This window comes from Dendrobates tinctorius, unplaced genomic scaffold (assembly GCF_039654945.1).
Source record: "Dendrobates tinctorius isolate UK_male_01 unplaced genomic scaffold, ASM3965494v1 ptg000049l, whole genome shotgun sequence".
Taxonomy (NCBI): Eukaryota; Metazoa; Chordata; class Amphibia; order Anura; family Dendrobatidae; genus Dendrobates; species Dendrobates tinctorius.
This window is the reverse complement of record NW_027361717.1, coordinates 26,444,737-26,588,915: the sequence shown is the minus strand read 5'-3', so window position 1 is coordinate 26,588,915 and position 144,179 is coordinate 26,444,737. Positions and strand designations below refer to the sequence as shown.

General features: G+C 44.7%; 2 protein-coding genes across 2 annotated transcripts; one reads left to right on the top strand and one right to left on the bottom strand.

Moving 5' to 3' along the window:
- The first annotated feature begins 34,276 nt into the window (after positions 1-34,276).
- On the top strand, positions 34,277-105,578 carry LOC141091167 (galactose-3-O-sulfotransferase 2-like). Its single transcript, XM_073576584.1, has 4 exons — positions 34,277-34,393; positions 94,218-94,310; positions 97,885-98,287; positions 103,308-105,578. The coding sequence occupies exons 1-4, from the start codon at positions 34,368-34,370 to the stop codon at positions 104,178-104,180; spliced, it is 1,395 nt and encodes a 464-aa protein (XP_073432685.1). The 5' UTR covers positions 34,277-34,367; the 3' UTR covers positions 104,181-105,578.
- Positions 105,579-108,282: 2,704 nt separating this feature from the next.
- Positions 108,283-120,808, bottom strand: AQP12B (aquaporin 12B). Its single transcript, XM_073576586.1, has 3 exons — positions 120,202-120,808; positions 111,891-112,007; positions 108,283-108,584 (listed from the first exon to the last, which is right to left on the bottom strand). Exons 1-3 carry the CDS (start codon positions 120,806-120,808, stop codon positions 108,376-108,378), a joined length of 933 nt encoding a protein of 310 aa, XP_073432687.1. The 3' UTR covers positions 108,283-108,375.
- Positions 120,809-144,179: the final 23,371 nt, after the last annotated feature.

Below are 144,179 nucleotides of genomic sequence, written 5' to 3'. Positions count from 1 at the left end.
ATCAGTTCCCTTCTTGGTCAGATCAGTCAGTGGTTTGACAATACAAGAAAAATTACCTATAAATTTTACGATAGAAATTAGAAAAGCCCAAAAACTTCTGGAGAGCCTTCAAAGAAGTAGGCTGAACCCAATCATAAATGGCCTGTACCTTGGCCGGGTCCATTTCAATAGTCGATGGAGACAAGATAAATCCCAAAAATGAAATCCTCTGTACACCAAAGAGGCACTTCGATCCCTTAACAAACAGGGAATTCTCCCTCAAAATCCGGAACACAGTCCGGACATGTTCCACATGAGAATTCCAATCACTAGAAAAGATCAAAATATCATCCAGATAGATGATCAAAAACTTATCCACAAAGTCTCGGAAAATATCATTCATAATGGACTGGAAGACAGAAGGGGCATTAGAGAGCCCAAAAGGCATCACCAGGTACTCAAAATGTCCCTCCGGAGTATTAAACACCATCTTCCATTCATCCCCGTGCTTGATGCGAATAAGATTATACGCCCCCCCTGAGGTCAAGCTTAGTAAACCAGCAGGCACTCTTAACTCTGGAGAATAAATCAGACATCAGAGGTAACGGGTACTGATATTTAACCGTCATCTTGTTAAGGGAACGATAATCAATACACGGTCTTAATGAACCATCTTTCTTGGCCACAAAAAAAACCCAGCACCTAAAGGTGACGAGGATGGTCTAATATGACCCTTCTCCAATGACTTCTTAATATAGGATCACATAGCATCATGTTCGGGTACAGATAAGTTGAAAAGCCGACCCTTGGGAAATTTACACCCAGGCATCAAGTCAATTGCACAGTCATAACTCCTATGAGGAGGCAAAGACGCAGACTTGCTCTCACTAAATACATCAGAGAAATCAGCCAGATAATCAGGAACATCATGAGACTGAGAGGTGGAGAAAACAGGAGCGTCCCTAAGAACACACTGACAACCCCAACTCACCACAGAGACAGATTTCCAATCCAAAACTGGGTTATGAGTTTGCAACCAGGGGAACCCCAGAACAATAGTATCGTGCAAATTATGCAGCACCAAAAATGTACAATTTTCTTGGTGGTCTGGGGCAACTCACATTATCACCTGGGTCCAAAATTGAGGTTTATTCTCCGCCAAAGGAGTGGCATCAATACCCCTCAAAGGAATAGGCGTCTGCAGAGGCGTCATGGACAAACCACAACGTTTAGCAAAGTCCAAATCTATCAGATTCAGAGCTGCTCCTGAATCCACAAAAGCCTTAGTGGAAAATGTGGACAAGGAGCAGATCAGAGTAATTATCAAAAGGAACTTAGGTTGTATACTGCCCACAGCAAATGTGTGTGCAAAACGTTTCTCTCGTTTAGGGCAGACAGAAATAGTATGAGAGGCATCTCCACAGAAAAAACACAGCTTATTACGCCTTCTAAACTCCCGACGTTGCGCCCTAGACAAAACCCCATCACATTGTATAGGTTCAGACATTTGTTCAAAAGGTGGCAGCGCCTCCCGTGTAGGTTTATGTTCACGTAAACGCCGATCAACTTGAATGGCTAATGACATAGAGCCATCCAGACCAGAAGGAACAGGAAATCCCACCATAACATCTTTTACGGTCTCTGACAAACCTTTCCGAAAGAGAGCCGCCAATGCACTATCATTCCATGTAGTAAGGACTGCCCACTTTCGGAATTTTTGACAGTACAACTCTGCAGGATCCTGACCCTGGTCTAATGCCAACAGGGTTCTCTCAGCTTGATCAACAGCATTAGGTTCATCATACAACAACCCCAAGGCTTGAAAAAATGCATCCACATTAGTCAAAATAGGATTTTCAGGAGTCAAAGAAAAAGCCCAATCCTGGGGATCGCCGCGCAGCAAGGAGATGACAATTTTAACCTGCTGCACAGAGCTCCCCGATGAATTAGGCTTCAAGGCAAGAAATAATTTACAATTATTCTTAAAATTCTGAAATTTAGACCGATCCCCAGAAAACACATCAGGAGTAGGAATCTTAGGCTCAGCAGCATGTGACTGAATGAGGTAGGTGGAAATTCCCTGCACTTCAGCAGCAAGTTCCTCCACATGATCAGATAATTGCTTAATCTCCATTAGAAAAAAAAAATCCTCCTACGGCCCCAGAAAAAAAAGAGGAAAAAATATACCAAAAAAAAAAATTCTGACACTTTTTTTTCCCCCTTAAACAATCTTTCCCTGCTTTTGAGTACCCTAGAATCTGCGGTATGGCTGGTGATTCTGTTATGAATGGGTCACCGAGGAGGAACAACAAAAAGCTAAGTCCCAGAAAACCAGAGAGGTTGGTCACTATGCAGATTGCAGATCTCTGATCTTAACCACACAACTAACAGTAGCAGTGGAGCATTCCTACGTTGTTCCTAGACGCCTCATCACCGCCGGAGGACTACATAAAACTAAAGCAAGAAAAGGGAAATCTAACTGCCCCAGAGCAGACCCCAAAGGAAAAGACAGCCCCCACACATGTATTGACGGTGAAGCAAGATGAAAATACAAACACAGGCAGGAAAATAGGCTGAGCAAACGATGGGGCCCGACTAACTAGAAAGGACAGGAAAGGAAAGCCACTGTCTGCAATCTGCCAAAAAACCCTACCAAAAATAATGTCCAACACGTCTGATAGCAAAATTAACCCTGAAGTCACTAGACTTCTCCCACTATATCAGCACTCTGAAATATTCTGAAACAGAGCAAAAAGAGGCCAATCTAATACGGGTCAAAAAGGCAAATTGGCAAATACAGATAAATAGGAGTGGAAGTTCAGCATAGCCCCAGCAGGGGCAAGCTGACCACACATGAAACTGAATTGACCAACAAGCGCAAGTGTGAACATTAGCAAAAAACAAACTTAACTTAAGAAGACTGGAAGAGAGCTGAAGTCCAAAACCTGAGAAGCAGACTGAATCACCAGCACTAGGATAGGGCGTCGGCTGTCCTATATCCAGTCTGATACTCCAGAGATCCAATCGTTATCCTTCTCACCAGGTGGCAGATCACTACCATCTAAACCAACCTCACTACCTCCTGTCACCACCAGAGGGAGAACGGAAGGAGAACTCTCAACTGGTGGAGCAGAAAATGAGCTCATAACAGTGGAGGGTGTATATAGTATTGGTGAGAATTTGGAGCTCACTAGAGATTTTAGGAGGCTGATAATGATGCTCTCAGTCCCAAGTATGGACGCAGGCAGCTTAATAAGCAGGACTGCTGCACACAAAAGGGTGGAAAAATGAATGCTTGGTAACTGTGCAGAAAAGAGGAAGAAAAGTTTTTTTGCTTTTAAAAAAGCAGTTTGCACAGCAGTGTGCAAGCAGCAATGCAGCTATCAGGGAGCCTTATAAGACAGCCTAATAACCAACAGAGCTGATGCACAAAAATATATCCTCCCCTGTCACTGCACACAAACTGTTGTGTTGTAAGTGGAAATCGCTAACAGCAGAAGCAGTTTTTTGGTTCTTCTTCCCTGCCTAACGCTCTCCCTTATTCTGAATCAGCAGCAGCAGCTTTCCCTAATGCTAAGATCGGCAGAAGTAAGATTGCGGTCGGCATTCACGCCCTTTTATAGCCCCTGTGACGCCACACAAAGCCAGCCAATCTCTTGCATGCCCTTCTCAAAGATGGTGGTGACCGATGCCTGTGTCATCGCGTTGCCCACAGTGTGCGTCCTCCATCATTGGCTGAAAAAGGGCGCTGGAAGCATCATTTGAAACGCGACTTTGGCGCTCTGGTCGCCGACTTCGTGGCCGACCTCACGCTATGGTCGGGTTTAGTTTCATATAACCCGACTTCAGCGAAAGTCGCCGACTTTTGAATTTGACCGACCCGTTTCGCTCAACTCTATTGACAAGCTTAAGTAATAAGAATTGATGTTGTTGGCATTGAAATGGGCACTGTAGGTGTGTTTACTGTCCTCAACTCCCTGCCGACTTTGCTTCCCCATTGACTTGCATTGGGTTTCGTGTTAAGTCGGACCCCGACTTTTCCCTATAGTCGGCCGATTTCATTCGACTCGACTTTTGACAAAGTCGGGTTTCATGAAACCCAACTCGACCCTAAAAAAGGCAAAGTCGCTCATCTCTAGTTAATACAACCATTTATCGCAAGCCCACTGCCGATAACACCTTACTCAGGGCAGATAGTTGTCACCGTAGACATACAATTATGGCGATTCCATATGGTGAAATGGTGTGAGCAAAGCGTATTTGTACTATCAATGAGTTATTTGATGAGCAGTGTGATCTAAAACAGTACAGATTAAAACAGAGGGGTTATGAAAATTCACTGTTGAAAAATGCAAAGTTCAGAGTAGATGGGGTTGCTTGGTCTGATTTATTGTTGAACAAGGGAACTATAAAATCTAAAAAAAATGGCAAAACTGATTGTATTTTAAAATCTAATGCAAATAAAAAGAATAGTCAGCAAAAAATTAGTTTTGTTACAGCTTATAGTAAACAGTTCAACAAAATTAAACATATTAAACATATAGTGTCTAAATACTCACCATTTCTAAATTAAGATGAAACGTTTGCATCCATTTTAAAAGCTGGGTGCAATTGTATAGCCATGAAAGGTACAACTGGGTGTTTTTTGTCCCCAAGTTTACTTGGTGAAAAGACAAAAAAAAAAAAGAAAACCTGGCTATCGGTAACAGGATTTTTTAAATGTGGACTAAATCAATGTTCGGTATGTCAATATGTGTTTAAAACACCAAAATTTGGAAATGGACAGAATTTGGATGTTTATTCTTTTAGGAGTTTTATTAATTGTGCAAGTACATTTGTTGTATATGTCATTATGTGTATGCAATGTAATCTCATATATGTGGGGTGTACTATACGTTGTCTAAGGGCTCATATTCATTTGCGAGAAAAACGGACAAGTGCAATCAGATAAAAAATCGGATTGCACTCTGACCAGTGTTATTCAATAGGCGACATCTTATCTGCAATTTTTTTCTCAGCTGAAATCAGAATCGCATCATGCTGCGTATCTCGGAAGAGACTCGCCGATGCAAGTCAATGGATGAAAGACAAAAATCGCACAGCACTCGCACCATGTGTATGCCATCCTTTTTTTACAGATATCTTACCATTCTGTGGCATAGAACACTGTAAATGGTCCTGTAAATGATTGTAGAATAATAGTTCCAGAGGAAAAAAACGCATTGCATATGGATTGCATACGGATGCTCCAATTAAAAAATCGCATGCCACTCGCATTGTACTCGCATGACACTCGTCCGTTTTTTTGGTCCTGATATTGGAACGTTTTTTTTCTCACATATGGGTATGAGCCCTAAAAGTAAAGATTGCTGAACACATCGCAGATATAAAAAAGGGAAAAGCTTCTAATACATCAGGAGCTGCTAAACATTTTTGTATTTTTTTGGTATAGTGAGAATTGATAGATCAAAAAGGGGAGGCAATTGGAGAAAAATATTATTAAAACATGAGGCATTATGGATTATGAAACTTAATACCAGAATTCCTTTTGGGCTAAATTTTCACAATGACCTCATGTATTTATATCGAGAAAAGAAGAAAGAAGGAGAAAAGTTTTTTGTTTTATTTTCCCTTCCCACTTTTTTTATGTATAGTACTAAATCGAAATACAGTTTTTTACCAATGTGTTAGTATTCCATGACTCCCTTACAATAAATTTAGACCACTGATACTTGAATGGTGTTTTGATGACTCCCTTATTATATTGATCCCTTTTTTTTCCCTTTTTTTGCACAATAATTGTACTTTCCATTTGTGAAACTCCAACGTATATATATTTATGGTAAGCACACTACCCAAACCCATTTCCCTTCTCAAGGGATTGGCCACACTTTGAATATCAATAAAACATACTGATCATTGTAGACAATGTGCTACAACCTGATCAAAAAAGTGTGATAGAAAAACTCATTGAATAAAAAATTACAATCTTTAATACAACATATACATATAAAATGAAGTGCCTCATACCATAGAAAGATCAAATTTTAGCGTATACATAAGTTTCAGGGACATAAAAAGAGACATATATTCCCAAATGCATATAAGAATAATGTGCAAAAATTTGCTATAATATCTACAAACATGTAAGACCAAAATATCACTAAGATCTTACATTATTAAAGGCATGTCATTTCATTTATTATACACAATTGAATTACCCCTTAAACCCCGACGCGCATTTCGCTGTCAATGCTTCCTCCAGGGGGTGTGTCTATGAAATGGACCATCACACTATTTGTAACAACTACTGACCAATCACGAAGAAGAGGGATGAACCATCATGACTCGTTCATTCATAAAACTACTCACTAGTAGCAGCCGGATTAGAATTAAAGGCAGGTGACATATTTACCACTATTATGCCGCATCCAATTATAATGCGGCCGTGCTGATTACAACCAAAGTTAGACTCTAGCAAAGCGATCCTGACATAAAAGCGTTCTCAAGTTTCCTGCAGCACATTCAATTATAATAATGCACAACATTGCCTCGCATTTCTTTGCAATAAGGCAGTGCTGACAGCCACCAAGTCATCTCAAGACATAACAATATAATGTAACCGAATTAAAATTAAACACAGGTGGCATGTCAATCGCTGTCATACCGCATCAAATTATAACGCGGCCGTGCTAATAGACGCCAAGTCAAAATAGGGTCCATCAGTGCAATCCTGGTAAAAAATATTCTCCAGTTTACCTGCAGCGTATTCAATTATACGGATGCACACTATTGCCTCGCATTTCTTTATAACAAGGCAATGTTAGTAGTCGCCATCTCATGTTAGAACATAACAATATTATACTGGCATTGTTGCAAATGCAAATTAGATCCTACTAATATAATACCAACATGCTGAGTGCTATCACAAATTTCAATTAACCATTTCACCCTTCAGCCAGTATAGTAGGTTTAAAGCCACATCACAACTAACAATTACTATGGCGCTTGATACATTATAGCCGGCTGTTACCAGCAACCCTAATCACCTGGACGTACTGAGCTCACTAATATATCTGAGCCATCCTTGTATGTCTTCATTAAATATACTTATATAATTATAGATATCAAACTATTTTTTAAAATTGTAATCGTTCATATTAAAACAAATGTCAGTGTTATAGTAGTTATCCACTACATTAAAAAATCAAGAAAACAGATGTTACTAATTTTTACACCTAGTATGTTCACAACAGAAGGGCAATGAAGGGCATTTTTTTCACTGGAGAAAAAGAATTACATATATACTCTTTATCTACATCATTTCACGTCAGTGAAATAAAATTCCCGATATATATCAAAGATATTATTTCAAAAGAGTTATATAAATCCAAATTAATATAAATAAATTATATTTTTTTATAAAAAATTAGAAAAGTGAAATAAAAAATACTAAATATAGAAAAAGGTTAGCCTGGCCTTCTAAATGGAAATATGGATGCTGATTGGCCCCCCCTGCAGGTGGGAGCCAAGAACAGCCATTCCATATACCAAATAAGATCGGACAGGACAACCATTTCTAAAAATACAATGGTGAAAGTGATAAATATGATATAAAAATACATCTGATATTTATATTATAAAACTGTGAAATCTTACTAATAATTTTTTGAATGTGTACAGAAACTTCACCAAAAAATTGGATAGTAGTGAATATGGTGATTTACCTATAAATAAATATCAATTAAAGTGCAAGAAAAAAAATAAAAAATTAAAATAATAAAATAATTTGTACATTCATATCTGCAATCTGTGAAGTCGGGGGTTTGGCTCTTATAGTCGGTTAAGTTGAAGAATTACCATCCGTATGAAGAATTATGGAAATTACTTGTACTCATGAAGAAGTTGTGAAGAACAATACACAGAAAATGGATACAGAAAATTTATATTCTAGGATTTTGGACAATTTTTTCTGTGCAATATTTTGGTATATGTAATTTCTTTGGGTAGCGTGAATATAAAATCTACAAAAAAATATGATTATTCTTTAGTATGTGATCTAGTTATGGTTGTTATGTGTCTAATCAAGACAGCGCCCCACATCTGTAGTTCTGATATGGAGGGACACTGTAGGGAATGTGATTTTGTGGTTTATTCATTTTTTCATTATATTAATAGATGGAGCTGAGTAATATGCTCTTTATAACTATATGTAGAAACTTTAAACTTGATATATATCTCATACATCAGGTTTTCAATTTCAGTTTTTTTGTTTTTTTTTGTTCACAAGTAGTAATATTAATTATATTTTATTATTTTATTATTTTAATATTTTTTTATTTTTTTTCTTGCACTTTAATTGATATTTATTTATAGGTAAATCACCATATTCACTACTATCCAATTTTTTGGTGAAGTTTTATTGTTCTTAACATTTAATCACTGTTTAGTTTCTGTACACATTCAAAAAATTATTAGTAAGATTTCACATTTTTATAATATAAATATCAGATGTATTTTTATATCATATTTATCACTTTCACCATTGTATTTTTAGAAATGGTTGTCCTGTCCGATCTTATTTGGTATATGGAATGGCTGTTCTTGGCTCCCACCTGCAGGGGGGGCCAATCAGCATCCATATTTCCATTTAGAAGGCCAGGCTAACCTTTTTCTATATTTAGTATTTTTTATTTCACTTTTCTAATTTTTTATAAAAAAATATAATTTATTTATATTAATTTGGATTTATATAACTCTTTTGAAATATTATCTTTGATATATATCGGGAATTTTATTTCACTGACGTGAAATGATGTAGATAAAGAGTATATATGTAATTCTTTTTCTCCAGTGAAAAAAATGCCCTTCATTGCCCTTCTGTTGTGAACATACTAGGTGTAAAAATTAGTAACATCTGTTTTCTTGATTTTTTAATGTAGTGGATAACTACTATAACAACACTGACGTTTGTTTTAATATGAACGATTACAATTTTAAAAAAATAGTTTGTTATCTATCTATAATTATATAAGTATATTTAATGAAGACATACAAGGATGGCTCAGATATATTAGTGAGCTCAGTACGTCCAGGTGATTAGGGTTGCTGGTAACAGCCGGCTATAATGTTTCAAGCGCCATAGTAATTGTTAGTTGTGATGTGGCTTTAAACCTACTATACTGGCTGAAGGATGAAATGGTTAATTGAAATTTGTGATAGCACTCAGCATGTTGGTATTATATTAGTAGGATCTAATTTGCATTTGCAACAATGTCAGTATAATATTGTTATGTTCTAACATGAGATGGCGACTACTAACATTGCCTTGTTATAAAGAAATGCGAGGCAATAGTGTGCATCCGTATAATTGAATATGCTGCAGGTAAACTGGAGAATATTTTTTACCAGGATTGCACTGATGGACCCTATTTTGACTTGGCGTCTATTAGCACGGCCGCGTTATAATTTGATGCGGTATGACAGCGATTGACATGCCACCTGTATTTAATTTTAATTCGGTTACATTATATTGTTATGTCTTGAGATGACTTGGTGGCTGTCAGCACTGCCTTATTGCAAAGAAATGCGAGGCAATGTTGTGCATTATTAAAACTGAATGTGCTGCAGGAAACTTGAGAACGCTTTTATGTCAGGATCGCTTTGCTAGAATCCATCTTTGGTTGTAATCAGCACGGCCGCGTTATAATTGGATGCGGCATAATAGTGGTAAATATGTCACCTCCCTTTAATTCTAATCCGGCTGCTACTAGTGAGTAGTTTTATGAATGAACGAGTCATGATGGTTCATCCCTCTTCTTCGTGATTGGTCAGTAGTTGTTACAAATAGTGTGATGGTCCATTTTATAGACACACCCCCTGGAGGAAGCATTGACAGCGAAATGCGCGTCGGGGTTTAAGATCTTTTAGCGGGCCATTTGGCATTTATGTAACAAAAGCTGGGAACAGGTAATATGTATTTATGAGACATCTATAATCTTATCTGCATATCCGATTGTTGGCCGTCATATGTACAGCCTTCTGTGTAATACAATGTCAGCACTTGCGGCCGCCTTATATGCTTAGGTCTTTAATAAGACTTTGCAATATGCTAGGCACATGGCAGCATTGGGAACTTGTTATGAATGAGTCACCGGTGGATGAGAAAACAAAAATACAAGCTAAGTCCAGAAAACCAGAGAGGTTGGTAGCTATCAGATTGCAGACCCCTGATCCTATACACCACAACTAACAGTAGCCATGGGGGGTTCCTACGGTGCCCTAGACCCCTTGTCACAGCCGGAGAACTACATAAGCCTAAAGAAGGAAAGGGGAAATCTAAACTGCCCCAGAGCAGACCCCAAAGCAATAGACAGCCCCCAACATGTATTGTCGGTGAAAAACAGATGAAAACACAAAAACAGACAGAAAGACAGGCTGAGCAAACAATGAGGCCCAACTAACTAGATAGGACAGGACAGAAAAGATGCTGGCTGCAATCCGCAAAAAACCCTACCAAAAATGTCCCAACCGTCTGATAGGGAAAAGGCCCTGAAGTCGCTAGACTTCAAAATCACTATATCAGCACTCAGGTATATTCTGAAAACAGAGCAAAGAGATAAACTGATCAGAGACAAAAATGGAATTCAGCCAGTCCCAACAAGGACTGGCTGAATATAAACACTAAGGAAACCAGACAACATCTCATGGAATAATAGTAGGGCAAAAACTTAGCTTTTAGTAGACAGGAACTAAACTGGATGCAAGAGCTCAGAGCAGAAAGGATCACCAGCAGCCCTGCAGGGCGTCGGCTGCCTTATATCCACTCAGAAATTCCAGATGTCCAATCACACTCCGCCTGTTCAGATGACAGGTTCTTCCCATCCCAATCAATTTCACTACCTCTCTTCACCAGCAGAGGGAGTTCATCAGACATCAAAGGTGAAGGGGAGAATGAACTCACAACAGGCACTGCTTTAATGAGATTCCTGTTTTTTATGCAGGAAATACACTCATTTAATAGTGCGGCTTGGAGTGTGCTATATTCATGTGTGAACATTATAGTGCTAATTTAAAACATTATGTGGATCATAATTTACCAGGCCAAAAGGTTATTATAATGATAAAATAAATATTTTCTATGGATAAATAAAGTTACAAGGGGTAATTCAATTGTGTATAATAAATGAAATGGCATGCCTTTAATAATGTAAGATCTTAGTGATATTTTGGTCTTACATGTTTGTAGATATTATAGCAAATTTTTGCACATTATTCTTATATGCATTTGGGAATATATGTCTCTTTTTATGTCCCTGAAACTTATGTATACGCTAAAATTTGATCTTTCTATGGTATGAGGCACTTCATTTTATATGTATATGTTGTAATAAAGATTGTAATTTTTTATTCAATGAGTTTTTCTATCACACTTTTTTGATCAGTATGTTGTTTATATATTTATATATTCTGTTTCCTTGTTGTGCTATTTTGGCTCAAGATTGTTTTCCTCTCAATTGCATAGTTCTTCACATATGTTCCTTGTAAATAATTACATGTATGATCTCACTAAATGGGAGGGATATTGTGTTTTTAAGCAATTGCATCATATTCTGTAATTTGTACGACTAAGACTCTTGCCGAAGCGCGTCAAGCAGTTACTGACTACCCTGATGTGATTTTTTTTAATGATATTCAAATAAAAACAAGGATATTATTATTTTACTATTTTATTAGGATCCAGCATTACCTTTTTTTTTTCTCTTTGGATATATTTATGCACCCAGCTGACGGGTGGCTGTGTTCCTTATTTGCATGGATCGGTCAGATAAAATGACTTTCTGGTATATTTACCCTCTACTGATTTATAACCTTGACACTGATGAGGCTGGCTGATTGTCTGTTCCACCATTTAGCTGGGAGGTCGAGGAGGGGATCCTGGACTTGTCACCTGGAGCATAGTTTTAGCCTGATAGGAAAGGCAAGAGGTCCTCCACGTCACAGCAGATGCCTGGAGGGGGGAATTTAACTCTGCATGCAACTGTAGTCATTCCTCCAAAGTAATTCTCTCTTTCTCTCTCTAAAAGGAGTTGTGGAAACAGGCACACATTTCTCCAATAATCTGGTCAACTTCGGGAACACAGCGATCTTTGAGCTCCCAGGATGGAAGTGGATTGTCCTCCTTCAGTCAGCTCTCTGCTCAAACTGAAAAACACCATGAGGTCTGCAATAGAATCTATTCAAGAAGCAACAGTGATGTCTTGTGGCTGGAGTCCAATACTGCAACAATGTCTACTCTATTAATTTCCGTCTGGCATGACTTTGGGCTACGAGCCAGGCATGCTGCTACAGGTGTTCTACAGATGCTACGTCACAACTCCCAAAGGCTATCATGGTTCACAGCCCGACAAAAATGGAGGCTGGAATGGAGGTTTGTCCTTTTCAGCGTTGAGTCCCATTTTTGTTTTGGATGAAATGCTAGCCAACAAAATGGTCTGGAAACCAAGTGGAAAACAGAATCATAGAATCATAGAGAGGCCTTCACAAGAGAACATGAAACTAGTCCTACTTCCAGGATTATGGTGTTTGGTGGCATAATGTACAGTAGACGAACTCTCAAATCTTCATTCCAGGAACACTTACAGCTCAGCGTTATATAGATTTTGCTGTGGAATCAGTGGTACAGCTATATCTCCAAAGTATTCTGGATACCAATTTTCAACATGACAACACCAGGCTGTGTTTCTCGCATACTACTGTATGCAAACTGTATGGCCAAAGCGACCCTTATATGCCTTGTAGCACCTCCACATTTTTCTCCAATAGATTGCATCTGGGACCACATTGGTCGGAAATTGCACAAAGAGCTTCCAGTAGCAGATCTTGACGATTTGCTAAAGTGCATTCAGCATGGAAGAAAAATCCTCATACAACCATTAATAACTTCATTGATAGCAGTCAATGTATGTAAGTATGGGGATTTCAGCGCTCATACTCAGTTCTGAATGAATCAAGATGTTTTCAAAATTTAGTGTTCATTTTTTAATATTTGCACATCATTAACATGTCGACACATTTTCTGATTTACATATTTTCAAGATTTTTTCTTCTTGGTGTTGCAAGTTCAATGTTGAAGAGTGTAGGTTACAGTTGTGCACCAGGATTTTGTAGCAAATGAGGCTAATGCCTTTTAATATACCACCATCTAGTGGCCGTATGAGGAAAGTCTTAAATTGCCATGTACATAATAACACAATGGCCTAAATTAACGCAGTTTGTCCTACAGATTAAGATATAATAGGATTATGCATTTGAAGAGGATCCACACTAATCAATAATTTTATGGAGACATATTGCAAGAAAAAAAAAGGCTTGTTCACAATGTGCAGCTAAAGTCTGTTATAGTTATTAAGTGATATATGTGACATATAGAACAGTTATCTCTAGTGAAGGCAATGGGGCAAACTACAATAAAGACATAAATGATATACCGTATATACTCGCTTATAAGCCAAGATTTTCAGCCCATTTTTTTTGGACTGAAAGTCCCCCTCTCGGCTTATACGCGAGTCACATACTGGGGGGTCGACAGGGGAGGGGGAGCTGGGGTATCTGAGATCATACCTACCCCCAGCGTGTCTCTGCAGCCCCCCCCTTGCTTCTCCCATGGTCTCCCTTCCTTCAACGGTCATGTGGAAACCCTCATTAAAATCATGAATATGCGCATATTCATGACTTTAATGAGCGGTACCACGTGACCGCTGAAGGAAGGAAGGGAGACCATGGGAGAAGTGGGGGGCTGCAGAGACCGTGCCAGGAGGGGGTAAGTATATCCAATATTCACCTGTCGCCGGTCCATCGCTGCTCGCCGCTGTCTGCCGCGTCCTCTGTCAGTGACATTCAGGCAGTAGGGGGCGCGATGACGTAGTCACTGACAGTCAGTGACAGAGGATGCGGCAGACAGCAGCGAGCAGCGATGGACCGGGGACTGGTGAATATCGCAGGTGCCGGGTCCTGAGCCAGCGGCGACACCAGCACGTGGCCCCAAAAACGTGCCAGTGTCCCCGCCTGCTCAGGACCAGACATCTGGTCCCCAGGGACAAGAGGTGAGTATGTAATTTTTTTTATCTGCAGCAGCAGCATATGGGGCATAATCTTTTGAAGATTTTATGGGGGCATAATCTATGGTGCATTTTATGAGGCAGCATATGGGGCATAATCTATGGAGCATCTTATGGGGCATATTCTATGGAGCATCTTATGAGGGAGCATATGGAGCTTATTCTATGGAGAATCTTATGGGGGCATAATCTATGGAGCATCTTATGGGGCCTATTCTATGGAGCATCTTATGGGGGAGCATATGGGGCACCAGTTGTGCACCAGGATTTTGTAGCAAATGAGGCTAATGCCTTTTAATATACCACCATCTAGTGGCCATATGAGGAAAGTCTTAAATTGCCATGTACATAATAACACCATGGCCTAAATTAACGCAGTTTGTCCTACAGATTAAGATATAATAGGATTATGCATTTGAAGATGATCCACACTAATCAATAATTTTATGGAGACATATTGCAAGAAAAAAAAAAAGGCTTGTTCACAATGTGCAGCAAGAGTCTGTTATAGTTATTATGTGATATATGTGACATATAGAACAGTTATCTCTAGTGAAGGCAATGGGGCAAGCCACAATAAAGCCATAAATGATATACCGTATATACTCGCTTATAAGCCAAGATTTTCAGCCCATTTTTTTTGGACTGAAAGTCCCCCTCTTGGCTTATACGCGAGTCACATACTGGGGGGTCGACAGGGGAGGGGGAGCTGGGATATCTGAGATCATACCTACCCCCAACGTGTCTCTGCAGCCCCCCCTTGCTTCTCCCACGGTCTCCCTTCCTTCAACGGTCATGTGGAAACCCTCATTAAAATCATGAATATGCGCACATTCATGACTTTAATGAGCGGTACCATGTGACCGCTGAAGGAAGGAAGGGAGACTGTGGGAGAAGTGGGGGGCTGCAGAGACCGTGCCAGGAGGGGGTAAGTATATCCAATATTCACCGGTCCATCGCTGCTCACCGCTGTCTGCTGCGTCCTCTGTCAGTGACATTCAGGCAGTAGGGGGCACGATGACGTAGTCACTGACAGTCAGTGACAGAGGATGCGGCAGACAGCAGCGAGCAGCGATGGACCGGGGACTGGTGAATATCGCAGGTGCCGGGTCCTGAGCCAGCGGCGACACCAGCACGTGGCCCCAAAAACGCGCCAGTGTCCCCGCCTGCTCAGGACCAGACTTCTGGTCCCCAGGGACAAGAGGTGAGTATGTAATTTTTTTTATCTGCAGCAGCAGCATATGGGGCATAATCTTTTGAGGATTTTATGGGGGCATAGTCTATGGAGCATTTTATGTGGCAGCATATGGGGCATAATCTATGGAGCATCTTATGGGGCATATTCTATGGAGCATCTTATGAGGGAGCATATGGAGTTTATTCTATGGAGCATCTTATGGGGGCATAATCTATGGAGCATCTTATGGGGCCTATTCTATGGAGCATCTTATGGGGGAGCATATGGGGCCTATTCTATGGAGCATCTTATGGGGGAATAATCTATGGAGCATCTTATGGGGGCATAATCTATGTAGCATCTTATGGGAGCATAATCTATGGAGCATCTTATGGGAGCATAATCTATGGAGCATCTTATGGGAGCATAATCTATGGAGCATCTTATGGGGGCATAATCTATGGAGCATTTTATGGGGCATAATCTATGGAGCATCTTATGGGGCAGCATATGGGGCATAATCTATGGAGCATTTTATGGGGACATAATCTATGGAGCATTTTATGGGGCATAATCTATGGAGCATCTTATGGGGCAGCATATGGGAGCATAATCTATGGAGCATCTTATGGGGGCATAATCTATGGAGCATTTTATGGGGCATAATCTATGGAGCATCTTATGGAGCAGCATATGTGGCATAATCTATGGAACATCTTAAGGGGCCATAACCTTTATGGTGCAGCATATGGGGCACATTATTCTATGGAGCATCTTATGGGGCCATTATTAACCTTTGTGCAGAAATTATATGGGGTGTATTTTGTATGGAGCATCTTATGGGGCCCATCATGAACTGTATGGAGCATTATATGCGGCATATTTTTTGTATGGAGCATTTTATTGGCCTGTCATGAACTGTATGGAGCATTATATGGGGCTCCTGATTCAATATGGATATTCAAAAATATTTAACCTACTGATGTCTCAATTAATTTTACTTTTATTGGTATCTATTTTTATTTTTGAAATTTACCAGTAGCTGCTGCATTTTCCACCCTAGGCTTATACGCGAGTCAAAAAGTTTTCCCAGTTTTTTGTGGCAAAATTAGGGGGGTCGGCTTATACACGAGTATATACGGTAAATCATATATATGTCACTTATGGATTAAATGTGGCTCCCCTCATTATCGAGATCAAGGTGGCAAATATGTACCCTGGTGTACATATCTAGGCTTGCACAAGATCGATCTTCCTATATATAATTTTTCCATTAAGTCACCATGGCTGGAAATCAAGCCCAAAGCCGTTAAATAGGGATGAGTGAACGTGCTCGGTGATACTCGTTTGTCACTCGAAAAATAAACAAAATATCAACTGGGATATAAAATGGTGTTCATGCAGTGTGTAAGCCCACGTTCAAACTGGCCACTGAACAGAAAAAAACAAAGACAGAAACATAATGATTGAATATCCTGCAGTAAATAAATAAACAGCAATAGTGCGTGAAATTAACATAGGGTACTTAGTTAACATGTTTTTTGATAAAAAAAATGCAAAAGTCATCCCACCAACTTGTGACACTAATTCGGACAGTCCTGACTCCAATATTAAAAAGAGAACCGATGAAGAGCAAAAGATCCTCCACAGACAAAGTAATCAAAATTATTTAACTTTAATACATATACATAATAAAAACATGGTAACAAAGAGCCCTGTGCAAGAAAATGAGTCATATTGATGGGTATAAAGTGCATAAAAGTACAAAATCATTTGTTCAGAATCATCTTGGGTTTGTGCAACGTCATGGCGACATACGACCCTCGGTACTCGCAGAAACCCAAAGTGTCCATAAGTCTAAACGGCAGGATTTCAAGAGCAAGCAGTCTGTAAATGGGCCCATTTAGTGTTTGGGTCTGTGGCTGGGTTGGTGGCTTGGTTTTTTTTTTTTTGCTCTTCAAGGCCTGGGGTAGAGACAGTTGAATGCTGCGCTGGGACAAGGAAGTGGATGTGGATGCTGATGGTGCTCGCGAATGTGCAAGGACTGTTGCAGGGCTGGACACAGCTGTGCCTGCATCCTTGACAGGGGATTGGCAAGCGCATAGCACTCTGTACTTTCTTCCTTCGCCTCCACCTAGTCCACATGCAAACCTTCCTCAGAAGCGGGATGTTTACCCTGATTTTGAAGACATTGCCGCTCACCATCTAGGTTGATTTAAATGCCCCACAGACCTCCTGGAAAGGTGCACCGGAAAAATGCTCAAGTTTCCCATTGACTTCCATTATACTCGAGACGAGCACTCAAGCATTACGGAAAGCTTGTTACGAGTAAGAAGCACCCAAGCATTTTAGAGCTCATTTATCACTATTGATAACTTGATTTCACCTAAGAACTACTTTATTGTTAACTATGTAATTGTACTTCACAACTATGGTGTGTGCACAGCAGATGTGTAATAGTCACTTACATAAAGTCGATGTACCACTCTAATGTGGATAATGCCTAAGAGATATTTGCATATAACTGTAGTGTTGGCTCCTAGTATCAATCCTATCTCTAGGCCTCAGGCACCCCAGTCCAACACTGAATATAAGCCCCCTCCATATCTTTAGCTGCCTCTTAATAGCCACCTACTCTGGAGCCTTTCAGCCCTTATCAAGATGTCTTTGTGTTTGATCACATATGTTCTTACTATGATTTGTTTTTCACTATTTGTGCTCTTTAGATATCTCCTTTTGACAAGTCAAAACAGGTGGTTGATGGCTATTGTCAACATTATATAACTGCAACTGTAGTGATAACTTACATGACATGTAGCGATGGGCAAACCCGAATGCTAAACTTTGGGGTCCGTACCAGACACCTAGTGTCTGTGCACGGACTCCAAACACAGACTTCTCACAGAAATCTGTGTTACTGTTTGGATTTGGCAGCTCGAACAAAGCTTGCTGAAAGGCTGCAGCACAGCCAATCAACAAGCTTTTCTGGTGTGGGCCCTTGCAGACTCATCACAGCCAGGGCAAATTTTGGAATGGCTGTGATTGGCTGGCTCAACATGTGAAAAAAAATAAGAAGAAAAAAGATGTGGGGTTCCCTCTTTTTAATAACAAGCACAGGTAAAGCAGACACCTGCATGCTGTCTGCTTTATCTTGACTGATTATCAATAATAAAGGGGGCCCCATGCCATTTTTTTAAAAATTATTTAGCAGTATTTTTCATTATTATTATTATTATGCATTTATATAGCGCCATTTATTCCATGGCGCTTTACATGTGAAAAGGGGAAATATAGACAAGTGTAATATATACAAGAGTAATATACAAGTGTAAGACAAGGGACAAGGGACACACAAGTACATAAGGAGAGGGGACCCTGCCCACGAGGACTCACAGTCTACAGGGATGGGTGAGGATACAGTAGGAGAGGGTAGAGCAGGTTGTGCGGTGGTTCAGTAGACCAAGGATCATTGCAGGCTATAGGCTTGTCAGAACAGGTGGGTCTTCAGGTTCTTCTTGAAGGTTTCCGTTGATGGTGAGAGTCTCATGTGTTGCGGTAGGGAGTTCCAGAGTATGGGGGAAGCACGGGAGAAGTCTTGTATGTGGTTGTGGGAAGAAGAGATAAGGGGGGAGTAGAGAAGGAGATCTTGGGATGATCGAAGGTTGCGTGCGGGTAGGTACCTAGAGACCATGTCACAGATGTATGGAGGAGACAGGTTGTGGATGGCTTTGCATGTCATAGTTAGGGTTTTGGATTGGATCCTCTGGGCAATAGGAAGCCAGTGAAGGGCCTGGCATAGGGGGGAGGCTGGGGAATAGTGGGGAGACAGGTGGATTAGTCGGGCAGCAGAGTGTAGGATGGACTGGAGCGGTGCTAGAGTGCTAGAGGGGAGGCCAGAGAGTAGGAAGTTGCAGTAGTCGAGGCGGGAGATGATAAGAGCGTGCACTAGTGTTTTTGTGGTTTCGTGGTTGAGGAATGAGCAGATCCGGGAAATATTTTTGAGTTTGAGGCGGCAGGAGGAGGCGAGGGCTTGGATATGTGGTTTGAAAGAGAGCGCAGAGTCGAGGATCACCCCAAGGCACCGGGCATGCGGGACTGGGGAAAGATAGCAGCCGTTGACATTGATGGATAGGTCTGGTGGAGGGGTAGAGTGAGATGGGGGAAAGATGATGAATTCTGTTTTGTCCATGTTCAGTTTGAGAAAGCGAGCAGAGAAGAAGGCTGAGATAGCAGACAGACATTGTGGGATGTCAGTCAGTAAGGAGGCGAGGTCGGGTCCATATAGGTAGATCTGCGTGTCATCGGCATAGAGGTGATACTGCAAACCGTGGGATTCTATGAGCTGTCCCAAGCCGAAGGTATAGATGGAGAATAGTAGGGGTCCTAGGACAGAGCCTTGGGGAACACCGACAGACAGGGGGCGAGGTGAGGAGGTGGTGTGTGAGAGGGAGACAGTGAATGTACGGTCCATTAGGTATGATGAGATCCAGGATAGGGCCAAGTCTGTGATGCCAAGAGATGAGAGAATCTGTAGCAGGAGGGAATGGTCTACGGTGTCGAAGGCAGAGGACAGGTCCAGGAGGAGGAGGACAGAGTAATTTCGCTTGCTCTTGGCGGTTAGTAAGTCGTTAGTGACTTTAGTTAGGGCAGTTTCAGTTGAGTGATGCGGTCGGAAGCCAGATTGTAACCGGTCAAAGAGGGAACAGGAGGAGAGGTGGGAAGACAGTTCAAGATATACATGCTGTTCCAGTAGTTTAGAGGCGTAAGGGAGAAGAGATATCGGGCGATAGTTAGACACAGAGGATGGGTCAAGGGAGGGCTTTTTGAGGATGGGTGTGATTGAGGCATGTTTGAAGTATGAGGGAAAGACACCATTTGTCTTTCTATTAGTATTATTACTATTATTAATATTATTATTATCTATTATTATTTCTTTTTATTAGTAAAAAATAAATGGATGAATGAAACAAATGGTGTGGGGTCCCCTCTACTTTCAAACAGCTAAAAGAAAGCAGACAACTGTTGACTGATACTAATAGTCTGGATATACCCATGGTTATTGAGCCATTCCCAAACTACAAATATCAGCCTGCAGCCGCCTCAGAAGTGGCACATCATATTTGATGCGCCAATTCTGGCGCATAGCCTTAGCTCTTCCTGATTGCCCTGGTGTGGTGGCAATCGAGATAATTCTTGAGGTTAGTAATGGAGAGGTGTCAGTCAGACTCCCTCATTACTAACCCTGTAGTAAAAATAAATAAACACACAGAAAAAAAAATATTTGTATAAAGACTCATCCCCATTTGCCCTTGTTCACCAATTTATTAATCAAATGATCCCACAAAGTAATCTGCATTCATCTTCTTGGTCTCCGATGCCTGTGGATAGCAGTAAAGCAACCGCTATGCACAGGCCCCAGCTGACAACTATTCTCATCAGCGTCGCCTGATCTCACTGCTATTAGGGAGACCAGGGGAACAATGATGAAAGTAGTAGTCATAAGCCAGCGCCTGACTGACAATAACCTTGTCACTGCAGGTCACAGCTAGTGGTTCACACTCTGTCCTCTGTGTGACAGTGTTGGAACCCGCAGCAGTCTGTGATACCCAGCGGTGGTCACCAGAGGTGACTTCAGTAAGGAAGCCAACGCAAAACGCATGCTGGGGCTGTCAGCGTGGTTCCACATATGGGTAACAATGGGTAAGAGTTCTTATTGGATGCATTGTTACATTGAGTTTATAGTATGCTCTGAAATCAATCACATGTACATGTTGCAATGGTACTGCATTCTCTCTGCATCTCTTCAGAAACCTGGTTATAAGGGTTGCAGAAATCATTTGCACTTTATCTAGTTGTGAATTGAATTAGATACTTCCCTTGCCGTAACAATGTATGCGATGTACACGTTTTTCTACCCGACTCTCTGTTCTATTTGACTTTGCACTTGATACTCCTTTTTAAATTTAAATATATATATATATATATATATATACTTGTTATATAGTACTTGTTCTCACCCACAAAGCTCTCCACAGTGCAGCACCCCCCTACATCTCCTCCATCATTTCTGTCTATCGGTCTAACCGAACGCTGCGCTCTGCAAACGACTTTCGACTAACCTCTGCACTAATCTGTACCTCCCACTCCCGACTCTAAGACTTCTCCCGCGCTGCGCCAATCCTCTGGAATGCTCTACCCCAAGAAATTAGGACTATCCACAATTTGCATAGTTTTAGGTGCTCCCTCAAAGCACATTTGTTCAGAGCGGCCTATCACAGTCACTAATCAAAGTCTTTCTATGTGTAACTGTGCATGAGTAGCCCATTCACTATCTCCATCCATCCCTCACTCCCTCAAGATGGCTGGACCATTATTGTAAATACACCATTGTAAATACACACTTGTACTCTGTATCTTCTCCACCTCATTGTAGATTGTAAGCTCTCATGAGCAGGGTTGTCTTATTTTGCTTTAATTATTGTATTGTTAACATTGTTACTTATGACTTGTGTTTTGAAACTGTTAAACTGTAAAGCGCTGCGGAATATGTTGGCGCTATATAAAGATTATTATTATTAAATATATATATTATATATACAATATATATATGTAAAAGACCTTTTGTATGTTTAATAAAGCTTTTTGAGTTATAGCTTGGACTTTATACTCCATGTTTTCAGTATGCATTCCAGCTTTGAAGAGTCCATGTTGACTGATTGATTAGGTCCTTGTAATCAGGCACAAGGTTCTTACTATACCTACATCCTTGAATATGGTTTCTGTTTTGGTGATATTGTTTTAAACTGTTCTGTGAAAGTCTCAGAGGTTGGTTTGAGAATATTAGGTGTTAGAGTGTTAGCGACTCCTGGAGTGGACCCTCTGGGTCGCGGCACCAACCCTCCCAGGGGGAGCTAGCCTAGTGAGGACCACCCCCTATACAGGGAGTGTCAGGAGCAAGCCCCAGGGGATACGATACCACGACTGCTGGCACCAGGCGGCCGGCTCACAGGAGATAACGAGACTGTGTGACTGGAGGGTGCAGGATACTAGGGAACACAGGAGAATACACGGGAGTGCGCTGAATACGGGATAGTGCAAGGGGGGTACACGTGGGCACTTTAAGGCGTGTAGCGAGTAACACATCCGGAGGTAGATAAAGCAGGACGCGTGCAAGGAGCACGACAGAGTACAGAACGAGGCAGCAGTCGTGCCAGGAGGTGTAACAGAAGGAGGGAGTGACGTTGGGGCCGAAGCCCCGCCTCCTAGTGAGCGCGGCATGACAGTACCCCCTCCTTTAACCCCCTCTCTCTAGAACTGGAAAATAGCACCTTGACACTAGGAGCGGGATCCAGACACTTCCTAACTGCATGAGGACCACTCAGATCCAGAGTCTCATTACGAGAAAATTCGATCTCCTGCCATACCCTGGAGAACTCCACGGACAGAGAGTCGGAGGCAGGTATTCCCGAGACAGGTCGAACCGGCAGAGGCACACTGATATGCTCGGAGGCCGAAGCGGTGGTGCAGGCATTGGAAGTCAATTCATCCTTAAGAGGCGAGCTGTCGGAGGATGGTTGCTTGGGAAGTCTCTTCTTGGCACACGATGGACAGCCACGAAGTCTTTGACGTCCTGAGCAATAGACGGCCACCAGTAATCGTGGGATAAACGGGAAATTGTCCTCTTGGCACCAACATGGCCGGCAGCCGGAGAAGAATGTCCCCAGGATAACACACCTTTACGGTTACCTTTAGACACAAAGTTCTCCCCTGGGCGATGAGGCTTCAACTTGACGGAAGCTACGGTAATTACCTTGAGCTGGTCACTTGACGGAGGTGGAGACTGACTCTCAGCCCCCCTGTTCATAATGTCACAAGTCACAGACCGGTTGCTTGATGGATGTGGAGACTGACTCTCAGCCTCCTTCTCGACAATGTCACAAGTCACAGATGGGTTGCTTGACGGATGTGGAGACTGACTCTCAGCCTCCTTCTCGACAATGTCACAAGTCACAGACGGGGTGGCAGACGGCGGACCTGTAACCGTCGAAGACGAGCAAGCAGGGTTCTTCAGCAGGCAACTCTTTTGATAGGACGGTCCCCAACGGAGTATGTCACCGGATTGCCAGTCCAGGGTCGGCCCATGAACACGTAACCAAGGAAGACCAAGAAGAAGGGTATGAGGCGAAGTCGGCAATACGTGGGAGGAAATCCGCTCCCGATGACATGTGCCAATCTGCAACTCAACTTCCTCAGTGACCTGGTTAACGGTGTCCTGCAAGGGCTTACCGTTGACCGGAACTACTGACCTAGGAGACTCCAGGGATCTGACAGGAATGCGAAACTTCTTAACTGCCTCGAGACTAATAAAGTTACCCACTGCCCCAGAGTCCACAATAGCTTTCACAGTAAAAGTCTTGAAACCAAAATTCAGGGAAACAGGCACGGTCAGGGGTAGAGAGGAATCACATACGCTTGAGGAGACCTCACTTAACAGTCCCAGGCGGAGAGACTTCCCCGGTCTCTTGGGACATGAGCGTAGAAAGTGGGATGCATCCCCACAATAGAAACAGAGCCCTTGTGCCTGCCTTTACACACAACGCCGTTGAGCTATCTGGAGGCGATCCACTTGCATAGGCTCAGGTACCGGATCTGCCGAAGATAACTCAGGTAACGGCTGAGAAAAACTGCGAGTGGACGAAGAAAGGCGAGAGGACCCTCTCTCTCTGGCTGACTCGCGGGTGCGCTCCTGGAAGCGCAAATCAATGCGTGTCGCGAGAGAGATAAGATCCTCCAAATTGGTAGGGGTATCTCGGCCCACCAGTTCGTCTTTGATCCGACCGGACAGACCACGCCAAAAGGCCCCTACGAGGGCATCATTATTCCAACCTAGCTCAGAGGACAAAGTGCGAAAACATATCGCGTATTGTCCAACCGATAGAGAACCTTGACGAAGATTAAACAGGGAATCGGTGGTGGAAGCAAGGCGACCCGGCTCGTCGAACACCTTACGGAAAGTGTCCAAAAAGATGGAAAGCTGAGCGACGAGCGGGTCATCACGCTCCCAAAGGGGATTCACCCACGCAAGCGCCTTACCCTCTAAGTGCGAAACTATAAATGCTATTTTAGCACGATCAGTGGGGTAATGCTGCGGCAAAAACTCAAAATGTAAACGACACTGGTTCAAGAACCCGCGACACAACACAGGGTCACCACTATACCGGGGTGGCTTGCATAGGCGCGGAAGCGAGTGTGGAAGCATGGCCTGGGCAGATTGTATGGAAAGGAGCCGATTATCTACCGACGCTATATAGTTGAGAATCTGAGCCTGGGAGTCGCGTTGCTGCACTAGTTCCTGCTGGAGACTAGCCAACTGGGCAGCATTCCCAGGCTCAGAGGACTGAGAGGCAGATAAACCGGACTCCATGGACTTGAGAAATGCCATAATCCTAATCTGGTTTTCCCGAAGGAACGTCAGCTCCTTTTGGACGGAAGCCGCAGTACCAGCGGGGTCCATGGCCTGATTATACTGTTAGAGTGTTAGAGTGTTAGCGACTCCTGGAGTGGACCCTCTGGGTCGCGGCACCAACCCTCCCAGGGCGAGCTAGCCTAGTGAGGACCACCCCCTATACAGGTATACAGGGAGTGTCAGGAGCAAGCCCCAGGGGATACGATACCACGACTACTGGCACCAGGCGGCCGGCTCACAGGAGATAACGAGACTGGGACCCTGGCCCCTATGCCCATGGATGGGATAGTATGTCTAGCGCGATCATGGATGGATGAGATAGTATGTCTAGCGCGTTAACCCCTGGCACACTGCGATCGAACACGATCGCAGCGTACCGGGGGTTTAGGGAAGCTCCCTCCGTGCTTCCCTGAGCCCCCCGGAGCAGCGCTGCACATCCCTGCAGGTCCCCGGATCCAATATGGCGGGTGGGACCTTCGGGGGCCTGCAGGGAGGCTGCTTCCTCATGCCGGCAGAGCGCAGGCATGAGGAAGCCTTCTGCACTGCCTGTGTCACTGATATCTGTCACAGCGATCTGTCACATGACAGTGATGTCCCCCGTATAATAAAGTTTAAAAAAAAGTGTAAAAATAATTTATAAAAAAATCGCTAAATAAATTAAAAAAAAAAAAAATATTCCCTAATAAATTCATTTTTTGGAAATAAAAAAAACAAACAAAACAATAAAAGTACACATATTTAGTATCGCAGCATCCGTGACGACCCACCCTATAAAACTGTCCCATTAGTTAACCCCTTTAGTGGACCCCTTAAAAAATAAAAATAAAAAACAAAGCAGAAAATAATGCTTTATTATCATACCGCCGAACAAAAAGTGCAATAACGCGCGATCAAAAAGACGGATATAAATATCCATGGTACCGCTGAAAATGTTATCTTGTCCCGTAAACAAAGGAGCCACCAAACAGCGCCATCAGCAAAAAATTAAAAAGTTATAGCTCGCAGAATAAAGCGATGCAAAAATAATTATTTTTTATATAAAATTGTTGTTTTCATTGCATAAAAGCGCCAAAACATAAAAAAAGACAAATGAGGTATCGCTGTAATCATACTGACCCGAAGAATAAAACTGCCTTATCAATTTTACTGCTCGCGGAACGGTGTAAACGCACCCCCCAAAAGAATTTCTTGAAATGCTGTTTTTTGTTCATTCTGCGTCCCAAAAATCGGAATAAAAAGCTATCAAAAAAGTCACGTGCCCGAAAATGGTACCAATAAAAACGTCAACTCTTCCTGCAAAAAACAAGACCACACATGACTCGGTGGGTCAAAATATGGAAAAATTATAGCTCTCAAAATGTGGTGATGCAAAAACTAGTTTTACAATAAAAAGCGTCTTTTAGCGTGTGACAGCTGCCAAACAGAAAACCCTGCCATAAATAGTAAATCAAACCCCCCTTTATCACTCCCTTAGTTAGGGAAAAATAATAAAATTAAAAAAAATATATTTATTTCCATTTTCCCATTAGGGTTAGGGCTAGGGTTAGGGTTAGGGCTGAGATTAGGGTTAGGGGTGTGCTGGGGTTAGGGTTGGAGTTAGAATTGGGGGGTTTCCACTGTTTGGGCACATCAGGGGCTTTCCAAACGCGACATGGCATCCAATCTCAATTCCAGCCATAAAAGTCAAATGGCGCTGCTTCCCTTCCGAGCTCTACCATGCGCCCAAATAGTGGTTTACCCCCACATATTGGGTTTCGGCGTACTCAGGACAAATTGCACAATAACTTTTGGGATCCTGCTACCCTTGGAAAAATAAAAATTGAGGGTGAAATGATCATTTTTGTGGAAAAAATAAGATTTTTTAATTGTACGGCTGTACGTGATAAACTTCTGTGAAGCCCTTGGGGGTTCAAAGTTCTCACCACACATCTAGATAAGTTCCTTGGGGGGTCTAGTTTCCAAAATGGTGTCATTTGTGGGGGGTTTCCAAACGCAACATGGTGTCCGATCTTAATTCCAGCCAAAAAAGTCAAATGGCGCTGCTTCCCTTACGAGCTCTGCCATGCGCCCAAATAGTGGTTTACCCCCACATATGGGGTATCAGCATACTCAGGACAAATTGCACAATAACTTTTAGGGTCCTGTTACCCTTGGGAAAATAAAAATTGGGGGTGAAAAGATCATTTTTGTTAAAAAAATATGATTTTTTAATTGTACGGATGTACGTTATAAACTTCTGTGAAGCCCTTGTGGGTTCAAAGTTCTCACCACCAAAGTTCTTTTGGGGGTCTAGTTTCCAAAATGGGGTCACTTGTGGGGGGTTTCCGCTGTTTAGGTACATCAGGGGCTCTCCAAACATGACATGGCGTCCAATCTGAATTCCAGCCAATTTTCCAGTGAAAAAGTCGTACGGCGCTCCTTCCCTTCTGAGCTCAGCCATGCGCCGAAAAAGTGGTTGCCCCCACATATCAGGTATCAGCGTACTCAGGACAAATTGCACAATAACTGTTGCAGTCCAATTTCTCCTGTTACCCTTGGTGAAATAAAAAAATTGGACCTGAAGTAATTTTTTTTGTGAAAAAAGTTAAATGTTAATTTTTTTTAAACATTCAAAAAATTCCTGTAAAGCACCTGAAGGGTTAATAAACTTCTTGAATGTGGTTTTGAGCACCTTGAGGGGTGCAGTTTTTAGAATGGTGTCACTTTTGGGTATTTTCTATCATATAGACCCCTCAAAGTGGCTTCAAATGTGATGTGGTCCCTAAAAATAAAATGGTGTTGCAAAAATGAGAAATCGCTGGTCAACTTTTAACACTTATAACTTCCTAACGAAAAAAAATTTTGGTTCCAAAATTGTGCTGATATAAAGTAAACATATGGGAAATGTTACATATTAAGTTTTTTGTGTGCCATATCTCTGTGATTTAAGGGCATAAAAATTCAAAGTTGGAAAATTGCTACATTTTCAAAATTTTCACCAAATTTCCATTTTTTTCACAAATAAATGCAAGTTATTTGAATGAAATTTTAACACTAACATGAAGTACAATATGTCTCGAGAAACACTGTCAGAATCACCGGGATCCATGGAAGCGTTTCAAAGTTATTATCTCATAAAGGGACAGTGGTCAGAATTGTAAAAATTGGCCCGGTCATGAATGTGCAAACTACCCTTGGGGGTAAAGGGGTTAAAGGGAATCTGTCACCCCATTTTTCGACTATGAGCTGCTGGCACTGACATTAGGGGCTTATCTACAGCATTCGATGTAACCTGAGGGTATGTGCACACGTTGCGGATTCTACCGCGGATCGGCAGCATATTTGGCCCTGCGGGTCCGCAGCAGATTCTGCTGCATTGTACAGTACCATTAAAGTCAATGGAATTTGAAAAACGTTGTGCACATGCTGCGGAAAAATCCGTGTGGAAAGACTGCAGGTTTATTTCCACAGCATGTCAATTCTTTGGGTGGATCTGCAGCGTTTCGGCAGCCATTGACTTGCATTGATCCGCAGCAAAACCTCAGGTCTCAAAAAGATCTGCGACTTTGCTGCGGATGAAACGCTGCGGATCGGGCGGGGCGAAGAGTGTGGGCGGAGTGGGGAGGTGACTGTGTGCGTGTATGGTGTGTGGGCGGTGACTGTGCGTGAATGTGTGTGCGGGCTATGTGTGTGTGCAGGGGTCTGCGGACTGTCGGGTGTCTGTGCGGAGCCTGTTCCGGGGTCTGTGGTCTGTCGGGTATCTGTGCGGGGCCTGTGTCAGGGTCTGCGGGCTGTCAAGTGTCTGTGCGGGGCTGACTGTCGGTCATCGGTCTGTCCATCAGGTGTGGGGGGGGGCTGCGGGGCTGTATGTGTGTGTATGCAGGCATTGTCCAATGGGATTACATGTCCCATCGGGCGATGCCTGCTACCCTGACAGTGATTGACACCTTAGCCAATGATGGGACAGTAGTAGTCCCATCATCCGGCTAATGTGTTGAATGTAAAAAAAACAAAACAAAACACTACATATAACATACAGAACATACATATAACATACAGAACATATAACATACAGAACATACATAGAACATACAACACACAGAACATACAGTACAGACCAAAAGTTTGGACACACCTTCTCATTCAAAAAGTTTTCTTTATTTTCATTACTATGAAAATTGTAGATTCACTCTGGAGGCATCAAAACTATGAATTAACACATGTGGAATTATATAATTAACAAAAAAGTGTGAAACAACTGAAAACATGTGTTATATTCTAGGTTCTTCAAAGTAGCCACCTTTTGCTTTGATTACTGCTTTGCACACTCTTGGCATTCTCTTGATGAGCTTCAAGAGGTAGTCACCTGAAATGGTCTTCCAACAGTCTTGAAGGAGTTCCCAGAGATGCTTAGCACTTGCTGGCCCTTTTGTCTTCACTCTGCGGTCCAGCTCACCCCAAACCATCTCGATTGGGTTCAGGTCTGGTGACTGTGGAGGCCAGGTCATCTGGCGTAGCACCCCATCACTCTCCCTCTTGGTCAAATAGCCCTTACACAGCTTGGAAGTGTGTTTGGGGTCAATGTCCTGTAGAAAAATAAATGATGGTCCGACTAAACGCAAACCGGATGGAATAGCATGTCGCTGCAAGATGCTGTGGTAGCCATGCTGGTTCAGTATGCCTTCAATTTTGAATAAATCCCCAACAGTGTCACCAATAAAGCACCACCACACCATCACACCTCCTCCATTCTTCACGGTGAGAAACAGGCATGTAGAGTCCATCCGTTCACCTTTTCTGCGTCGCACAAAGACACGGTGGTTGGAACCAAAGATCTCTAATTTGGACTCATCAGACCAAAGCACAGATTTCCACTGGTCTAGTGTCCATTCCTTGTGTTCTTTAGCCCAAACAAGTCTCTTTTGCTTGTTGCCTGTCCTCAACAGTGGTTTCCTAGCAGCTATTTTACCATGAAGGCCTGCTGCACAAAGTCTCCTCTTAACAGTTGTTGTAGAGATGTGTCTGCTGCTAGAACTCTGTGTGGCATTGACCTGGTCTCTAATCTGAGCTGCTGTTAACCTGCGATTTCTGAGGCTGGTGACTCGGATGAACTTATCCTCCGCAGCAGAGGTGACTCTTGGTCTTCCTTTCCTGGGCCGGTCCTCATGTGAGCCAGTTTCTTTGTAGCGCTTGATGGTTTTTGCCACTGCACTTGGGGACACTTTCAAAGTTTTCCCAATTTTTCGGACTGACTGACCTTCATTTCTTAAAGTAATGATGGCCACTCGTTTTTCTTTGCTTAGCTGCTTTTTTCTTGCCATAATGCAAATTCTAACAGTCTATTCAGTAGGACTATCAGCTGTGTATCCACCAGACTTCTGCATAACACAACTGATGGTCCCAACCCCATTTATAAGGCAAGAAATCCCACTTATTAAACCTGACAGGGCACACCTGTGAAGTGAAAACCATTTCCGGTGACTACCTATTGAAGCTCATCAAGAGAATGCCAAGAGTGTGCAAAGCAGTAATCAAAGCAAAAGGTGACTACTTTGAAGAACCTAGAATATTTTCAGTTGTTTCACACTTTTTTGTTAATTATATAATTCCACATGTGTTAATTCATAGTTTTGATGCCTTCAGAGTGAATCTACAATTTTCATAGTCCTGAAAATAAAGAAAACTCTTTGAATGAGAAGGTGTGTCCAAACTTTTGGTCTGTACTGTACATATAACACACAGAACATACATATAACATACAGAACATACATATAACATACAACATACAGAACATACATATGACATACAGAACATACATATAACATACAGAACATATAAATACAGAATATACATATAACATACAGAACATACAACATACATATAACATACAGAACATACATATAACATACAGAACATACATATAACATACAACACATAACAGAGTACGTACTCACCGCACACACCTAATTCCCTGAAGCCATCGATCACCTGTAATAAACATAAAATAATAAACCAACCTATACTCACCTCTCCGCCGTAGTCCAAATAATATCGAGGGTCCCATGACGATCTCCCGTGGAGAACAGCCAGGGGCTCCGCCGGGAAAGAGGTCCCATAACCCTGATGCTAACCCTAATTCTAAAGTGAGACTCTGAACTCAGGTAACCTCAGTGATGGACAGAAGGAGGTATTGTCTCCTGTCAGTTCATCACTGGGAGGCCCCATAGAGCAGTGACATCACCTGATATCACTGTTCTATAGGGAAGATCGTCGTGGGACTCTTGTCATTAATTGGACTGCGTCGGGCAGGGAGTATACGGTTGGTTTATTATTTTTCATTTTTTTCTAGGAGACGAGGGCGTCGCTTGGATCTGGGAGTTAAATAAAAAGATGAAAACCGTGTTGTGTTTTATTTCATTAAAAGACTTTATTCTTATGTGTGTGTTTTTTTAACCCTTTATTAATATAAGATTAATAATGGATCGGTGTCTTATTGACACCTCTCCATTATTAACAAGGTGACATTAACCCCTTATATTACCCCATATCAACCGCTACACGGGAGTGGGAAGAGAGGGGCTAAGTGCCAGAATTGGCGCATCTTAGAGATGCGCCATTTCTGGGATGGCTACGGGCTGGTATTTGTAGCCAGGGGGGCCAATATCCATGGCCCCTTCCTAGGCTATGAATATCAGCCCGCAGCTGTCTGTGTAGCCTTTCTGGCTATAAAATATAGGGGGACCCCACATCATTTTTTGGGGGGGTCCCCCTATTTTAATAGCCAGCAAAGGCTATGCAGACAGCTGCGGGCTGATATTCATAGCCTGGGAAGAGGCCATGGGTATTACCCCCTTCCCAGGCTACAAATATTGGCTCCCAGTCATCGACTTTCCCCCTCTAACGCAGAAAATTGCGTGGGAGCCCACGCCATTTTTTTTTATTTTATTTTTAATATATATGGCTATATATATAGATATATCTATGGAAATATCTATAGATATCTATGGATATATCTATGGATAGATAGATAGATATATCCTTATATCTATATCTAACTATCTATCCCATATTTATCTATCTATCATCCATCTATCAATCCCATATTTATCTATCTATCTATCCCATATTTATCTATCTATCATCTATCTATCCCATATTTATCTATCTATCATCTATCTATCTATCCCATATTTATCTATCTATCCCATATTTATCTATCATCCATCTATCCCATATTTATCTATCATCCATCTATCTATCTATCTATCTATTGTGGTGTAGTAACCACTGTGTCCGCTAGGGGGCGCTGTGTGGATGTCCCAGGAGAAAGGATGAATGGCAGAATACTGAATGGCCATTATGTATCTCAAAGTGGGTGGCTGTGACATGGAGACTTATGTGTTGATCAGCAGTGATACTGCTGAGGTGCTGCTTTAATGTGACAGGGAGAAGTCTCCAGGTAACTAGGGAGATGGGCGGGCCAGTTACCTACAAACCCACCCAGGGGGTGTGTTTAAAGAACACTGTTGTAAAGAGTGTGAGTGTTTGAAGGACCTGTGATGAGGTCAGAGTCATGTGACCCGGTGGGCATGGCTATGGACCATATAATGTGGCCAGGGTAGGTCACATGTGGTGAATGCTGGGACCTGGTTGGTCCAGTGTGGAAGGTCCCGTCTGAGAGAGATGGGGCTGCCTTCTGACAGCAAGTGAACGCTGTGTGTAATGGCTGCAAGTGCCTGAGAGTTCCCTGGAGGGAATGAATGTCTGCAGTATGGAGAAGCAGCCATGAGAGAACCCTGATGGGGTGAGATATAACTGTGAGGCTGAAAAGCCTGCGTTTTGGACACTGCTAACAGAGTGAAGCTCTGTCATGGACGCTATGCCGTTTATATGAATTTTTGTTGCTTCTATGGGTTTATGATGCCTAATAAACTGCATGGACTGTTATGACTTGATGGAAAACCTGTGCCGGATCTGATTTATTAGCTGCCAAGCGAGTGATCCCCTACTTAAATGACAGCGCTACCTCACACTATCTATCCCATATCTATCTATCTATCTATCCCATATTTATCTATCTATCTGTGTGTGTAATGGAATGGAATGTGGGTTGGACAAATGTAAAAGAGGAGGTTGGACAGAAATGACATCACAAATCTTTTTTTTTTTGTTAAATAACACATCTTTATTTAGCTTACAAAAACGCATACAAAACCGCCCTGAAAAACCGCGTCAAATCTGCGGCAAAAATGCGGCAAAAATGCGGCAAAAAACGCGCCTGTGCTTTCTGCCAAGAGCTGCGCTTCTTTTGTGCGGAAAAATCCACGGGAGCATCCACAACGTGTGCACAGCCTGAAAGAGAAGAAAAAGGAATTATATTATACTCACCGGGGGCGGTCCAGTCTAGGTCCGATGGGTGTTGCTGTCTGGCGCCTCCCATCTTCTAACGGTGACGTCCTCTTCTTTGCTGCCTGTCGTGGCTCCGGCACAGGCGCACTGCTCTGCCCTGTTGAGGGTAGAGCAGAATACTGCAGTGCGCAGGCGCTGGACCTCTCCCGGCGCCTGCGCACTGCAAGACTCTGCTCTGCCCTCAACAGGGCCACGACAGGCAGCAAAGAAGAGGACGTCACCAGACCGCTACACTCATTGGACCCGGACCGCCCCTGGGTGAGTCTAATATAACTCCTTTTTCTTCTCTTTCAGGTTACATCGGAGGCTTATCTACAGCATTACAGAATGCTGTAGATAAGCCCCCGATGTCCGTGCCGGCAGCTCATAGTCGAAAAATGGGGTGACAGATTCCCTTTAAGCAACATATTTAGATGCCACTAGGGGGAAACATCTCCCAAGAATTCATTTTCATAGTTCTCCATTCTTTCTGATTCTATAATATGCAAGTCGAATCGTGACTGACTTGTCTTATTCCTGATTGTTATATTTTATAAAATGAAAAAAAAATTAGTTATTAAAAAAAATCATAAATAGCGTATCAGGCAAAAAGCTCTGGATACCATAAACTGTGCCCACATTAGAGAACACATATAGTAGACTTTAACAAAGGTGTAAATGGAAAGATGAATATAGCTAAAATAAAATTGACAAAAAACAAGCGCAAATACAATAATGAAATGTGTCTATTAGGTCTCTTGTAAGAAAAAGGGGAAAAAACTAAACTGAAAAATGGACAGATCTTAAGGGTTACCAATAATGGTCTTGATATTTATTTGATGGATGAAAATTTTCACAAGAATAAGACAATGCAGTCTGGTTCCTGTAAAATGTTTGCACTGTGGGTCTTGTTTCCTTCCAAAAAAGCAAAAAAAAAAGACAGATTTTCCCTTTCTGTTGCTCTAATACTTGGTATTCCTACACGGGAAATGCACTGAACATATTGAATATTCACCCTAACTCTGGTGCAGCACTGTTGGAGACAGTATTGCTCCAGTCAGCAGTTATCACCTGTATTACTACACTGGAGCAGGAGGAGTGGTGTGAGCACTGGGGAGGGCACAGCAAAGGCCCATTAAAATGCATTGTGCAGACAAAACTCCAGAGGAGAGAACAGGTAGAGAAGTAACACGTGGTTCAGTGATCCCTGATGTGCACTTAGGGTTAGTACGTGTTCGCTGCTGGCCCTATAAGTAAGATGTTCGTGCTGAGATGGCAGTACTGGTAAGTACACAGGAAACATGAGCATGGTGTAAATGGAACTTTACAGGTTTGGGATGAATATATCCTGAGTTTTGTTGTATTTTATACTATATTACCTTCCTATTCTATGGGAAAGACAATGATAAATGTTACCGAGTCAGCAGATATAAATCTTGTCTTATCTTTTGAAATCTAGTCTAGTTTTTTGCAGAAAAACTGTCTGTGATCCTTGCCATATGCAAGACAGCTTGGGGCTGATCTCGGGGAGGGTACTACTGCTGGGACCCCCACTAATAATGATTACAGGGGTCCCTTACCCTGTTTAATTTGATTTGCAGTTACCTTTGACCATTGTTATTCTACTTAAAACCTGTTAGACTGACAGATATAGCCAGGAGCCCTATTTTTTCACGTAATTGGTAGGTGCCTCCCGCTCTTGGAATCGGAGGTGTCTCAGAGGTGAAACCCCTAGCGATCAGACATTCATTACATATCCTATCTATACGAGGTGGTGATTCTAGGAGCGGCAAGTTTTTGAATTTCTGACTGCAGTTTGGTTACTAGTATCTATATAAACTGTATGCCAGTGACTCCTAACTTTTCTACATCATGGGCTCTTTGATATGAACACTTTGGGTCCTTTTCTCAGAATAAAGTCTTAATATCATTTGTATCATTTAGAATGATTTATGGATTGACATATGTTAAGATCTGCAGATTTTGCTTTTGGTATGAACAGTTGTTGCTTCCATTCATATGTAATGTGGCGCAAGGCTGTAGCCATGGGCGAGGCACTCATCTTCAGCGCCCCGACAAGTTACATGAAAGTGAGGGTCCTGGCTGGGTGTATCAACTTGCGCTGTGAGGGCCTTACGTCAGTGCAGGCTACATGTTGCCACTGTTGTGTGGGCTGGCCAGGACCAGATGTTGCACAGTTTAAGGTGGAAGACCACTACTCCATAATAAACTCTTTACTGAATGATAACTTGGTAATGGTTATATACAAGGATAATGGATACAAAGTCTTATGGACGTTTCCTTTACAGAATGAAGCATTATTCCCCACAGCATCCTTCCTCTGTAGTGTACTCCAGGGTTTTGAAGGGACACTGTTTCTCCCTACTTCACATGCCAGTTTTAATGCCACGCCACTGTCCTGAGTCAGAAGTCCCCTTTCCTAGGTTAGCCGTTCTGTATCGTATTTCTTCCACTACTGTCACCTTGGATCTACCGCTCAGGACACTTCACTAGTCTCCGTCTCAGTCCTGCTAAGGCCTGTTACCTTTTGCGTTCCAAACTCAAAGTCTCATGGCTAGGTCCCATCTCCTAGTCTCCGGAAAGCAACTATGTCTCTTTATAAACCATTTGCTTCAAGATCACACTATTCCTTCTTCTTACTCTCCGTTCACTCAGAGTCACTCTTTTTCAGCTCTGATCACATTGCACTCCAAAACTCTATCCCCCAACTAACAGGAAGCAGTCACTTTTTCCTGACCCTAAACTCTCCAACTATTGGCTAGTCCCAAAGATTAACTCCTAACTTATCCTGTTACCAAATATATACATATACCTGACACTAGCTATCTTACAACACTATACCTTACAGTAGTGGTGGCGAAACTATTGCATGTGTGCCAGAGGGGGCACGCAGAGCCCTCCCAGTAGGCACGTGTGCCATCTCCTCAAAACTAGCGCTGCCACCACTCTGCCCAGCCCGCTCGTAATCTTCCTCATCACTAGCGTCGGCGCCACAGCCACTCGCCTCTGCTCCTAACTCTCCCATCAGGCCGCGTCACCGCTAGTCATTGAAGCTGCGCTACAAGCATCTCATTCACCAGTGGTTTTCAGCCGGGATGGTCGCATCTTGGCACCGTCCAGGTTGAAAACTGTATATTCCCCAGACATGGATTACAGCGTGGGACAGAATGACAGAAAGGTATGGTATATTGTTGCTTTTTTATTTTAATTTTAATACAGGAGATCGAGGGCTTCCCTGGAATTAGGCATAATAATAAAAATGTAAAACTGTGTTTAGTCTTATTTCAATTAATATAATATAAAAGTTCTGGCACTCAAAGAATAGTATATGCATAAAATTTATTTAAACATCCGGTAAACCCAATGTCTTGTGACGTTTCGGTCTATAACTCAGACCTTTCTCAGACTAGAGGCATGGACGTATATGTGAACATGGTAAGTCCATGAAAAGTAGTCATGAGAAATGGCAAGATTCTCCTATAGAAGCGAGTGCCTTGGGACATAGAATCATAGAATCGTAGAGTTGGAAGGGACCTCCTGGGCCATCTTGTCCAACCCCCTGCTCAAAGCAGGATTCGCTAAATCATCCCAGTCAGATGTCTGTCCAGCCTCTGTTTGAAGACTTCCATTGAAGGAGAACTCACCACTTCTCGTGGCAGCTTGTTTCACTCATTGATCACTCTAACTGTCAAAAAGTTTTTTCTAATATCTAATCTGTGTCTCCTCCCATTCAGTTTCATCCCATTGCTTCTAGTCTTTCCTTGTGCAAATGAGAATAAAGTTGATCCTTCTACAATGTGACAGCCCTTTAGATATTTGTAGACAGCTATTAAGTCTCCTCTCAGTCTTCGCTTTTGCAAACTAAACAATCCCAAATCCTGCAACCATTCCTCATAAGACAAGGTTTGCAGACCGGTCAACATTCTGGTTGCTCTTTTCTGAACTTGCTCCAGTTTGTTGATGTCTTTTTTAAAATGTGGTGCCCAAAACTGGACACAATATTCCAGATGAGGTCTGACCAAAGAGGAGTAGAGGGAAATAATGACTTCACGTGATCTAGACTGTATGCTTCTGTTAATACATCCTAGAATTGCATTTGCCTTTTTGCTGCTGCATCACACTGTTGATTCATATTCAGTCTGTGATCTATTAGTATACCCAAATCTTTTTCACATGTGCTGTTGCTTAGGCCTATTCCTCCCATTCTGTATATGCTTTTTTCATTTTTATTGCCCAGATGTAGTACTTTGCATTTTTCCCTGTTAAAAACCATTCTGTTAGTTGCTGCCCACTTCTCCAGTTTATTTATATCTTTTTGAATCCTCTCTCTCTTCTCTAGTATTAGCTATCCCTCCTAGCTTTGTGTCATCAGCAAATTTAATCAGTTTACCCTCAATTCCTTCATCTAAATCATTGATAAAGATGTTGAACAATACAGGGCCCAGGACAGAGCCCTGTGGTACCCCTCTTGAGACATTCTTCCAACTGGATGTGCAGCCATTTACGACCACTCTTTGTGTCCGATCACTAAGCCAGTTATGAATCCACCCAACAGTTCCTTGTCCATTCCATACTTAGTCATTTTTTCAATAAGGATTGTATGAGATACTTTGTCAAATGCTTTACTGAAGTCAAGATATACTATATCTACAGCATTTCCTTGATCCACCCAATCAGTGATTCCGTCATAGAAGGAAATTGAGTTAGTCTGACATGACTTATTAGTTACAAACCCATGCTGACTCTGTTTAATCACTTCATTCTTATCCAGGTACTGACATACATGTTGTTTAATAATTTGTTCAAAGATCTTTCCTGGTATAGAAGTCAGACTCACCGGCCTATAGTTGCCTGGGTCCACCTTCTTCCCCTTTTTAAAGATTGGAACAACATTTGCTCTTCTCCAGTCTTCTGGGACTTCTCCTGTTCTCCAAGAATTTTCAAAGATTATGGAGAGGGGTTCAAAAATTTCTTCTGCTATCTCCTTCAGTACTCTGGGGTGTAATTCATCTGGACCTGGAGACTTGAATTCATTTAGGTTAGCTAAGTGTTTCCTCACTATCTTTCTGTTTATAGATATCCTGGATTCTTCTATTCCCTTAATAGGACAGTGAAGAACAGTTGATGTTACATTTCCTTTCTGAGAGAAAACAGATGCAAAATAGGAATTTAAAAGTTCGGCCTTCTCAACATCCTGTCTTACCATTTCATCATTTTCATCCTGTAAAAATCCTATAGCATCTTTGACTTTTCTTTTACTTTTGACATATCCCCAAAATCCTTTATTATTGCTTTTGACATCTCTTGCAAGCCTCCATTCATTGTCAGCTTTAGTAATCTGATTTGTGCCCTGCAGGTTCTGCAGACAGCATTATATTCATCTTTAGATATGCCTCCCTCTTTCCATTTTATAAACATTTTTTTCTTCCTTTTTAGCATGTGCTTAAGTTCTGTGTTCATCCATCCTAGCTTCCTTAAATGCTTCCTATTCTTCCCTCTTTTCGGAATTGTTAACAATTGTGCTTTGAGAATTTCATTTTTCAAGATTTCCCATCCTTCCTGGACATTTTTGTCTTTAAGGATATCCAGCCATTGGATCCCTCCAATTCTCTTTCTGAATCCCTTAAAATCTGCCTTTCTGAAATCTAACCTTGACGTCTGAGTCTTCACAGGTCTTCCTCCTCTAGTTATCCAAAATTCTAAAATAGCATGGTCGCTACCTCCTAGGGTCCCAACCACTTTTACCTCCTCAACCATTTCCTCCCTGTTTATAAGGATTAGATCCAAGGTAGCAGTTCCCCTTGTTTTCTCCCCTACCTTTTGGAAGATAAAGTTGTCAGCAAGAGAGGATAAGAATTTCCTTGACCTGTTAGTTTTGCCTGAGAGAGATTCCCAACAAATGTCTGGATAGTTGAAATCTCCCATGACAACTATGTCATATTTTTTGGAGAACTTAGCCATTTGATGCATAAAGAGTTCATCCATATCTTCAGCTTGCACAGGCGGCCTGTAGTAAATGCCTACAATGGTGTCCTTTCCATTGTTCTGTCCTTGTATTCTTACCCAAACAGTTTCCACAGAACTCCCAGTCTCTGAAGCTTGGATCTCTGTGCAGATATACACGTTTCTAACATACAATGCGACACCTCCTCCTCGTTTATCAAGTCTGTTTCTTGCAAATAAGTTGTATCCTTCTAGTCTTGTATTCCAATCATGTGTATCATCCCACCAAGTTTCAGTGATTCCAATGACATCATATTTCTTTTCCTGTGTTAGTAGTTCCAATTCTCCTTGTTTGTTGCCCATGCTTTGTGCATTAGTATAGAAACATTTTAGTTTGTGATTGGTTTCTCTTTCTCCAATATTTTTATTAATTAGATTCTGTGGTCTAGCATCCAGGCCCATCCACAGTATTGCGCACTCTAGTACTATATACCACCAGGGACTTTCCATCTCTGTCCCAAGGCACTCGCTTCTATTTTGCCGTTTCTCGCGACTACTGTTCATGGACTTACCATGTTCACGTATACCTCCATGCCTCTAGTCTGAGGAATGTCTGAGTTATAGACCGAAACATCACAAGACATTGGAATTACCAGATGTTTAAATAAATATTCTGCATATACTATTCTTTCAGTGCCGGAACTTTTATATTTTAAGGTTTAAGGAGTGGTATCCTTTTCCATGCACCTTTAACCAACAGAGTGACGTGTATCCTATCTCTACTTATGTCAATTAAAGGACTTTATTCTGGCCGTGTCTTTTTTTACCATACAAATATAGGATTAGTAATGGATAGGCATATTATTGACGCCTTTCCATTACTAACCACGGGGCTTCATGTCACCAGACAATACAAAGGTTACATCAACCCCCCCAACTATTACCCCACTTGCCACCGCTACAGGGCAAGTGGGAAGAGTGAGGCTAAGTGCCAGAATTGGTGCATCTTAGAGATGCGCCTTTTCTGGGGTGACTGAGAGCTGATGTTTTTAGCTGGGGGGGCAGTATCCATGGACCCTTCCTAGGCTATTATCAGCCCGCAGCTGTCTGCATAGCCTTTGCTGATTATAATAATAATAATCTTTATTTTTATATAGCGCTAACATATTTTGCAGCGCTTTACAGTTTGCACACATCATCATCACTGTCCCCGATGGGGCTCACAATCTAAATTCCCTGTCAGTATGTATTTGGAATGTGGGAGGAAACCGGAGTACCCGGAGGAATCCCACGCAAACACGGGGAGAACATACAAACTCCTTGCAGATGATGTCCTTCGTGGGATTCGAACCCAAGACTCCAGCGCTGCAAGATTATTTTTTGGGGGGCTCCCCTATTTTAATAGCCAGTAAAGGCTAAGTATACACTAAGTATACAGCTGTGAGCTGATATTAATAGCATGGGAAGCTCCATGGGTAATACCCCCTTCCCAGGCTATAAACATCGGCCCCCAGCCATTGGCTTTCCCTCTGCTGGTTATGAAAATTGCGCGGGAGCCCACGCCATTTTTTTCCAAAAAATAATCTTTTATTAATTAAATACATGTACAGTAATTTGCACACACTGTACTAATTCTATTTGTCACTGACATGTATTGTATATATCTACCTATACTTTTTGTTTTTACTGTATAATCCATCTCTTCTATCCTGTCGGCTCCTGCTGTGATTTTACACTACCGCAGCTGCTGAATTACCGGCTTTTCTTCTATCTATCTATGTAATATAAATACATATATATGTGTGTGTGTCACTTACATATATATATATATATATTATATATATGTATACAGTATATATATTCTATGTGTATATACCTATTCTATTCTAACCTGTCAATGTGATTTTACTGTATGCAGCACATGAATTGCCGGCTTTTCAAAGGACACCGGTGTGTACAAATCGGACAGCACTCGCATGGTGCGAGTGCTGTGCAGTTTTTTCTCGCATCTATTGACTTGCGTTGGCAAGTCTCGTCTGAGATACGCAGCAATAAGCATCATGCTGTGATTTGTTTCTCAGTCCGATTTCAGCAGAGAAAAAAATTGCAGATGAGATGTAACCCACTGAATAACATTGGTCAGAGTGCAATCCGATTTTTTTATGCATGCACTTTTCTTGCAAATGAGTTTGAGCCCTTAGTAGTAGTAATAGCAGTTGTAATATAGGTAATAACAGTAGAATTAATAATAGCAGTATTAGCAATAATAATAGCAGTACTAGCAGTAGTATTAATGGCAGTAGTAGTAATAGCAGTAGTAGTAACAGCAGTAGTAATAGTAACAGTAGTTGTAGCATTAGTATTAGTAATAGCAGTAGTAACAGTAGTAATAGCAGTAAATGTGGCGCCCCCAGGAGCATGGCCGCCACAGTGGCTTTGTCTTCCTCCAGGGTGGGTAATGCCAGGCTTGGAAGCAGTGAAGAGTCTCTCTCGCAGTTAACCTATGCATGCAACACAGTTCCACTCCAGGCCAGCAGGGGGGACTCTGAACCGGAATTGAAGGGAGGAGTGCTCTCTGAGGGCCAGGAGGAAGGAGTGATCAGTTAGTGTGAGGAGGTCCACATGTGCAGACGTGTGGAGAGAAGCTGGAGGTTGAGCTGAGGAAAGAGAGCTCCCTCACAGCGACAGAGCATGAACTGGAGCCTGGTCTCCACGGTTGTACGGATACTAATGGTCCTGCAACAGACACCAGAGGAGTAGGAGGCTGTAAATGCCCTACCCCCATCTATGACTCGGAGGCACAACAGCACAGAGTGAGCCAAGAGAGGAATAGCGCCTACAGCTGTCTGCCATACGAGGAGTGCTAACAGAAGAGAATTAGGAGGAACTTCAGTGTAACTCAGTACTAGGAGTACTTCACTCAAATAAGCGCCCCACTGAAAGGAACCCTGACAACTACAGTTCCTTCAAGCTGGAGTTCCTTGCCATAGTCTGGGCTGTCACTGAAAGGTTCAAGCATTACCTAGATTCAGCCAAGTTTACTATCTTCACAGACATCAATCCGTTGACTCACTTGGACACTGCAAAACTAGGTGCACTGGAACAGAGGTGGATGGCTCGGCTGTCTACTATGTGTTTACCATCATGTACCGGGCAGGGCACAAGAATGCCAATGCTGATGCGCTGTCCAGGATGCCTAATCTGCCAGATGCAGGAGAAGACCCTGAGGCTCTTGAAGAAATAGAGTTACCTCCTTTCCACCGGCCACTTGCGGCCCAACGTGCTCAAGGAGTGAGAAACAGACGGTCTGGCTTGAAAGAAGTCACCCTAAATCCATTGCCCCATCATGACTGGGCAGAAACTCAGGATAGTGACCCCGCAGTCCACCTGGTGAAGGAGCTACTGTCACAAGCTGACTCACGCCCAGAGTCGAATGCTCCTGAAGAAACCCAGCAGTTGTGGAAGGAAAGAGGTCGGCTGTTCATTTCTGAAAGAAAGCGGTGTCGGAGGAGTATCAATGCCCGCACTCATGAGCTGGTTTGGCAGGTGATAGTCCCAAAGAGAGAGGCATCAATGGTCCTGGAAGCATACCACAATGTAGCTGGACACTTCGGATGGAAGAAGTTGGAAGCATTGCTCCGGGAGAGGTTCTACTGGGCTGGTATGAGGAAAGCCATTGAGAGGTGGTGCCGGGAGTGTGGACAATGTAACCTGCGCAGAAAGGATCGAAACAGCCAGAGAGCTCCTCTACAGCCAATCATCACAAAACAGTCACTTGAGTTTTTAGCCCTGGACCATGTGAAGCTGGTTCCAAGCCGGTCAGGCTACATCTATGCTCTTACCATTGTGGACCACTAATCAAGATTCCTGGCAGTTGTACCTGTCAAAGATCAAACAGCCAGGACTGCAGCCAGAGCATTCCAACAGCACTTCTGTAGACCACATGGATATCCTGAGCGAGTGCTTACAGATCAAGGTCCCGCCTTTGAGGCAGAAGTGTTCCAGGAATTCTGCAACTTGTATGGTTGTAAGAAGATCCGGACAACACTGTATCACCCACAGACCAATGGCATGTGTGAGAAGATGAACCAAGTAGTGATTGACCTACTGAAGACCTTGCCTTTGGAAGAGAGGAATCTGTGGCCAGAAAAGTTGCCAGATCTGGTAGACCTCTACAACCACATTCCTGTGAATTCCACCAACTGCACTCCAGCCTACCTAATGAGAGCGAGGCCTGGTAAACTGCCTATTGATTTGGATATGGGAGTCCTTACACCTGAGGTGACATCGCCAGATGCTGACTGGGATACAGAGAGGCAGCAACAGTACAGAAGAGTACAAGAGTGTGTGGAAAAGAGTCTAGCCCAGGCAAGACAAAAGCAAGAAAGGCATTACAATCAGCATGCACCTGTGGTTCCCTTTTCACCAGGAGAACAAGTTCTCAAGAGGAAGAGAAGACTGCATAAATTGGATGACCAGTGGGAGGCTGAACCCTATACCGTTCTACCCTCAAGCTTTGACAATACCAAGGTGTGCCTTATTAGTAAAGATTGAGGAGAAACCTCAGCAGCAATATCGAGAGATCATTTAAAATTATGCCCTGATCAGTTAAGAGAAAGAATGGAAGGACAAGCTAACATCCAACCCATAGAAGAAGAATAGGTCAACACCATACTTGGAGAATTTCCTGCCAATTGGACTTAAGTAAATGATGCAATAGTGGTGTCCGTGTTGACATTTCCCCAACTGGTAGCACAGGAAGATGTGACTCAAGAAAATCCTGAAGATCAGGAAAATCAGGCAGCAGATGCCACACCAGCAGTGGAGCCAGAGAACCCTCGCCTTGCCAGTGGTGAACCTGTTATGCCCATGGTGAGTCTAAGAGTTCACAGACAATCTAGTATCCCTGTGCCATGTAGAACCACCAGTAGTGTATCCAGTACATTACACACTACACCAGTATTACACAGGTCTACCCGTACTACACAAGGTATACCACACATCAGATATCGTATATCGCTAAGCAAATGTAATTGTTGAAATTGTGTATATATGTAACTGTTCTCAAGTTTTGTGCCTACAGGTAACCTGTAAGAGTTTCCTTTAGAATTTGCCAGTTTTGTTTTATGGACACTGTACCACAGGACTTGTGTGGTCACCAATCTGTATATAGTTCACCATTTGCCCAGGAATGGACCATGGACATTGATGCTTGGACTTGTCATCATAGAACTGTTTTTGGAGCTTGTGGTTTTTGTACATTTTTCAAATTTTGTACAATTATAATTGTTCACATTGTCTAACTGTTCATATGTTTTTCATGTTTTGTTCAGCCCAGGAGTGCTGACATGCACTAGGGGGGAATGTGGCGCCCCCAGGAGCTTGGCCGCCACAGTGGCTTTGCCTTCCTCCAGGGAGGGTAATGCCAGGCTTGGAAGCAGTGAAGGGTCTCTCTCGCAGTTAACCTAAGTATGCAACACAGTTTCACTCCAGGCCAGCAGGGGGGACTCTGAACCGGAATTGAAGGGAGGAGCACTCTCTGAGGGCCAGGAGGAAGGAGTGGTCAGTTAGTGTGAGGAGGTCCATGTGTGCAGACGTGTGGAGAGAAGCTGGAGGTTGAGCTGAGGAAAGAGAGCTCCCTCACAGTGAGAGCGCATGAACTGGAGCCTGGTCTCCATGGTTGTACGGATACTAATGGTCCTGCAACAGACACCAGAGGAGTAGGAGGCTGTAAATGCCCTACCCCCATCTAAGACTCGGAGGCACAACAGCACGGAGTGAGCCAAGAGAGGAATAGCGCCTACAGCTGTCTGCCATACGAGGAGTGCTAACAGAAGAGAATTAGGAGGAACTTCAGTATAACTCAGTACCAGGAGTACTTCACTCAAATAAGCGCTAGGGAAGGAGACTGCACAGCCCATCTGCTGAGAGGGAATCCCTGAGCTGCTTCCAGGCTAGCCTGCTCCAGTACCATTTGTAATCAGGACCCTGGACTGCATTTATCAAGTAAAGGTACAGAAATTGCACCCCACTGTGTCTTTGCTTCCTACCCTTCCGGCACTGCTACATCCCCGTGCCAACCACATCTACACTGCCCTGGGACTACAGCTTCACCTGTGGGGAGCTTTTACATCTTTGCTGCACCATACCATCAGTCTCATTGGATCTGCATGCAGCGTCGGCTTAACATCTCACTTGCCGAACACCACAGGTGGCGTCACGAACTAATCCATTAACTACATTCCACCATTCAAACTCCCCTATTAATTGGGCGCCCAGGGCCACGGACCGGGTCACTGCTGCTGTGACACATCCAGTTGACACCGGCCCAGTACCGAGTACCCCACAGCTCTGGGAGGGCGACCCATAGTAGCAATAGTAATAGCAGAAGTAGTAGTAATAGCAAAGTAGTAGTAGTACTAACAGTAGTAGTTGTAGTATTAGTAGTCGTTTATACTTAGTACTATTCTATTACTATTTAGTAATATTCATCATTCAGACATAATTGAAATCATCACTCAGTAGTTCTATTTTACTTTCAAGCTTTGCGCCAAGTCAAAGCTTCAGTGCAGGAGGAGATGCGCAGGGGCACAACGTCCTGCAATGAGGCTATAACTGGGCGCACTAAAAAAAAGATGTCAATCACATTAAGAGGTCATGATTACAGCACCCAAGGCCAGGACTTGACAGGGGATGTAAACTCTCTGCTGGACTGGTCCTGGCTAATAAGCACAACATGACTGATGAAACCAAAGTGGAGTGTCATGATCTCAGTGCGGGTTTGACTCGCACACGTGGGGTTAATGTCTGGAACCAATGCTGATGACTGGCATTTCTGGGGTTAAAGGTTGTGATCCCGATGCAGGCTTACCTGCACACCTGGGGCTATGATTGTGGCCTCTCCCTGGTTCTGGGGGAGGCTTCTTATAGCCTCAGGACGTTCCCATCCCTGTCAGTTATACTTTCGCCCTTGGCATTGTGTGGTGACCCCTGAGTGTGTTAGTGCTGTGTTCTGGTTACTTGATTCTCTGTGTATGACTCGGTCTGTTCCCTGGATATCGCTTTGGATTCTGCCTGGTTCCTCCTATGTCTGTTTGGTTTTGATCTCTGCTGGGCCCTGATTATCCGCTCTGTCTCATCCCTGGTACTGTACTGTGATCCTGTGTATGACCTTTGGCTTTGTCTGACCTCCCGTCTGTTTATCCCTCCTGTGCCTTGTTTGCTCGTACTGTTGTGACCTCCGTTTTGCCTGACTCTGAGTTGTTGTATGGTGTCCTGTCATATCTGAAAGCAGGACGCTAAGCCACGCCCCCTTGCAGTCACATGACCATAGGTCCCGTGCAAGCTTGTTCAGTTTCAGTGTCCGCAGGTCCTATGCCTCTTTACTTTCCAGCGCTGACTGGACCCTGACACTAATAGTTGAAGCACGCCTGGTCACCTCTGCTGCCCTGCTCCCCAGGTAACTTTTAGCACTGCTTCTGTACTCAGGACACGCGCACTGGCTCTATGAGCAAGTGTAGTGCGGTGTCTTTGACATTATAACTGACCGTTTCAGTTTGTTTTTTTTTGCTTTCTGAAGAAAAAAAAAAAAAGTGTGTGTTATCCTCATGGATCCCATACAAGCCTTGTCTGATCAGGTCAAGCACTGACCCAAATGTTCCATAAGCTCAATGTGGAACAACGCACAATGGCCCAGACCCAGCAACAGTTGGTGGTTACTGTGCAGGGGGCTGCCGATGCAGGGGCTTCTGGTTCTGGGGGTAGGGATGTGTCATTAGCATCCCCCGAATCTCTGGTCAAATTACCAGACCTTTTCTCAGGGGATAAAAAGGAGTTCAGGTCTTTCAGAGAAGGATGCAAGCTTTTTTTTTCTCTAAGGCCCCGCTCCTCCGGGGATGAGTTCCAGAGGGTGGGGGTCATTATTTCCCTACTTCGGGGGGCTCCGCAAGCATGGGCTTTCTCACTGTCTTCCTCTGCTCCTGAACGTATGTCTGTGAATGCATTCTTTGAGGCCCTCGGGCACATTTATGATGAACATGACCGAGTGCGATTGGCAGAGGACATGTTGATGAGTGTCAGTCAGGGGAAACACTCAGCTGAGTGGTTTTGTTCTGAGTTCCGCCGCTGGGCGGCAGAGGTCTCTTGGAGCGACGCCGCACTCCGAGGACTCTTTCGCAGAGGCTTGTCCGAGCGGCTGCAGGATGCCTTGGCGTTACATCCCCCACCTAACTCTCTCGAGGACGCCATGACCCAGGCCATCCGGATGGACCGCAGGCTGCGGGCCAGAGGGGTGATGCAGGTGGATACTCCATTATTCCCCAGTGGAAAAGAGACTGCCCCTGAGCCCATGGATGTAGGCGCCCTCTCCCTGAAGGATACGGAGAGGAAACGCCGGAAGGACAAGCAGTTATGCTTTTACTGCGGTAAAACGGGACATTGGAAAAGGGAGTGCCCGAATTGTCTTCAAACCCGGTCGGCGGGAAACGACTAGGTCTGGGTAGTCAACGGGGAGGCTGCTCAGACCCCCAGGTACCATTTTCCTCGTTTTCTAAAGTAGTACTGCCTGTGGAACTGTTTGTGGATGGTAGTTCTTTTTCCTCTACAGCCTTCGTGGACTGCGGATCATCTATTAATCTTATTGACTCCCAATTGGTCACACACTGCAAGATAGGGACAGTTAGGCTCAAGGTTCCGATCAAGGTGATGGCCATTGACTCATCTCCCCTCACTAAGGAGGGAATTCGCTTTATGTCTGATGTGTTTTCGCTCAGAGTGGGCGCTACTCATGTGGAAAACATAAGTTGTTTTGTGCTGGACAATCTACCTGCAGGGTTGGTGTTGGGCATGCCCTGGTTACAACACCATAACCCAGTTATTAACTGGAAAACGGGGGAGATTGTACAATGGGGGTTTAATGATTTTGAGTTATGTGATAAATCCGCACTGCTGGTTGAACCTGTTAAATCTGTGTCTGTATCATCTGTCGAGCTGGAAGGTATTCCGGAATGCCTGAAGGACTTCGAAGATGTATTCTCCGAAAGCGAGGCCGAGACGTTACCGCCACATAGACCCTTTGACTGCGCTATTGAGCTGGTCCCAGGGGCTAAATTACCCAAAGCCCGTCTGTTTAATTTGTCCGGTCCTGAGCGCTTGGCTATGAAGGAGTACATTACTGAAAGTCTGCGCAAGGGACACATACGTCCTTCAGTCTCACCTGTGGCGGCAGGTTTCTTTTTTGTAAAGAAAAAAGATGGCGGGTTACATCCCTGTCTCGACTTCCGGGAGCTTAATCAGATTACTGTACGGAATACGTACCCCCTTCCGTTGATTCCCGATTTATGTAACCAACTATCAGGGGCAAAGTGGTTTTCTAAACTGGACCTTCGGGGGGCATATAATTTGATAAGAGTCCGAGAGGGGGATGGATGGAAAACCGCGTTCCTCACGACCGAGGGACTATTTGAAAATTTAGTCATGCCGTTTGGTCTTACCAACGCCCCTGCCATATTTCAGAATTTCATCAACGTGGTATTCTCGGATCTCATTGGTCGTTTTGTCGTTATCTACTTAGATGATATTTTGATATATTCCCCCGACAAGTATTCTCATTTGGAACATGTGCGAACTGTGCTCCAAAGGCTGAGAGAAAATCATTTGTATGCCAAATTGGAAAAATGTGTATTCTGTGTACAAGAGTTGTCCTTTTTGGAGTTAATTGTATCCGGTGAGGGTTTTCGCATGGACCCCAAGAAGGTGCAGGCCATTGCGGATTGGGTGCAACCCTGAGATCTTAAGGGTCTTCAGCGCTTCTTGGGGTTCGCCAATTATTACCGCAAATTTATCCGGGGGTTTTTGCAAGTGGTCAAACCTCTCACGGATCTAACAAGCAAAGGTGCGGATGTGAGAAATTGGTCCTCGCTCGCAAAAGAGGCCTTTGCGACGCTGAAAAAATGTTTTATGTCTGCTCCTGTGTTAGTGCAGCCAGATCCGTCCAAACCATTCGTCGTGGAAGTGGACGCCTCTGAGGTGGGGGTGGGGGCGGTGTTGTCCCAAGGGCCTGCCACTCTAACCAACCTCAGGCCATGTGCTTTCTTTTCCAAGAAGTTCTCTGCTGCAGAAAGAAATTACGACGTAGGCAATAGAGAGCTTCTTGCGGTCAAATTGGCGTTTGAAGAATGGAGGCACTTTTTGGAGGGGGCCAGTCACCCGGTTACGGTGATCACGGATCACAAAAATTTGTCGTACATTGAGTCTGCTAAAAGACTAACGCCCAGACAAGCCCGTTGGTCACTTTTTTTTTTCCCGTTTTCAGTTTACGATTACATTTCGTCCAGGGTCTAAGAATGTCAAGGCTGACGCCTTATCACGCAGTTTTCAGCCGGTGTCGCCCCCTGAGCCACCGTCCTCCATTCTTCACCCTGGGGTTGTGATAGCAGAGGTCTCATCTGAATTGGAACGGGAGATTCAGGGGGCCCAGTCGCAGGCCTCGGCGGCCAAGCCGGAGGGGAAGTTGTTTGTCCCAGAGCAACTTCGCCTGAAACTCTTGCAGGAGTTCCATGAATCCAAGCTGAGTGCTCACCCTGGTATTTCAGCCACACGTCTGGTGGTGGCTAGGATCTTTTGGTGGCCTACCCTTGGTTCGGACATAAAAAAATTCATTGCTGGTTGTGGGGTCTGCGCTCGTTGTTAAAAGCTCTCATAGCCGGCCGGCAGGGGAGCTGATACCCTTGGCAGTGCCCGAAAGGCCATGGACTCACTTATCCATGGATTTTGTTACCAATCACCCTCCATCTAAGGGTAATACAGTGGTATGGGTAGTGGTGGACAGGTTTTCTAAGCAGGGTCATTTCGTACCCCTGTCCGCACTACCGTTAGCTGAGACGTTGTCCAGGTTGTTTGTGCAGCATGTGATCCGGTTGCATGGGGTACCCCTGAATGTGGTGTCTGATCGTGGTGTGCAGTTTGTGGCTAAGTTTTGGCGTGCTTTCTGCAAAAAATTAGGTATGTATCTGTCCTTTTCATCTGCATACCATCCTGAGAGCAATGGGCAGACGGAGCGCACTAACCAGTCCCTGGAACAGATCCTCAGGTGTCTAACCTCTGCTAGACAGAGTGACTGGTGCGATGCACTGCCGTTGGCTGAATTTGCCTTCAATAGTCGGGTGAGTCAATCCACTGGTAGGTCCCCTTTCTTGATTAACTATGGGTTCAGTCCTCATTTTGGTGAGTTTTCTCGTCTGGATTCGGGGTGCCCCGGGGCTGAGGACTCTGTTCAGCGGTTAAAAGATACATGGGCAGAAGTCCAGCGGCGTATATCCAGGTCTCAAGGCAGGTATAAGTTTTTCGCGGACAGGAAACGAACACCTGGTCCCACGTTTCAGGTTGGAGAGAAAGTTTGGCTCTCCACGCGAATAATTAAGTTAAAGATTCCGTCAGCCAAGTTAGGACCCAAATTCATTGGCCTGTACAAGATTGTGGAAAAAATCAATCCAGTGGCGTATAGGCAGTGCCTTCCACCCTCTTTCAAGATCCCTAACGTCTTCCACAAATCTCTACTGAAACCTTTTGAAGTAGTCCGGGGAGACTCCGAGTCTGCTGCTTCTCCTGTTTTGGTCGAGGGGCAGGTGGAGTACGAGGTTGGTCATATCGTAGATTCCAGGTTGGTACGGTGGTCGGTACAGTACCTGGTTCATTGGAAGGGGTATGGACCGGAGGACAGGTCCTGGGTACCGGCCCGGTTGATGCATGCTGATCGCCTGGTACGGGCTTTCCATGCTAAGTACCCGGGCAAGCCTGGGGGTCCAGAGGCCCCCCGTTGAGAGGGGGGTACTGTCATGATCTCAGTGCGGGTTTGACTCGCACACGTGGGGTTAATGTCTGGAACCAGTGCTGATGACTGGCATTTCTGAGGTTAAAGGTTGTGATCCCGATGCAGGCTTACCTGCACACCTGGGGCTATGATTGTGGCCTCTCCCTGGTTCTGGGGGAGGCTTCTTATAGCCTCAGGACACTCCCATCACTGTCAGTTATACTTTCGCCCTTGGCATTGTGTGGTGACCCCTGAGTGTGTTAGTGCTGTGTTCTGGTTTCATGATTCTCTGTGTATGACTCGGTCTGTTCCCTGGATATCGCTTTGGATTCTGCCTGGTACCTCCTATGTCTGTTTGGTTTTGATCTCTGCTTGGCCCTGATTATCCGCTCTGTCTCATCCCTGGTACTGTACTGTGATCCTGTGTATGACCTTTGGCTTTGTCTGACCTCCCGTCTGTTTATCCCTCCTGTGCCTTGTTTGCTCGTACTGTTGTGACCTCCGTTTTGCCTGACTCTGAGTTGTTGTATGGTGTCCTGTCATATCTGAAAGCAGGATGCTAAGCCACGCCCCCTTGCAGTCACATGACCATAGGTCCCGTGCAAGCTTGTTCAGTTTCAGTGTCCGCAGGTCCTATGCCTCTTTACTTTCCAGCGCTGACTGGACCCTGACACTAATAGTTGAAGCACGCCTGGTCACCTCTGCTGCCCTGCTCCCCAGGTAACTCTTAGCACTGCTTCTGTACTCAGGACACGCGCACTGGCTCTATGAGCAAGTGTAGTGCGGTGTCTTTGACATGGAGTTTTTGCAGCTCAAACTGATGGGGCTCTGTAGATGATTGGTGGCAGTTTTGGAGCTGTATTCAACCTGACAGTTTCACCTTTAAGGGACATGACTTTGAGAACGAAAAGATCAAGATAACTATATTGTAGTTGGCCCTGTAATAAATTATTTTGGGAATCTGCCGCTTTATCTAAAGCTAATATTTATGTGGAGCTATTATGGCAAAATATTCCAGAGGTACTTCTCAAAGTACAAGACATTAGATACTATGAGGCTTAGGCCGGGGTCACACTTGCAGCTGCAATGCGAGAAACTCGCGCAAGTCTCTCGCATCAATGCCCGACACTGCCGCCAGTGGTTCGGACCGGAGTGGGCGGCTCCATAGCAATACATGCAGCTGCACACTCCGGTCCGGAGTGTCGACGGCACTGCCGGATATTGAGGCGAGAGACTCTCGCGAGTTTCTCGCATTGCAGTTTCAAGTGTGACCCCGGCCTTAATAAGATAATGTCTTGTGGAATTAATGGCTATATATGTGAGTAAAATAAATACATTATTTAACTAAATGGAAAGGAATAACCTAGGAGACAAAAGAGCGCAATAGTGTCTTATCCGATGATACGGAAGTGTTAAAAAAATGAGACCACTTACCTGGTGTGGTTGCAATTTAGCAACATGAGATAAGCATGTATTACAGCTGCTGCAGGACACCAGTCACATAGGGACCCCGGGAAAATGAAGAGTAGGAAGGAGGTGTCATTCAATGTGCTGCTGATAAAAGAAAAAAACGTTGTCCTGATGAAGAGGTCGTGTGGGACCTTGAAACGCGCTGACCTATAAACGGGTAAAATAAAAATCCTTTGATTTCATCCGACCATCGAGCTTTTATCAGCAGCGCATTGAATGACACCTCCTTCCTGCTCTTTCATAAAGGGAATCTGTGTCACCCCATTTTCGGCCTATAAGCTGCGGCCATCGCCATCAGGGGCTTATCTACAGCATTCTGTAATGCTGTAGATAAGCCCCTGATGTAACCTGAAAGATAAGAAAAATGAGTTATATTATACTCACCCGGACGTCCGGTCCGATGGGTGCCACGGTCCGATCCAGCGCCTTCCATCTTCTAGAGATGACGTCCTCCTCCTTGCTTCATGCTGTGCTCCTGTGCAGGCATACTTTCTCTGCCCTATTGAGGGCAGAGCACAGTACTGCAGTGCGCAGGCGCCTCTCTGACCTTTCCCGGTGCCTGCGCACTGCAGTACTTTACTCTGACCTCAACAGGGCAGAGAAAATACGCCTGCGCAGGAGCGCAGCATGAAGCAAAGAGGAGGACGTCATCTCTAGAAGATGGGAGGCACCACACTGGACCGCGACACCCACCGCACCCGACCACGCCCCCCCGGTGAGTATAATCTAACTTGTTTTTCTTATCTTTCAGGTTACATCGGGGGGCTTATCTACAGCATTGCAGAATGCTGTAGATAAACCCCTGATGACTGTGGCCGCAGCTTATAGGCTGAAAATGAGGTGACAGAGTCCCTTTAATTAATTAAGGCAGTCGATATGTGGCCACAAGAAAGAGGCAAATAGACAACCCATGCCTCAACATTAGCCGAGGTATTGTACAACAAGGTATTTGAAGAAGAAAAAGACACGTGTGCATCCACGAGATCCCGATGTGGAGGCCGTGACATCTTTTTCTTTTACACTCAGAGATGCTTTAAAACAAAGAAAAAAATAGGAAAACTGGTTCTTATATCACAAATCATTAATATTGGGGCAAATTGGCAGCACTTGGAATTCTGATCAGTTTGCTCTCCTGTCAGGTGTCCGGGTTATGGATCAAGTTGTCAGACTGCCTGGGGGGCTTCTGGGGGACACAATGACACGAATGACAGAATTAGATGTTAGTGGAGGGCCCTGTAATATAGGTTTGCACAATATTCCACCATGGAACCAAAATACTAAACATATAATGTATTGAAGCAATTTCCGAACAGATTCTGCAGTCACATGTGGATTTGCTCCATTGAATAGGTCTAGTCCCCTTTCATCGCCTCTTAAGAACTTTGGCTCATCTTTAGCCCGTCCCAGCGCTCACTATACTTTAATGACCTCTCTCCACTGTTTTGGCAGCCTGCAGTCACAACGAGGGGAAACTATCAGCTTACTGCATACTGATAAAGGGGTATTCCTAAGTTTGGAAGTTATTCTCTATCCTGAGGATAGGGGATGTTACCAATCACTTCCCAGTCTCTGGGGGTCTGACTGCTGGGACTCCCACCAATGCTGAGAACTGGAGCTCTGACTTGGAGGTCGATCATGCACACTGCTGATCCATTCTTATGGGAGTCCTGAAGATCAGCCGAGTGCCACGCTCAGCTCACTGCAGGCACAGAAACAAGAGGGCTCCTGTGCAAGAACAGTAGCCTCGGCTCAGCTATCTTTGGGGGTCCTATTAATAATGAATAGAGTGATAGTGCGCTAAATTAACCTCAGCTCCATTTACAGAGGGCTCCATTTAACAATATTAAAATTTTTGTGTTGCTTGTGCGCGACCATCATTCACCCCACCACCCGGCAATATGATGGTTTATTTTGGCAGCCATGGTCATCAGATGACTCCAACATTGCCATTTTTCATTTTCTTATTAGAAGTACAGTGGGGAAAAAAAGTATTTAGTCAGTCAGCAATAGTGCAAGTTCCACCACTTAAAAAGATGAGAGGCGTCTGTAATTTACATCATAGGTAGACCTCAACTATGGGAGACAAACTGAGAAAAAAAAATCCAGAAAATCACATTGTCTGTTTTTTTTCATTTTATTTGCATATTATGGTGGAAAATAAGTATTTGGTCAGAAACAAGCAATCAAGATTTCTGGCTCTCACAGACCTGTAACTTCTTCTTTAAGAGTCTCCTCTTTCCTCCACTCATTACCTGTAGTAATGGCACCTGTTTAAACTTGTTATCAGTATAAAAAGACACCTGTGCACACCCTCAAACAGTCTGACTCCAAACTCCACTATGGTGAAGACCAAAGAGCTGTCAAAGGACACCAGAAACAAAATTGTAGCCCTGCACCAGGCTGGGAAGACTGAATCTGCAATAGCCAACCAGCTTGGAGTGAAGAAATCAACTGTGGGAGCAATAATTAGAAAATGGAAGACATACAAGACCACTGATAATCTCCCTCGATCTGGTGCTCCACGCAAAATCCCACCCCGTGGGGTCAGAATGATCACAAGAACGGTGAGCAAAAATCCCAGAACCACGCGGGGGGACCTAGTGAATGAACTGCAGAGAGCTGGGACCAATGTAACAAGGCCTACCATAAGCAACACACTACGCCACCATGGACTCAGATCCTGCAGTGCCAGACGTGTCCCACTGCTTAAGCCTGTACATGTCCGGGCCCGTCTGAAGTTTGCTAGAGAGCATTTGGATGATCCAGAGGAGTTTTGGGAGAATGTCCTATGGTCTGATGAAACCAAACTGGAACTGTTTGGTAGAAACACAACTTGTCGTGTTTGGAGGAAAAAGAATACTGAGTTGCATCCATCAAACACCATACCTACTGTAAAGCATGGTGGTGGAAACATCTGCTTTGGGGCTGTTTCTCTGCAAAGGGGCCAGGACGACTGATCCGGGTACATGAAAGAATGAATGGGGCCATGTATCGTGAGATTTTGAGTGCAAACCTCCTTCCATCAGCAAGGGCATTGAAGATAAAACGTGGCTGGGTCTTTCAACATGACAATGATCCAAAGCACACCGCCAGGGCAACGAAGGAGTGGCTTTGTAAGAAGCATTTCAAGGTCCTTCGTAAGAACCTTTGGAGGGAGTTGAAAGTCCGTGTTGCCAAGCGAAAAGCCAAAAACATCACTGCTCTAGAGGAGATCTGCATGGAGGAATGAGCCAACATACCAACAACAGTGTGTGGCAACCTTGTGAAGACTTACAGAAAACGTTTGACCTCTGTCATTGCCAACAAAGGATATATCACAAAGTATTGAGATGAAATTTTGTTTCTGACCAAATACTTATTTTCCACCATAATATGCAAATAAAATGAAAAAAAAACAGACAATGTGATTTTCTGGATTTTTTTTTCTCAGTTTGTCTCCCATAGTTGAGGTCTACCTATGATGTAAATTACAGACGCCTCTCATCTTTTTAAGTGGTGGAACTTGCACTATTGCTGACTGACTAAATACTTTTTTTCCCCACTGTATCTATCCTAGTCAAGACTGGTATCACTATAATTTTACAGACCTGGAGAATATTATTACTAGGTCTTTTTTTTTCTAGAGCCCACTGAACACCATAAAATCGAAAACCCAAAAATCAATGGAAAAATTGTATTTTTGTCATAATTTCAAAACCTTTATTTTTCATAATTTTAAATACACTATATAGTAAAATAAATGGTGCAATAAAAAAATACAAGTTTTCATGTAACTATTTCAATTGGAAAATTAAAGAGGTATCTATTTTGTAAGAACAGGAGGAAGATGAAAGCATAAAAATGAGAACATACCGCACTCAAATGGGGTGAATTTGCTTGTATAAAGTATCTGGAGAAGCATATATAAAAGTACTGAGGACGGCACAGAGGAAAGGCTATTGCAGGCCAGGTGCCTTTATACCTGTGATGTGTAATATTTGCATACACGTATTGGCACATGATCTATAATAACAAAATTATTCTTTATGCAAACATTCAGCAACTGAACCACAAACCCGCATGACCTCTGTATCAAGCAACCTTAGGGCTCATTCAAAGTCTTTCCCTGTTAGGACTTGTTCCTGTGATAGAATATGGGGCTGTTCACATGTCCTTGTATTTTAGCGGACTGGAAAGTCCACACCAAAATACGGACACATATGCCTGACTTTGTTCTGATTCATGGATCAAACCCACCAATGCAAAACTCTGGTCCCAACTCATTAAAGTATTTATGTCAGAATGATGGCGTAAAACACTTTGAAAAGTTGCAAAAATTTTGCACAACATGAAGTTCAAGAAAACTGCAACTTTTGGCATTTTAACCCCTTCACGACATGCGCTGTACATGTAAGGCGCATGTCGTGTCCCTCCCTTTGATGCTTGACTTCTGTAATTACAGCCCAAATGGCAGAAAAACATTGTGGCATTTGGCTAATAGCAATAATAATAATAATCTTTATTTATATAGCGCCACCATATTCCGCAGCGCTTTACAGTTTAACAGTTTCAAACACAGTCATAGAATCATGGAATTGTAGAGTTGGAAGGGACCTCCTGGGCCATCTGGTCCAACCCCCTGCTCAAAGCAGGATTCACTAAATCATCCCAGACAGATGTCTGTCCAGCCTCTGTTTGAAGACTTCCATTGAAAGAGAACTCACCACCTCTCGTGGCAGCCTGTTCCACTTATTGATCACTCTGTCAAAAAGTTTTTTCTAATATCTAATCTGTGTCTCCTCCCATTCAGTTTCATCCCATTGCTTCTAGTCTTTCCTTGTGCAAATGAGAATAAAGATGATCCTTCTACAATGTGACAGCCCTTTAGATATTTGTAGACAGCTATTAAGTCTCCTCTCAGTCTTTTCTTCTGCAAGCTAAACATTTCCAAATCCTGCAACCTTTCCTCATAAGACAGGGTTTGCAGGCCGGTCACCATTCTGGTCGCTCTTTTCTGAACTTGCTCCAGTTTGTTGATGTCTTTTTTAAAATGTGGCGCCCAAAACTGGACACAATATTCCAGATGAGGTTTGACCAAAGAGGAGTAGAGGGAAATAATGACTTCACGTGATCTAGACTGTATGCTTCCGTTAATACATCCTAGAATTGCATTTGCCTTTTTTGCTGCTGCATCACATAAGTAACAATGTTAACAATAAATTAATTAAAGCAAAATAAGATGACCCTGCTCGTGAGAGCTTACAATCTACAATGAGATGGGGGAGATACAAAGTACAGGTGTGTATTTACAATGGTGTGTTTACAATGATGGTCCAGCCATATTGATGGAGTGAGGGATGGATGGAGATAGTGAATGGGCAACTCATGCACACTTACACATAGAAAGACTTTGATTAGTGACCATGATAGGCCGCTCTGAACAAATGTGCTTTGAGGGAGCGCCTAAAACTATGCAAATTGTGGATAGTCCTAATTTCTTGGGGTAGAGCATTCCAGAGGATTGGCGCAGCGCAGGAGAAGTCTTAGAGTCGGGAGTGGGAGGTACGGATTAGTGCAGAGATTAGTCGAAAGTCATTTGCAGAGCGCAGCGATTGGCTAGGCCGATAGACAGAAATCCGGGAGGAGATGTAAGGGGGCGCCGCACTGTGGAGAGCTTTGTGGGTGAGAACAAGTATTTTGAATTGGATCCTTTTATGAATGGGCAGCCAATGTAAGGACTGGAGAAGAGTGGACGCGTCCGAATGCCGATTAGCCAGATGGACGACCCTAGCTGCTGCATTAAGGATGGACTGGAGAAGGGAAAGTCGAGTAAGGGGGAGGCCAATTAATAGAGCATTGCAGTAGTCCAGGCGGGAGTGGATCAGGGCGACAGTGAGGGTTTTTGTTGTTTCCATGGTGAGAAAAAGGCAGATTCTAGCGATATTCTTTAGGTGTAAGCTGCAAGAGCGGGAAAGAGATTGTACATAGAAAGCTGTCACCTCCCATAAACAATCAGCACAGGCAGAAAGCTGCCAATCAGTGGTGGGGCTGGGGTTATACAAAGCTCATGACTAGAGTTGAGCGACTTTTGTTTTTTTAGGGTCGCGTTTCGTTTCGTGAAACCCGACTTTTCCAAAAGTCGGGTCGAGCAAGATCGTCCGATTATAGGGAAAAGTCGGGGTCGTCCCGAAACACGAAACCCAATATAAGTCAATGGGGAATAAAAGTCGGCAGTGAGAGGAGGACAGGAAACACACCAACAGTGCCCATTTGAATGCCAAAAGCATCAATTCTTCTTACTTAAGCTTGTCAACCTTAATTAACTTCATAATACAAGTTACGCACTGAAAAAAGGGGGTTATTTGGCTACAGACTGTGGGGGGGGAGGGCTGGCTCCAGGTTTTCATGTGCCCTGGGCGAAAGAGCGCCACTTTAACACATACCACAACTCATCATGCTCCGATACGGCAGAGAAATAGCGGTATAGTACAATGAAAAATACCTCACTTTTTACATCTCATGACGAGGCCCATCTATTTCTCCATACAGAATCATTGGTCCCATATAATGTTTGAAACAGTATATGATGAGCTCCACATAATGCTACAGTATATGTTGGTCCCCATGGATGAAGCTCTACTGTCTTATGGGCCCAAATAATGCTCCAAACATAATGGGCCCCATTTCTAATGCTCTAGTGTATAATGGGCCCTGTAAATGCTGCTCCAGTGTCTGATGTCCACCTTTGGAATGTTCCAGTGTATGGTGGGCCCCATCTATCATTCTCAGACGGTGTTAGGCCCAGTATGGATTGCACGTGATTGCACAAAGGTTAGAAAGGGTACCGTATCCCCAGATAACATGTATGGATAGCGTACACATTCAAAATATATGTCTCAGGAGGCAGGCTCAGATGGTGTTAGGCCCAGTATGGATTGCATGTGATTGCACAAAGGTTAGAAAGGGTACCGTATCCCCGGATAACATGTATGGATAGCGTACACATTCAAAATATATGTCTCAGGAGGCAGGCTCAGACGGTGTTAGGCCCAGTATGGATTGCACGTGATTGCACAAAGGTTAGAAAGGGTACCGTATCCCCGGATAACATGTATGGATAGCGTACACATTCAAAATATATGTCTCAGGAGGCAGGCTCAGACGGTGTTAGGCCCAGTATGGATTGCACGTGATTGCACAAAGGTTAGAAAGGGTTCCGTATCCCCAGATAACATGTATGGATAGCGTACACATTCAAAATATATGTCTCAGGAGGCAGGCTCAGACGGTGTTAGGCCCAGTATGGATTGCACGTGATTGCACAAAGGTTAGAAAGGGTACCGTATCCCCGGATAACATGTATGGATAGCGTACACATTCAAAATATATGTCTCAGGAGGCAGGCTCAGACGGTGTTAGGCCCAGTATGGATTGCACGTGATTGCACAAAGGTTAGAAAGGGTACCGTTTCCCCAGATAACATGTATGGATAGCGTACACATTCAAAATATATGTCTCAGGAGGCAGGCTCAGACGGTGTTAGGCCCAGTATGGATTGCACGTGATTGCACAAAGGTTAGAAAGGGTACCGTTTCCCCAGATAACATGTATGGATAGCGTACACATTCAAAATATATGTCTCAGGAGGCAGGCTCAGACGGTGTTAGGCCCAGTATGGATTGCACGTGATTGCACAAAGGTTAGAAAGGGTACCGTTTCCCCGGATAACATGTATGGATAGCGTACACATTCAAAATATATGTCTCAGGAGGCAGGCTCAGACGGTGTTAGGCCCAGTATGGATTGCACGTGATTGCACAAAGGTTAGAAAGGGTACCGTTTCCCCAGATAACATGTATGGATAGCGTACACATTCAAAATATATGTCTCAGGAGGCAGGCTCAGACGGTGTCAGGCCCAGTATGGATTGCACGTGATTGCACAAAGGTTAGAAAGGGTACCGTTTCCCCAGATAACATGTATGGATAGCGTACACATTCAAAATATATGTCTCAGGAGGCAGGCTCAGACGGTGTTAGGCCCAGTATGGATTGCACGTGATTGCACAAAGGTTAGAAAGGGTACCGTTTCCCCAGATAACATGTATGGATAGCGTACACATTCAAAATATATGTCTCAGGAGGCAGGCTCAGACGATGTTAGGCCCAGTATGGATTGCACGTGATTGCACAAAGGTTAGAAAGGGTACCGTTTCCCCAGATAACATGTATGGATAGCGTACACATTCAAAATATATGTCTCAGGAGGCAGGCTCAGACGGTGTTAGGCTCAGTATGGATTGCACGTGATTGCACAAAGGTTAGAAAGGGTACCGTTTCCCCAGATAACATGTATGGATAGCGTACACATTCAAAATATATGTCTCAGGAGGCAGGCTCAGACGGTGTTAGGCCCAGCATGGATTGCACGTGATTGCACAAAGGTTAGAAAGGGTACTGTATCCCCAGATAACATGTATGGATAGCGTACACATTCAAAATATATGTCTCAGGAGGCAGGCTCAGACGGTGTTAGGCCCAGTATGGATTGCACGTGATTGCACAAATTTTAGAAAGGGTACCGTTTCCCCAGATAACATGTATGGATAGCGTACACATTCAAAATATATGTCTCAGGAGGCAGGCTCAGACGTTGTCAGGCACAGTATGGATTTGACGGCCCAGATTACACAGCGGAGGAGCAGGGAGAGGTAAAGATTGCAAATGCTGGGGCCCTGCCCAAGCAAGGGGGGCCCACTCGTGGGCGTCGGTACTGGCACTGGGCCCCTCATAGTACAGCGGTGTGTCTGACGGCGGGTGTGAACCACCACCGTCAGAGACACTTGATTGCACTATGAGGGACCCTGTGCCAGTGCCCGCGCCCAAGAGTCGGCCTACCCACCTGTCCAGGGCAACGGCACTCTCACGGTGTCGTGCGCTAGGTGGTGACCCCGGCCATGGGGGGGGAGGCAGCACAGTTAGGGAATTTTAGAAAGTGGCATAGGTTGATGTTGGACATTCAGCTGATGCAAAAGGCGAAATAGGTGAAGTCCCAGGAAGAGGTGGACCAAAGCAAGCCATTTTTCTGTCACCCTATGTGTCATCAGGGGAAGGTGGGACAAAATCCTTGGAAACCCATGCGTGGTTCATTTTAATGAAGGTTAGATCATCCACATTTTGGGTTGACAGACGGGTCCTTTTTTCTGTCAGGATTGATCCAGCTGCACTGAAGACTCTTTCCGATAGCACACTTGCAGCTGGGCAAGCGAGCTCCTGTAAGGCATATTGGGCCAATTCAGGCCAGGTGTCCAGTTTAGCGGCCCAATAGTCAAACGGGAATGACCTGTGTGGGAGAACATCTATATGGGAGGAAAAGTAGTTTGTAACCATAGTTGACAACTGCTGTCTCCTGTCACTTTCCATCGATGCAGTATTACCAGTTGTGTGAGCGGTATTTGAAAAATCAGTCCACAACATTGTCATGAAACCCCTGTCTCCAACGCCACTTCTGCTGTGTGCACCACGAACACCTCTGCCAAGCTGCCCCCGGCCCGTACGGCTCGTGTGAGAACCATCACCGCTGCTGTGTCCTGGGAATGCCACAAGCAACCGATTTACCAGAGTTGCTTGTTTATTAGCCAATATTAGGTCAAGGTTCTCCTGTGGCATGATGTTTTGTAATTTGCCTTTATAGCGTGGATCCAGGATGCTGGCCAACCAGTAGTCGTCATCGTTCATCATTTTGGCAATGCGGGGGTCCCTTTTTAGGATCCGCAAGGCATAATCTGACATGTGGGCCAATGTTCCCGGTGTCAATGATGCACTGCGAGTGCTGGGTGGAGGAGCACTTTCTGGCAAATCCACATCCCTCCAGTCACGCACAAACCCTGTACCAGACCTTGCCACGCCAACATTTTCACTTGCCCCATGAGATGCATCCTCCTCCCCTAAGTAATCATCCCCATCATCATCCTCCTCCTCCTCTTCTTCCTCCACCTCGTCCAGGAGAGGTCCCTGAGCAGACAATGGCTGAATGTCATCAAGGATTCCCTCCTCCTCTTCCTCCTCATCAACATTGGCTGCAGACGCCTGCTCCTTAAGGTGCGTCAAAGTTTGCATGAGCAGACGCATAAGTGGGATGCTCATGCTTAGGATGGCGTCGTCTGCGCTTACCAGCCGTGTGCATTCCTCAAAACACTGAAGGACTTTACAGAGGTCTTTCAGCTTCGACCACTGCACACCTGTCAACTCCATGTCTGCTCTCAAAGTGCCTGGCCGTGTATCCTACCTTGCCTGCCTCAAGATGTACACTGCCCAGCCATGACTCAGTTTGTCGCTTCAAGTACTCGGCCAGCACCTCGGCGGTGTGTCTGTCGCCCAAACACATCATCTGCAACACAGCCTGCTGACGCTTTCCACTAGCTGCTCGATAGGGGGACACATCGTGTGCAACAGTGGCAGCTGCAGATGGAGTGCTCGTACGACTGCGCTCTGTGGACGAGCTTTCGCTTCTGGAGGAGGAGGAGGAGGAGGAGGGTCGAACGCCTACAGCCAACTGTTTCCTATACAGTGGGCTAGGCAGCACTGTCCCACCACCGCTGTCCCCTGTGGACCCTGCATCCACCACATTAACCCAGTGCGCAGTGATGGACACGTAACGGCCCTGGCCATGCCGACTGGACCATGCATCAGTTGTGAGGTGCACCTTTCCGCTCACTGACTGCTTGAGTGCATGGACAATGCGGTCTTTCACATGATGGTGGAGGGCTGGGATGGCTTTGCGAGAGAAGAAGTGGCAACTGGGTAGGTCATAGCGTGGTACTGCATAGGCCATGAGTTCACGGAAAGCTGTGCTTTCCACCAACCGAAAGGGCATCATCTCAAACGAGATTAGTTTGGCAATGTGGGCGTTCAAACCCAGTGTACGCGGATGAGAGACTGAGTACTTTCTTGATCTACTCATAGTGTCTGGGAGGGTGAGCTGGACTTGAGAGCTGCATATGGTGGAAGTAGCGGTGGACAGGGCGGACTGAGAGAGGGTTGATGATGGTGATGGAGTTGGTGTTCTTTCTGATGGCCTAGAATCAGTCTTTCGTTGATATAACAGTGGGATTCCCTGACTGCTGTGGCCTTGCAACGACACCTCAACATTTGCTGCTGTGCTAACCGGTGGGCTTACAGTGGGGGAAACAATGTAGCGTTGCTGACTACCTTCGTTGTGATCAGTTGCACATGTGGCACTTGAGGTTTGGTGTTGTGTCCACGCTTGCAAGTGCATGCTGGTTAAATGTCTAAGCATGCAACTGGTATTCAAATTTTTCAGATTTTTCCCTCGGCTAAAGGTCTTTGCGCACTTCTTACAGATAACCTTGGCCTGATCATGAGGATTTTGGTCAAAAAAGTGCCACACTGCACTCTTCCTACTTTGGCAGACATTTTGCGGCCTAGCACGCTGTGATCTTTTGACCCTCTGGACAAGCTGTCCAGCAACTCTTTTGATGTTTGGAACCTGTCTTTGGAGTGCTCCGGGCCTGCCAGATAACAGCTTTTGCGATGTCGATGTCTGCTGTGGATGCTCCTTATCTGAGCTATTGGAAGCAGCACCCTCTTCCCCCAATGGATGCCAATCTGGGTCAACAACTGGGTCATCCATCACCTCCTCTTCTATGTCATGTGCACCTTCCTCTGTGTCACCGTATATGGTGGTATAGTGTGCGGGAAGGGGCACCTGAGTCTCATCAGGGTCAGAATCTGGCTCTGTACACTGCGAGGACAATGTAGTGCTCTGAGTGAATGTACCAGCAGAATCATCCATCAGCGGCTGTGCATCAGTGCACTCCATGTCAGATTCATCTTGGCCTGGGTAATTCACCATTTCACTTGATAATCCAGGCATGGTATGTGAAAACAGCTCCATGGAGTAATCAGTAGTATGGCCTGCGTCATCCTTCAATCTTGGTTGGGGTGAAGGACACAAGGAAAGGTGTGGTTCATAAACATGAGCCTCCAATGACGCCTCAGTGCTTTTACTTTTTACAACTGAAGAAGAGGAGGCGATAGAGCTGGAGGCTGAGTCAGCAATGTAAGACAAAACTTTTTCCTGATGCTCTGGCTTTAAAAGCGGTTTGCCAACTCCTAGAAAACTAAGCGTTCGAGGCCTTATGTAGCCAGACGATGACGCAGGCTCAACACCTCCTGCATTCGGTCCTATTTTGCTCTTGCCACTACCATCAGATCCACCACCAACACCATCATTACCAGCTGCCAACCCCCGCCCAATTCCACTGCCTCTTCCACCAGCCCTCCTCATTTTTGGTAGAAATGTAGACAAAATCCAACAAACTATATAGTAATGTAAAACAAGGTACAAGGTGTCTATAGGACAGGGGAGTATAGGACTCTACTCATGACTAGAGTTGAGCGAAACGGGTCGAAAAATTTCAAAAGTCGCCGACTTTTGGCAAAGTCGGGTTTCATGAAACGAAACCCGACCCTAGGATGAGGTCGGCCACGAGGTCGGCGACTTACGCGCCAAAGTCGCGTTTCAAAAGTTTGTTTTGCGCTCTTTTTCAGCCAATCAGGATCCACGGACACTGTGGGCAACGTGATGACATAGGCAGGGGTCACCACCATCTTTCAGAAGGGCATGCAAGTGATTGGCTTGCTTTGGTGGGCGTCACAGGGGGTATAAAAGGGCGTGCATGCCGACCGCCATCTTACTTCTGCCGATCTCAGTATAGGGAGAGGTTGCTGCTGATTCTGTAGGGAGAGCGTTAGGCAGGGAAGAAGACAAAAAAACTGCTTCTGCTGCTAGCGATTTGGCCTGCACAACACACCAGTCACTGTGTGTGCAGTGCAAGGGGAGGCTATATAGTGGTGTATCAGTGGTGTTGGTTGTTGGGCTGCCTTCTAAGGCTTCCTGACATTCCTGCATTGCTGTTTACCCACTGCTCCGCAAACTGCTTTTTTAAAAGCAATCCCAATTTTTTTTTTTTGTCCTGAGAAGAAAAAAAAAACTGCTTCTGCTGCTAGCAATTTGGCCTGCACAACACACCAGTCACTGTGTGTGCAGTGCAAGGGGAGGCTATATTGTGGTGTATCAGTGGTGTTGGTTGTTGGGCTGCCTTTTAAGGCTTCCTGACAGGCTGGCATTGCTGTTTACCCACTGCTCCGCAAACTGCTTTTTTAAAAGCAATCCAATCTCCCTTATCCTCTAGTCACTTTTGTCACAGCTGTGCCATCGAGCCTGTGACATAGCGCTCAGATATCAGTGGGCCTCACACAATCCAAAACTGTCCACAAGTGTCTGCAGAAATTCAAAATCTCCCTTATCCTCTCGTCACTTTTGTCACAGCTGTGCCATCGAGCCTGTCACATAGCGCTCAGATATCAGTGGGCCTCACACAATCCAAAACTGTCCACAAGTGTCTGCAGAAATTCAAAATCTCCCTTATCCTCTCGTCACTTTTGTCACAGCTGTGCCATCGAGCCTGTGACATAGCGCTCAGATATCAGTGGGCCTCACACAATACAAAACTGTCCACAAGTGTCTGCAGAAATTCAAAATCTCCCTTATCCTCTCGTCACTTTTGTCACAGCTGTGCCATCGAGCCTCTCACATAGCGCTCAGATATCAGTGGGCCTCACACAATCCAAAACTGTCCACAAGTGTCTGCAGAAATTCAAAATCTCCCTTATCCTCTCGTCACTTTTGTCACAGCTGTGCCATCGAGCCTGTCACATAGCGCTCAGATATCAGTGGGCCTCACACAATCCAAAACTGTCAACAAGTGTCTGCAGAAATTCAAAATCTCCCTTATCCTCTCGTCACTTTTGTCACAGCTGTGCCATCGAGCCTGTGACATAGCGCTCAGATATCAGTGGGCCTCACACAATCCAAAACTGTCCACAAGTGTCTGCAGAAATTCAAAATCTCCCTTATCCTCTCGTCACTTTTGTCACAGCTGTGCCATCGAGCCTGTCACATAGCGCTCAGATATCAGTGGGCCTCACACAATCCAAAACTGTCCACAAGTGTCTGCAGAAATTCAAAATCTCCCTTATCCTCTCGTCACTTTTGTCACAGCTGTGCCATCGAGCCTGTCACATAGCGCTCAGATATCAGTGGGCCTCACACAATCCAAAACTGTCCACAAGTGTCTGCAGAAATTAAAAATCTCCCTTATCCTCTCGTCACTTTTGTCACAGCTGTGCCATCGAGCCTGTCACATAGCGCTCAGATATCAGTGGGCCTCACACAATCCAAAACTGTCCACAAGTGTCTGCAGAAATTCAAAATCTCCCTTATCCTCTCGTCACTTTTGTCACAGCTGTGCCATCGAGCCTGTCACATGGCGCTCAGATATCAGTGGGCCTCACACAATCCAAAACTGTCCACAAGTGTCTGCAGAAATTCAAAATCTCCCTTATCCTCTCGTCACTTTTGTCACAGCTGTGCCATCGAGCCTGTCACATAGCGCTCAGATATCAGTGGGCCTCACACAATCCAAAACTGTCCACAAGTGTCTGCAGAAATTCAAAATCTCCCTTATCCTCTCGTCACTTTTGTCACAGCTGTGCCATCGAGCCTGTGACATAGCGCTCAGATATCAGTGGGCCTCACACAATCCAAAACTGTTCACAAGTGTCTGCAAAAATTCAAAATCTCCCTTATCCTCTCGTCACTTTTGTCACAGCTGTGCCATCGAGCCTGTGACATAGCGCTCAGATATCAGTGGGCCTCACACAATCCAAAACTGTCCACAAGTGTCTGCAGAAATTCAAAATCTCCCTTATCCTCTCGTCACTTTTGTCACAGCTGTGCCATCGAGCCTGTCACATAGCGCTCAGATATCAGTGGGCCTCACACAATCCAAAACTGTCCACAAGTGTCTGCAGAAATTCAAAATCTCCCTTATCCTCTCGTCACTTTTGTCACAGCTGTGCCATCGAGCCTGTCACATAGCGCTCAGATATCAGTGGGCCTCACACAATCCAAAACTGTCCACAAGTGTCTGCAGAAATTCAAAATCTCCCTTATCCTCTCGTCACTTTTGTCACAGCTGTGCCATCGAGCCTGTCACATAGCGCTCAGATATCAGTGGGCCTCACACAATCCAAAACTGTCCACAAGTGTCTGCAGAAATTCAAAATCTCCCTTATCCTCTCGTCACTTTTGTCACAGCTGTGCCATCGAGCCTGTCACATAGCGCTCAGATATCAGTGGGCCTCACACAATCCAAAACTGTCCACAAGTGTCTGCAGAAATTCAAAATCTCCCTTATCCTCTCGTCACTTTTGTCACAGCTGTGCCATCGAGCCTGTCACATAGCGCTCAGATATCAGTGGGCCTCACACAATCCAAAACTGTCCACAAGTGTCTGCAGAAATTCAAAATCTCCCTTATCCTCTCGTCACTTTTGTCACAGCTGTGCCATCGAGCCTGTCACATAGCGCTCAGATATCAGTGGGCCTCACACAATCCAAAACTGTCCACAAGTGTCTGCAGAAATTTAAAATCTCCCTTATCCTCTCGTCACTTTTGTCACAGCTGTGCCATCGAGCCTGTCACATAGCGCTCAGATATCAGTGGGCCTCACACAATCCAAAACTGTCCACAAGTGTCTGCAGAAATTCAAAATCTCCCTTATCCTCTCGTCACTTTTGTCACAGCTGTGCCATCGAGCCTGTCACATAGCGCTCAGATATCAGTGGGCCTCACACAATCCAAAACTGTCCACAAGTGTCTGCAGAAATTCAAAATCTCCCTTATCCTCTCGTCACTTTTGTCACAGCTGTGCCATCGAGCCTGTGACATAGCGCTCAGATATCAGTGGGCCTCACACAATACAAAACTGTCCACAAGTGTCTGCAGAAATTCAAAATCTCCCTTATCCTCTCGTCACTTTTGTCACAGCTGTGCCATCGAGCCTGTCACATAGCGCTCAGATATCAGTGGGCCTCACACAATCCAAAACTGTCCACAAGTGTCTGCAGAAATTCAAAATCTCCCTTATCCTCTCGTCACTTTTGTCACAGCTGTGCCATCGAGCCTGTCACATAGCGCTCAGATATCAGTGGGCCTCACACAATCGAAAACTGTCCACAAGTGTCTGCAGAAATTCAAAATCTCCCCTGTCCTATAGACACCTTGTACCTTGTTTTACATTACTATATAGTTTGTTGGATTTTGTCTACATGTCTACCAAAAATGAGGAAGGCTGGTGGAAGAGGCCGTGGAATTGGGCGGGGGTTGGCAGCTGGTAATGATGGTGTTGGTGGTGGATCTGATGGTAGTGGCAAGAGCAAAATAGGACCGAATTCAGGAGGTGTTGAGCCTGCGTCATCGTCTGGCTACATAAGGCCTCGAACGCTTAGTTTTCTAGGAGTTGGCAAACCGCTTTTAAAGCCAGAGCATCAGGAAAAAGTTTTGTCTTACATTGCTGACTCAGCCTCCAGCTCTATCGCCTCCTCTTCTTCAGTTGTAAAAAGTAAAAGCACTGAGTCGTCATTGGAGGCTCATGTTGATGAACCACACCTTTCCTTGTGTCCTTCACCCCAACCAAGATTGAAGGATGACGCAGGCCATACTACTGATTACTCCATGGAGCTGTTTTCACATACCATGCCTGGATTATCAAGTGAAATGGTGAATTACCCAGGCCAAGATGAATCTGACATGGAGTGCACTCATGCACAGCCGCTGATGGATGATTCTGCTGGTACATTCACTCAGAGCACTACATTGTCCTCGCAGTGTACAGAGCCAGATTCTGACCCTGATGAGACTCAGGTGCCCCTTCCCGCACACTATACCACCATACACGGTGACACAGAGGAAGGTGCACATGACATAGAAGAGGAGGTGATGGATGACCCAGTTGTTGACCCAGATTGGCATCCATTGGGGGAAGAGGGTGCTGCTTCCAATAGCTCAGATGAGGAGCATCCACAGCAGACATCGACATCGCAACAGCTGTTATCTGGCAGGCCTGGAGCACTCCAAAGACAGGTTCCAAACATCAAAAGAGTTGCTGGACAGCTTGTCCAGAGGGTCAAAAGATCACAGCGTGCTAGGCCGCAAAATGTCTGCCAAAGTAGGAAGAGTGCAGTGTGGCACTTTTTTGACCAAAATCCTCATGATCAGGCCAAGGTTATCTGTAAGAAGTGCGCAAAGACCTTTAGCCGAGGGAAAAATCTGAAAAATTTGAATACCAGTTGCATGCTTAGACATTTAACCAGCATGCACTTGCAAGCGTGGACACAACACCAAACCTCAAGTGCCACATGTGCAACTGATCACAACGAAGGTAGTCAGCAACGCTACATTGTTTCCCCCACTGTAAGCCCACCGGTTAGCACAGCAGCAAATGTTGAGGTGTCGTTGCAAGGCCACAGCAGTCAGGGAATCCCACTGTTATATCAACGAAAGACTGATTCTAGGCCATCAGAAAGAACACCAACTCCATCACCATCATCAACCCTCTCTCAGTCCGCCCTGTCCACCGCTACTTCCACCATATGCAGCTCTCAAGTCCAGCTCACCCTCCCAGACACTATGAGTAGGTCAAGAAAGTACTCAGTCTCTCATCCGCGTACACTGGGTTTGAATGCCCACATTGCCAAACTAATCTCGTTTGAGATGATGCCCTTTCGGTTGGTGGAAAGCACAGCTTTCCGCGAACTCATGGCCTATGCAGTACCACGCTATGACCTACCCAGTCGCCACTTCTTCTCTCACAAAGCCATCCCAGCCCTTCACCATCATGTGAAAGACCGCATTGTCCATGCACTCAAGCAGTCAGTGAGCGGAAAGGTGCACCTCACAACTAATGCATGGTCCAGTCGGCATGGCCAGGGCCGTTACGTGTCCATCACTGCGCACTGGGTTAATGTGGTGGATGCAGGGTCTACAGGGGACAGCGGTGGTGGGACAGTGCTGCCTAGCCCACGGTATAGGAAACAGTTGGCTGTAGGCGTTCGACCCTCCTCCTCCTCCTCCTCCTCCTCCTCCTCCTCCTACAGAAGCGAAAGCTCGTCCACAGAGCGCAGTCATACGAGCACTCCATCTGCAGCTGCCACTGTTGCACACGATGTGTCCCCCTATCGAGCAGCTAGTGGAAAGCGTCAGCAGGCTGTGTTGCAGATGATGTGTTTGGGCGACAGACACACCGCCGAGGTGCTGGCCGAGTACTTGAAGCGACAAACTGAGTCATGGCTGGGCAGTGTACATCTTGAGGCAGGCAAGGTAGTTAGTGATAACGGCCGTAATTTTGTGGCAGCCATAGCCCTTTCAAAACTCAGCCACATACCTTGCTTGGCTCACACCTTGAACCTGGTGGTGCAGTGCTTCCTCAAAAATTATCCGGAGTTAACAGCCCTGCTCCAGAAGGTGCGAAGACTGTGCGCGCACATCCGCCGGTCGCCTGTACACTCCGTTCGTATGCAGAAGCTGCAGCGATTGCTCCACCTTCCCAACCACCGCCTCATTATCGACATTGCAACAAGGTGGAACTCCACCCTGCACATGGTGGAGCGGCTGTGCGAGCAGAGGCAGGCCATAATGCATTTGTGGGAGGATACACGGCCAGGCACTTTGAGAGCAGACATGGAGTTGACAGGTGTGCAGTGGTCGAAGCTGAAAGACCTCTGTAAAGTCCTTCAGTGTTTTGAGGAATGCACACGGCTGGTAAGCGCAGACGACGCCATCCTAAGCATGAGCATCCCACTTATGCGTCTGCTCATGCAAACTTTGACGCACCTTAAGGAGCAGGCGTCTGCAGCCAATGTTGATGAGGAGGAAGAGGAGGAGGGAATCCTTGATGACATTCAGCCATTGTCTGCTCAGGGACCTCTCCTGGACGAGGTGGAGGAAGAAGAGGAGGAGGAGGATGATGATGGGGATGATTACTTAGGGGAGGAGGATGCATCTCGTGGGGCAAGTGAAAATGTTGGCGTGGTAAGGTCTGGTACAGGGTTTGTGCGTGACTGGAGGGATGTGGATTTGCCAGAAAGTGCTCCTCCACCCAGCACTCGCAGTGCATCATTGACACCGGGAACATTGGCCCACATGTCAGATTATGCCTTGCGGATCCTAAAAAGGGACCCCCGCATTGCCAAAATGATGAACGATGACGACTACTGGTTGGCCAGCATCCTGGATCCACGCTATAAAGGCAAATTACAAAACATCATGCCACAGGAGAACCTTGACCTAATATTGGCTAATAAACAAGCAACTCTGGTAAATCGGTTGCTTGAGGCATTCCCAGCACACAGCAGCGGTGATGGTTCTCACACAAGCCGTACGGGCCGGGGGCAGCTTGGCAGAGGTGTTCGTGGTGCACACAGCAGAAGTGGCGTTGGAGACAGGGGTTTCATGACAATGTTGTGGACTGATTTTTCAAATACCGCTCACACAACTGGTAATACTGCATCGATGGAAAGTGACAGGAGACAGCAGTTGTCAACTATGGTTACAAACTACTTTTCCTCCCATATCGATGTTCTCCCACACAGGTCATTCCCCTTTGACTATTGGGCCGCTAAACTGGACACCTGGCCTGAATTGGCCCAATATGCCTTACAGGAGCTCGCTTGCCCAGCTGCAAGTGTGCTATCGGAAAGAGTCTTCAGTGCAGCTGGATCAATCCTGACAGAAAAAAGGACCCGTCTGTCAACCCAAAATGTGGATGATCTAACCTTCATTAAAATGAACCACGCATGGGTTTCCAAGGATTTTGTCCCACCTTCCCCTGATGACACATAGGGTGACAGAAAAATGGCTTGCTTTGGTCCACCTCTTCCTGGGACTTCACCTATTTCGCCTTTTGCATCAGCTGAATGTCCAACATCAACATATGCCACTTTCTAAAACTCCCTAACTGTGCTGCCTCCCCCCCCATGGCCGGGGTCACCACCTAGCGCACGACACCGTGCGAGTGCCGTTGCCCTGGACAGGTGGGTAGGCCGACTCTTGGGCACGGGCACTGGCACAGGGTCCCTCATAGTGCAATCAAGTGTCTCTGACGGTGGTGGTTCACACCCGCCGTCAGACACACCGCTGTACTATGAGGGGCCCAGTGCCAGTACCGACGCCCACAAGTGGGCCCCCCTTGCTTGGGCAGGGCCCCAGCATTTGCAATCTTTACCTCTCCCTGCTCCTCCGCTGTGTAATCTGGACCGTCAAATCCATACTGTGCCTGACACCGTCTGAGCCTGCCTCCTTAGACATATATTTTGAATGTGTACGCTATCCATACATGTTATCTGGGGAAACGGTACCCTTTCTAACCTTTGTGCAATCACGTGCAATCCATACTGGGCCTAACACCGTCTGATCCTGCCTCCTGAGACATATATTTTGAATTTGTACGCTATCCATACATGTTATCTGGGGATACAGTACCCTTTCTAACCTTTGTGCAATCACGTGCAATCCATACTGGGCCTAACACCGTCTGATCCTGCCTCCTGAGACATATATTTTGAATTTGTACGCTATCCATACATGTTATCTGGGGATACAGTACCCTTTCTAACCTTTGTGCAATCACGTGCAATCCATGCTGGGCCTAACACCGTCTGAGCCTGCCTCCTGAGACATATATTTTGAATGTGTACGCTATCCATACATGTTATCTGGGGAAACGGTACCCTTTCTAGCCTTTGTGCAATCACGTGCAATCCATACTGGGCCTAACACCGTCTGAGCCTGCCTCCTGAGACATATATTTTGAATGTGTACGCTATCCATACATGTTATCTGGGGATACGGTACCCTTTCTAACCTTTGTGCAATCACGTGCAAATCATACTGGGCCTAACACCGTCTGAGAATGATAGATGGGGCCCACCATACACTGGAACATTCCAAAGGTGGACATCAGACACTGGAGCAGCATTTACAGGGCCCATTATACACTAGAGCATTAGAAATGGGGCCCATTATGTTTGGAGCATTATTTGGGCCCATAAGACAGTAGAGCTTCATCCATGGGGACCAACATATACTGTAGCATTATGTGGAGCTCATCATATACTGTTTCAAACATTATATGGGACCAATGATTCTGTATGGAGAAATAGATGGGCCTCGTCATGAGATGTAAAAAGTGAGGTATTTTTCATTGTACTATACCGCTATTTCTCTGCCGTATCGGAGCATGATGAGTTGTGGTATGTGTTAAAGGGGCGCTCTTTCGCCCAGGGCACATGAAAACCTGGAGCCAGCCCTCCCCCCCCACAGTCTGTAGCCAAATAACCCCCATTTTTCAGTGCGTAACTTGTATTATGAAGTTAATTAAGGTTGACAAGCTTAAGTAAGAAGAATTGATGCTTTTGGCATTCAAATGGGTACTGTTGGTGTGTTTCCTGTCCTCCTCTCACTGCCGACTTTTATTCCCCATTGACTTACATTGGGTTTCGTGTTTCGGGACGACCCCGACTTTTCCCTATAATCGGACGATCTTGCTCGACCCGACTTTTGGAAAAGTCGGGTTTCACGAAACGAAACGCGACCCTAAAAAACCAAAAGTCGCTCAACTCTACTCATGACTATGGATGACTGTCTGGCAGCAGGCTTACTAGTCCTCCAGTGATAATCTATTGCTAAAACAGTGATTTTATAAAAGCTACAGAAAGAAGCCCAGTAAGTGACACATTGCTGGACTCGGGATCTGTTTCTACATTTTGCAGCTCACAGATTAGTTGGCAAAAACCTGGTGACAGATTCATTTTAATGCAATTCATATAGTAATAAACTGCACGATTCAAATAATTTACATTTATATACAGGGGCATAACAACTGTGTTTGCAGAGGTCATGACTACAACCAGTCCCATGCTGGTGCAAGGACCGCCAATGCCACACAAACTTCAAATGTATGTTCGTCTTCAGACGCACATTCAGCTGACGTGTATTGCGGAGCTGAGATCTGTAAGGTCTGTGTGTGGCAATACACATTGCTGGCCAATCAGAGGCCAGCATCTGATGTTGGCGTGCACGTGACAGGGATCGTATGGCAGTGACTTCATGCACTCCCATCTCTTGCACTCTGACGTCAGCTGCCGGCTTCAGAAGAGGACGACGCGCAGCTGAGCAGTGTATGGGAGGCGAGTATAATTGTTTATTTTTTTCTATTCATTTAAGAACAGCGGCAGAACAGGAGGACATATACCAGTATGGAGGGATATACAGTATATATACCAGGATGGGGCCCTGGATAAGGGACATATATACCAGGATGGAGGAGATATAGAGAGAGAGAGAGAGAGAGAAATCAGACAAACAAAGTTTTGCAGTGATCTCTTGGGGCCAGGGAGGGGAACTTATACACAGGATAAAGGAAATACAGTGTGGAAAATAAGTATTTGATACCCTGTCAATTTTGTACTTTTCCCTCCTACAAAGAATGGAGAAGTCTGTAATTTTTATCTTAGGTACACTTCAACTGCGAGAGACCGAATCTGAAAGATAAAAACCTGATTTAGCCGAATTAGGGGAGAGTGAAGCGGCCCCTGATTGGCTGCAGGGATCCCCTAATATAACATTGTCACATGAACCACAGGAGAACCGGTGCCGACACTGCTCTAACAGTGCTGGCACCAGAGATGAGTATAGGTGTTGCTATTTTATAAGGGGGAAACATAGAGAGTGAAAAGGGTTTGTCGGAGTAGTTGATAACTCCTTTAAGATCTATGGGCCAGACACAGATCTTCACAAGAATCTGCCATTAGCACTTATTTTTATTGAAAGGGGGCATTACCAGTGAGACATGCAATGACTGACACTTTGCTGTCATAATTACACACTGAAGTGAGGTAAAAACTAACACAGTACAGCAGAGTTAATACAGTACAGCAGAAGTGAAGTTCATCTCATTACAAACACATTTGCATATACAATTGTTCTCTCATAATGCATCAGCTTCCATCTCACAGGTAACCAATGTGGGGGAAAGGCAGTACAGCAGAGCTGATAGCTCTGTGAGGAGACAATTACAAATGTGCTTGTTATGTTTGTAATGAGACAAGGTTTACCCCTGATGTAACTGTGTAAGTTGTAATCATTCAGAGCTCTACAGCAGAGCTACCAGCATTATGAGAGAACAAGTGCTGCTGCAAATGTTTGTAATTGAGACAAAATTTGTTTCTGCTGTGCTGTGTTGGTCATAATCAAGCACAGCTCTGCAGCAGACATGTCAGCACTATGAGAGGACAACTGTAAATGCAAATGTGTGTAATGAGACAAAGTTTGCTTCTGCTGTACTGTGTTAACACAGTCTAACAGTAATAGCAACAAAACGTCCAAAATGCATGAATATACACAAACTCCATACAATGACTGGAGAAAAAGGATAATACGATGCAAAATAATGCAACAAAAAGTCATTTTTATTGATATAGGAAAAAATTGGAGAAAAAAAGTATCACCAAGAATACTGGAACCACAATCAAGGAACACAGCCCAGGGGACACAAGTTAAGTACCAAATATGTATATATGCTCAAGGTGTTCACAAAAAATATCCCACAAAGATGTTAAAATTAAATGCCAAGTGCACAATAATGGGTAAAAAATAAATAAATAGATAGTAATAATGATGGAGCCTAATATAATGTCCAGTTTGTATACCAGTATGTGTAAACAATAGTAAGCTCACAAAATATAGGGTAAATTTCGCTAGAAAATATAACCATGAAATGTCATTGGTAAAGTGCAAAATGCATATAATGAACCCTGAATCAGGCTACATAAAATAACAAAGAGAAGTGTGCAAATCATTGCTGTGCATGAAATGCTAAGGACATCAGTAAGGCAATCATAAATTTAAAAAAATCATGTGCAACAATACCTATGGAGTGCTGGAAATGCCGGTCCCACAAGAGCGTGTTCTCACCTCGACAGCGCTGTTTCACAAATGTTTCCTCATGCTGGTAGCACCGCCTTTCATTTAAAATAATCTCTGGAGGCAGATTCTCAGAGAGATCTATGTCCTGCCATAGCTCTAAACAACTAATTAACATATAAAAAAAATGCAGATTTCTCTGGATCTAAGATATTAAGATATCATTGTAGTCAGCTTCCTATGACCTACATGCCCATGCAGACAGCTTAGGAGGGTTGATCCTACTGACAGATCCTCTTTAAAGTGCAAGAGTTGAGAGTGAGAAAATTGCTGTGATGATCACCTGCTGCCCAGTTTTCCAGCTTTTATTCCTTCTCTTTAGTCAACATTGGTAGAGGGCCATCCAGACCCTGATCTTGTGCTGTCATGGTAGAGCCTCATAATGCTCCATGTGACTAGAGGGAAACTTTGACAGTGACAATTTCTAGACTGCTATGATATGATACAACTATAATGCTTGGACTCATGGAGGCTTTTTAATTAAGTATTAATGTATATCTGTTTCACTTTAGTTGTCATTGGGAGTTGTTTTCATGCCCTTGTAGAGGTTTCTTTCAACATCATTGCTTTAGGGTCACATTTTTTACCAGTTCTAGCAGAATTGTATGTCACATCTATAGTGGCAGCATGTGTTATAATCTAACCTCACTTGTAAAACCACATTTCTATAATGTAATGAGAAGGATGAAATACCCTGTAATCTTCTGCGGCACACCTTTCATTGAAATCCTCCTTTCCGTATTTTTGGTGAGCCTTTCTGCAGTAGCTGTGATCCCCACATCAGAGACACTTTCAGGACATACATTTGAAGCCCTGGAAAACAGCGTATGAACTAACTGGGCCATTGACTATAATGAAGCAGACAGAGACAATCTGTTGTTTGTTGAACATCATTTTCCACCACCTATGGGTGTGGAATGCAGTGAATATTCATTTCTCTTTAATAGTGGCACGCTGTTAGCCGCAGCAGCAGACTCCCTTGATCTGCCAGGCGTTCGCGTGTCACCGCTACCTAAGGCAATGAATATTCACTGCTTTCCACTGCCATAGGCGTGGAATGCTGTGAATATTCATTCCCTTTAGTAGCGAGCACAAGTGAACATCCAGCAGCTGCAGAAAGCTGGCGGCTAACACTGTGCTCACTGTTAAATAGCAAGGAATATTCACTGCTCTCCACGCACATAGTCCCAATATGGAGAGCACTGAGTATTCTGGCAGCTGTCCTCGGCTTGTAAGCAGCGCATGACATCCCTGCCATGCGCTGCTTACAAGCGTAAATCAGCTGTTGGCATTGGAGCAAGACACTGCGAAGGAGCTCAGGGAAGGCAAGTATAATGGTTTATGGGTTTTTTAAATGTTTTTTCTGATGGGGACAATCATACCAGGATAAGGATGGGGCCATGCATACGAGGAAAGAGATGGGGACCATGCATACCAGGATAGGGATGGCTGGGCCATGCATACCAGGATAGGGATGAGGGGACCATGCTTACCATGATAGGGATGAGGGAGCCATGAATACCAGGATAGGGATGAGGGGACCATGTCTACCAGTATATTGAAGAGGGGGCAATGCATACCAGGATAGAGATAAGGGGGATATGCCTACCAGGCTAGGGATGAGTTTGAGTTTTCCAAAATAAAATAATTTTTCATATGCTCGTATGAACTCGGCCTGAGTCTAGATCCACACATCCATGTGATTGTTACTGAGAGAAATGACCTGTGGTGTCATCATAGTTGCTTTCATTTTTTTCCTAATTTTTTTACTGTAGCAGGTACACTGTGAACATTTTATGTTCACTGACTCTTAATGTATCAGTTAAAAATGGATGAAACCCAAATGTAACACTGAAGTACAAAGTCTGCTTTCAGTCTGTCATCTATTTCTCATGGATCCCCATAGACTTTAATGGCCCAGTCTGATCATCAGAACAGATGAGAATAGGACATGCTCAGAGTCTCACGAACCGGAGACACGGATCTGTTTTTAAAACTGATTTGCGAATGGATCAATAACATTCTGCTCATCTGTTCCTGTATTAATCTAGTGAATTGGATAAGTGCATGATAATTGTAGAGTATGTCCTGGCAGTTATTTGTAGACGTGACATCACTCTCACCTCCAGATATAGAAGTCAACAAGGCTGGATTAACCTTTTGACATTAATATCTACCAACAAACATAACATAGTTAATCAACCTGTAAAGGTGGAGATGATGGCGTAACACTCCTCTGAAGACCACTGTATAAAAATTATTCTCCTAGTGGCGGCAGATCTTGTTAGACAGGGGAACAGGGTTAACTGTAGGGCTGGCCTATAGTTGGGGAGAAGTAATAGAGACCTGTGTGTTAGTTCTTGGGGTGAGCAAGTCATTAGTGAGTAAGAGAGAAGAGATGAAACCCTCAAAAGAAGGCTATCATCATTGTGTGTGTGTGTGTGTGTGTGTGTGTGTGTGTGTGTGTGTACATGAGAACATACAAGAAAAAGGGAGCAAGTTTCAGCAAGAGATCTTCAGTGGTGACAGTGTAAGGTTCTAGCAGGATGCAGTGACGAGCGGGAGGCAAGAATTAACGGGTTTTTTGTGAAGAGTTATTAAAACAGTAAATACTCCATGTAGGGAGAGGGAGAGGGAGGAAATATAGGTGCACAAAATGTATACAATTATAGGACAATATTATAAGTTTAAATAACGGGTTAACGGGTTAGTTTGTGGTTCCGGGATAGAGGAGGCTGGATTATCCCACGATGGCATCGTAGTCGATGCTTGAAGTCCCTAAACTGATCCCGGAGAAAGGTGAAGCACTGTCTCTTTACGGAAATGATGTATCCTGGCCTTCGCATGCATAGTCTTGCGGTCCTGGAACAGGGAACTGCTTGAGTGGGTGTCTGCAGCACTGCGATAGTGAACAAAGTCTCGGAGTGGAGGCCGCGTTCACGCTACTTGCTTCAGCATGTGTAGGAGGAGGAGTCCCCGCTGTGTAGCTGGGCCGGAACCAAGGGAACTGTCACCAAGGTTCCTAGGGGGACTGTTTCTGGGGGACATAATTAGGAGACGGATCAGAGGGAGTTCTAGAATGGATGGGGTGGAGCAAGGATAAAAGGGGCTGAGGACGCCAGCAGGGGGCAATCGACCGAGCAGGAGAGAAGGAACAGGAAGGCTAGAGGGCGCCAGAAAGCCAGACCCAGAGCGAGAAGAAGAGAGCAGCGACTGGAGGGACTGGAGAGAGACTCACTGCAGACAGGAGAGCACCGAGCTGTCCAGCAGAGAGACGCCGACCGACCACCGCCCGACTCCAGCCCGCGGCTGCGGCCTGCCCGCAGCTGCCGCCGCTCCACTCCGGCCCGTGGCTGCAGCCTGCCCGCTGCCGCCCACGGCCGCCCGACACCAGCCCATGGCTGCGGCCTGCCCGTGGCCGCCGCCGCTCCACTCCGGCCCGCGGCTTGCGGCCGCCACAGCCCAACGCTGTCTCCCGTCTCATCACTGCATCCCGCGTACCTGCAATTCCTACATTTGGCGTAGTCGGCAGGATGCAGTCTCCGAGCGCGAGCGGAGATGCTGTGGACCAGGGGGGCAACACTGGGCCCTGGTCGAGTCTATCCTTGGGGGCTATGCTGAGTAATCTACCTAGGTTCTCCAGCAGCAATACTATGCGGTGGAGCTGGACGGAGCGGATGCGAGAGCTATTTAGGATGCATCCGCTGACCCCTGACCTAGAGGCAGAAGTGGCCCTAATGGCGTTGAATGGGGAGGCCTGGGACTTCGTAATGTTGATACCCCCGGGACAGCGAAACACCTTTGTCAGGGTGTTACATATCTTAGAGGAGACCCATGGGGACCCGACTGATGTGGGAGAACTGAGAACCCGGATGTTTAGTTGCATGCAGAAAGAGGGGGAAACAGTGACCCAATATGTGAATGTTCTGCAGGAATTGATTGTAGCCATTGAGAGGAAGGATGAGGTCAGTGTGGGGACCGTGGATGTGACATTACGTGACCTTTTAGTGACCGGGCTACGAGACACCCTGAAGAAACAGGCTCTGTGAGAGCGGGTGCGAGTGGACCGGCATCTGACCTTTTCAAAGATAGGAATGGAGGCACGTGCTCGGGAACAGGAGCAAGGGATGACAGTCCTTGTGGGGATGGCCCAGAGTATCGAGGCATCCGTATGCGTCCTGGGTGAACACCACTGGGTACAAGAGATGAGGCAAGAGCTACAAAGTATTAAAGGCGAATAGGCCGAAGCGAAAAAGGGGCCAAGGCCACAATAAGTCAGCTAGGGCCGGGCAGGGAAAGCACGAACCATCGTGGCCCTCACCACTCGCCTGTTACAATTGTGGAGGATTGGGACACTCCGCCCGAGAGTGCCCACGTTGCAGGAGGAACCTACCCCGCCGGCCATTAAAACCAGAGGACCCTGAGCTGGGGGAACATCGTTCGGAGCCAGAACACACCACGCGGGGTGGTGGGAGTCACGAAGATCTGGCTGCGAAGTATCCACTAATTTGGGCAGAGTTCGAAAGCCGTGCAGTACGATGCCTGGTGGACACGGGGTCGCAAGTTACTACCATGCCAGAAACCTACTACCGGTAGCACTTCCCCGAAGCCGCTAAGCCCCAGTGGGGGTCCTTGATAAAGCTGGTGGCCGCCAACCTCCTACCAATTCCCGTCGTCGGAGTAGCCTGGATGCAGATCTCGATGGGCGGCAAGCAATTAAGCTGGCGAGGCGTGGTCCTGATTCAGGGGGACCCAGGCGAGATCACACTGTCACCCTGGGCATGAATGTACTAAAGGAGTTCGGCAGCCTTCTCCTCAGTGAACCCGCCAAGAGACTTTGAAACAGTGGAGTTCCTGTATGCTGTGGGGGCAGATTTTCCAGCAGCTGGTGCGAAAGGCACGAGTCCAAGATGACTGCCAGGAGGGAGAGTGATCGCGCCTGCAGCTCCTCAGCTCGTGCTGCCGCCAGGACAGACAGTAGTCGCCCTGCCTGTCCGGGCCCATGTGCCTCTGGAAGGAGTAGAGGTGCAGGTAGAGCCATGCTACTCTGAGCACTTACCCCTCCGGGCTCCTGGTGGCTCGTGCCCTAGCCACCGTGCGGAAGGGGACAGCCCTCGTGCGCTGTGTCAATCTGGAGGATCAAGACATCATCCTGAAACCCCACACCAAAATGGCAAAACCGGTGAGACCACTGGAAGAGGTGCTCCTGGCCCCGGCGATACAGCTGGAGGTGAGCGTGATGGACCCCTGGGCCGTGACTGTACGCTCCATTTAGACTGCAGGGTCGCTGCCTGAGCAGGAAGGGCGAGTAATTTTGGGAAAAATGCGAGCGCAACTATCCGGACTAGAGCCGACCAAAATACACCAGGCAGAAGCTCTTCTGGGCCATTACCGAGAGGCATTCGCCAGGCATGAAGACGACTTCGGGTGCACCACAGCTATCACCCACGGCATCCCCACCAAAGGAACGGCCCCCATCAGAGAACGATATCGGCAGATCCCCTCACAATTATACCAAGAAGTGAAGACTCTGCTGGGCCAAATGCTGCAAATCCGGGAAAGCCAAAGCCCCTGGGCAGCCCCCATCGTGTTGGTGCGGAAGAAAGACGGCACGCTTCGGTTCTGCGTGGACTACCGGAAAATGAACGCTTGTACTATCAAAGACTCATATCCGCTTCCCCGTATCAAGGAGTCCCTGTCACCCCTGGGGAAGGAGAAATACTTCTCTACCCTGGACAGCCAGTGGATACTGGCAGGTGCCAATGTTGGAGGAAGATCGTGCAAAAACCGCCTTCATCTTGCCCATGGGACTGTTTGAATTCAATCGTATGCCGTTCGGTCTAGTCAACACCCCAGGAACCTTCCAGCGACTAATGGAGTGGTGTCTGGGTGACCTAAACTTTTGGGCCACCTTAATATACTTAATACATCATCATCTACGCCGCCACGTTTGAGGACCACTTGCAACGTCTGGGCCAGGTGCTCGGTCGGCTACAAATATACGGGTTGAAGGTGAAGCCCCAGAAATGCCATCTGTTTCGCACGCAAATTGAATATCTGGGGCATGTTGTTTCCACCGAGGGCGTGAGACCGTCTATGGAGAAGGTCGCTGTGATACGGGAGTGGCCTACTCCCGAGACGGTAAAAGATGTACGAGCCTTTCTGGGGTTAGCTGGATATTACCGTCGCTTCGTAAAGAACTTCGCCCACCGGGCCCGAGCCCTGCAAGACCTGATGAAGGGAGCCCCTGTCGGAGCTAATAGTTGGAAGATTCAGTGCCGAGAACCGCAGGAAGAAGCCTTCCAAGATCTCAAAACCACACTCTCGGAAGCCCCAGTGTTGGCCTACGCGGATTTCTTGCAAACGTTCATACTGCACAATGACGGAAGCCTACACGGGCTAGGAGCTGTATTGTCACAAATCCAAGGCGGCTGGGAAAGAGTGATCGCTTACCGGAGTCGATCACTCCACGACTCCAAACATGATCCCGACAATTACAGCTCCTTTAAGCTCGAGCTTCTCACGGTAGTGTGGGCCATGACTGAGCGGTTCGCGGAGTACCTGGCAGGCTCTGAGGTGGTGGTATGAACTGACAAAACCCACTGGACCACCTTCGACAAAGCCAAATTGGGGGCCCTTGAACAACGATGGGTGGCCCGAATGGCCAAATTCAAATACAAAATCATCTACAAACGAGGAGCGGAGAATGTGCATTCTGATGCTCTCTCCAGAATTCGACGTAAGAGTCTTTGGGCAAAGCCGAGACGACGAGCTGGAAGTAGAAGAAACGCCATTCACTTTGGCCACCACCGGGATCACAGCTGTAACCCGGGAACAATCCCACATAGAACCTGCTAGGGGCATCTTAGAACAATCCCGGGATAAATGGATCCAGCAGCAACAAGAAGATGGTGAAATTGGGCCCGTGTCAATGGGTGGCCACGGGTCAAATACCTAACGACACTCAGAGGCAGACGTTGACTCAGGACACTTTGTTAATACTACGGGAGAATGGGAGAAATTGGTAATCAAAGGAGGACTATTCTACCGAAAAGCAATGTCGGGGACAACATCAGCGATAGCTTGGCAGGTAGTAATACCGGTAGCCCAACTCAGTGAACCTGCTTGCGATGCCCACGAAAAGGGGGCTCATTTTGGGGCTCAAAAGACTTTTCAGTGGTTGCAGCAAATGGCCTACCATCCTCGCTTGCAGACCACAGTGGAAGAAGTTTGCCGTTCGTGCCGCCAGTGTGAGCTAACTAAACCACCTGCGCAACGGGCCCCAGTACAGACAACAGTAATGGCAGCACCCCTTGAACTCTTGATGATAGACTATTTGACCATTGGCCCCGCGCAGCAGGGGTATGAACACTGTCTCGTCATGGTGGACCATTTCACCAAATTCGCCGTGGTGACCCCTACCCAAGATCAAACCACGGAGTCGGCCGCCTACGAGATTTGTAAAATCTTTATCCAATTATACGGCTTCCCCCAATGGATCCATTCAGACCAGGGTGCGTGATTCCTGGGAAAAGTAATGGAAGAACTACACCATCTATATGGTATTGATAAATCCCAAACCACTCCGTACCACCCTCAAGGGAATGGGGCCTGCAAACAATTTAATCGAACGTTGATCCAAATGTTACGCACCCTGGAAAGCGACCGAAAGGCCCGCTGGCCCAAATACATCCCTGAACTGGTGTGAGTTTATAACAACCGAGTACATCGAGTCACCGGCTACACTCCATACTCGCTGCTGTTTGGCCATGAAGGCAAGGGAATCACGGAGGTGGAGTTAAACCCGGAGGAGGAACAACCATGGATGGGGGTCTCCTCGTGGGTCCGGAATCACCGGTATCGGCTGCAAACTCTGCACCGAATCGTCCACACAAAACTTCAGGACCTGGAACACCCAGGGGGGACTCCGCCTCAATCCATCGACCTCCAGGCCAGAGATCAGGTACTCGTACGAGATCAGCGCCCCCAAAGCAAGTTGAAACCCCACTGGGAAGAAAGTCCCTATCGGGTGTTGCGCTGAGTGATCCCTGATGGACAAGTGTACGAAACACAATCTGAAAAAGATGGGGACCACCCTACCGGTACCGTACACCGTAATATGTTATGACCATGTTCTTCCACCGACCCCGCACGACCAGAGGCCCCTCCTCAGGTCTCAGAACCTCTGCCAGCAGTATGGGATGAGGACGACGAGGAAGACCCTCCAGCGGTACAGACAGATCCTTCAAGAAATAATATTCCAGCGGACCCGGTCGACCCACCACCTTCCACCACCCCAGAGTACTCCACCACAGTCGAACCACAACGCTCCGAGCGGTCGACAGCTGGCAAACTCCCCGAACGCTATGAAGAGGATCAGTTCGTGTGGCAGAAAAAACTTTCATTTCAAGAAACTGGCCCAGGGCTCTCCAAGTCCTCGCCCGAGGACTGGCGAGCATACAGGATGGGGGGAGTGTAGGAGGAGGAGTCCCCACTGTGTAGCCGGGCCGGAACCAAGGGGACTGTCACCAAGGTTCCTAGGGGAACTGTTTCCGGGGGACATAATTAGGGAACGGATCAGAGAGAGTTCTAGAAGGGATGGGGGTGGAGCAAGTATAAAAGGGGCTGAGGACACCAGCAGGGGGCACTCGACTGAGCAGGAGAGAAGGAACAGGAAGGTTAGAGGTCGCCAGAGAGCCAAAGCGAGAAGAAGAGAGCAGCGACTGGAGAGAGACTCACTGCAGACAGGAGAGAGACGGCACCGAGCTTTCCAGCAGAGAGACACCGACCGCACTCCTCGCGGCTGCCACTGCCTGACTCCAGTCCGTGGCCTGCCCGCGGCCGCCGCTCCACTCCGGCCAGCGGCTGCGGCCTGCCCGCGGCCGCCGTGGCTCCACTCCAGCCCGCGGCCGCCGCAGCTCCACTCCAGCCCGCGGCTGCGGCCGCCACAGCCTGCTGCAGCCCGCGGCCCGGCTCCGGCTCGCGGCTGCAGCTTGTTCGCCACCACTCGCGGCCGCTGCTGCCCGTCCCCAGCTTATGGCTGTGGCCTACACCGCCCCGGTCAATGCCATCCTGCCTCTGCCGGGAGGCGCAACGTAGAGGAACTCTTCAGGGGCCTGCTGTGCCCCCGCTTCGCCTGGGTGTTGGAATACCCGAAGTCTCCGCCAGATCCTCATCGGCTGTGCCCAGATCCTCATTGGCTGAAACGCCGAAGCAGCACCATCCACCACTCTGCCGGAAGTCAGAGGAGGATAAGTGACACGTTGTCGTTAATACCCTATAATTTCTCTGGACCTGTAGTCGGCCATACCGCGGCCCTATAGTTACCGGTCTTGATCAGGTAGTTCTGTTCGTGTTACCAGTGTATTCTTGTTTTGATCCCTGCGAGGATAACTGCTGTAAGCTTGTTGGTTACTCAAGATAGCCCTTATAGGTATAAATATATATAAAAAGTTACATCCTAAGTTCATCCCGTCTCCCGTCTCGTTACTGCATCCCGCGTACCTGCGATTCCTACACATGCACCGTTTTGTGAGTATTGTGTCTCGCACTGGCAAGAGTCAGCAGACCGGATTGTCTTGGTAAAGTCAGAAACAAGAGGAGTAATGGTCTCTGGAGGTACACAGTCTGTATGCACGGGGGATGAGGTCTCTGGAGGTACACAGTCTGTATGCACGAAGGATGAGAGAGTGCAACGCGGGGCTGCTCATTGGCGTCGGTGTTGTGAATTCGCTTTCTGGTCTACCTCTGGTTACTACTGAAGGCAGTGGAGCTGGTCAAATTGACAGAGTGGTTGCGATTTCTCTTTCTGGGCTCCCTCTGGTGGTTACTGGAGGTAATGGAGCTGATCTGATTAACAGAGGCTTGCCACCTGATAATGAGGACGACGATTGGAGATCTGGGGTTTCAGACTTGATTTAATACAGCCGACTCCCTCTATCCCTGCTGGTGATTTTTCCTGCCTCCTGAGGTCTTAGTTTCCAGGTCAGTCCCTGCATGCTCAGCTAAGTGTTCTTTTGCTATTGTTCACATTTGATCTGGTTTTGTCTATTTCAGTATTTCAGTTTTGTGTGGTTCAACCAGCGCTGGCTGGGGCTGTGCTGAATCACCTTCCATATGTTACTGCTTGTGCCAGTTTGTTTTTGTCCATTATTAGATTGGACTTTTTTTTGCTCTGTTTTCAGAATATACCAGAGTACTGATATAGTGGGCGAAGTCGTGCGACTTCAGTATTTTTCTATCAGACGTGTTGGACTTTTTTGCAGGGCTTTTTGCGTGATTGCAGACAGTGTCTTTCCTTTCCTGTCCTTTCTAGTCAGTGTGGGCCCCATCATTTGCTCAGTCTATTTTCCTATCTGCGTTTGTGTTTTCATCTTGTCTCACCAACAATATATGTTAGAGGGCTATCTATTTCTTTGGGGTCTGCTCTGGGGCAGTTTAGAGTTCCCCTTTCTTGATTTAGGCTTAGTTAGTTCTCCGGCTGTGCCGAGGCATCTAGGATCATCATAGGCATGCTCCACTGCTACTGCTAGTTGTGTGGATAGGATCAGGGGTCTGCAATCCGCTTAATTTCCAACCTCTCTGGTTTTCTGTGGCTTAAAGATGGGTCTTGCTCTCCTCCTCGGTGACCCAATCATAACAGTCAGTCTGAGGAGAGGGAGTCAACCTTCTCTTGTAGCTCTCGCTGTCTTCCCACCAAAATCCCCGTCCTGGCACGCGTCGTCCTTTTTATCCCAGACCCGCCCCCTACAGTCAGGTGTAAAGATCTCATCCAGTCAGATAATGCTTCCCCCAGCAACAATGGTGACATCCCCGACAGTTCCGGCTCTGACACGAGAGAGAGATTACTAGTCCGGTCCATCTCCCTACATTCCTCCACTCCTTTTGCTCACCATTCCACGGGCGAGGATTCTTGTGAGACACATGGCCGTCTTCAGTTTTCTTGAACAGTTTGCTGCCAAATGAACTGATCTTGGTCATAACAATTGTGGGGTTTGCCGGCTTTTGTTTGTTCGGAGTATCGTAAGTTGAAAGGAGTGGTGGAGTTCCATTGTGAGGTAGAATCAGGTTGCATAGGAGAAAGCGATGGTGTGTCTGTTCCCTCTGGGACACATTCTTCAGGGACCCCAGATCCTTGCCCTGCTTGTCCTTCCTTGGGCAGTCGTTCAGAACTCTCTTCTTCCTCCTCTACTACCGTGGAAGCTCTTTCGAGAGTCTCCAGTGCTTCTTCCACTTTAACAAGATCTTTTGATAGAAAAGCTGGAAGCATATTCCGGTGAACTATCCGAGTAGGAGAGCTTCCTGCTTCTCAAGGTTGAATCTCATACACAGGCCCTTCAGAGCTGACTCAACGCTTTACCCGATACGGGTCCCTTTCACACTGATTTTCTAGTTTGTCTCTAGGATGTCTTTCTCGTACTAAGATACGGTCCCCAACCTCGAGATCTATTCCCCACAGCGGAGTCTTCTCAGCATGCTCCAACTCCCAAAGCCTTGTCTGTACCAGGCAAAGCAAAGTCTGCAGACGATGGCGATGTTCTCAAACCCAGGAGGACACCCCCGTCCATGGCTAGTCCTTTTTTGGATCCAACTCTAGCTCAGTGATTCCTTTTCCTGCACGACTGAATAAGAGGGTATAGGGAGTATAACCAGTGGTTCGGTGCACTCGATTGTTGTATACACATACTAATTCTGATACATACTCAGGCCACCAGGCTTTCCGGTCATTTTTCAGGGTCCTCAACATTTGAATTAATGTCCGGTTGAACCGTTCACAGGCGCCATTCTCCTGAGCGTGATACGGCCTGGTGCGAGACTTCTCAATTTGGTACATGCGATGCAATTCCACCATCACTTTTCCTAAAAACAGGCTCCCTGGTCAGAATGGATTTGCTTCGGGCAGCCGTAAACTTGAATGAAATATTTGCAGGTGGCATGTGCAGCCGACTCCCCGGTCTGATCTCGAGTTGGAGTCACGACGGCAAACTTCGTGAAGTGATCCACCATTACTAAAACAATATTCATACCCCTGATGGGGCGGCCCGATGATCAGATAATCTATCATTAGTAGATCCAGGGGGGCGGACGTCACAAAAGTTTGTGTGGGGGCTCTTTTGTCCGGTGGTTTTGCCAATTCACATGTCCGGCATAACCTACAAGTCTCTTCCACTACAGCCTTTAGTCGGGGATGATAAACAAACCGCTGTAACCACTGAGAAGTCTTTTCCTGACCAAAGTGTGCTCCTTTTTCGTGTGCCTCCGTGGCTACCTCGAGCAACAGGGTTTCTAGGACTAAGACCTGCCAAGTGGCACCTAGCTCTTTTTGAAGCTGCACTTTCACATACAGTAATCCATTCTTCATCTGAAGACATTCCCATTGTCGAAGAATCCGCAGAGTTTCCGGAGATAGGAAGTCTCTTTAAAGTCACCCACTGTCTCAGCAGAGCAAGTTCACTATCTTCTTGCTGTAACCGGATCCACTTATCCCAGGATTGCCCCAAGATGCCTTCCTGAGTCAAAAATTGCACCTGGTTCTGCGTAGCCACCACCGTCCTGGTGGGGTCTAGGAACCTGGGGATCGCCTCGTTTTCTAACTCTTCATCTCTATTTCGGCCAGGTTTAGCATGTTTCACCCTGGATAGGGAATCAGCATGAGTGTTTTCAGCTACTCTTTTGTAAGCAATCTTATACCGAAACTTTGCCATTCTGGCCACCCATCATTGTTCCAGAGCTCCCAGCTTCGCATTCTCAACATGAGCCAACGGATTGTTGTCGGTACACACTAAAACTTCGGACCCAGACAAATATTCCGCGAACCTCTCCGTCATAGCCCACACAAATGCCATCAGCTCTAACTTGAAGGAACTGTAATTGTCCGGATTACGTTCGAAATCATGAAGGGACCGACTTGCATAAGCGATCATCTTCTCTCTCCTGTCCTGTATCTGCGACAACACAGCCCCAAGTCCGTGCAAACTCCGGTCAGTGTGGAGAATAAACTGTTGAGAAAAGTCCGCATAAGCCAACACAGGAGCTTCCGTCAATGCCTTCAGGTCTTGAAAGGCTTTTCCTGATGTTCCTTCCAACGGATAGTCCAGTTCTTTGCTCCCGAGAGCACTACCTTCAGCAGTTCTAGCAGTGGCTTTGCTATGCAAGCAAAATTCTTCACGAAACGGCGGTAATTCCCGGTCAGTCTCAGGAATGTTCGAACATCTTTCACCGTCTCTGGAGTGGGCCCATCCTGTATCACAGCAGTCTTCTCTCGAGATGGTTTCACTCCTTCAGCGGAGACCACATAGCCCAAGTACTCTGACTGCCGAATAAATGGCATTTTTGAGGTTTTCACTTGTCCTTGAAGACGACTTAACACGTGTTCTAATCTTTGTAGATGATCCTCAAACGAAGCAGCGTAGATTATAATGTTGTCTAAATGAAGGAGCTTAGCTTCAAAGTTCAAATCAATTAGACACCTCTACATAAGGCTGGAGTCACACATAGCCACTCACCAGCGATCCTGACAATGATATCAATGTGTCAGGATCGCTGGTGAATCGCTATGTGATCGCTGGTGAGCTGTCAAACAGACATCTTCACCAGCGATCAGCACAGCGACGCCGAGCGCCCGGCGTCACTGTGCACATTAGTAACCAGCACGCTGATGCAGGGAGCTGGTAACTAACGTACACATCGGTTATCTAAGGGACGTCCCTTGGATACCCGATGTGTACGTTAGTTACCAGCAGATCGCTGGTCTCCCGCCTGTCACACGCAGCGATGCGTGCTGGCCAGCGGTAGACCAGCGACCAAAAAAAAGTTCTGGCCTTTCCTGCAGCGATCAGCGATACCGGCAGGGGGGCCGGTCGCTGATCGCTGTCACACACCGCGATCTCGCTGGTGAGATCTCTGTTGTGTCACAAAAATTGTGACTCAGCAGCGATCTCGCTAGCGAGATCGCTATGTGTGACGGGGCCTTAAGACACTAAAAAGTACCAGGAGCACTGGCTAGGCCAAACGGCATTTGGTTGAATTCAAACAGGCCCATGGGTAATATAAAGGTGGTCTTTGCTCGGTCCTGTTCTGACATCGGTACTTGCCAATAGCCGCTGGCGAGGTCCAATGTTAAGAATTTGGCTTTTCCTAGTGCGGACAAGGATTCTTAAATCCTGGGTAATGGAATGAATCTCTCACGGTACAGGTATTATTTAGTTTATGATAATCCACACAAAAGCGCAGAGTGCCATTCTTCTTTCACACAGGACTATAGGAGCAGCCCATGGACTCTGATTCTCTAATGATGCCTTTCTGTAACATCTGACTTAGCATACTCTTCACATCTTGGTACAGCTGTGGTGGAATTTGCCGATAACGCTCTCTTATGGGTGCAGTGTTTTCAGTTGGCATCTCGTGTGTGATGGTCACAGTGCAGCCGAAGTCATCCTCATGACGAGTGAATACGTCTCTATAGCGTCCCAACAGAGCTTCTACCTGTTGTACCTGTGCCTGAGTGAGTTCGGTCATCTCGGCCCTCATCTGCTCCAAAATAAGTTGTCCTTCCTGGATATGCGTGGGCTCCAGCGTCGAAGAGGGGGTTACCGTCATGGTCCAGGGGTCTCCCTGATGTATTCTCAGCTGCACAGCCTGAGGTGGTGTTACTTCTTCAGGCATGCCCATAATCCGAGCTACTTCACGTTTGGGAGAAACTGTGATGTCCTGATCTTCTAAATTGACGCAACTCATAGGAACTGTTCTATCACGCACAATGGCTAACGTACATGCCACCAGGAGTCCCGAGGGAAATTGCTCCGATAAAGATGGCTTAATTTGGATCTCTACTCCTTCTAACAGGGTGCAAGTTCGAATGGGCAGAGTTAGTACCGTCTGCCCGGGGGGGCAGAATGAGTTTGGAAGAGGCGGGAACGATCACTTTTCTTAACACCCCTCCATCACTGAAAAACTCTTGAGCTGGAGCTACACAAATTAACTGTTGGAATACTCTCCTCTGGGGAGTAAGTGGGCTCCACTGCTTCAGAGTCTCGCTAGAGGGTTCATTGATGAGGAGACTCCCAAACTCCGTTAATATGTTCATTCCCAGGGTGACTGTGTCCTCTACTCACTTCTCCCAGGGATAGCGCCACATCTTTCCATCCCAGGTCCTTTCCACAAATGGAGATCTGCATCCACACCACCCCTGCGACCGGGATGGGCAGTTGGTTGGCAGCCATCAACTTTATCACTAGGCCCCACTCAGGCCACCTCACCTCAGGAAAATGTCGCCGGAAATAGGCTTCGGGCATCGTAGTCACCTGTGAGCCAGTATCCACCAGGCAACGTACTGCTCAACCATCAAACTCGGCCCAGACTAGCGGGCGCGTTGAGATTAGATTTGTCGGACTGCCACTACTCCTCTATCTGTTCTGGCTACGGGCGGCGTCCCCTAGGCTTGGAGCCTTCTAGTTTAACAGACGACGTGGTTGAATTCTACCCCGTTCTGAAGACTCCTGCGCCATATGTCCAATCTCGCCGCAATTAAAGCAGATGAGGGGTCTCTGTCGACAGAACATTTTAGAATCACGGCGGGAATCCGGATCTTCCTTGCCTCCTAATGGATTTGAGGCAGGCTCAGAGGTTTTTTTTTAACATCAGCCAACTCTCCTTTAATTTGCAGAAGTTCCTTCCTTACTTCTTCCACCCATTGGGGTACGGTGATTGCATTCACGGACACCTCCCCGCTCCGGACCTTCCCCACCGGGACTGTTACCCCATGTTCCTGTTCACGTGTGCACGCTTTGCTTCCTATCTCAGAAAAAGTCATGCGAGGGTTCACCCGCATGCACTCTCGCAGGGCCTGTTTCGTCAGCGCATCCCACAAGCCTGTCACTGTCGCAGCATTATGTCCGTAGGGCCTATGCCGTCTTTCCTGACCATCGCAGTATACAACTCCTGCAGTGCGTTCATGTACTGAGTCACAGTCTCTCCCTCCTTCTGCATGCAACTAAAGAGACGCGTCCTCAGCTCCCCTATGTCTGTTGGATCTCCATGGGTCTCTTCTAAAATTTGGAGCATCTTATTAAAGGTGTCCCACTCTCTGGGGGGCCGTAGCATAACTGAGTTTCTGGCTTCTCCATCTAATGCCATGATAGCTACCTCGGCCTCCAATGCAGGGGTCATGGGGTGCATCCTCATCATTTCCCTTATACGCTCAGTCCAGCTCCATAACATGGTGTTGCTTCCAGTAATCTTTGGCAAATTATTCAAACACTGCCCCCAGAGAGATACTGGACCTAGTGCCGACCCCAGCTGCTTGGTTTGCCACCTCTGTACTGTTGGACCGCATCCTGCAGACTACGCCAAGTGTAAGGTTCTAGCAGGAACGCGGGATGCAGTGACGAACAGGACGCAGAGCAAGAGTTGATGGGTTGTTTATGAAGAGCTATTATAACAGTAAATACTCCATTCAGGGAGAGAGAGAGTGAGGGAATATAGGTGTACAAAATGTATACAATTATAGGACAATAGTATAAGTTCAAATAACGGGTTAACTTATCAGTCTGTGGTTCCCGGAGGGAGGAGGCTGGATAATCCCACGATGGTGCCGTAGGTGACGCTTGAAGACCCTGAACTGATCCTGGAGAAAGGTGAAACACTGTCTCTTTATGGAAATGACGTATCCTGGCCTTCCCACGCATAGTCTTGCGGTCCTGGAACAGCGAACTGCTCGAGTGGGTGTCTGCGGCACCACGATAGATGAACAAAGTCCCGTAGTGGAGACTGCGGTCACGCTACTTGGTTCAGCGTGCACCATTAGGTGAGTACTGTGTCGCGCGCTGGCAAGAGTCAGCGGTGCAGACCGATTTGTCTTGGTAAAGTCAGAAACAAGAGGAGTAATGGTCTCTGGAGGTACACAGTCAGTATGCATGGGGAATGACGTCTCTGGAGATACACAGTCTGTATGCAAGAGGGATGAGTGAGTGCAACGCGGTTCTGCTCATTGGCGTCAGTCTGCAGAGAGGGAGTCAACCTTCTCTTGTCGTACACGCTGTCTTCCCGCCAAAAGCCCTGTCCTGGCGCACGCTGTCCCTTTTATCCCAGATCCGCTCCCTACAGTAAGGTGCAAAGGTCTCTTCCAGTCAGAAAGTGCTTCCCCCGGCAACAATGGTGACATCCCCGACAGTTCCGGCCCTGACACGAGAGAGATACTACTAGCCCGGTCCTTCTCACTACAACAGTTCCTCATAGCAGGCAAGTTGGGGGCATTTATATACTGGAAAAGCTAAAGGAAGCAGTGGTTTTAGTAGATCTGGAGACCAGTCATGAAGGAATGCAGAGTCAGCCAGGCTGGGGCACGTCAATAAGGTGGTAGCTAGTGAGAGCTCCCTTACAGTTTCACACGAGTGCAGTGGCCACACCGAAACACAATGACCCTTGGGGCACTAGAGTGCAGTGTCGGTGCAGTGGTCACAGCGAAACACGTTGACTCATGTGGCCCTGTACCAGGAAGATGCAGTTACCCAATGTGTCCTGTTGATCATCTGCAATGTTCACCACAACTAATGTGCCACCATCCAGAACAGATAAGAATGTACCTCTGTATTGTGCAAAAGTAAACAGCAAGCGTATTTCCTGTTACCCACTGTACATAAGTTTTATTGTCAGTAAAAAGAACTTTATTTTTACAAACTTGCTTGATTTCCTCATTGTGGGTCTAAAGGGTTCCGGTGCCGCACAAATTAGGGCAGAGCTGAACCTGAAGGTGTCCACATTAGTAATACAACGACGCACACCCAGTCAGGACCCCCGTTTTTATGTAGTGTGCTGGGGCATAGGAGAGGAGTACCTCTTCCACAGGTACCCGCCCTGCGCCACGTTAAAACACTAGACACTAGATAATCCAATGCGCAATAGCCACCATATAGCCAACCCACTCTACATCAGGTCACCTACCTCCCTTGGATTTGAATTAACTTTTTATCTTACCTACAGGAAAAGAAAAATCAGACATCTGAGTCAATTCTATATTGGGTTTATCATCATCGGAATTATTTCCATTTTGATTTTATTCCAGAATCTGATAAGGTGAGCAGTTTGAGAAAATTGAATTTGGATAAGAGAATTTAATAATTTTTGTTGCAAAAATCTACTTCCATGTATTGTATTATAGATTAGTCTATTATAATTGATTAGAATTTGCTCCCAACCCTGGTCCCCCATGTTATAGAACGTCAAACCCCCAACTGCGACACTCAGAAACCTCTCTAATCTTATTAATATTCCCTGCATTCCATCTGTCCCTCTTAATTGTGCCCTTTGGAATTCTCGCTCAGTGTGTAACAAACTCTCCTTCATCCATGACTTCTTCCTTTATAATTCTCTTAACCTCCTGGCTCTTACTGAAACCTGGATCCAGCAGTCAGACACTACTGCTGCTCTTTCATATGGTAGACTACACTTCTCTCATACCCCAAGATCAGACAATAGAGCAGGTGGAGGCGTTGGTCTGCTCCTATCACCAAAATGTACCTTTCAGGTCTTCCCTCAAGTGCCCTCACTTGTCTTCCCTTCTTTTGAGGTCCATGCCGTCAGACTCTACACCCCCTTCTCTATGCGAGTGGCGGTGGTATATCGTCCTCCCGGCCCCTCCCATCAGTTCCTGGATCATTTTGCCACTTGGCTTCCACATTTTCTCTCCTGTGACATCCCTACCCTCATCATGGGCGATTTCAACATCCCCATTGCTTTTTCCCACTCCCCATATGCTACTCACCTTTTATCTTTATCTTCCTCGTTTGGCCTTTCGCAGCTTACTAATTCTCCAACACATGAAGACGGAAACTCATTCGACTTGGTCTTCTCTCGGCTTTGTGCAGTGGATGATTTTGCAAACTCCCCTCTCCCGCTCTCTGACGACAACCTTCTTTCATTCTCTAGCAAGAACTGCCAGGCCGCTCAGGTCACCCCCACTGTCCATACTTATAGAAACATACAGGCCATTAACACCCAGAAACTTATGAAGAGCTTGACGTCTTCATTGGCCTAGGGGAGATAGGTCTCCTCCCTCTCATGTCCTGATTCTGCACTGAAGCATTACAATGAAACACTTCAAAGTGCCCTGGATGAATTTGCACCTCCTATACATAGAACACCACAACACAGACGGCGACAACCCTAACACACCCTGCAAACACGTTTCCTGCAGCGGTGCTCCAGGTACGCCGAACGTCTGTGGAGAAAATCCAATCTACACGAAGATTTCATCCATTATAAGTTTATGCTTCGAACATACAACACTGCCCTTCACCTCTCAAAACAAACCTACAGTATTTCAACACCCTCATCACCTCACTGTCCAATAACCCTAAACATCTCTTTGACACTTTTCATTCTCTACTCAACCCAATAGTGCAGGCCCCAACCACGGAGCTTCAAGCTGACGATCTGGCGAATTACTTCAAAGAAAAAATTGACCAGATCCGACAGGAAATTATCTCCCAATCACCTCATACCATGCACTGTCCTACCTCCCCCACTGCATCTAGATCACTCTCGCCCAACCACTTGCACCAGTGACCCATTTCCGTCATATCTACTCCAGTCCCTTTCCACTGCAGTCACCCCTCACCTAACTAAAATATTTAACCTCTCTCTCTTCTGGTATCTTTCCCTCCTCATTTAAGCATGCCATCATACATTCACTACTTAAAAAACCATCCCTCGACCAAAACTGTGCTGCGAACTATAGACCTGTCTCTAATCTTCCCTTCATCTCTAAACTCCTGGAATTCCTGGTCCACTCCTGTCTTATCCGCTATCTCTTTGACAATTCTCTTCTCGACCCTCTCCAATCCGGTTTCCGCTCTTTACACTCCCCGAGGAAGCCACAGCGAAACGCGCGTCGGGACACTTGCGCTCTGGTTATACGGCCACCATGGGTAAGCTCTGCATGAGGAGGTCCCCTGATCATTATCTAAGGGATATAGGATGTGGATTATTGCATCTATGTAACTTCACTAGGGAGCTGGTTAATGATCTTTTGTACTGTCCTCCTTGCATTGCCTCTACGGACATATGTTCCATTGAAGTATTATTGCTATTGAATTGCACTATGCACTTTAATTACTTTACTGTAAAGGAACAATAGATTGATCCACTGTGATGGCGTTAACCTTTGCTTGTATGGTTATATAGCTGCCCGCCTGTTCTTGTATGTATTGCACATTTTATGACTTGGTGTTTTGGTACTTGTATTATCTTCAATAAAGACATTTTTACTTATATCTGTCTTTAATTATATTAACTAAGATATTATTGACAATTGGACTAATATTAGGCTCTCTGATAGTCCGCTTATGCATTATACAGTAATTTTGAGAGTATCCTTGAAATAAGGAATATGCATTCTATTATCCAATTTTTCCTATATGGATTTCTATTACCTGTACTCATAGATAATTCAGTTTGAGGCTGTGTGCCCACGTAGCGATTTTTAAGCGTTTTTGCCGCGATTTTTGGCGCGAAAACGCTGCGAAAACGTTTAAAAATCGTGTACAGAACGCCCCCCCATGCATTCCTATGGCATTCCGCACATGCTGTGCTAATGCTGCGCTTTTTTCCTCGGCGGAATCGCATCGTGGAAAAAATCGCAGCATGCTCATTCTTTTGTGCGGAATCGCAAAGAATTGCCGTGATTCTGCACCCATAGGAATGCATGAGAATCGCTTACTTCCCGCATGTGGCTATGCCCACCATGCGAGAAGTTAAGCGTCTCAGGTGCGGTTGGTACCCACGGTGTGGAGGAGAGGAGACTGTCCTCCAGGCCCTGGGTACCATACCCCTGTAAAAAAAGAATAAAAAATAAAAAATCGGGGTATATTTACCTTCCGATGTCCCGCGCTGCATTCCCGGCCTAAGCGTTCCCAGTAATGCCTTGCGGCAAGGCCCTGTAATGACGTGGTCTCGCGAGATCGCTATAGCAACGCGAGACTACGTCATCACAGGTCTCGCAAGGCATTACTGGGAACGCTGTGGCCCGGGAATGCAGCGCAGGACGCCGGAAGGTAAATATACACCGATTTTTTTATTTTTTTTAGCATTTTAACATTCTATCTTTTACTATTGACGCCGCATAGGCGGCCTCAATAGTAAAAACCTGGTCACACTTGTCAAACACTATGTTTGATGAGTGTGACCAACCTGTCAATCACTTTCCAAGCGATGCTTCAAATCGCTTGGAAAGTGCTTGAATATCGCACGCGAAAATCGCGGCAAAATCGCGATCATAATCGCGGTGAAATTGCGCGGAAAAAACGCGCGATTTCTGGGAAGGAGTCCGGTTTTTAGTGAGCGTTTTAAAATGCTACGTGGGCACATAGCCTAAGGATATAATAAAAAAGAATTCCTCTCTTCTATCAGCTAAAATAAAGAGTCGCTAAAAAAAAAATTGGCCTTCCATCTGGAAGCCATGGCTTGTCTGCCCATTGATTTGAACAAGGTCATGAACTCATACTTTTTTCTTGCAATTTATCCAGACACTTTAATTACATAAAAGCAATATATATTTTTTATGTTAAGCTTCGAAACGGCACTGTCGACAAATTTCTACCGTTTCTGACCCTTTGTACAAAAAATACTAAATATGCTTTATTTATTCCAGGTACCCCGAGAACGCTGTTTTGCCATCCTCGGCATATCTAGACACTGGTCCTGGTAATGAGAAAAATGTCAGCGTTATACAGAAGCTTGTGGTGCAGTCACCTGAACAAGTGCCAGAGGGTGAAAAGAGGCCATCAAACATGGAAAGGAAAAAGGAGAGATCTTGCCAGCCTCACACACACATATTTTTCCTGAAAACCCATAAAACTGCCAGTAGCACCATCATGAATATTCTCTTTCGGTTTGGGGAATCACGCAACTTAACGTTTGCTCTACCAGCTAATTACCAAACCCAGCTCTTTTATCCCTACTATTTCACAGCTTACTTTGTGGAAGGCTACATAATGAAAACCCGGCCTAAATACGATATAATGTGTCATCACATGCGCTTCCGTCTCACAGAGGTACGTGCGCTCTGAATCTATGGGAATAATGACAAAAGAACTAATATCCAGGTGTATTATGTTCTACTAACAACTGGGAATTTCCAGGTATTCATGTACGCTCTTGATGACCCAGACTGGATCACGGGGAACAGGTGAATCCTCCAGTGGGCCCATGAGTCCAAGATCCCTATGTGAAAATTTGTTGACACGATTCATGAAAGGGACATTTTCTGCTTTTGGTCTTTTCCTGCCCTTCTTCTAAGAGCCCTAACTTTTTTTCTCTATCAATATAGCCATGTAAGGGCTTGATTTTTGGGAAGAGGTGTACTTTAGAATGACACCATTGATTTTACCAAATACACAGGAAAAAAATTCCAAGTGCAGTGAAATTGCAAAAAAAAAGTGCAATTCCACAATTGTTTTTTGTGGTTTATATTGACCATGTTCACTCTATGGTAAAACTGACCTGCCATTATGATTCTCCAGGTCAGTACGAGTACACAGATATCAAACATGTAGAAGTTCTTTTTTATTTCAGCTGTGAAAAAAATTCAGACATTTGTATGAAAAAATGTTGGGGCATTTGTCGCCATTTTCAGAAACCCGTCGAGTCCCCATTTTTGGGGGATCTGGGGCTCAGTGATGGCTGATTTGTTGGGCTCTGCACTAACTTTTATACCAATTTGGGTTAGATACTATGTTCTGATCGCATTTTATTGCAATGTTGCAGTGACCAACAATGTAATTCTGGAGTTTAGATTTTTTTTTTTCGTTACGCCATTTATCGATCTGATTAATTTAGTTTAAATTTTTTAAATTTCATAGATCGGACATTTCTGAAGGCAGAAATACCAATCAGGTGTATTTTTTATAAATTGTTTTATTTTCTATGAGCCAAAAAGGAGGTGATTTGAACTATTGTCTTTTATTTTTTTAAACTTTTATTTTTTACTTTTTTACTTTATTTAATAGTCTCCTTAGGAGATTTGAAGCTGCGGTCTTCCAATCCCCTGTGCTTGAGAGAATGTCAAGGGGGTGTAAAGCTCTCATCAGAACTTGCATGCAACAGATGTGATATGATACTGCAAATGCTATTATGTATATGGCAGACTTCTGCTGGAGTCACCTCTGCTGAGCTGATTTATTATAAGCTCCATTGTGAAGGAATGCAGGACAGCCGAGCTCCGCTGAAAAACAGCTATAAGGCTGGTTTCAGACCTGCGTTTTTTTGCGCATGCGTTTTTTTCCCTATACTTAACATGGGTGCGCCTAGACATGCGATTGTACGCGCATGCGTTTTTTTGTAGTGTGCGCCCGGGCGCACAAAATGCATCCTGCTGCATTTTTTGTGCGTCCGACCTGTCTCAAAAAAACGCATGCGCACGCAATGCGCACAAAATTCACCCAAAAACAGTTTATAGTCTATGGGAGCGCTGACGTGTGCATGGTAATGTGCACGTCAGAGCAAAAAAACGCATGCGCAAAAGCACAAAAAAACACATACAAACGCATGATGCGTTTATGTGCGTTTGCGTGTGAAAGTAGCCTAACAGAACAATGATGTAAAAACACAGGCAGTTATACTGATGTGCAGGAGCATACCATGCACATATAAATAAAGTGAATATTACACTTAGATTAGCGTGATAGCATGACAAATATCTGCTTTTGATGCAGCTGAGTCATCAACTCAGATAGGTGAGGTTAGTCACTAACACCCTGGAAATGGAGGAAGGGATTTGCAGTACTGAGGAGAAGCAGGGTTCCACTGGAAAATCTGAGATTTAGCAGTGTAAGAATAGGACCATTCCTTCTACTATGTGAAGATAGATGCAAAGAGGGGCAGATAAATATGAAAAAATACACAAAGGTACAAGAAAGAAATGTTATGTTGGGCTTAGTCTGTATATTAACAATAGGTATGCATTTATTGTGATTTGTGATAAATAGTGCAATTGTGCGAATAACTTGGTACTAATATGATCAGAATGAATGCAGGAGGAAGAAGCAGAAATCTGTGCAGCTTTAGACAATAGTGAACACTGAGTGATGTCTAATAAGGGGGTTGTTATTTTTGGCACCTCTTCTGCACAGTCCTGAAACTTACAGTGGTTTGGTTATGATGCTCTTTGGAAACTCACATTTCAGGTGTATCTAGTACCTATAAACATTGGAATGATTTCAAGAGACACAATGAATTGGCAGAAGAAAAACCGCACTACCATTTATAAAACTCCAGTCTGTTTTATTCCAATGTGGGCCTTATGCCAGTTCCTTCCTATTCTTACCAACAAATCCTGGTTTAGGTGACATTCACAAGGGGAACATACCACCCCATATGGGTACACCCAGGAGTGGGATTCGGCCGGTTCTCCCCGGTTCGATGGAACCGCTTCTTAAAAAAGCAGCCGGTTCCCCGAACTGGAGAGATTCAGAGCCGCGATCCGGTACTGCCACCAGGGGGCCGAGGAGGAGGATGAGAATGAGCCCAGGGGGACGGGGGGAGGATAATAATGAGCCCAGGGGGACGGGGAGGAGGATGAGAATGAGCCCAGGGGGACGGGGGGAGGATAAGAATGAGCCCAGGGGGACGGGAGGAGGATGAGAATGAGCCCAGGGGGACGGGGAGGAGGATGAGAATGAGCCCAGGGGGACGAGGGGGAAGATGAGAATGAGCCCAGGGGGACGAGGGGGAGGATGAGAATGAGCCAAGGGGGACGGGAGGAGGATGAGAATGAGCCCAGGGGGACAAGGGGGAGGATGAGAATGAGCTCAGGGGGATGGGAGGAGGATAAGAATGAGCTCAGGGGGATGAGGGGGAAGATGAGAATGAGCCAAGGGGGACGGGAGGAGGATGAGAATGAGCCCAGGAAGACAAGGGGGATGATGAGAATGAGCCCGGGGGACAAGGGGGAGGATGAGAATGAGCCCAGGGGGATGGGAGGAGGATGAGAATGAGCCCAGGGAGACGAGGGGAAGGATGAGAATGAGCCCAGGGGGACGAGGGGGAGGATGAGAATAAGCCCAGGGGGACGGGAGGAGGAAGAGAATGAGCCCAGGGGGATGGGAGGAGGATGAGAATGAGCCCAGGGGGATGGGAGGAGGATGAGAATGAGCCCAGAGGGATGGGAGGAGGATGAGAATGAGCCCAGAGGGATGGGAGGAGGATGAGAATGAGCCCAGGGGGACGGGGGAGGATGAGAATGAGCCCAGGGGGAGGATGAGAATGAGCTCATGTGGGGCTATTATACAGTATGGAGCATCATGTGAGGCCATTATACAGTATGGAGCAGTATATGGGGCCATTATATAGCATGCAGCATCATGTGGGGCCATTATACAGTATGGAGCATCATGTGGGGCCATTATATTGTATGGAGCATCATGTGGGGCCATTATACTGTATGAAGCAGTATATGGGGCCATTATACTGTATACAGCATCATGTGGAGCCATCATACTGTATGCAGCATCATATGGGGCCATTATACAGTATGGAGTATCATGTGAGGCCATTATACAGTATGGAGCATCTTGTGGGGTCATTATACTGTTTGAAGCAGTATATGGGGCCATTATACTGTATACAGCATCATATGGGGCCATTATACAGTATGGAGCATCATGTGGGGCCATTATACTGTATGAAGCAGTATATGGGGCCATTATACTGTATACAGCATCATGTGGAGCCATCATACTGTATGTAGCATCATATGGGGCCATTAAACAGTATGGAGCATCATCTGAGGCCATTATACAGTATGGAGCATCATGTGGGGCCATTATACAGTATGGAGCAGTATATGGGACCATTATACTGTATGAAGCAGTATATGGGGCCATTATACTGTATGCAGCATCATGTGGGGCCTTTATACTGTATGGAGCAGTATATGGGACCATTATACTGTATGAAGCAGTATATGGGGCCATTATACTGTATGCAGCATCATGTGGGGCCTTTATACTGTATGCAGCATCATGTGGGGCCATTATACTGTATGAAGCAGTATATGGGGCCATTATACTGTATGAGGCATCATGTGGGGCCATTATACAGTATGGAGCAGTATATGGGACCATTATACAGTATGGAGCATCATGTGGGGCCATTATACAGTATGCAGCATCATGTGAGGCCATTATACAGTAGGCAGCATCATGTGAGGCCATTATACTGTATGGAGCAGTATATGGGGCCATTATACTGTATGCAGCATCATGTGGGGCCATTATACTGTATGCAGCATCATGTGGGGCCATTATACTGTATGAAGCATTATACTGTATGCATCATCATGTGGGGCGATTATACTGTATGAAGCATTATACTGTATGCAGCATCATGTGGGGCCATTATACTGTATGCAGCATCATGTGGGGCCATTATACTGTATGCAGCATCATGTGGGGCCATTATACTGTATGCAGCATCATGTGGGGCCATTATACTGTATGCAGCATCATGTGGAGCCATTATATTGTATGCAGCATCATGTGGGGCCATTATACTGTATGCAGCATCATGTGGGGCCATTATACTGTATGAAGCATTATACTGTATGCAGCATCATGTGGGGCGATTATACAGTATGAAGCATTATACTGTATGCAGCATCATGTGGGGCCATTATACTGTATGCAGCATCATGTGGGGCCATTATACTGTATGCAGCATCATGTGGGGCCATTATACTGTAGAATGTAGTGCACTGCCTGGCCAGCCAAGTGAGACAGCTGCATAGAAATATATGCAGCTGTCACACTCGGGTCAGGAGAGTCGCTGGCCAGAATGTGCACTGTTCTGATCTCATTCCAATTTATTGTTTTTCCAACTGTTTGACTCCGCCCCTACTTGTATATATTTGAGAAAAAGGTGTGTGTAAATGGGTGTGTCTTAAAATGGGTGTGGTTTCCCTACACACAAACACAGAACCTGTTGTTTAAAATTTGAATCCCACCCCTGGGTACACCCTACATAGTTTTTACCTATATCAATTTGATCTCTACTAATCTCTTTTCTAATTTATTACAGGTGGAAAAAGTGATGCCCGAGGACACTTTTTACTTCACTTTAATGAGAAATCCTGTGTCTCTCATGGAGTCATCATTTTCGTATTACAAGGCTTTGGACATTTTTGCTAATGCTCACAGCTTAGAAGAATACTTGAATAATCCTTATAATTATTACAACCAAACAAATATAAACAGCTGTTATGGCAAAAACCTTATGGCCTTTGATCTTGGCCTTGACCAACACGAGCCTGAAACTCCTAGACACTTCAAGCTGGCCCAAAAAACTATAGAAACCATGTTTAACTTGGTCCTGATCACAGAGTACTTTGATGAATCATTGATTCTTTTGAAGGATGCCCTTTGTTGGAACTTTGATGATGTCTTGTCTTTTCCTCTAAATAGCAGGAATGACTCCAACCGAAAAGTCCTTTCTGAAGAGACTGAAGATAAAATTAAAACTTGGAACCAGCTTGATTGGCAACTGTATGTTTACTTCAATAAGTCTTTTTGGGAAATGGTAGACAAATTTGGACAAGACAGGATGCAAAGTGAGGTGCAGGAACTTCAGAGGAGGAGGGCCGCACAATCTGGGATCTGTCTAGAAGGTCAAGTAGACTCAACAAAAATAAAAGACAACTTCCTAAGACCATTTCAGACTGGAATGCATAAAATCCTTGGTTACAATCTGAAGCCAGGTCTCCAAAAGGATAAGGAACGGTTATGTCGCCAGCTGGTCACCCCAGAACTTCAGTATACAGAACGATTATTTATCAAGCAAAAAAGGCAAAGGACAATTAAAGCCCGTAAGATTTCCCAACAAAAACGTCTTATACGTAGTCAAAACAATGGGCTGTACGTAGGAACTAGATATGGCAAAGACTTTGAAACTTGATACATGTTGTAGTTATTGACAGTAATTTTTAAGACTGCACTTAAAAGGGTATTTATCACACATCCACCTAGGAGCTAAAGGTTAGATCAATAGTTTCAACCATAGAGACTCTTCCTGATCGCCAGATTGGGGTGAACTGGACCTCCATTTCCCTTAGGATCAGACCGCTGCTATGAGAAGCTAGTGACCAAGCATGGTCTATGACAAACTCTGGCACTGAAGAAAAACAGCTAGGCATCGCAAGTAACCAATCATTGAGGAGCAGTCACACTTTACAGTTTGAGCTTGTTTATTTTCCATATTTTTTTTCTTTGTTGTGTTAAAACACTAGAGCTCAAAGTAACAGAGCCCATACACAGCAGATAAGTCATCCCACCCTACAGATTTCAATGGACCTAGCCAACTATCTGATATGAGTCAAGCCTGTCCAGTTCTTCTGTGTCAGAATGTGATGTAGCTGAATGTTAAAGCTTGAGCACTTGATCCTTTTGTGTTCAGGGCAGATAGGTGGCTGTGAGTGGAAGCTTTATGTTTCTCATCTTTCTCGCTTTAGCTGAGGCTTTGTGCATAGGACCAAGCACCTCATGTAATGCAATGTACAATAAGAGAGAACACAACAGGCAAAAATGTTCTCAATGTGGTGCTGCATACCACAGCTTTCATTTCTTTAATGAAGCACGAGAATTTTTTTTTTCTAGGGACAATATGGTGTTCTATGAAGCATGATGCACTTTTGACCATTGTGTATAACAAAATCTGCATGTACTGCATGAAAATGTGGTGAAATACATTACCCTCTGTATTCAGGAGTTGTGTGGTATGGATACTGTACTTATGAGTTTGTCTGTTGTCTTAAAAAAAACTGCACCAATATGCAAAATTTGAACTGGGCCTGTGGTTGGTGACATCACGGTTGCGGTTATTTCTATTGTAGTCAGATTCTAAATAATCTTCAGTTTAGTAAGAAAGTATTATATATATTTTTAATTTAAATGACACAAGATATGGCTCAGTACGGATCAATTTTACACCTTTTTATTGGTCACTGGGACAACGCCTCTGCTTATGCCTCATTAGGCATTCCTGACATCATGGAAGTGGCTCCTGTCCTGATGCACCCAGCTCATCCATGCAAGGACAGCAACCATGCACTGAAGAATGTGGATGCTTATGGGTAGACGTGTTTGTAGCTGGAAGTAGCTTCCTTGGTCTATAACAATACATGGCCGGAGTTAATATAAGCCAGAGTCATGGCAATCAACTGATCGCCATTCAGAAAAAGGGGTAGACGTCATAAGACAACCAATTTAAGCACAGATCCATCTAGAGGTTTGTCTCTGTAAATTGTGTTGTACCAGGCAAAGTTCTCAATAAAAAAAATCAAAATATTTAAGAGGATGCTAAAATGGCTCATCAATTATGAGGCTTTACTTTAAAAATGACAACCGAACTGGTGACGTACAGAGATTAATGAATTTTATTAAATACTCCTTGAATTGTACAAAAATTTTGTATTTATCAGAACACTGATTTTTTTGCAATTAATTTCTTGGAAATAGTGGCCAAATGCTGCCACTATTTTACTGAACCATTGAGGGCCATGCAAACAGTTAGAGGGAAAAAAACAAAATACCTCACCACTCCCATCTCCACTTCTGTACCTCTTCATTTTCCCTCCCCATCACATACATCCCTTTCAACCTCTTCACTCTCGGTCCTGGCTTCCAGCTCACCTAGGCCTCTGACATCACTTTGTGCTGTGCTGTCACGTTTGACACCGTGGCGATCATCACCCAAGTAACAGACTGGCGAGCAATGACTTCCAAAGCTTACTTGAAGCCAGGGCCTGAAGTAAAGAGTTTGAAGAGAATGCTTGCAGTGGGGTAAGGGGAAAATAAGAGACCCAGAGTGGGCTGCGAGGATGGCAGGACAGGTGCGCAGTAAGGTGAAAATATATATATATTTTTTAAAACTCTATTTTTATTATAATCTTGGTTTTTGGACCTGAAGACACCTCACATTATAATAAGGAAAATCCAATTGGCAGACAATAATTTTGCTGCAAATCAAATTTCCTGGTAAAATGCACACAATGTTGACCAGAAAAGCTTTGATATCCTTGTAAATGTTGAAGAAAAAAAAAGGAGAAATCATTCACGAGTTGATCACCAGATTAAATACCCTTTAATCAATAGATTGTAGAATAGTAATAAGTTCCACAATTGGATGGGTTTTAAAATAAAAATTGTTCCTGTGCTGAGATAATCTTATAAATGTTCCCATGCTGTGTACTGTGTAATGGCTGTGTCTGACCGTGCAGGAACATGGTCTGATCACACCACAGCTCCTGTTAAAAACACATCATATAAGCTATAAGTAGAGTCAGGGATGAAATAAAAAAAAGACAACCTAGTGAGTTACAAAAGTATAATATCTTTAGAGGTCTGATCAGCATAGAGCAACTGTTGCTGCCTGCAAATCCTTAAATTGCAACCTTTAAGGGGTTGTCCACTACTTGATCTAAATGTTTGGCCCGATAAAATAAAAAAAAGCCTATACTCAACTGCCGTGTCGACACCGTTCCCACGATGTCAGCACTTCTCCCTGTGGCTCCCGCGCTATTGTTTGACATTTGATGCTTGTGCCAATCAGCACTGGCGTCCCTGTCTCCACCTTTGTATGGATTGAACATGAACAGGAAGTCCGAGATGAGCTGCAGCCCTGACTTCCTTTTTCATGTTCAGTTCAACAGGAGATGAGGACACGTGTCATAGCAAAATGGGAACCCCGGGTAGAGCGAGTGCCGACACTGCGGGAATGGCACCAGCACGGTAGGGGAGTATAGACTTATTTTATCGGGACCAAGTGTTGGGTATGAGAAGAGGATGTCCTAGATGGACAACTTATTTAAGGCTGGGGCTACACGGAAACTTTGGCTATGAAACAGGTCTCGCCATCAAAGATTGTCTTGTTCCACTGCTGCATTGTATCATAATGAATGTGGTGAATTGGGACCCCTAGAGTACAGCAACTGCAATAAGCAAATCACAAAAAGTCAAATTGTTGTGGAACCCTAGGGATCGTAATTTACCACAACCACCTACGCCACCTGTGTCGCAACCAAAATGCAACCTCAATAAAAGGGAAAAATGTAAGGAATATCAGTCACTACTTTTGGACTAATGAAGAAACTTGGAAAAACTTGTGGAAGCCCTAAAGTCATTGTAGAGCCCAGATAGGCATGACTCAAGGATGCCAGTCAAGTAATGTAGCCATAGAGGTGTGGATGCATGAATGAGAAGTGCAGAGGAGGAATAGCAGTCATACACCGAAATTGAACATTTGCATTGGGGTTCTAGAACTGTGCAACCATCCAAATTGATTACTAGTAGTGATGAGTGAGTGTGCTCCTTGGTCGGGATTTCCAGAGCATGCTCGGGTGGTCTCCGAGTATTTGGAAGTGCTCGGAGATTTCGTTTCTGTGCCGCAGCTGCATGGTTTGCCGCTACTTCACAGCCTGAATACATGTGGGAATTCTCTAACAAACAGGCATTCCTCACATGTATTCAGGCTGTCAAGTATCTGCAAATCATGCAGCTGCAGCAACAGAAACTAAATCTCCGAGCACATCCAAATACTCGGAGACCACCCGAGCATGCTCTGGAAAACCTGAGCAATGAGCATACTCGCTCATCACTAATTACTAGCCGTTACCTGTAGTTCATGAGTTTCACATCATTCATGCTGCATGAAATATTTTACTATTAGTGATGAGTGAGTATACTCGTTGCTTGGGTTTCCCCGAGCATACTCGGGTGTCCTCCAAGTATTTTGGAGTGCTCAGAGATATAGTTTCTGCCGACACAGCTGCATGATTTGAGGCTGCTGGACAGCCTGAATACATGTGAGGAATGCCTGTTTGTTAGGGAATCTCCACATGTATTCAGGCTGTCCAGCAGCCGCAAATCATGCAGCTGAGGCGACAGAAACTACATCTCCAAGCACGCCAAAATACTCAGTACACCCGAGCATGCTCAGGAAAACCTGAGCAACGAGTATACTCGCTCATCACTAGTAACTATACACGTATACAGTACATTACTCAGAGAACTGCAATATGAACAGTTATATGACATTTGTTCATTTTTTGACAGTTAAAAATACTGTAAATTCACATTTTCACATTCTGGTAAGATTAGCTACTCTTCTCTTTTGTGACCGCTTTCACTTTTTTTACAGCTTTTTTCTCCGACCCTTTTGGTGAAGATGGGATGTTCTTTGGAACAGTAGACTTAACATTTTTTGCCTTTGGGGTTCTGAATTTGCTCTTTTGGTTGTAGATAAGGTTCTTTTGGAAGAGACGTGGAATGTGTCCCATATACAGGAAAAGGGCCAAAACCATTCCTAGAAAAGAACCATATCAAAAGAGTTGAAGTATAATATAATAATAAGAGTGTCCATAGTTGTCCATGGCACAATACATTGTCCCTTAGTGTGGCAGAAATTTTATGCTCATAAAACATCTGAAGCATAATATTCACAGAAACCAGTTTAGTACGTGTGAAAATAATCAACAAATGTTTCAAAATCAAAGATGTTATAGTGAATTTGTTAATATTATGCCATTTTTATGTTTAAAAAGTGGTGATGAACATAAGCCCCAGATTTATGCGACGGTGTAGGGCAGCTTGGTGACTAAGTGGTTAGCACTATAGCTTTGTAGCGTGAAAAACTGCCCAGTGGTGCACATAGGAATCCATGTGCCACACAGCAAAGGACCAATTTGGCCACCTGAAGGGTCCCTGGATGTCAAGACAATAACCTGTCAGGTTACTGCGATTGTGTGATGGAGTTGTCACCACTAAATTTGAAGTCAATAGTGTACCTGCAAATACCGGCCAAATGTATGCTATTCACTGGGATTGTGTGTGTGTGATTATGTGTGTGTGTGTATGCATGTGTGTGTATGTGTTTGTGAAAATTTATTTTAAAAAAATCAGAAATTTGACAAAAATGTAAAAAAAATTGCAATTTTCAAACTTTGAATGATTATACCTTTAAACCTGAGTCATACCATAGAAAAACAGTAAAAAAAAAACCATTTCCTTCATGTCTGCTTTACATCAGCACAATTTGTAACATGTTCTTTTATTTTGTTAGTATTTTAGGAGGTTTAAAAATGTAGCAGTAATGTTTCCTTTTTTTTTCTCCAAGGAAGTTTACAAAATTAATTTTTTCAGAGACCTATCCAGGTTTGAAGTGACTTTGGGGGGTCCTATATACAGTATTGGACAACCCCACCAAAAGTGATACCATTTTAAAGACAACACCCCCTGACATACTGAAAACTACTGTGAGGTAGTTTATTAACCCTTCAGGTGATTTTCAGGAATTAATGCAAAATGTCATGACAGGAATGAAAAGGTGTATTTTTACCACCTAAATGCTGCTAACTTCTAACAGGCCACTGTAGCCGGCAGACTCTAAAGGGGGCTTTACACATAGCGATATCGCTAGCAATATCGCTAAAGCATCACCGATTTTGTGATGCAGCAGCGATATTGCTAGCGATATCGCTATGTGTGATACTTACCTCCGACCGACTCCCCTGCTGTCTGTCGCTGATTGCGCGAGATCGGCCGGGTCCATTTCTCGTCGGGCGCTTCCTGTGGCACCGACGAGCGACGCGTGGACGCGGACGGAGGACGTCTTCATCGCCGCGTCTGAAAGGTAAGTAACGACCGCTGCTGCGTCGCTAGTGAGATCTGCCTGTTTGGCAGCTCACTAGCGACCATTTAGCGATGCACCAGCGATCCTGACCAGGTCATATCGTGGTCGGGATCGCTGGTGCATCGCTAAATGTAAAGGGGCCTTAAGGCCGCTATTTGGTCGTGAACTGCTACAGCAAGCATCAGGACCACGTGATCAAGATCTCAGGCTGATATTGGGGATAAAGAGGATGCGCCCACCCTCTGTTAACCATTTATATGACGTAGCCACTTAAGACCGCAGCATCTACTGGGTTAAACAGATCATAGAATCATAGAATCGTAGAGTTGGAAGGGACCTCCTGGGCCATCTGGTCCAACCCCCTGCTCAAAGCAGGATTCGCTAAATCATCCCAGTCAGATGTCTGTCCAGCCTCTGTTTGAAGACTTCCATTGAAGGAGAACTCACCACTTCTCGTGGCAGCCTGTTCCACTCATTGATCACTCTAACTGTCAAAAAGTTTTTTCTAATATCTAATCTGTGTCTCCTCCCATTCAGTTTCATCCCATTGCTTCTAGTCTTTCCTTGTGCAAATGAGAATAAAGTTGATCCTTCTACAATGTGACAGCCCTTTAGATATTTGTAGACAGCTATTAAGTCTCCTCTCAGTCTTCTCTTTTGCAAACTAAACATTCCCAAATCCTGCAACCTTTCCTCATAAGACATGGTTTGCAGACCGGTCACCATTCTGGTCGCTCTTTTCTGAACTTGCTCCAGTTTGTGGATGTCTTTTTTAAAATGTGGTGCCCAAAACTGGACACAATATTCCAGATGAGGTCTGACCAAAGAGGAGATATGGATGGTTCCAACACTGACTGCGGCTGATACAGCAAGTTGTCAGCTGATGTGTACAGCCGACAGCTGCTGGATTGTCACCTTTACGGGGATGCTATTTTCTTACATCTCAGGTCAGTAAAAAGACTTATCAGCGGTCATTAAGGGGTTAATAAGTCTTCGGAGCCTGTCACACATAGCGAAATCGCTAGCTAGATTTTTGTGACGCATCAGCGATCTCGCCAACGATGTCGCTGTGTGAGGCACGCATCAGCGACCGGCCCCCCGCCGGGTATCGCAGATTGTGCAGGAATGTCCTGGGCCATTTTTTGATCGTTGGTCTCCCGCTGGCCAGCATGCATCGCTGCGTGTGTCAGCGGGAGACCAACGATCAGCGAGCTCCCAGCGTTGTAAGCAGATGCTGGGAGCTGGTATCCAAGGTAAATATTGGGTAGCTAAGTGCGCGCGGCGCTTAGTTACCCCCTGTGTACCTTGGATACAAGCGTGCTCGCGCTGGGAGCTGGCATCCAAGGTAAACAGCGGGTAACTAAGTGACGCGTGCGCTTAGCTACCCAATATTTACCTTGGATACCATCTCCCAGCGCGAGCACGCTGGTATCCAAGGTACACAGTGGGTAACTAAGCGACGCGCACGCTTAGTTACACGATATTTACCTTGGATACCAGCTGTCAGTGCGAGCATGCTGGTTTCCAAGGTACACAGCAGGTAACTAAGCAACGCGTGCGCTTAGTTACCCGATATTTACCTTGGATACCAGCGTCTTCACTAGTCCTGATCACTGGTGTGTCTGCCTGTTTGGCAGCTCACCAGCGATCATGTAGCGATGCACCAGTGATCCTGACCAGGTCGTATCGTTGTCAGGATCGCTGGTGCATCGTTTTGTGTAACGGGACCCTTAAGGTACAGTGGAATCATATGTAGTATTCCTGGTGGTCTAGTGGTCTGTGTACTAATATCCACAGCGGACTAGCATCTTCATAAAAAATATACCTGATGGTTCAATGCATTAATAAATTAAATCAATCTATGGCCAATAGGCAATATATGTTATCAAATATTCTAAAAAATAGAATTTACATAGAAATACACAATCACCACTTTCCCTAAATTTCTAACCACACATACAAAGAAAATTCTGTACTCACCAATTATAGAACCAGCAAAATAAACAACAGAGTACTCCTGTAACGTCTTCCCAGGACAGTTGAAGGTCAAGGCATAGGCCAGGATTGGGTTGAAGTAAGCTGCAGTGTACTGACCACCTAAGAAAAGAATTTAACACAATGAGAAGTAAATTATTTAATAATAAAGCTGTCATTATGTGAGGAGAATTGTTCGACCAATTAAATAGGTAATCCCATGACGGCCATTCATGACTGAGATGGGAATATCCATGTGGCCTGTGCTCCTCTGTTTCCATAACTTCCATAGATGTGAAAGCGGTTTACTGTAGTTATTGCCATGCAAAGACGGATACTACCATCTCAGCTGTGAATGACTGATGTGACCCCTTTAAAGAATAAATCCTGTAAAAAGTCATCTGAGATCCTTTGTCAACGTGTTGCCTTCAAAGATCGGCTGTTCAAGATGGCGCCATCTTCTGCCCAGTTCACTAAGAGGAAGTTTATTATTAGCCGTGTTAAGATTTTATGGTGTTGCAACCCAGTCACCATCTTTGTGAGCCTGCTAGACATTAATCATGCCACTCTTTGCCCCCTGTTGTAGCCACATAGTATGTCAACATGAAACAATCCAAGGCTGTTGTCAGTGGTGTGACTGTTGAGGCAGATAATGGTAGGAGCAACCAAGCAGGAGTTTCATGGAGAAGTTGCATTTGTATTCCAAAAGAGCAAGTATAGCGCCATGAGTTGGAGTCTTTATTTGGGTGCCAACTAAAACAACGCATTTCAGAGATGGTCGGTCTCATCCTTCAGGTATATTGTGGCCATTACTTCCATCCCTAAAATACGCAGTTTTAATATGCACTCAAATGGCAGAACACTCCTACGTGGAACATGTCCTGTGTAGACTTCTCCTCTGAAGATACAGGAGATTGGGGAAAAGCCCTGTAAGCATCTACCTGTGCTCTGTTGATTCCTTTTGGCGTTTTTCATATATGCACTTTCCAGGGATTCAAAATCATGACTCTGGAAAGGTCGATTTTCCATGACTACTCCTTAATCCCACTCCCACCTCTCCACGGAGAATCCTCCCCTCTTCTCCACCATAAAACAAAGGACAAACAACCATTTTCTTTGGATAATAACGTCCACAGGAGCAAATTTATTAATAATTAAAAGACACTTTGTGAGGTCCTCGAAACTACAAAAGTCTGGTGATTTTCCATGGCATTACCCCTTCCCTCCCAGCCTTACTCCTAGCCGCATTTTTTTCTGCTCAGAAGCACCGTGAAACCGAGGGGAAGAGGTTGCTTCCACACCGTTCCATCTCCGGGTATCACCCAAATCTCATGACAATGTGATACCGACGTTCCATTGCCGGGTATCACCCAGAACTCAAGACCATGTGATCCCAACATACCATCGCCGGGTATCACCCAAATCTCGTGTTAATGTGACCCCGACGTTCCATCGCCATGTATCACCCAAATATCACCAGACCACCACCACATAACCATCCAATGAAAGGGGATTTTTTTGCCTTTCAAGAAACCCCACTTCCAATTTTTAAAACAACTTCGAGGACCCACGAACGGCACACCAAGAGCACCGTGACCCCCTCAGGTGCTCGAGACCCCACCAACCAGCAATGCAGTGGCCTTCTGTATCCCTTTTTGTAACCTCGCAATCCACAAATCTGTCCCACGCTGCATTCAAGTGCACTCCATCTGCCAACCAAAATTCTTCTCCCACAAAATCCAGACCCGCATGGCTAACCGCCACTCCCCCATTCCACACTACGAATTTGGATATTACTTTATTAACCTTCATGTGAGCTTTGTTAATCCTTGACACTGACCACGCCCCCTGCCAAAATTTCCTGGGTACATTGTCAGACCACACTACTTTCAATCCCGAAAACACCACCCATAGCCACCTCAGATCTTTTTTGATATTGCTAGCCAGTCCCTTACCAGAGCGGGCTCCCAGGTCATTACCCACCACATGCAAGACTAAAATATCTGGGGCTCTATGGAGGCACCTAATTGACACCAATTTCCTTGTGTAACCCAACTGTCTCCCGTCAGTCCGTCTGCTCGCAGCGCTCTCCAGTGAATGTAAGAGTGGCCTAGAATCCAGATTAGAAGTTGAACTTGCCCTGCAACAAAGCGTCCAGCTGTCCGTGATCAAAGAGGGCCTCTCACCCCTTGGTCAGTTCTTTTGAGTTCTTTCCCTGAGACCCCACCTCCTTTTACCCTATGTCATTTTCTCCCTGCCCTCAAGCCAATGCCCCTTAGCTCGTCTTTCGTCCCCCCTCCCCCTCACCTCCCAGCTTTCCCCAATCGTCACTCACTCCCTTCCAGTGTCATGCCCGCCTCCCTCTATCCCTGCGTGTGTGTCTGGTGGATACTGGACCTCTAGAATGGAAGACAGAAACATTAACAGTGAGCCACAGGCTGTACTATCAAGTATAAGAATTTTCAGCATGGGATTTTTTTCAAAATGGTACTCTGATCCTTTTAAGGTATATTTTACTTGTACCGAAAGATACATCTCTATAGAACAATACATTACAGGTTGAAAAAAAAAGGAAACTAAAGATTTTTTTTCCATAAAGATAATAAAAAATAATGGTCCAAAAACAACTGTAGTAATCATTTTGGTAATATACTTTTTCAAGACAAATTTCACAAACCAGTATACAACAGTCATATTTGGTCCCATGTGAATAGGCAAGGACAATAAATAAACATATCTTAGTTGGGGCCCAGGACCTTCATGTTATGCTGAATTTACACACTGAGGTACACATCCTAACTTAATTTTAATTAAATCATGGAGGTACACTTTAAAGGGAGTCTGTCACCCCTCAAAATGCAAATTGACTTTAGGCATTCATTTAGAGAACATAGAACTTGGATAACAAAAAAATCATACTGGTACTGTAGATTTTATTAATTTTGTTTTATGAGGGGGCTTTGGTGCACCTTTGGTGTGGCCAAATGCTCAGTGCTCTGTTCTAACCTCTTAATTTCGATCCTCCGCACTTCCCCTTTTGGTGGTTGACGATGCGCAATCTTGATCTAAAGTCTCAGCCCTGCACATATTACCATTGCAGAAGTAAAGCGCTCACACAGTTTTCGTCCATAGCCTGTGTGTAACAGCCGCTCGCTGCGCACAGGATCACAAAACAGTGGGCTTCTGAGGTTCATAGAAGAGGGAGCTAAGAAAGCACATAGACTGGCACTGTGTGTGCCCATGATCTGTCTTGGCAAGGTCAGTGTGCATGCTCACATCATGCCACCCGTGTTTATGTAAACTATCGGCCGGGTTGTAGTCATATCAGCACATTCCATACTCACTGTGCTGTCAGCAGTTTCTTCCCTGCTGTGTCCCCCTTTTTTCCTTCCACTCAAAAGATGGGAGGCAGAGTTCAAAGCAACTTTAAACATAACGGATTTAATCTCTTCAGGACACAGCACATCCATAACACTTCCAGCACACTTGTCACAGTACCAGTAATGCATTTCTTCATCTTTCCCTAAACTTTTTATACTTCACAGGAATAGGCCACAGTTATAACGGGAAGAGGAGCCCGGTGAAAACCCCACTTGTACTTATCTCCCTGAAACCGACTTCAGCCCAAACATGGAAATATTATCTACTGGTTTGTCCACCCCCTTTTGGTTATCCTTCCCGCACACTTTCACGGTGGCCCACTCTGCTTCTTTTGTACCCAAACATCTTCTGTAACTACTTCACTACGTTGCTGCGGATACCGTGCTCTTTACACTCCTCTTCTTCCTTAATACTTCCACTCTACCCTTGGATGGCTGGGCTTCTACTTCAGAAACGTTGCGTGATAGCCAAGCAGCTCAGGCCAGGCGCCACCTGAGCAACACCCAGGGGTCTGCCCCTAACTGACTATAACCAGGAAACCTCACCACCTTATTCCCCAGCTATCCCTCCTAGAATAAACCTCTAAATGTCCTACAACTAAACCTTCCTTGCAGTGAACTCAGTGCCCCCATCTAGTGGCCCTTTTCTTAACTGCACTGTCTCTAGCTTACATATAAAACAAATATACGAAACTAGGACACATACAAATATGGTAATTATATACATGTAAACAGTAGATTCAACATTTAAAAGGGGTCTAAGCCCTGACCGCCTTACATTTAGAGTCTGCTCTTTGCACATAAGATCACACAGCAGCTGGCTGCCAATGCTGGCAGGAGAGGGGGATAGGAGCGTGCACACATTGACATTGTGTGCATTTTCATCTCCCTCTCCTGTCAGCATTGTCCTCCCATTACTGTGTGCAGTAAGCAGCCACTAAACACAGGAGAGGGATTATATCAGTCCTGCATACACTGACATGGAGTCTGCCTCAGCCCCTGCAAAATTCGTAAGTGCAGAGCTTGGGATTTAGATCAGACAGTTTCTGAGCAAGCGCTGTCAATCAGCATAAGGTAAGAAGATGGTAACTGAGGGGCAGAACAGTGCTCTGAAGCTTCCTCATTTACATATCTAATAAAACTAATCTAATATACTGTATACCAACCTAAAATTGTCCATCATCCACTTCCGTCCGGACATCCTCGAATCCCATAATTCACCTCGCCGACCGGAAGTACGCCGACCGCCATATTGGAACACCCAAGTAATGGATGTTCCAATATGGCACCCGATGGTGGCACCAGCCCCTTGCACAGTACCACCAGCGGGTCACCACCGGACCCCCCCGCCGCAAGGACCCCACACTGCAAGGACCCCTCCCCACCACTGGGATCCAGGCCGCCGCTGGGATCCAGGCCACCGCTTGGATCTAGACCGCCGCTGGGATCCCGGCAGCCGCTGGGTTTCCAGTCGCCGCTGGAATCCTGGCCGCCGGGCAGCCGAAGCAAAATGATTCACTGTGCCTGCGTGACTTACGCACAGGCATAGTAAATCAGAGCGCCATCTTTGTAGAGGTGGCCAGTCACATTAACTGCGCATGTGCGAACCCAGGGAGCGCATGTGCAGTTGATTTATCTGTTTATTTATGAACGTCATCACAGCATGTCATTGTTTGACAGATACTGTGTCACGCCGGCAGCCTCTGAATCGGTGAAGATTAGACTCAACTACAACAGTGAAAATTAGAATGAATTGAATCGGTGAAAATTAGAATAATAAAAAATACACGTTACAGCGTGTCACTGGACCTAAAAAATACACGTTACAGCGTGTCACAGGACCTAAAAAATACACGTTACAGTGTGTCGCTGGACCTAAAAAAATACACTTTACAGCGTGTCACTGGACCTAAAAAAAATACACGCTAAAGCGTGTCCCTGTACTTAAAAAATACACGTTACAGCGTGTCACTGGACCTAAAAAATACACGTTACAGTGTGTCGCTGGACCTAACAAAATGCGGATTTTTCCGCAAAATTAATGAGCATGCTGCGTTTTTTACCGCAATGCGTTTTTTTTGCAGAAAAAAACGCATCAATATGCACAAAAAGTGCAGAATTCATTAAAATGAATGAGATGCTTCTTGTAAGCGCATTTTTGCCAGTAAAAACGCTTAAAAATGCGAAAAAAAATGCTTACGTGTGCACACCCCCTTAAAAGGATACTTACATAAATACACCACAAGAACCACCATCAGTGCATTAATACATCACCAAAGCCAAGTGTTGAGCATTTTAGGAGGATTTGGAGAGATTCTGATCAGTTTTTGACCCAAAAAATAAGTGTGAACATCCACTAACCTACACTGAGATTTTGAAGCAGAAACTAAGTTTTGAGGATTTTTAAGTCTTAGCATTTTTTTGGCTTGCTACATGTGTAGAAGATCAGATCCACTGTCTGCACTTGAATAAATCACCAAGCTTAGTACAGTGATCGACTACAATGTCAGGTCGGCTCCATATACCATTGTATTGCATGACCTTACAACTCCCAGTATATCTTAAATAATAAAAAGGAGATACTGGGAGCTGTTAACAGTCATAATCAGACTGTGGACCATACAGGAACCACAGTACTGATGGGAAGCAGGCTGTATCGCAAATAGACATTTATACCCAGGTACCTTATAGATGACAATTCTGATTGTAAGTTGTTCCCATCCATTTTGTTTCCATCAGACACCATGATGAGATATCTTACCCAGAATTCGTCTCTGAAGACTTCCCTATTCCCTGGCCTTCTCCAGCACTTCCCGACAGGGGTCCCTTAAAAATAAAAGTATCATTATACCACCCCATATATAAAAATATCTCCCATGCTGTGCTGCTCAATAAATATGTGTCTGTGCTTCCTGCACAAAATATCCCCCCTGCACTGCCCCGCTTTCCAAAATATTCCACCCGCACATGGCCCCTCACCGAAATATCCCCACCCACACTGTCCTTCTGAAAAATATTTCCCTCCAACACTCTGCCTCTCACAATAATATCCCCCCTATACTGCCCCACTTTCCAAAATATTCTACCTGCACATGGCCCCTCACCGAAATATCCCCACACCCACTGTCCGTCAGAAAAATATCTCCCTCCAACACTCTGCCTCTCACAAAAATATCCCCCCTGCACACTGCCCCACTACAAAATATCCTACTGTACACTGCCCCTCTCGAAAACATCCCCCCCCTGCACACGGCCTCCCTCTAAAATATCCCTCCTTCACACTGCCCCTCTGCAAAATATCCCCCTGTACACAGCCCCTTTCCAAAACATCCCTCCTTTACACTGCCCCTCTGCAAAATATCCCCATCACACTGCCCCATTCCACAATATACCCCTGGACACTGCCCCACTACAAAATATCCCCCCCATTCACTGATTCTCTCCAAAGTACCCCTCCTCCTCCGACATGGCCCCTTACCAAAATATACCCCCGTCCCTCTGAAAAATATGTCCCTCCAGCACTCGGCCTCTTTCCAAAATACCCCCCCTTTAATTCTTCTGTTGGAAGCGGCAATCCTACAAGTCACTATTGACCCATTAACGAGCCTTGAAATGTGACTTAGGACAAAAGGCAAATCAGAATCCCAATTTGCAGACTGTGTGTTTCTGGGTACTGCCCCTAGTCAGTGCAAAGTATGAGAGCCGAATTGTCTATGTGAGAGGCTCTGGACTGAGGTCTAAGGGGTAACATTTCTCCTTGTGAAAAGTGACCAGCTCTGTCATGCCAAGGTAAGGAGGCGTATTTGCTGTGTAATGCTCCTCTGGGAAATTTAATATGCAAATTCCCTCTTCAGAGTGGAAGAGGCCTTGAACTCTATAGCAACATCATCTATAAAAATTGATACGCAGTGAGGTTTTCCCTATAGCAGACTGCCTAAATTTTATCAGAAATAAACATCCTTTGCCTGCATTGAATTTGGGGCTCTGTACCAGGAAATCAGAACTTTGACTTCCTATAAAAAATATAGATAAAAGTCATCAGAAAAGAACTTGGAACCTATGTATGAAACTAAAAATGCATCTTGACCCCTCAAGCAGATCACAATCCAACATTTGTATAATAATATTCACCCTCTAAAGCAAATTTCTTAAAAAGCTAAGATGTCATTCTACAACATGGTTCCAAGATATCTCATGACAGCTCTTTATAAAGACCGCAACCTCCTTTTAGGTTTATGCATTCACCGATTTAGGCTACTATTTCTGTGTATGCCCAGTTACCAGCTTATCTCTTCTATAGAGAGTGGTCAAAAATTGGTTACACAGACATTAACCTCAAAGGCCAATGCTATATCTTACCAACAGGAGAAGTGACACCAGCAACCTGTTCGTAGAAAGTGAGAAACTGCTTTCATTTTAATGAGACAATAAGTAGGAATGAGTACTTGTGATCACTGGCACATTTCCTACACTCATCCCATTTTTCATCCTGTAGACAAATATGGACTTTAGGAGTCCATAGATGTTAGGTAGGTGTTGGACCCTTTGTACATGTGAATACTCCATCTGAGGAGGAGTGGAGTAACCCACGTGCAGTGCTTCCAGTGTCTTATTTGACGCAAGAACAGAACTATCAGGCATTTAAACTCAACATTCTTAATCTCTTCTTCACCCCAACAACATCTGACAGGGTAGAGTACGGAGATTCACTTACTCTTCAGAAGGTCGAGCGATTCTGCTGAAATTGGTCGGTTCTGCTGACTTTGATATAATGGTTACAAGGGACCTTTAGGTCAGTGGATAATCAGGCAATGTCTGGAACATAGCAGCAAGCTAGGTTCCTGTTCCAATGATAGAACCCAATCTCTCCCCAATAATCTAATGTGAAACAATACAATAATCAAATTAAATAAGTAAAGAGGTGAGTGGCGACTTACCTGCATATGCTAGTAAAGTGACAGTCAGGGCAAGTATTGGTGATCTGAAAATCAACCGTGTGTTTTGGAAGTGAAGTAGCACTATGTGATAGCAGAAGGCACTCACTGCTTCAACGAAAATTCCCTGAGCCACCGTGGTTTGTAAAGAGGAGCTGCAATCATCCATCATCATCATTTGGATTGTGTGAAATTCAGTCAGCTCCAGTCTCCAGTAGTGGTTGGTTAAAAATCTGGCAACCTCCATGCCCCCAACCTGAGCCACTAACTTAATTATTGTGTCTACTAATGGGCTATCCTTCAGCAAGAACTCTTGAAGAGAGACGGAAGTGTTGGCCGATGACCCATCAAAAGTGAATCCATGCACCAAAAACAGCAAGAAGAGAAGTGTTGACACCACATCGGGGCCAAATCCACCACCCCACATGCCAATCTCTGACAGCATGCGGACTTCCATATAGCAGGCACATAGCTGCAGAGAACTGGCAAACTCACTGACAGTGCATCCATAAATCCGGGCTGACAACAGTTTCTTACTTATCCAACGAATAAGTTGAGATAAGGCGATGACTGAAACAAAGAAGCCTACTACTATGTTCAGTCCAGCCATGGTGGGAGGGAGGAGGGTCAGTGATAGAGGAGACTTAGGAAGAAGTTACTCTGTACTTATACAGGTCTGGTGTTGGTAAACGTGGCTCAATGCTACTAGCTAGACCAAGGACGGCGGTGGGAACCATTGCAGCTGTGCATGCAGCACATCATAGCGGTTCTAACCCAAGTATTACAATGACACTGAGCAGAATTACAGGAATCAGCTACTTTCTCGGCTTTACAGTCCTATAAAATAACCAATAATTCCAGAACTGAAACGCAAAATGTAAAATGATACATTTCAATGTAATGTAAAATCAGATATTTAAGCAGCAGCAAAAACCATAATTATTTACTACACCAATGCTCACATTTTTGAAAAAAAATAATTAAATTCTAAAAAATTAACAGATCATGCTGGTAAAAAATGTTTTTTGACTGAGTAATAACGGTCATTCAAAGGTTAGAAAAAAGCTAAAAAGTCATACCTTAACAGAAAAGGGCCTTCCTCAAGCTGTTCCAACAAATTAGAGAACATTGAGTTGTCCAAAATGTTTTAGTGTACTGAAGAATGAAGATATCCATTCACTGGAAATAAGGGACTTACGGTCAACTCCTGAAAAACGGCCACAAAGCATTATCCCTCCGCCATCAAACGTTGGTTAGAGTTGGCACAATGCAGTCAGGAGGGTAATGTTCTCACTGCACCCAGACTCATCCATCAGACTAGCAGGTAGGTAACGAACCAAAATCACAAAGGTATGACATGGGCTGCACAAGCAATGGGATTTTACACAGGAATGGATTTCTCCTGGCGACTCAACCATGCAGCCCATTTTTCTTCAAGTGCCTCCTTATTGTGCATCTTGAAACAGCCACACTGCTAGTTTTCAGAGAGTCCAGTATTTCAGCTGATCTTATTTGTGGGTTTTCCTTTGCAACCCAAACAATTTTCCTGGCAGTTGTGGATGAAAGTTTTGTTGGTCTACTTGACTGTGGTTTTGTTTTTCAGAGCCACTGATTTTCCATTTGTTCATGACAGTTTGAACACTACTGACTGGCGTTATCAATTCCTTGGATATATTTTTGTATCCCTTTCCTGTTTTATACAGTTCAACTACCATTTCCCATAGATCCAGAAACATCTGTGGCTGGATAAAAGATGCAAGAGTCTGTCTGGATCACAGAATCTTTATGCGCACACACTGATTACAAGCAAACAGGCCACAGGTGAGGATGTTACCTTTAGTAGCCATTCAAACCCATTTGTGTAACTTTCTGTGCATGTGTCACGGTCAACGTGTGTCTGGACACAGATGATACCGCAAGGCGGACCCATAACACACATGACCCTGGATACAGCGCCTCCAGTGGCGAATTTAAATAATAAAACGTGCAGATGGATACACCGCCTCCACCTGGCGAATTTAGGAATTACACGTTATACATAAATTCGGGAAACCCCGCCTCCAGCAAGGCGAATTAATTAATAAGGGGGAACCTGGGACACATTAACAATGGTGGGCCCTGCGATAGGGAATGGGGACATGGAGACCTCCTAAGCTCAACTGAGCCAGTGTCCCTGCACTCCTTACGCTCCCTATACAGGCTCCGCACCTGTCGCCGCACGCGAACCTTAAACCCTTGCTCGCCCTGACCCTAAACCCTCACTAGGGAATTGGTCGGTGCGGAGACTAATCCCACCAATGCACTAATAACACACATGAGGGAAAGAGACAATACAGGGGGACACCACTTAGCTTTATGCTCTGTGCTTATGCTCCTGCCACAGAGTCCTCCACCTGCGTGCGTCTTCTCTTCCACCCGGATCCATTACCCTTAATGGGCCTTCCTAATGCTGAGACTCTATCTAAGCTATTCATTGAGCATGTGATTCGGTTGCATGGTGTGCCTGTCAGTGTGGTGTCTGATAGAGGGGTGCAATTCGTGTCAAAATTCTGGAGAGCTTTTTGTAAAAGGCTGGGCATCAGTCTGACCTTTTCATCGGCCTACCATCCCGAGACCAATGGTCATACTGAAAGGACCAATCAGTCTTTAGAGCAGATCCTGCGGTGTCTTGTCACAACCAGACAGGATGATTGGTGCTCTGTGATACCGATGACGGAATTCGCCTTCAATAATCGTGTCAATCAGTCTACTGGTACTTCTCCTTTCTTCTGCAACTATGGGTTTCACCCTCATTTTGGTGAATTCTCCAGACTAGATTCGGAGTGTCCAGGGGCTGATTCAGCCTTTTTGTGGTTGGAGGAGGTTTGGAGGGAGGTTCAGAGAAACATTGGGGAGGCTCAGGGCAAATATAAGTTTTTTGCGGATAAACGACGCTCGGTGGGGCCGACTTATCAGGTGGGGGATAAGGTATGGTTATCCACCAAAAACATAAGGCTGAGAATTCCCTCTGCTAAGTTGGGTCCCAAGTTTATTGGTCCGTATGAGATCCTAGAGGTGATTAATCCTGTGGTTTTTCGCCTGCGGTTGCCTCCGTCATTACGGATTCCTAATGTGTTCCATAAAGCGCTTCTGAAGCCGTCGGTGCCTTCCTCTGACGAGTCTCCCTCGCACCCGCCGCCTGTTATGGTAGATGGGCAGACCGAGTACGAGGTGGAACAGGTGGTGGATTCTCGCATGCTCCGTCGTTCACTTCAGTACTTGGTCCATTGGAAAGGATACGGTCCTGAGGATCGGTCATGGGTGCCGGCGCGTTCGGTCCATGCGGATCGGTTGGTCCGGGCCTTTCACGCTCGTCATCCAGGGAAGCCTGGGGGTCCAGTGGCCCCCCATTGAGAGGGGGGTACTGTCATGGTCCAGTCCGGAGTTTATCTTCTGCTGTCTTCACTCCGGGCTGGTCATGCGGGGGTTAATCTCCTCAGCCTCGTTCTGGAGCTAGCTGGGCTATTTCAATCCCTCACAGCCTGCTGACCAGTGTTAGTGATAGCTCAAGCTTGCAGTTTAGAGCCGCTGACCCTTGTACCCTGGTGATCCTCCTGCCTTTGACTGATATTCACGTGTATGACCCGGACTGATTTCTGACCCCGTCTCTTGGTATTCGTCTCTGCTGTTACGTTCCCTCTCTGGCATCTGACTCCCTGGCTTGTACCCCGACCACGTATTTCGTCTCACGTTTTGGACCCCGTGCTCATGTTCTGGCTTTCTGACTCTCGGCTTTGGTATTTTGATTACGTGTATTGCTGCTCCTTCTGGTATGTCTGCTCCTGCTAATTTCTGACTCGGTTCATCTGACTATTCTCTCTCGTTACCTGTGGCACTTGTGCTGTAGCTCAGGGTTGCTGCTCTTAGTGTTTAACCTCTCTTCCCTCACCAGCTCCCCCTGGTGGAGGTTTCACTACAGCATGCTATCTGGCCAAAATCACTAGGGTATGTAAACTTTTGATCAGGGTCATTTTGATTTTTGGGTTGTCATTATGATTTAAAAAGAGAAAACACAGCAGTTTGACAATAAATGGCTTCACCCAACCACTAGCCATGAGTGAAGTTTTGGTGTTAACATTCATATTCTCGTAAATAAAGCAAAAATTCTGCTGGGGTATGTAAACTTTTGAACACAACTGTGTGTGTGTGTGTGTGTGTGTGTAAAGATTATATAGATAGATATAGTGAGGGGTTGACACGCTTGGCTGCTTCTTCAGGTAGACACAGGAACACTTGGATAGTGAAACACCTAGTGGCTTATTAAATTCAGCATAGTCCAAGGCAGGGTTCTTGAAAATAAAAACCAAACTTTCCTAGCTTCACGAAAAAACAAAAAAAGTGCAACAGAGTCCTTGCTCTGCAGTTTCCACCTGCAGACAACAGCAATGTCCTCCACTCCTCCTGGAGCCACCTGAGTGTTCCCTGCCCACACACCCAGACTGTCTCCCAAGTCCAGGTATTTAACCAGGACCATGTGATGATGATCACATGATTGTGACATTACCACAGGTTCTGCTAATACACATGCCAGAGACGGCTCTGCAAGAGGGGATATGGTGAGCACCCTCCCACCCATGCTATGGGTGCTCACATAAAACCAGCCCATTGTAACTTTAAGATTAACCCTCTCAGCACTTAGCACGCTGGATCCAAAAAATAATTCATAGAATCGTAGAGTTGGAAGGGACCTCCTAGGCCATCTGGTCCAACCCCCTGCTCAATGCAGGATTCACTAAATCATCCCAGACAGATGTCTGTCAAGCCTCTGTTTGGTTCTACATTGCTGACTGTAGTATACACAGTGACATGCATCTCCCTTCATACACTGTGCCAGTGACCCTGTCATATACACAGCTCTGGAAAAAAAATAAGAAACCACCACATCAAAACCCTGTCATGGGCAGCCCAATCTCCAGACCTGAACCCCACTGAAAACCTCTGGAATGTAATCAAGAGGAAGATGGATAGTCACAAGCCATCAAACAAAGATAAAAGAAACCACAAAAGCACGCCCATAGTGCTTTACCAGATATAATAAGTAAAATTTGAATTGTTCAGGGTACTCACCCTCAGAGGTTGTGTAACGCCACAACTACTAAATACGCTCAATCCCATATAATGAAGCTGCAGCAGGAGGGTGTAGACAGACAGCGTTTGCTTCCATTACTCAAAGAGGAGATCCCAAAAGGGAAAAAAAAAAAACACCTGGTTCCCGAGCTGCTATACTTCAACCCTTAAATGGAGGAAATCCAGTCGATTCTAGGAGTAGGTTCCAATATCAATGCTTTATTTCATGGTACATACAAAGACAACGCGTTTCGAGGTCCATTCCATGACCTCTTCCTCAGGTCGGATGTACAAGGATGAAGACAAATCAAAGGTTGATGGTTCATATCATATCGAGGTTAACTACCCCGCTGCTCACAAAGAGGAAGCTGTGGGGTGGAGTAACCAAATGCAAATACATAAACATTTCATTACAAAATGAACCAATATTAAAAGACACAATAACTTACTCCCCATAAATCACAAATTGGACTAGATTAAAAAGAAAAAACAAAAATTTTTTTTTTTAATTTTCAAAGAAAAAAAAAACCAAAAAAAAAAACCAAACTTCTCTTACCAGAATCAAACCTATAAGTTTGTGGGACTAAAAGTATGTATGTGAACTAAAATCATCCACTTTATCTAGTAGTGCTATAGGCACACTATTATATTGGACTAAATGGAGCCATCTATTTAAGCTAAAAAGAGAACACTATATACACAGAAAACCAAGACCGTGAATAACCAGACTGGTTTTCCACTTACAGTACTAACATAAGAGGTCAGGAAACCTTTTCAGAGTGACAGAAAAATAAACGCATCTGAGAAGAAATTTCACTCGAAGATATCGCACACCTCATTGAGGCCATTTGGATTTATGGTATTCAACCTATAAATCCAGTATATTTCTCTTCTACACAAAGCCTGGAATCTGTTAGGGTACTAGAATCAACCCGGTCAATAGGTAAAAACCGCAAACGCGAAAAATCCCGTCCATGTCTGATAGCGCAGTGTCTGGACAGGCCGTGCTTCGTAAAGCCTTTTTTGACATTGTGATGATGTGCATTAATTCTCTTTCTTAATGTTTGTGTTGTCCGCCCTATATACTGCTTATTGCAGCTGCACTGTATCAAATAAATGACAAAGTCTGACTCGCAGGACAACCTTTCACGTATGGGAAAGGATTCATTGGTGGAGGTAGAGCTGAAAGAGGGCACATTATGAGTGATGCCTTTACAACAATGGCATTTCAGTTTCCCACACCGAAACACTCCAACATTACTAGCTATTCTAATATTCACAGAGGGATTCTGGGTTTTTTCCTTCAAGCGACTGGTGGCTAATATATTTCTGATCGTGGGAGCCCTCCTATAGGTGGCCCTGGGGTTCTCAGGCAAGAACTTCCCCAAAACAGGATCACTGCGGAGGATGTGCCAATTCCTCCTTAACCCCTTAACGACCGCCGATACGACTTTTAACGGCAGTAATTGAGTGTACTAAAACCACAGCGCCATTAATTCACGGCTCTGTGGAGAAAGTACATAGCACCCTGAAAGTATCGGACTTTCTCCGGGGTCTCGGCTGCCAGGGGTAGCCGAGACCCCAGAGAACATGAATCGGTCGGTTTTTACCGACCCCGCTTTTGTGATCGCCGTTATTAACCCTATATAAAAAAAAAAGCCGCGATTATGCATTAAATTTCCCTTTCCTCTGATGTGATCGCACATCAGAGGAGAGAGAAATAGGGTCCCCGATCCCCCCGGTACCTCTCCGTGGTCCTCCGTCCCCTCCCAGTGGTCCCGTGTCCCGCCGGCGTCCTCCGATGGGCGCTGCCATCTTGAAAATGGCGGGCGCATGCGCAGTGCGCCCGCCTGGAATCTGCCGGCTCCGGCTGGCAGATTCCATTCATTATTTTGATCACTATGATAAACGATCATAGTGATCAAAATAAAAAAAATAGTACATAACCCCCCCGTTTATCACCCCCTTATATAGGCAAACATAATGAAATAAAGAAAATAGTTTTTTTTTCAGTTTTCCATTAGGGTTAGGGCTAGGGTTAGGGTTGGGCTAGGGTTGGGCTGGGGTTAGGGTTGGGCTAAGGTTAGGGTTAGGGTTGGGCTAGGGTTAGGGCTAGGGCTAAGGTTAGAATTAGGGTTAGGGCGAACTAGGATTAGGGTTAGAATTAGGATTAGGGTTGGGATTAGGGTTAGGGGTGTGCTGGGGTTAGGGTTGGAGCAAGAATTGAGGGGTTTCCACTATTTAGCAACTTTGGGGGTCTAAAAATTGGGGTCTAAAAAATCACTTTTGTGGAAATAAAAATGACTTTATTTTCACGGCTCTGCGTTTATAAACTTCTGTGAAGCGCTTGGGGGGTTCAAAGTGCTCACCACACATCTAGATAAGTTCCTTAGGGGGTCTAATTTCCAAAATGGGGTCACTTGTGGGGGGTTTCCACTGTTTAGGCCCATCAGGGGCTCTGCAAACGCAACATGATGCCCGCAGACCATTCCATCAAAGTCTGCATTCCAAAATGGCACTCCTTCCCTTCCGAGCTCTTCCATGCGCCCAAACAGTGGTTCCCCCCCACATATGGGGTATTGGCGTACTCAGGTCAAATCGCACAATAACTGTGGGGGTATGATTTCTCCTGTTACCCTTGTGAAAATGAAAATTTGGGGGCGAAAAGATCATTTTTGTGGAAAAAAAATGGATTTTTTATTTTCACGGCTCTACGTTATAAACTTCTGTGAAGCACTTGAAGGTTCATAGTGCTCACCACATATCTAGATAAGTTCCTTAATGGGTCTAGTTTCCAAAATGGGGTCATTTGTTTGGGGTTTCCACTGTTTAGGCCCATCAGGGGCTCTGCAAACGCAACATGATGCCCGCAGACCATTCCATCATAGTCTGCATTCCAAAATGGCACTCCTTCCCTTCCGAGCTCTCCCATGTGCCCAAACAGTGGTTCCCCCCCCAAATGGGGTATCAGCGTACTCAGGACAAATCGCACAATAACTGTGGGGGTATGATTTCTCCTGTTACCCTTGTAATAATAAAAATTTGGGGGCGAAAAGATCATTTTTGTGGAAAAAAAATGAATTTCTTATTTTCACGGCTCTACGTTATAAACTTCTGTGAAGTACTTGAAGGTTCAAAGTGCTCACCACACATTAAGAGCTCTCCGAAAAACGAAAATCTTGTATAACAATCCCCCCACCCTTATCTGCTGGGTGTATAACTATTTCACGACTGTTTGCCAGATTTTTCAATGCCATTTTCTCTAATCTAGTCAGGTTACCTTTTTTTTTTTTTTTATCATTTATGGATGTTCAATTTTTTTAAAGAAAGCTTACACTTCGTAGACATTTTTTAATACTGAAAAAGGATAATGGGAAAGTATCAAAAGAAACATTGACCCCGGTTTCTGATACTCATTAACATGTGGATGTGAAACCTAAATCAAAATTTTTTCCTACAGAGAATATGGGGAGTTTTATTAATGTATTTGGGGATCTGGTATTGAAGGAATTTAAATCCTTGAAAAATTTCAATGATAAAAAAGGTAACCTGACTAGATTAGAGAAAATGGCATTTAAAAATCTGGCAAACAATCGTGAATTAGTTATATGCCCAGCAGATAAGGGTGGGGGGGATTGTTATACAAGATTTTAATATTTACTGCCAAGAGGCGTTTAGAATTTTATCAGGCTCCAATTTTTATTTGAAAGTAAAATCTTATCCGGGTACTAATATTCTAAAGGAGTATTTATCATCTATAAAAAAATGCAAAAAAAGATGGCATCCTTAATGAGAAAGAGGGGAGGTTTTTAATGGTAAAAAACCCGAATATTCCTTTTTTTTTTTTTTCTTTTTAAATTCTTTATTTTGAAAGTTTAAACATCACCATTAAACACAACACCAGTTCTCCGGTATAGTTGGCGAAATGTTAAGTAAGGGTTGGTTTAGGGCGAGGAAGAAGGGAAAAAAGAGGGAAAAATAGGTAAGGAAGAAAAGGGTAAAAGAAAGGGAAGGGTAAAAGGATACATAGACATATACAATATCAACAATATTAACATTAACATCATGTGGTTGACGGCATGAGCACAAACATTGATTGGGTGCACTTCAAAAAGCAACACATCGCACTACATTACATTTGGGCTGTCATATTTGGAGCAGTGAAGCTAGAAACCCCATAGCAGAGGCCATCAGATTCAGTTATGCTTAAGAAACTCTAAAATGCCCTTAAGGAGGATTATCTTCCAAATACTTTTTCCAAGGGGCCCAAGTCGCCACATAAGTTCTATGGTTATAAATTTCCCAACTAGATAGCTCCTCTAAGCGAGAGATCTGATTTATTTTAGCATACCATTCTCCCAACGTGGGAGGAGCTACATCCTTCCAATGGGCAACTATTATCTGTCTCGCCGCACTTAACATCAGTGGAAGAAGCCCATGTTTTTTTGGTAAAAAATCTTTCGACGGACATGAAAGAAGAGCCTCCGTGGCTCTAAGATCAACTTTTATTAGTCTTAATTTTTTGAGAACTATCTCAACTCCCTCCCAAAAAACTTTCAATCTAGGGCAGTCCCAGAATATATGGGAATGGTGTCCTCTAGAATTGAGGCACCGCCAACAATCGTCATTATCAGCGAGGCCTAACTGGAATAATTTAGCTGGAGTTAAATGCCACCTAGTCAATATTTTATAAGAATTCTCCTGCAGGAGTACACATCTGGAAAAACCCCGAGCATTTGACAGCATTTTAGAAATTTGGTCCTCTGTAAACGTGGTATTAAGGTCTATTTCCCAAGAGTGTATAAACGAAGGTTTAGAATGTACATTCGGAGTGATGAGATGTGAGTAAATGCGAGATATAATTTTTTGCCGTGGGAATGGAAGTTTAATCATAATATCTAACCAGGACCAATTGGATTTAGACGGGAATCTCCGTCCAAACTGTAAAAGTGTACGTCTGATGTGTTGTTTTTGGAGAAAATTAGTTGGTTGAGTCAACGCACCTGGTGGCCAAAACCCCTCCCGCAAGATGCTGTTACCATAAAAACTATTCAACGTTTCTCTAGGGAGGTTGGACCATAAATTGTATGGGTCTTGAAAATCTAAGTCTAACAGATAGGGTATTGAACCGATCGGTGTCAACGTCGAGGGGAAGGTATCTTCCGGGAACTCTCCCATCACCAATCTCTTAATACGCAACATAGTTGTAGTTACTTCATCCAACCTAAGAGAGGCCGGCGGTTTAGCCTTAGTCCAAAGATACGGTAAACCCCTCGGGCCCAATAGAGCCCAATCAACACTATCCCCCTCCTCGCTTCCAGCACAGGACACTACCTTTAACCATCTACTAAGATGAATAGCCTTATAGTATAAAAGAAGGTCTGGGACCCCCAATCCTCCAGAAGAGATAGGGCGAGAAAGAAACTTATATGGCAACCTAGCCCTCTTTGATTTCCAAATAAATTTTCCAATAAGGGATTTTAACTTTCCAAAAAATGTCAGGGGAATCCGAATTGGAACCATGTTCATGGTATATATTATAATAGGCATTATATATGCCTTAAACACATTAACACGACCCATCCAGGATAAAGTGGGTAGGCCATATTTCTGCATCAGGCCTTCAACCTTTTGAATTAAAGGAATGTAGTTACTGTGAAAAAGGTTGGCGGGATCTCTAGTTATCGTTATTCCCAAATATCTAATAGAGTTAGTAGCCCAAGAGAATGGAATCTGCGTACGAATAGTGGAGATCTGAGAGTGGGGAAGACCAATGTTTAGCACTTCAGATTTTGTTAAATTAATTTTGAAATTAGAAAGGAGACCAAAATGATGAAAGGCCGAAAGGATAATTGGGAATGCTTGGGATGGATTGGAGATAAGGAAAAGCAGATCATCTACAAAAGCTAGAGTTTTAAGTGACCTCCGACCCACCGACAACCCCTCTATGCGTTGGTCTTGCCTGATGCTTTGTATCAAAGTTTCTATGACTAAAATAAACAAAGATGGCGACAAGGGACAACCCTGTCTAGTCCCGTTATTAATCCCAAAACTATCCGACAAGGTGCCGTTGACTCTGACCTTGGCCGTCGGTTGAGAATAAAACGAGAGGACTGCTGTGATATATTGAGGGGGGAAGCCAAACCTAATCATTACTTGTTCCATAAACCTCCAGCTCGCTCTGTCGAAAGCCTTTTCAGCATCAGTCGACAGGAGCATCAAAGGGATATCCCGAGTCTTAGCAAACATTATAGACTGAATGACTTTAGTAGAATTATCCTTCCCTTCCCTGCCTCTTACAAAGCCTGCTTGATCTGCATGAATTAGCTTAGGTAAGAAATTGCTTAATCTGCCCGCTAAAATTTTAGCCCACATCTTAATATCTGCATTAAGCAGTGATATTGGTCTATAGCTAGCGCATAAATTGGGGTCTTTACCCTCCTTCGGGAGGACTGTGATGTATGCCTCTAAGGATTGTTTAGGAGGAAGCTGGCCTTCTAAATAGGAATTAAAGAGAGACACTAAATGAGGTAACAGTGGTTTTATAAACTTTTTGTAATAGATAATGGGAAGACCATCTGGACCCGGTGCCTTTCCGTTTGGAATAGTAGAGAGAGTGTCTAAAATTTCTTTAGGGGTAACTGGGGCAGTCAACAAGGACTGGCCTTCAAGATTTATTTTAGGGAGATGTAATGGGGCCAGGAATTCTTGAATTTTTGCTAAGGCTGTGACTGGCTCCTGCATGTTATCCGGTATATTTAAATTGTATAAATTTTCATAAAATGTTTTAAACTCCCTGGCAACATCCGCAGTCTCGAGAATTGGAGAGCCATCTAAAGCTCTAAGTTGTCTAATAAACGTCTTTTCTTTTTGTTTCTTAAGTAGAGATGTCATAAGCTTACTGCTTTTATTGCCATGAAGATAAAACTTCTGCTTGCTTCTCATGTACATTTTTGCTGATTGAATGTTTAAAAGGTTTTTTAATGAGGTTCTCAGATCTGTCAGTTCAGATAATGTTTTATCTACCTGAGATCTCTTATGTAGTCTCTCGAAGGAACTAATTTGATGTAGAATAGACACAACCTTTTTTGTTCTCTCTTTTTTCAAATAGGAGCCTAGGGCTATAAATTCCCCTCTCATTACTGCTTTATGTGATTCCCATACCAAAGGCAAGGGCGGGCCTGAGTGCAAATTATTTTGAAAAAAGAAGTCAAGAGTGTTTGTCAGTTTTGCAATGTGGGAATCCGAATCCAATAATGTCTCATTCAATGACCATGACCCAGCCGGATGTGGTAGAGTTTTTATCTCTATGTCAAGAAAAATGGGAGCATGGTCCGAGAGAGAGATGATATCTATATTAGCTTTTTTAACTAATTGGAGATTAGCTGTTTGTATCAATAGGTAATCAATTCTGTGATAGCTATTATTCGGATGGGAATAAAAAGTGTAATCTCTGCCCGTAGGAAAAAGTGTTCTCCAAGGGTCTATCAGATGCAATTTTTGTAATGAAAGGTGTAATCTTCTCAGCGCCCTTTGAGAAAGAGCCGACTTGCCCGACGAAGTATCTAAAACTGGGTTCAAAGATACATTAAAATCCCCTCCTACCAACAACAGACCCTCAGTAAAAAGTTCTAGAATATTCATTGTTTTACACAGCCAACCTATCTGATTCCTGTTTGGGGCATATAAATTGCATAGGGTAATCTTGGTGTTGGCCAAAAAGCCCTTAATTATAATGTACCTGCCTTCTGAATCCGATAAACAATCACTTAAAACAAAGGGAACATTTTTTTTTATAGCAATACTCACTCCCCTGGACGCCGAACCACCAGCACTGTGATACCAGGTCGGGTAGCGAGATCTAGACATGTCTGGGACTCTCCCTTTTTTAAAATGTGTCTCCTGCAGGAAAACTATACTAGACTTTTTTGAATGTAAAAGATTCATTACTTGGCTTCTCTTATTCGGGGAACGTAAGCCCTTTACATTATAGGAGGCCACTGTCATAGTAGCGAAGTTTACCTTGTCACCCATAGTTTGGTAAAGGAAGTAATAATAAAAATTTCTCTGCCATCAAACCACCGAAATTAAAAAAAAACAAAAAAATGAAAAAAATAACAAAAAACCTAAAAATTACTAAGATAAAACAAGAGAAATATAACAAGAACCGACTACCTGTCTGTAGCAGAGGTAGGGGGCCAAACATACCTCCCATAACAGAACAGGAAAAAAAACATTTCCGGCACATGAGTGGCGCATGTAAACTTATATAGCAATTGAATGATATCAACACATGAGTAAACATCAAACTTAGCAAGCTAAGGTAAAATAGAACATGTCTGAGCGGACCGAGGGGTCAGGCTCCAGTATTGGAAAAAAGCAACCTAAAGAAACCTAAAAAAAGCTCAGGGAGGTATCTCCTTCTCCATTCCAGATTTCCCTCTTTTTGGAGTCGAGCGTTTCTTTCCTATGACCCAGCCACCCTGCTCTCCATTATAAGCATAGACGGGAGGAGGTGTGCGATGATCCATGTCCAGAGGTAGCCAAGAAGGGATATCCATAGGTGCAATGTCAAAAGCGTCCCATACTTTGGCTAAATCCTCAGGGGTCCGAACCATTATTTGCCTACCCTCTCCATGTATAGATATACCAAACGGGAACAGCCATTTATATAAGATTTTACGTGAGCGCAACACTTCCAGGAGGGGCCTTAGGATTCTTCTTTTCGCAAGGGTTGACGGCGCAACGTCCTGATAAAGATGAATAGCAGATCCCTCATAAGAAAGATTTTTAGTGTCTCTTGATGCAGACAAAATAGCATTGGTATCCAGATAACTCAGTAGGCCGTAAATCACATCCCTCGGAGATTCCGCTGGCTTCGGCTTTGGTCTAAGTGATCTGTGCACCCTTTCTATTACAATGCGGTCACATTTTTCTTGTGGGATTAAAAGGGCGAAGATCTCCTTCGTAGATTTTTCCAATATTTCTGCAGAAACACTTTCAGGCAATCCTTTTATCCGTATGTTCTTTCTACGACTCCGATTTTCCTGGTCCTCAAGGGCCAGAAGAGAGTTGTTAAGCTGTACTCTGTGGTAGTCCAGATGCTCTTTCATGGCATTGGAGTGGCTAATGATAGAGGACTGGGATGACTCCAAGGACTCCACTCTATTACCAATATGCAGTAAGTCCGCTCTCATACCAGATATCTCAGTAACTAGTGGTTTTATAGCTTGTGTTAATAATTTTTTAAAGACCGATTTAGAAAGTTTCCCAGAGTCCGATTGAGTAACATCGCTGCCGGAAGCATCATCACTGGAGTCAGAGTCCTCTACACGCTCCTCTTCCACAACCTCTGCAGGGAGCCTCTTGGCATTAGGCCTAGTTGATGCAGATTTATTTTTCAAAAATTTATCCATTTCACCCTGTCTGTTTCGATACACCTCTGCAGCCACCGGTTTTACACGCTCTTTGTTAGTTTTGACCATTTTGCTTAAGTGAAGCTTGCCTTTAATTCACCACTCGTGCGTCAAGAAAAGTCTAGTAGCACATTTTTCTATATATAAATAACCCCATGCAGCTTGAAGGGTGAGGGGCTAATATATGGGAACATCCGTAGAAGCCCGCTGGGGCCAGCGGGGGCAGGGCAGCGCCAACTTCCCCCCCGTGGCACTTCAGAAGTGACACAATGACCTCCCCACCAATGTCATATATGTCTGCAGGCAGCGGCACCCCTACGGGGGGAGAGCTGTATCCCCCGTTTCAAGAACAACCCGGTCCCTGGGAAAAGTCTCAGCAGAACAAAAAACAGGGGGCCGTCAACAACCTCTCTGGCCCAGAGCCAGCACTCTCCGTCACCTCACACAACGATAGCGATAGTGACCCCCGCAGGTCCCACAGACAGCTCACCGGGGGGCTCTCCTCACCACCTTTTGTTCCAACGGGCAAGACCGCTCCTTATTCCGCGGTCTCACGTCCCCACCTAGGGCCTCCCGTGGTCCGGCTGTCAGGCCCTGTTCAACAGGGGGATGTAAAGATGGCGCCTGTTCCTCTTCGGCGCCGCAGCACTCTCCACGAGGCCGCTCTGCGCTCCGGTGTCACAGCGGAGGGCAGCAGCCCCTTTCGTCTCTCCACCGCCCCTCACCTTCTTCTCCAAACCCGGGGGACTCTAAGAATTGTTTTTGCCTCTCTCATCCGGGTCCAAATTAGTTGATTTTGTGGCTGGAAGCGGGAGCTGCTGTAAAACACGTCCTCCCTGTGTGAGATCCAGACCACGCCGAATATTCCTTTTTTTATCATCTCCCCAAGATACATAAAGATCTTAATAACCCCCCAGGCAGGCCCATTATATCTAGCATTGGTTCTATTTATAACGGATTGGCTGAATATATTGATTCTGTGATGAAAATCCATGTTTTTGCATTACCTAGTTTTTTAAGGGACTCCGCTCACTTGATTCAGCTTCTGAAGACTGTACAATGGAAGGATTCCTCTATATTTGTGACTCTCGATATTACAGCACTTATTATTCAGATATCCAGCAGGATGTAGCTCTATCTTGTTTACTATTTTATTTGGAATCTGATGATCGGCTTTCGGCCCCCCAAAGAACTTTTATATATAAGGGTATTTCATTAATCATGAAAAATAATTTCTTTACCTTCTTGGGCGCTTTTTATCATCAATTAACGGGTGTGGCTATGGGATCTAAAGTAGCACCAACCATTGCTAATCTCGTTATGGGACGTTTTGAGAACATTTTTATAGAGAATTCTGTTTTTAAAAACGAGATCATTTTTTATAAGCGCTTTATTGATGATCTGATTTTAATTTGGGATAATCGGCACAATAACCTTGGTTTTTTTTTATTGATCATCTTAATTCTAACAAATGGGGTTTTAATTTTACTCCACATTTTAGTGATGCTGCCATTGATTTTTTGGATTTAAATTTATTAATTGAATCCTGCAGTATTCACACTAAGACGTTTAAGAAGGTGGACGCTAATCATTTTTTACATTTTGAAAGCGGGCATTATTTTAAATGGGTTTTCAATATACCAGTAAATCAGTTTAAGAGAATTAGGAGGAATTGTACTGAGGAGAAAGATTATTTGGAGCAGGCTGATTTTTTTAAAAAAAAGGTTTTATGCAGAAAACTATCCAAAAAAACTTATTGAAAATTCCAACAGACATGTACAGACTGAGTGTAATCAGGAAACGGTGCTTACAAAGAGCCGAGAGGATGGGGACTTCTCGTTTAATTTTTTAGCTACATTTAATAAGTGCCACAAACAAATGAAAAATATATTAAGGAGGAATTGGCACATCCTCCGCAGTGATCCTGTTTTGGGGAAGTTCTTGCCTGAGAACCCCAGGGTCACCTATAGGAGGGCTACCACGATCAGAAATATATTAGCCCCCAGTCGTTTGAAGGAAAAAACCCTGAATCTCTCTGTGAATATTAGAATAGCTAGTAATGTTGGAGTGTTTCGGTGTGGGAAACTGAAATGCCATTGTTGTAAAGGCATCACTCATAATGTGCCCTCTTTCAGCTCTACCTCCACCAATGAATCCTTTCCCATACGTGAAAGGTTGTCCTGCGAGTCGGACTTTGTCATTTATTTGATACAGTGCAGCTGCAATAAGCAGTATATAGGGCAGACAACACAGACATTAAGAAAGAGAATTAATGCACATCGTCACAATGTCAAAAAAGGCTTTACGAAGCACGGCCTGTCCAGACACTGCGCTATCATGCATGGACGGGATTTTTCGGGTTTGCGGTTTTTACCTATTGACCGGGTTGATTCTAGTACCCTAACAGATTCCAGGCTTTCTGTAGAAGAGAAATATACTGGATTTATAGGTTGAATACCATAAATCCAAATGGCCTCAATGAGGTGTGCGATATCTTCGAGTGAAATTTCTTCTCAGATGCGTTTATTTTTCTGTCACTCTGAAAAGGTTTCCTGACCTCTTATGTTAGTACTGTAAGTGGAAAACCAGTCTGGTTATTCACGGTCTTGGTTTTCTGTGTATATAATGTTCACTTTTTATCTTAAATAGATGGCTCTTTTTAGTCCAATATAATAGTGTGCCTATAGCACTACTAGATAAAGTGGAGGATTTCAGTCCACATACAGACTTTTAGCCCCACAACCTTATAGGTTTGATTCTGGTAAGAGAAGTTTTTTTTTTTTCTTTAAAAATTAAAAAAAAAAAATGTTTTTGTTTTTTCTTTTTAATCTAGTCCAATTTGTGATTTATGGGGAATAAGTTATTGTGTCTTTTAATATTGGTTCGTTTTGTAATGAAATGTTTATGTATTTGCATTTGGTTACTCCACCCCACAGCTTCCTCTTTGTGAGCAGCGGGGTAATTATCCCCGATATGATATAAACCGTCATCCTTTGATTTGTCTTCATCCTTGTACATCCGACCTGAGGAAGAGGTCTTGGAATGGACCTCGAAACGTGTTGTCTTTGTATGTACCATGAAATAAAGCATTGATATTGGAACCTACTCCTAGAATCGACTGGATTTCCTCCATTTGAGGGTTGAATTATAGCAGCGCGGGAACCAGGTGTTTTTTTTTTTTTCCTTTTGGGATCTCCTCTTTGAGTAAGCCATCAAACAAAGAACTGATTAAATTTTTGTACCAGGAGAGGCATAAGGTCACCCAAAAGCAGTGTGAAAGACTGGTGGAAAGCAGCCAAGACGCATGAAAGCTGTGATTAACAATCATGGTTAGTCCACAAAATATTGATTTCTGAACTCTTCCTGAGTTAAAACATTAGTATTGTTGTTTCTAAATGATTATGAACTTGTTTTCTTTGCATTATTTGAGGTTCTGAAAACACTGGGTTTTTTTTTTTAAATTTTGACCATTTTTCTTTGTCAGAAAAAAATGAAAAATTTATTGCTTGGAAATTCAGAGACATGTTGTCGGAAGTTTATAGACTAAAAGAACAATTTACATTTTACTCAAAAATATACCTATAAAGAGAAAAATCAGAGAAACTGAAAATTTGAAAATAGTCTCTTAATTTTTGCCAGAGATTTGCTATATAATATATACATATATATATAACAAATATAATCAATATAAATAGTCGGTCACAGATATTGTCAGGTAAATTGGATCACTAGTCATAGATATTGCCCGATATGCAGCAAGGTACATACTGTATTAAGAGCAAACTGCTCAGTGCATAGATGAATGTAGATGTTCCCAATAATGTGGTCCTCTCTGTGTGCTACCCCTAAAATCATTGTCATTCAATATTTAAGGGATATTTCGTCACTGTTCTGTCCCACATGACTGACTGTACTTGTGTTGTACCTTCTATACAGCCAATACTCCATAGGCGCTTGAGGCTTTTTTCCTCCTGAGACACTAGTTTTGTAATATATAATTTATATGCGATCGTGGGACTTAATAAAAGTTTACACATTGGCCTTCAGTGCACTTGTTTTTTTATAGGTTTATATGTCAAATAGAGACGTACGATTCACCAGACTTGAGAACATATTTTTTCTGCTCCAGTTTATTAGTTGCCTTACACCACTCCATCCGGTGCTTGGCCTGACGCTTGGTGTTGTAATGCATGCAGTTCCTTTATCATGGAAACCCTCGACATGAATCTCCAGGGACACAGGATTTAAATTGCACAGTTCTAGTCGGCAAAGCATTTGGGCAATTTTTATACACTATGCTCCTCGCAACTCAATTCCCCGTTTTGTACCTTTAAGGGGTCTCCACAGCTCTATTTTAAATTAATATCATCCACAGTTGAACATGGAATAATTAGGAGGAAAGGCATTTCGCAAATTGTTACAATGATGGCTCTCCTATTGGAAAAGTACAGTATGCTCTGGTTCAGCGAGATCTTTAGAAAACACAAACATGTTCACATTACAGGAGTAAGATGTGCACTCATCACTTAAAGAATTCGGCACATCACAGGCATGCAATTTGCCAGAAATGTGACTCCAGTTAGGAACTGGAGTCACATTTCTGGCATAAGTGACTTCACTACTCTTGATGAATTTAAATCAGGTGGGCCTTGCTATGCTCGTCCCTCCCATGCTACACCCATTTTAGTGAAGCTTATCAAAATATCAAAAGACAACTTTTAAACCTATGACAGAAATCTGGTAAAATCCTTTTGATGAATCAGGCCCTGTGTGTATAGGTAACACAGTATATGTGACAAAATGCTGAATAGACTTATTATAGCCTGTTTTTTCCACCTTCTGACCACCACAGTTGTATTAATGCTGCCAAGGCTAGTTGTGGGTGTACTTACTAATATAAATCTACAGCTCACATTTCCTCTCACGTCTTAGAGATTGATCATTTACCAAGTTCTGTCTGCAAAACATCTGGCTTAAATTGCTACCAAAATCTGTATATTTCTCAATGTGGTGTAAGTGGTGATGCCGTCCAGCAAAGTTACTCCACAATGTGACGCAAATTAGAGTACAAAAGCTAACATATAGAAACTTAGGCATACACTGCCAAAAGTGAAGGCCAGTTCCATGAATCCTGCATTATTTGCGAATGTTTATTCCATCATGGATAAAATAAGGTAAGTCTTATGGGATGGTCTCTGCATTGCTGCACTTTATGCTTTGGATGGATCCAGAGAGGATGTCCATGCAAACAGAGTGTCCTCAAGACACTAAGGGCCCCGTCACACACAGCGACTCACCAGCGATCCCGACAGCTATATCAATTTGTCAGGATCGCTGGTGAGTCGCTACATGATCGCTGGTGAGCTGTCAAACAGGCAGCTTCACCAGCGATCAGCACCAGTAACGCCGAGCGCCCGGCGTCGCTGTGCACGTTAGTTACCAGCGCGCTGATGCAGGGAGCTGGTAACTAAGGTACACATCAGGTTTCTAAGGGGCGTGCGTCACTTAGAAACCCAATGGGTACCTTGGTTACCAAAAACCTTGGCTCATCTTTCGTCGTCTTTAAGAAATCTCAAGATGGAAGAGGCCAGGAGCCATTTGGTGAGCTGCATTTCTTGCTACATGTTCACAGATTTACCAGTGGAAAAGCCAAACTTCACATGCCACAAATGCAAGCTTGTGTCCCTGTTGGAGGAAAAGTTGCAAAATCTCGAAGAGAGGTTAGCTACGTTGAAGATCATTAAGGAAGGTGAAGAGTTCTTGGACAGAGCAGAATTATCTCTTCATGTTACAGAAAGAGAAGAAATTCGAAGTGCACCTGAAGAAACAGAGGAATGGAGACATGTGACCCAGAGAAGCAGGAGGATCAGGAGGCAGTCAGCACCCATACTGCTCAGAAACCAGTACAGGCTCTCACGCAGGAAAACGATGAAGAAATACATCAGGATAAGACTTTGCCAACAAACAGCAACCTTGTACGCCCTCAGAGTCCTCCTGGATGGAGAAAGAAAAATGTTGTGAAGAAGAAACGGAGAGTGGTGGTCATGGGGGATTCCCTATTGAGAGGAACAGAGGCCGCTATCTGCAGACCAGATATAACTTCAAGAGAAATGTGCTGTCTTCCAGGTGCAAAAATTAAAGATGTGTCTGACAGGATATCAGGACTCTTCAGACCTACAGATGACTACCCATTCCTGCTACTACATGTGGGGACAAATGACACTGCAAGAAACGACCTGGAAACCATCTGCAGAGACTATGAAGACTTGGGTAAGAAAGTGAAAGAACTGGGAGCGCAGGTGGTCTTCTCTTCCATCCTCCCAGTGGATGGCCATGGAACAAGGAGGTGGAATAAGATTCTGCAGGTGAACAACTGGCTACGTCGATGGTGCCGTCAGCAACGATTTGGATTTCTGGATCACGGAGTGAACTACTTATACGATGGACTACTTGCTAGAGATGGTGTGCACCTTACGAAGACTGGAAAGCGTGTATTTGGAAGTTGCCTTGCTACACTTGTAAGGAGAGCTTTAAACTAGAACAACATGGGAAGGGAAGCAAAAGACCAGAAAAAGCCATACACCTGACAAATGCTATTGAGAACTCTATTAGAAGTGGAAAGAAAGAACAAAGACGAAAGAATCTAATTAATAAAAATATTGGAGAAAGAGAAACCAATCACAAACTAAAGTGTTTCTATACTAATGCACAAAGCATGGGCAACAAACAAGGAGAATTGGAACTACTAACACAGGAAAAGAAATATGATGTCATTGGAATCACTGAAACTTGGTGTGACAATACACATGATTGGAATACAAGACTAGAAGGATACAACTTATTTGCAAGAAACAGACTTGATAAACGAGGAGGAGGTGTTGCATTGTATGTTAGAAACGCGTATATCTGCACAGAGATTGAAGCTTCAGAGACTGGGAGTTCTGTGGAAACTGTTTGGGTAAGAATACAAGGACAGAACAATGGAAAGGACACCATTGTAGGCATTTACTACAGGCCGCCTGTGCAAGCTGAAGATATGGATGAACTCTTTATGCATCAAATGGCCAAGTTCTCCAAAAAATATGACATAGTTGTCATGGGAGATTTCAACTATCCAGACATTTGTTGGGAATCTCTCTCAGGCAAAACTAACAGGTCAAGGAAATTCTTATCCTCTCTTGCTGACAACTTTATCTTCCAAAAGGTAAGGGAGAAAACAAGGGGAACTGCTACCTTGGATCTAATCCTTATAAACAGGGAGGAAATGGTTGAGGAGGTAAAAGTGGCTGGGACCCTAGGAGGTAGCGACCATGCTATTTTAGAATTTTGGATAACTAGAGGCGGAAGACCTGTGAAGACTCAGACGTCAAGCTTAGATTTCAGAAAGGCAGATTTTAAGGGATTCAGAAAGAGAATTGGAGGGATCCAATGGCTGGATATCCTTAAAGACAAAAATGTCCAGGAAGGATGGGAAATCTTGAAAAATGAAATTCTCAAAGCACAGTTGTTAACAATTCCGAAAAGAGGGAAGAATAGGAAGCATTTAAGGAAACCAGGATGGATGAACACAGAACTTAAGCACATGCTAAAAAGGAAGAAAAAAAGGTTTATAAAATGGAAAGAGGGAGGCATATCTAAAGAAGAATATAATGCTGTCTGCAGAACCTGCAGGGCACAAATCAGATTACTAAAGCTGAAAATGAATTGAGGCTTGCAAGAGATGTGAAAAGCAATAATAAAGGATTTTGGGGATATGTCAAAAGTAATAGAAAAGTCAAAGATGCTATAGGATTTTTACAGGATGAAAATGATGAAATGGTAAGACAGGATGTTGAGAAGGCTGAACTTTTAAATTCCTATTTTGCATCTGTTTTCTCTCAGAAAGGAAATGTAACATCAACTGTTATTCACTGTCCTATTAAGGGAATAGAAGAATTCAGGATATCTATAAACAGAAAGATAGTGAGGAAACACTTAGCTAACCTAAATGAATTCAAGTCTCCAGGTCCAGATGAATTACACCCCAGAGTACTGAAGGAGATAGCAGAAGAAATTTTTGAACCCCTCTCCATAATCTTTGAAAATTCTTGGAGAATAGGAGAAGTGCCAGAAGACTGGAGAAGTGCAAATGTTGTTCCTATCTTCAAAAAAGGGAAGAAGGTGGACCCAGGCAACTATAGGCCGGTGAGTCTGACTTCTATACCAGGAAAGATCTTTGAACAAGTTATTAAACATGTATGTCAATACCTGGATAAGAATGAAGTGATTAAACAGAGTCAGCATGGGTTTGTAACTAATAAGTCATGTCAGACTAACTTAATTTCCTTCTATGACGGTATCACTGATTGGGTGGATCAAGGAAATGCTGTAGATATAGTATATCTTGACTTCAGCAAAGCATTTGACAAAGTCTCTCATACAATCCTTATTGAAAAAATGACTAAGTATGGAATGGACAAGGCAACTGTTAGGTGGATTCATAACTGGCTTAGTGATCGGACCCAAAGAGTGGTCGTAAATGGCTGCACATCCAGTTGGAAGAATGTCTCAAGTGGGGTACCACAGGGCTCTGTCCTGGGCCCTGTATTGTTCAACATCTTTATCAATGATTTAGATGAAGGAATTGAGGGTAAACTGATTAAATTTGCTGATGACACAAAGCTAGGAGGGATAGCTAATACTAGAGAAGAGAGAGAGAGGATTCAAAAAGATTTAAATAAACTGGAGAAGTGGGCAGCAACTAATAGAATGGTTTTTAACAGGGAGAAATGCAAAGTACTACATCTGGGCAATAAAAATGAAAAAAGCATATATAGAATGGGAGGAATAGGGCTAAGTGACCGCACATGTGAAAAAGACTTGGGTATACTAATAGATCACAAACTGAATATGAGTCAACAGTGTGATGCAGCAGCAAAAAAGGCAAATGCAATTCTAGGATGTATTAACAGAAGCATACAGTCTAGATCACGTGAAGTCATTATTTCCCTCTACTCCTCTTTGGTCAGACCTCATCTGGAATATTGTGTCCAGTTTTGGGAACATTTTAAAAAAGACATCAACAAACTGGAGCAAGTTCAGAAAAGAGCGACCAGAATGGTGGCCGGTCTGCAAACCCTGTCTTATGAGGAAAGGTTGCAGGATTTGGGAATGTTTAGTTTGCAAAAGAGAAGACCGAGAGGAGACTTAATAGCTGTCTACAAATATCTAAAGGGCTGTCACATTGTAGAAGGATCAACTTTATTCTCATTTGCACAAGGAAAGACTAGAAGCAATGGGATGAAACTGAATGGGAGGAGACACAGATTAGATATTAGAAAAAACTTTTTGACAGTTAGAGTGATCAATGAGTGGAACAGGCTGCCACGAGAAGTGGTGAGTTCTCCTTCAATGGAAGTCTTCAAACAGAGGCTGGACAGACATCTGACTGGGATGATTTAGCGAATCCTGCCTTGAGCA

Excerpts from the sequence above, each read along its gene's own strand:
- LOC141091167 (XM_073576584.1), top strand. The coding sequence starts at position 34,368 with ATGTTCGTGCTGAGATGGCAGTACTG. Across the intron at positions 34,394-94,217 it reads GTGCTGAGATGGCAGTACTG|GAAAAGAAAAATCAGACATC; the intron begins GTAAGTACACAG and ends TCTTACCTACAG. Across the intron at positions 98,288-103,307 it reads TGCGCTTCCGTCTCACAGAG|GTGGAAAAAGTGATGCCCGA; the intron begins GTACGTGCGCTC and ends AATTTATTACAG.
- AQP12B (XM_073576586.1), bottom strand. The coding sequence starts at position 120,808 with ATGGCTGGACTGAACATAGTAGTAGGCTTCTTTGTTTCAGTCATCGCC. Across the intron at positions 112,008-120,201 it reads CACTTTACTAGCATATGCAG|GTGGTCAGTACACTGCAGCT; the intron begins GTAAGTCGCCAC and ends TTCTTTTCTTAG. Across the intron at positions 108,585-111,890 it reads TTTTGCTGGTTCTATAATTG|GAATGGTTTTGGCCCTTTTC; the intron begins GTGAGTACAGAA and ends GTTCTTTTCTAG.